At 40.4% G+C, this 144,179-nt stretch overlaps 1 protein-coding gene, 1 non-coding gene and 1 pseudogene across 3 annotated transcripts; 2 read left to right on the top strand and 1 right to left on the bottom strand.

Moving 5' to 3' along the window:
- The first annotated feature begins 39,824 nt into the window (after positions 1-39,824).
- Positions 39,825-40,464, top strand: LOC123814683 (annotated as a pseudogene).
- Positions 40,465-47,961: 7,497 nt separating this feature from the next.
- On the bottom strand, positions 47,962-48,080 carry LOC123815415. The gene has a single exon (XR_006785081.1). It is a non-coding gene; the product is annotated as a small nucleolar RNA SNORA26 (small nucleolar RNA).
- Positions 48,081-61,895: 13,815 nt separating this feature from the next.
- GPCPD1 (glycerophosphocholine phosphodiesterase 1) lies at positions 61,896-115,567 on the top strand. 2 transcript variants are annotated; one of them, XR_006785029.1, is made up of 21 exons: positions 61,896-62,087; positions 67,846-67,919; positions 70,894-70,990; positions 73,973-74,057; positions 79,917-79,992; positions 82,336-82,377; positions 84,450-84,573; positions 88,555-88,786; positions 90,605-90,767; positions 91,076-91,208; positions 92,252-92,306; positions 94,846-94,938; positions 98,101-98,178; positions 98,890-98,929; positions 100,195-100,256; positions 103,934-103,999; positions 105,304-105,440; positions 105,948-106,083; positions 106,520-106,680; positions 109,013-109,072; positions 112,295-112,431. XR_006785029.1 is itself a non-coding variant. In XM_045833390.1 (20 exons), exons 2-20 carry the CDS (start codon positions 67,874-67,876, stop codon positions 112,482-112,484), a joined length of 2,016 nt encoding a protein of 671 aa, XP_045689346.1. In that variant the 5' UTR covers positions 61,896-62,087; positions 67,846-67,873; the 3' UTR covers positions 112,485-115,567. The 2 variants fall into 2 exon arrangements, 1 of the variants encoding a protein (XP_045689346.1); XM_045833390.1 differs by lacking the exon at positions 109,013-109,072 and having other exon boundaries at positions 112,295-115,567.
- Positions 115,568-144,179: the final 28,612 nt, after the last annotated feature.

Below are 144,179 nucleotides of genomic sequence, written 5' to 3'. Positions count from 1 at the left end.
ACAACTACAAAGTTCAAAAGTTGAAGTCATCGGCTAAAGTTAACATCTGTTCCTTATGCTTCAGCCCATTTGGTTTGAACTGGTTTTGTCAGCTTGACTGTGCAGACTCCATTTTAAGTCAGCTTAGCTCTACTGGCTTCATCCTGTTTCCTTCACTCATTCTTTGGAATCAATATCTGTAAAGGACCCAGAATGATGCCTGGCACATAGTAATTATGTTATAATTATTATCTATTATTCCAACTTTTATTGTTGCTGTTAACATTTCAGCAAGATAAAATTCCAGCTAATTGTTGGAAGGCATGGTTTCACATCAAACAGGCCAAACAAACAAATAAATAAACAAACAAACAAATAAATAAACAGATGATAGGAGAAAAGGTTTTATCTTGTACACATACAGGAGCCAACAAAGGAAGTAGCTGGCTTGTCCAACAAAGTTAAAGGCTTATATACCCAACTTGGAAAGGGAAAGTGGAAGAGGGGAAGGCTTCTGTGGGAAGAACAAACAGGTTTCTTTTAAAAAGACCAGTGGGTTTTCAAGAGACAAGTTTGCCACAATGTTTGTGCACATAGGCCTTTCTCTCTTCCTCAGGGCCACAACATCACCCCTCCTAAGGAATTTATGGCAGCCTCATTTCTCAGAGTTGCTGCTATTCGTCAGATAAGGGAAGACTAGGGTGGCTATTTTTTCTGTATCTGTTGAATCTCAAATGTCTTCAGCTTAAAATAATCTTTATGCTACCTCTGCGGTTCCAAATGAGTTCCCACAATGTACACACACACACACACACACACACACACACACACACACAAAGTTAATGAATGCTCAGAATAAGATTTTTGTTGTTGTTGCTTCGATTCCCAGTCAGGGCGCACGCCTAGGTTTCAGGCCAGGTCTCTGGTTGAGGGTGCGCTGCAGGACACAACCAACTGATGTTTCTCTCACACATTGATGTTCCTCTCTCTCTCTCTCTCTCTCTCTCTCTCTCTCTCTCACCCTCCCTTCCCCCTCTCTAAAAATAAATAAATAAAATCTTTTAAAAATCACACTACATGTCAAGTCAGACAGAGAATGCTCTGAAAGTCATGTTTGATCATCTGAGATCATTAAGCAAGACTAACAAAAACATAAAGCATAAAAAATACCTCCAAACCCCAATATTTTTCAAAGTATTTTTAAGGAGAAAGAGCAGGGCCTTGAAACTTTTGGTTCTTTTTACTTCCTCTTGCAAATTGACCTCGTGGTTTTGGCTGTGTGGTGGAGAGTGTGTGTCACCTGTGGGTGGCCCTGCCCACAGCAGATAGGTAGGAGGAAATCTAGTCTAGGTGACTACATTTGGATTCTGAGAGGCAAGCGGAAGGTGAATAGGTAAACAGGTCAAAGTAGACTCTCTCTATCTCTCCCTCTCTTTCTCTCCACCTTCTCTCTCTCTCCCTCTCTTTCTCTCATGCTTAACTTTTCCTTTTCTGCTGCCCAGATATCCTCATCAATGAAAACATCATCATCCTTTTTGCCCTTTGCTGCCTCAAACTCCTCACCTTCATCTCCATCCTCTTCCTCACCATCACCTTCTTTTGCCTGTTTTTCAGCCTCCTGCTCACAGTTTCCCTTTTAAGCATTCGTCCAAGCAGCGGGGGTCTCTCCCATTCCCTGCCTGCTCTACAACTTCCTCCAGCTGGTGGGGCATGCTGGGATCTGAAGCAGTAGATTAAAAAGATGTGTGAGGTTGGGGACTCTGGCAGCATAGCTGTGGGTGTCTGTGGTGGCTGCGGAAGTGGGACCCAGGGACATTACAGAGACAGCTTTTCAGTACAGCTGGTCTAATACAACTATTTCTTAGGGACACACAGGTTGACATAATCACCATAAGCACCTCGTACCACACTCATTCAGAATATTCATATATGAACTTCTTTTTTTAATTTTTTAAAGATTTTATTTATTTATTTTTAGAGAGGGAAGGGATGGAGAAAGAGAGAGAGGGAGAAACATCAATGTGTGGTTGCTGGGGGCCGTGGCCTGCAACGTAGGCATGTGCCCTGACTGGGAATCGAACCTGTGATGCTTTGGTTTACAGCCTGTGCTCAATCCACTGAGCTATGCCAGCCAGGCCATATATGAACTTCTTAATTAAGAGTTTTTATATCAGTGTTTTTGCCCTAAAGGTTCAGCTCATAATGTCCAGGAAAGAAAATTCAGTATCTATAATGCGAAAGCAATGCTTCCTATTTCCAGGGAAGGCTGAAAGTTACCAAAGATGGGGGTTATGGGGGTGGGATGTGGTGTCTTGCGGAGACCAGGAGTGGGGTGCAGTAATGCAGCATTAAATGGATGCTCTGGTGCCTCACCAGAATCCCCTCTTCAGGACCAAGACACTCATCCCCTCAGCTACCAGGAGGGTTGGCTTCTGGCAGCTGCCTTGACCAAGACTTCATGCCCTTCCTGGGGATAGCCTGTGTCCAAAGAATGGTTGCATGAATTCAAGACAACTCTGAAGGGTCACCCCAGTGCCAGAGCTCTAGGTGGGATCAGTTAAGCCTTCTGTAGTGACAACATCACAGCCCAACTTTGCTGACATTGGGAAGGTGTTGCCAGGGGTGTTCAGAGTGCTGAACCCCATTCTCAGCTCTCTGCCAACACCTGGGGGAGAGGATAAGGTTTCATAAGAGAATGGCTGCATACCAGAGAGAGATGATAAAAGTCTGCTAGAAGTCTGCATCTTTGCCTTCTACCTGATCTCCCTGTGCTACATTGATTAAATAATGTCCACATTAGCTGACAAACAATGCATGACCCCCCACCCCTCAAAAGTCATCGTGTGCTTGCTGTGTCTGCGACAAGGCCCTGGTGTCTTCCTTTGGGCCCACGTCTGCTGCCTTGTGTGCTTTGGAGCGCAATCTTTCTTGGCACCTAAATGAATTCCCAGGGTTATTGCCAGAATTCAAATAAACAACCCTGACCTCAGCCTGAACTAATAAAAAAAAGACAACCTCAAATAACCTTTTCTTCTCACTTTAGGCACACAGGCCTTTTTAGCACATGGCCCACTGAGAGTGCATCTTAAGGCAGTTCTGTTCCCTGCCAACATATCTTGAGCTAGAACCTTGTAGCTAGCCAAGAAGAACACATCAGGGATGGTCATTTATGCTAGATGTTGACAGACTTTATTAGTGGCAGATGCCCTGTGTGACGAGGGCACCGACCAAGTAAACGCATGCCAGCCAGTCAGAACAGATGCCTGTAAACAAGCTGTACTGGTTTGTACTGGCACAGGTCTACTCTGCAGAGACCTGACTCATTAACTGACCATAAATCATCAGTGCTAAGTGCTGTCTTAGTTGGATTCCCCTCAAAAGCCAAATCAGAGAGGACATAGGTGCAGGTAGTGTATTTGGCAGGTGATCTCAAGAAGCAGAAGGAAGGACCTGGGAAGAATGAGACAAGGAAGGGAGAAAAAACAACAACGGTGCACTAATGAGCTAGTTAACACTGTGGGCAACTGAGGCGCAATCCTGCTGGCACTAGGGAGAAAGCACTCCAGAAGTGTTCCACCAGAGGATGGTGGTTGTGGCACTTTACCAGTGATCCATCCCCCATTAGATGAACATCGCTTCCTGGGGTTGTTAACTCCCTTGCACTTTCAAGTTACCTGAATTTGACTAAGGTATCTTCTGCTACCTTGGAGAAAGCGAAGTGTTGTTTCCATGTATGCTTTATGAAGGGTGTTGGCAAAGTGTATGAACTGTTTACCAAGGGCACATGAAATCGGACGCACTGAGAGGATGTGCCATATCATACCACAAACATCTGCTACAGATGCTTAATAAAAATATAAATGAAGGGCACCTAATTGGGTGCACACACCTCCTTAAATCTTTTTTAAGATTTTATTTATTTCTCCCTGTCTGGTGTGGCTCAGTGGATTGTATGCTGGCCTGTGAACTAAAAGGTCACCAGTTCAATTCTCAGTCAGGGCACATGCCTGAGTTGTGGGCCGGGTCCCTCCTTGGGGGTGTGCGAGAGGCAACCAATCATGCATCTCTCACACATCTTTGTTTCTCTCCCTCTCTTCATCCCTTCCTTCCACTCTCTCTAAAAATAAATAGATAAAATCTAAGATTGTATAATTGTGTTCAGTCTATGTGGTATGCAAAATAATATAGCCCTTCAAAGATATCACAATCCCTGGAAACTGTAAATATGTTAGATTATGTGGCAAAGGGGATTTAAGGTTGTAGAAGGAATTAAGATCACTAGTCAGCAGATCTTGGCATGGGAGATTATCCTGGATTATCCACTGGGCACAATGTGATCACAAGGGTCCTCATAAATGCAAAAGTAAGGCAGTAGAACTCAAACCAGGAAGATGACAGCATGAACTGGATGTTACTGGCTTTGAAAGTGGGGAGTTTTCAACAGCTTTGCCTGGAAGTGATGCACTTTGCATCCACTAACTTTTCATTATCCAGAACATGGTCCCCTGGTTCTGCCCAACTGCAAAAAGGCTGGGAAATGTGTTCTATGGGTCCCAGGAGAAAGAGGAAAAGGATTTCAAGAGCAGCTGGTCATTTCAGCCTTGTAAGTTTGGCTGTGAAGTTCTTCCCCTTTTAATCTAACTGGAATTTATATTTATGCCAATAGATTCACCATGAACATAGTCATTTATTTAAATGAGTCTGATCAAATTCTGCTTTTACCGAAAGAGACGTAAAGACAACTTTCTCTCTTTTTTTTGTTAACCCTTTATTACAAGTTATACTCTCATAGAAAAGTATATGCGAACTCGGGTAAAAAAAGATGGCCACCTTCTCTTGAGCTCCTAGACCCCTAGACCTAGAGTATTTGCATATCAATATTTTGGTTCATAGTACTTATTGAAGAAGAAGAAGAAGAAAAAGAAGAAGAAGAAGAAGAAGAAGCAGCCGCTGCCGCCACTGCTGAGGGTGGCAAAAGCACTATCAGAAAACCTAAAGGATTTTTTTTCTACCCACACACATACTCCCCCACAAATGGAATATCAGATTTGAAGGAAGCCTGTTCTGGCTCACAAAAGCTCATTAAGTGGTATTAAGTACATTCGCATTATTGTGCAACCAACACCACCATCCATCTTGTAACTCTTTCCATCTCGTAAAACTGGAACTCTTTACCAATTGAACAATAATTCTTCTTTCCCCAGCAACCATACTTTCTCAGCCCATGGCAACCACCACCCTACTTTCTGTCACTATGATTCTGACTACCCCAGGTGCTTCATGTATGTGAACTCAAATGATGTCTGTCTTTTTGTAACTGACTTTTTTCACTTGGCATAAAGTCCTCAAGGTTTATGTTGTAGCCTGTCAGAATTTCCTGCCTTTTTAAAGCTGAATAATACTCTATTGTATATATATCATAATCTGATTATCCATTTATTTGTCAATGGACTTTTGGGTTGCTTTGACCTTTTGGCTATTGTGAATAGTAATGCTGTGAACTCAAGTATATAAATATCTCTTTGAGAACTAGCTTTCACTTCTTTGGTATATATACACAGAAATGGAATTGCTGAGTCATGTGGTAATTCCACATTTAATTTTTTGGAAGAAACACCATACTATTTCCACAGCAACTATGCCATTTTACATCCCCACCAACAGTGCATAAGGATTCCAGTTTCTCCACATCTTCACCAACCCTTGTAATTTTCTTTTTTTTTTAATGTAGCAGCTTTACTAAATGGGCATAAAGTGGCATCTCATTGTGGTTTTGATGTGCACTTCTCTAATGATTAGGATGTTGAGCATCTCTTAATGGCCATTCATATTTCTTCTTTGAGAAATGTCTATTCAGATCCTTTGCCCATTTTTGAATCAGGTTTTTTTGTTGTTATTGAAGTTTAAGAGCTCTTTGTATATTCTGGATATTAATCCCATATCAGATACCTGATTTGTGAACGTTTTCTCCCATTCCACACATTGCCTTTTTACTCTATTGATACTGTTCTTGATGCACAAAAGTTTTAAATTTTACAAAGTTCAGTTTGTCTATTTTTGCTTTTGTTTTCTGTGTCTTTGGTGTAATTTTTAAGAAATTGTTCTCAAATCCAATGCCATGAAGATTTTGCCCTATGTTTTCTTTGAAGAGTTTTGTTGTTTTACCTTTTATGTTTAGATTTGATCCACTTTGAGTTAATTTTTGTATATGATGTTAGGTAAGGGTTCATCATCCCCTTTTAAAACATCTAATTTAATTCTTGTGACAACCCAGTGAGCTAAGTACATACGGATGTACCCATTGTGCAGATAACACAAAGAACAGCAAGTTTACTTGCCCAAGGAGGCACAACTAGCAAGGAGTTGGGATCAAGATTCAAATCCCTGTGTGTCTGACTGCAGACCCGACTCCACTAACCCCTTCACAACACTCCTTTGTATGTTTTGAGGGCCTCTATGTGCATACTTGTTTTCCACTGCCTAGTAAACCCTCACCACTTGCAGCAGGTGCTATAGGTGTTCTACCCATATCCTGTTGTCCTCAGCAGTTCAGCTCATGCCAGCCAGACTTCCAACTGTCAGCACCTGCAACTTTTTGCCTGAGAGCTTTCTGAAGTGCAGGTGCCTGCTCTGCATGCACACATTACAGGCCAGAACCACCAGAAAATTAATGCCCCAGGAGAAGCTCTCACCCAGTGATGATGGGTGTTGGTCATCCCTTTGTGCTTTTGTCCCTTGAATATGGTAGTTCTGAGGAATGGCCTACACTGTTTTCCAGCACCCTCAGGAGGATTAAGGTCCATTTAATCCTGCACCTGTTAAGTTCCTGCACTTGTTAACTTGCTTAATAATTCATTTTTATCTACTTCTTTCCTTTCCCTTTCTCACTTTCTCATTCCTCTACTGGTGTTTCCTGGGATTATCACCTAAAACAGCTACTTGCTCTCAAATTCTTTTCTTGGAGTTGGCTTCTGGGGGAATCTGACCTAAGACACTGCTCCTTCAAAACCCAGCTCAAACTCCTTCTTTCCTGTGAAGTGTTTTCCCCTTTCATCAGCAGTTGGCTGTTTCCTCCTCTGCCCATTGCTAGGGCGCACACTCCTGAAAGATCACATCGTTCACATTGCCTTGCAGTGGTCAGTTTACAAATTGGGTGTAGGTTTTCCATTGCTGCTGTAACAAATGATCACACAGTAGCTAAAACAACACCCATTTATTATCTCACAGTTCTGTAGGTCAGAAGTCCAGGTGCAGCATGGCTGAGCTAAGTCCTCTGCTTAAAGTCTCATGAAGCTGTAATCAAAGTGATGGATGGCAAGGCTTTTTTCCTTTCTGGAGGGCCTGAGAATGGATTGGCTTCCAAGCCCATCTAGGTTTTTGGCTGAATTCAGTTTCTTGTGGCTGCAGGACTGAGGTCCCAGTTTATTTTCTGGTTGTCTGCCAGGGGCCAGTCTTTGCTTCTTCAAGACTTCCTGCATTACTTCTCATACTTTGCATGTGGCCCCACTAACAAAAGCAGGTCCAGCTGGAGAAAGTTGCTTAAAGGTTTATGTAATTAGATTAGGCCCAGATAATCCAGGATAATCTCCTTGTTTTAAGTTTCTTAACCTTAATTCCACTTGCAAAGTCCTTTTTACCATGTAATATATTATACTTACAGGTTCCAGGGATTCGAAAGTGAACATCTTTGAGGGCCATTTTGCTTACCCCATCAGCCCTCCCCACTGTACCAGCTACCTATTTCTTCATAAAGAAATCACCCCAAAATTCAATGGCTCAAACCAACAACAATTTTGTGTCCTCAGGATTCCACAATTGGGACTGGGCTCAGCTTGGAATTTCTTCTGCTGGAGTCACAAGGGGCCAAACCTCAGAAGCCTACAGCAGGAAGCCAAGCTTGAAAGCTTTGCTCTCTTCCCTGTCTCACCTTCCCCGCTTTCTCAGTTGGGCTTCTTTATTCACTTCCCAAAGAAAGGCCTTGAACCCAAGTCTTCATCATAGGACTGTTACCATCACAGATTTAACATTTTCCTTATTGGTCTTATTTACTTCCTGGGGTTGTCTTCTTGTGGTGTTTCTACCTGGTCCCAATCTATCTGAATGTATGTTACCTTTGCAAAATGTTTTCTGCTATTATTGAAAAGACAACCAGACCTCACTTCTGCCTCACTTGCTGGTCCACAATCCAGGTCTTCCTATGATCAGAGATCAATTTCTCTAAGTAAATTTGTCCTGTTTCAGCCTTTTGTTTCCTCACAGTTTGAGAAAAATAGTCCAATTATCTAAATAAACTTCATGCTGAGCCTAGAGATTTTAATTTCCTGATTTTCTCTATTACATTCTGTAACTTCCTACTTTTTCCCAAACTCCTGGTCTGAACTTGAAAGCACTGGTGGGTAACTAATTTCTGTTCCTTGACAAATGAAGTCCTGCTTACTTGCACAGCAATGGAAATCATTAACAATAAAAAGACAACCTGCAGAATGGGAGAACATATTCACCAATATATCTGATAAGGGGTTAATATTCAAAATTTATAAGGCACTTATAAATCTCAGTACTAAAAAAACACCCCAATTAAAACATGGGCAAAGGACCTGAATAGACACTTCTCCAAAGAGGACATACAGATGGCCAACAGACATATGAAAAGATGCTCAATATCACTAATCATCAGAGAAATGCAAATTAAAACCACAATGAGATGTTATCTCACACCTGTTAGAATAACTATCATCAATAAATCAACAGACAACAAGTACTGGCCAGGAGGTGGAGAAAGGGGAACCCTTTTGCACTGTTAGTGGGAATGCAGACTGGTGTAGCCACTGTGGAAAGCAGTATGGAGATACCTCAATAAATTAAAAACAGATCTGCCTTTTGACCCAGAGACCCCACTTCTGGGACTGTATTTGAAGGAACCCAAAACAGTAATTTGAAAGAACATAAGCACCCCTATGTTCATTACAGCATTATTTACAATAGCCAAGACAGGGAAGCAGCCCAAGTGTCTATCAATAGATGAGTGGATAAAACAACTATGGGACATTTACACAATGGAATGGTACTCAGCCACAAAAAAGAAGAAAGTTTTACCTTTCGAAACAGTATAGATGGACCTGGAGAATATTATGTTAAGTGAAATAAGCCAATAAGAGAAAGACAAACACCATATAATTTCACTCATACGTGGAATCTGATGAACAAACTGAACTAACAAGCAAAAGAGAGACAGACTCATAGATGGAGAGCAGATGACAGCTAGTGGGGGAGTAGGTTAGAGGGTAGAGGGATTCTTCAAAAAGAAGAAAGGACTCATGGACGTAGACAACAGTGTGGTGATTGCTGGGGGGAGTGGGGTGTAAGGGGACTAAATGATAATGGAAAACATACAATAAAGATTAAATTTAAAATTAGAAGGTCCTGTTTACATTTAGAGTTTCCTGTTCTGTTACACAAGAGCCCAGTAGCCACATTTCCTCCTCGTGCTGTGCAAGCAGTTTATACTGGGCTGCTGTACACATAGCAAGAGAGTAACTGCAGAATTCTTAGGTTCATGGTCCTGTACAACCAGAGTCTGAACACAGAATGTTCCCACTTGTCAGTAGAACATAGAACCTGAAAACAAAACAAAACAAAAAACAACAACAAGCCTATAATAAAAGAGATTAGATTTGTGGTTACCAGAGAGGAAGCTGGGTGTGTGTGGGGGCGGGGGCGGGGGGAATTGGATGAAGGTTGTCCGAGGGTACAAACTTAGACTTATAAGATACATAAGCACTAGGGATGTGGTGTACAACATAGTGATAATAGTTGACACTGCTGTATGGTATGTATGAAAATTATTAAGAGAGTAGGTCCTAAGAGTTCTCATTACAAGGATTAAAAAAAACTTCTTTCTTTTCTCTTGGCATTTATCTAAAATGATGGATGTTAACTAAAATTACTGTGGTAATCATTTGACTGAGTATACATAAGTCAAATCATCTTGCCATACACCTTAAACTTATGGTGTTATATGCCTATTATGTCTCAGCCAAACTGGATAAACATAAATAAACACAGAATGTTAGGGTTTTAGGGACCATGATTTACTTTGTGCATTCAAAAAAATATGTTCTTGGGTGGTGGAATTATGGGTAATTTCAATTTTTTTCTATCTACTCTTCTACAGTTTCCAAATTTTTATAATGGTCATGTTTTATTTTTATAGTTAGAGAAAAAACAAGAAGTTTATTTTTTAAAAGTAATGATCTAGTCAGCCTTTCCAATACTTTATTTATTTATTCATTTATTTATTTTAAATCCTCCTTTAGACTGACCAGCCACTCCCTTTCCAGATAGACACCAAGGTCCAGACTGCTTACCTGAGGCCATCAGGGCGTTTAGTGGCTGACTAGGACCTGCAGTTCCTGTAGGAGGACCCTACATATAGGTCTTGTCTTCTTGTGGAAATGCCCAGAAGCTCACTCAGATTAGTAGCTAATGTAGGAGGTGATTCCAGAAAAAAACGCCAGCAAAAGGAGGGGTGGCAGGTGGAAGCATGAGAAGAGAGGTGAGAATCATCAGCCAGTCGAGGTGAATTATCAAGTGAGCTACCACTCAGAAAGGGAGCTGTGTCCACAGGGGACCTCTGGGAGCCAGTGCAGATCACACCTCACTGCATCCCATTTCAGGGAGAGGGAGCTGGGGTGTGGAATATGCCACCTCTTGTCGGACATCAAGGACCACTCCCAGGGCAGTGACAGTTCCTGAGTATCCTAGCCTGTCACATGGATGGGCAAAGTGGGCTCTGGCAGCTAGAAGTGGGTGCTGCCCACTGAAGGGGTCAGAATGAGGGGACGTGGGTGAGGAACACCAGCATCTACCTCAGGTGTAACAGGGAAGAAACAGAATTGTGAACATGGAGGGGCACCCCGATGCCTAACTACCAAAACTATAAGCCTGCTCTGGAGGTCATAGGGCCCCAGATTTACCACCTCAGAAAACTTCATTTAGGTTAACAGATCTCCAGGAAATTATTTGTGAGAAGCAGCACATTATTTCATGGCACTCAGTAACATCTATGTCAGTAAGGATTCTTTGGTTGCAAGTGACAAAATCCAACTCCAATTAGTGTGGACACAAAAGCAGGGGTGGGGAGTGTCACTCCTTATGTAAATAGGACAGAGTGCAAACTTTTGGCAATTCATCCATGAAGTGAGCACAAATCTTGCAATTGATCCACCCAGAAGAGATGCCTTTTTAAGATATTACACAATGCCTCATATGCTAGCAGCAACCTAACTATTGCCAGAAGGGAGGGACACTGGCAGATTAACAAATGTCCTTCTCAACACTATGACAAACAAAGTGGCTACCATCCAACAGAAAATAGGGCTGTGAGGGAATCACCATTCACAATTACCCATTCACATTTACCCATTCACACTTGTGGGTAAAACTGTGAACTTACTGGGACATAGAGTCTTCGCAGATATCATCAATTTAAGATGCAGTCATGCTGCATTAGGTTGAGCCTTAACCAACATGGCTGGCACCTTTTTAAGAAGAGAAGAGTCACAGACATGGGAAGAATTTCCTATAATGATGGAAACGGAAATTGGAGCAATGCGCCTATAAAGCGAGGAATGTCTAGGATTGCTGGCAAGTCCAGAAGCTAAAAGAAAGTCATGAAACAAATTCTCCTATAGAGCTTCAAAGAGAGCATGGCACCGCTGACGTCTTCATTCTGGGCTTCTAGCCTTACAGCTATGAGAGAATAAATGTTTGTTGTGCACAGTTTGTTGTAATTTGTTATGGCAGCAGTCTTTGGTCTGCTGGCACCTTGATCTCAGACTTCCCAGTCTCCAGGACTATGAGAGATAAATGTTACGTGTAAGCCAGTCAGTCTGTGGTATTTTGTTGTAAGAGCAGCCCAAAAATACTAAGACAACAGCCCTAGGATACTAGTGCAGTGATTGACTACACACAAATCTGCCAGGAAAGGAGGACCACGCTACTGGCAGGACAAGGATATGTTAGCATGAGGACACTGGGTAACCAGGGATGAGAAGGGAACACATGCTGAGCCACTGAGGACTGAGGTGAATGCTCACCCACACACCTTCCTCACCGGGCTGTTTCCCAAGGCTGGCTGTCTCTGTGTAAGGAGTGACACTTTCTACCCAGGCAAAGGTGATGAAAAGGAATGTGGTATCACAATTTCTCCTTTAGATCATTACAGATCTTCTTTTAGGTGGTTATGACCTCTGTGATCATAAAAGGCAGCAGATATTCTTGAAAGGAATGGTATCATACCTTACTTACAATTTCTATTCCTTGAGTTCATTATTAACAACCACTTAATTTTTTTATTAACCAATATGAGCTAAAGCACGGCAAGGGGCACAGAAGTCATGTAGAACATAGCCCTGTTCACATATAACAGCCTACGTTAAGAGAGCAAAGTACAGTGGATTAAATAATAGTGAATCACGCATGATGATAAAACAAAAAATAGATGCTCATCTCGTTCCTTGGTGTCTCTTGCTTGAATCACAGCCAATTGTTTCTTACTCTGTATTCCTCTCTAATAGATTATATTATTGGCCCAAATATTTTATGACTCCTTTATTCATGTCATTTTCTGAATAAGTTTGTAAATTTTTCCTACAAATGGATGGAGCCTAAATCCCAACTCTTTAACTTTGGGTTCAGCCACCTGGCTAACTTTGGCCAATGGAATATAGGAAGAAGTAACAGTGGGCTGGCTTGTATCCAGGCCTTAAGCCATGTGTATTTCTGCTTGTTCCTCTGCCATTAGAATAAAATATATATATTATATCTATATTATACATATTTTATATATATATAATATATATACACACACACACCTATGCAAGCTAGCCTATTCATTCCAGAGGAGGATGAGAGATATATGGACCTGAGTCAAGTCACCCCGTCCAAGTCAGCCTAGATCAGCTGACAATGAGACAACTCTGACTCGTGAGCAAAATAAATAATTAGTGTTATATGCTATAAAGACTTTGGGGCTGTTTGTTATGCAGTAATAACTAACTGACACTCTGTTGGGTAGACCTGACTCTCACAGCTCTTATAGTGTTTATTGCACTAAGTTATCCATATGCCACATCTCTTCTATTATACTGTGAAATTCCACTGAGCAGGTAGTGGGGTTTTTCTTTTTTATTTTTCTGTTCTCAGTACCTAACCTGTGCCTAACACACAGTACCTAACACACAAGGTACACACAATATATATTCAACCATATGGTTAAATTAATGACTATATGAAAGAATGAGCAAATAAATAGCATTTTCTGCATGGATTTGCTTTGAAAATTATCCTTGAAGGTCCAAAAGATCTTGTTATGCAATCTATGAAACTGCTGTTGAATTTCAAACACTGTATAAAAATGTTATATATATTTATGTCTATAAGTTTATTGAAACAGTATATAAAATAATCATCATAGCTAGCATATCTACTGTTGTAAACCTCTTATATCACTTCCAAAATAAATCCAACCAGCTAACATACAACTTACCCCTAAAACAGAACAACTTCTTCAGGCATTGATTAATCAAAAAATATTTTAAAACATTAGGTACATAAGAATTCTTTATTTGATCCCATAAGGAAAGAGATTTGATTGATCTGAATAATTGCTTTGATCCAAGGAAAATGTCACCCATCCAGAGAGTGTATGTCCTATTTCCAGACACCAGGGCTCCACCAGAGCAGAACACCAACAGCACCCCAAAGGGTCCTGTTGGGGCAGCTGGTGAGGATAAAGCAGTCAGGAGTGAAAATGCCCAGGATGACAAAACAATCTCTGTCTACCTAGGTAAACAGGTCAGAGATATGGAAGGACTATACAATGAAGTCTTTTCTTAAATACAAAATAGATTTCAACATAATACAGACACACTGTCATCTGTTTTATAGATGGAAAAGTAAATTGCACAAGTTTCCTGAAATCAAAACATGAGACTGGCCTAAAGTTTTTTAAAGCAGATTTGCAACACTTTGACAGCTGTTTGCCCTTCTTTTCCAGGCTGTTAAACTGGCCTCCATCCATTACTAACTTTTAAACTGAAAAAATATTGTGGAATGTTTGTAGTGAAAGGAAATCTGATGGAGAAGAAAAAATATGCCAAAGTGTTGACTTTTCTGTTTCACAATTTTAAATAGTTAATCTCCCTTTTATATAGTTCTGTATCTAATAATTTGTTTATTAGCAAGTAAAAACAAAATGATTTGCAATGGAAAAAAGTCATAAACTTGTATTGCAATCAGATCAGATTCTCTGGTTGCTTTGTTTGGAGGTGGTAAAACAAAGAAAAGTGAAGAATATCAAGAATGCTGTAATGGAAACTGGATCCATTTCTCATCCCAAGACTGAAATTCTCATTTCCTTCCCAGAGGCAACCATTTGCTGTTTCTAGGATATTATCCCTAAAATATCCCATGTGTACATAAGCATCTCATATCTTTGAATATTTAAACAAATGCCAAATTTCTAACACCTGTTGTTTTACATCTTGTCATTTTCATGTGGAAAAAATCATGGATCTCATTTTATAAGTGACTTCCATTTCAAAAGAATCCCTCCAAAGTGACAAGAAAACATGGGAAACCAAGACTGTTTTGAGTTGTTTACCAGTGAAATAATTAGCAAGCAGTCCTTCATGAAAGCACACAGCATGTCCTCTAGCATTTGTGAGCTATGTATATGGAAAACTCAGTATGAGACTGAGAAACCAGCTGAAGAACTATGTTGTAATGGCCATTGACTAGAACATTAGCAATATTAACATGGGCCTCATGATAATAATCAGTTTCATGACTTTCATGTCACTGTTGGGGATCATGAGGCATAGGAAAGAGTGCTCTTTAGTGGGGAAGTGCAAATTCAAATAACAATGAGCTATGATTTCAGAACCATTAGTTAACAAAGTTTTCAAGTCATTATAACATCACCTGTGGTGAGAATGGAGAATCAGAAACTGGCTTTCATACTTCATCTGTGGAAGTAAATTTGGAATAATTACAACAGGGAGCAATTTTATAATACTTAGTAAAGTTAATATGTACATGAGCTCACTTCCAGCCAAGATGGAGGTGTAGGTAGATACACTTTGCTTCCTCACGCAACCGAAAAGACAACAACAAATTTAAAAACAAAAAAATAACCAGAAGTGCCAGAAATTCACACTGTGTGGAAGTCCAACAACCAAGGAGTTAAAGAAGAAATATTCATTCAGAATGGTAGGAGGGGCAGAGATGGGCAGCTGGGGCAGAGAGGATGCATGGCAAGGTGGCAGATGGAGGACTGGGGGTCCCACATTTGTATGAGGATAAACCAGGATGAACAACAAGGAAGCAAGACAGACCAAGCCACCCAGGGTTCCAGTGCTGGAAAAGAAAGCCTTAAAAATATCTGGCTGTAAAAACCTGTGGGAGTTGCAGTGGTGGGAGAAACTCCCAGCCTCATAGGAGAGTTCATTGGAGAGACCCACAGGGTCCTAGAGTGTACACAAACCCACTTGCCTGGGAATCAGCACCAGAAGGGCCCAATTTGCTACTGGATAGCAGAGGAAGAGACTGAAAGCTGGTGGAGAGCTGAGCAAGGGGCATTGTTCCCTCTCAGACCCCTCCCCCACATACAGCACCACAACACAGCAACTTGGCTTGCTTTACCCTGGCAAATATCTAAGGCTCTACCCCTTCAAATGTAACAGGTGTGTCAAGACAAAGAAATATATGAAAGAATAGATCAAAACTCCAAAAATAGAACTAAGCAATGATGAGATAGGCAACCTATCAGATGCAGAGTTCAAAACACTGGTAATCAGGATGCTCAAAGAAATGGTAGATTATGGTTGCAAAATACAGAAAAATTGAAGACTATGCAAAGTGAAATAAAGAAAAATATACAGGGAATCAACAGTAAGGGGAAGGAAACTGGGACTTAAATCAACAATTTGGAGCAGAAGGAAGAAATAAACCTTCAACTAAGACAGAATGGGGAAACAAGCATTTGAAACATGAGGAGAGACTTAGGAACCTCTGGAACAACTTTAAATGTTCCAGCATCTGAGTCGTAGGGTTGCCAGAAGGATAAGAGGAAGAGCAACAAATTGAAAATTTATTTGAAAATATAATGAAGGAGAACTTCCCTAATCTGGCAAAGAAAATAGACTTCTAGGGAGTCCAGGAAGCCCAGAGAGTTCCAAAGAAGTTGGACCCAAGGAAGCACACACCAAGGCACATCAAAACATTATCTAAGAGTAAAGATAAGGAGAGACTCTTAAAAGCATCAACAGAAAAGAAGACAGTTACTTACAAAAGAGTTCCCGTAAGACTATCAGCTGATCTCTCAAAAGAAACCTTTCAGGCAAGAAGGGGCTGGAAAGAAGTATTCCAAATCATGAAAGGCGAGGACCTACATCTAAGGTTACTCTATCCAGCAAAGCTATCATTTAGAATTAGAGGGCAGATAAAGTGCTTCCCACATAAGGTCAAGTTAAAGGAGTTCATCATCACCAAGTCCTTATTATATAAATTGTTAAAGGGATTTATCTAAAAAAAAGAAGATGATCAAAAATATGAATAGTAAAATGACAACAAACTCACAACTATCAACAACCAAACCTAAAAACAAAAACAAACTAAGCAAACAACTAGAACAGGAACAGAATCACAGAAATGGAGATCACAAGGAGGGTTATCAGTGGGGACTGGGAAGGAGGAGAATGGGGGGAAAGGCACAGGGAATAAGAAGCATAAATGGTGGGCTCAAAATAGACAGGGGGGGTTAAGAACAGTGTGGGAAATGGAGAAGCCAAAGAACATATATGTATGACCCATGCACATGAACTAAGGTGGAAGGGTGATACTGGTGGGAGGAGGGATACAGAGTGGAGGAGAATAAAAGGGAGAAAAGAATGGGACAACTGTAATAGCATAATCAATAAAATATACTTTAAAATTATGTACGTAATCTCAACTCAGCAAACACACTTTCATGTATAGACTGAAGCAACATTCTTGTACAAATGGGTCTGCCATGTGTACATAATAAGCCTGTTCAATGGAGCATTGCTTGTGATAGCAAAATGATGGAATACCATAGGGGCAGTTGAAATAAATGTATGAATTAGAGCTATGTTTTACTTCAGCATGGGTAAATATTTTTAAAAAATGGTAAATGAACAAACCCAAGCTGCAAAAACACTTGTAAAAATATAACATTATTTAAGTAAATTTGTAAAATATACAAACAAAGCTTTGCTTTGTTGTGGACACATGTTCTCAAGTTGGTAGATCCACCTGCCAGCCTTCTCCATCACTCTCTGGCCCTGGGACGCTTTACTGACTTCGTCTTCCAGCTCTCTTCCATTGGATTCAGTTGGGTTCACCTAATAGGAGGCACTAGTAGGAGTCTGAAGGGAAGAGAGAGGGAGTCTGAGTGTCACACCCTCTACCCTTTGCTGAGGCTGCATTTTTTCACTGAAGGCCATAGTGGCTGTCAGGTAGCCTGCACCTAGAGTGGCAGGTCTTTCTGGATCTGCTTGCAGTTGTGGATCTGCAGTGGGTATTTCTCTGTGTCCCTCCAAGCTTAGGCATAATAATGAGTCCATTCAGTTGCCACCTCCCAAGTGCTTCACTATCCCTTGCAGAGCTCCATTATCACAGCCTACACATTTGCAAGTAGAACCTTTAGTAGACGTTCTCTGTCACCTGCCAAGATCCCAAAAGATGCACATATTTATGTGGGCAGATTCAAAACTATGCCTGCTAATGTTATACACTCAGTTCAGGAGACTGGTTAGCTGTGTGAAAAGAAGTAGAACTGAGGATGAAGAGAAGGAGAAGGCTTCAGCTGTATTTCCAAAGTTTTTTAAATAAAATGTTTGAAATGGCAGAAGGGATTACATAAAAATGTTTCAATCAGTTAAATCTGGACAGTTAATACATAGGTGCTATGTAATGTTTTGATTGAAATATTTCTGAATATACTTTGTTATAATAACAGGCTTGAGAAAGTGAAATTCTTCCTCATTCAGGATGACACAAGAGTGTCGCATGAGGCTCTAAACACATTGCATTCGGTGGAAAGTGCTTCTCCCTTGCCCTGATTGTTTCTTCACCAGCACTTCCTTTGAAGGCCCAAGATAATTCTGCATCATTGTGTGAGGCATTCCACCCTCTGTACTTGGAAGTTGTGGGGAAGTGCAGATGTGCCATTGGAACTATGACACCTGCAGAAAGTGAGGTAACATTGGCCCCCAGGCAACTCTGGAAGGCATTGTGGTAGGTGGCAGCCAGGCAGGGGTGTTCAACTCACCATGGGCCATATGGGGCCCAGGATGGCTATGAATGCTGCTCAACACAAAATCATAAATTTACTTAAAACCTGGTTTTTGGCTCATCAGATTTTGTTAGTGTTTGTGTATTTAATGTGTGGCCCAAGACAACTCTTCCTCTTCCAGTGGGCCCAGAGATGCCAAAAGGTTGGACACCCCCGGACTAAATAGATCATTTGCATCTTTTTATTTCTGCAAACTATTGTTACTAAGGCTTCAACTCACTTGTTTCCATGTTGCTGAGAAAGTTGCTTGCATTGCCAAAATAGACACAAAACAGGACTGAAAATTGCAGCTATTCAACTTCCTTGAGAGAAACATTTGTTACTCAATCTTGGAGCTTAGAGTCAAAGCCTGTATAACCTTGCCTGTATGTGCATGCATGCTTGTGATTTTAAGGTTCTTAAATATTTTATTGCTTTCTGGGGTATTTACACCAGTCACACTTATTTTGGCAGCAAAGTAATCAAAATGAAGTGTAGAGTTGACAGGACAAGTCCTCTGGACTCTTCCAGCCCCTCCTAAAGCCCTCCCTTCCCCAGAAATAAATGCTGTTATTAATGAGGTGTGTTCTCCTGAACCATTTTCTATGCATGTGTGGGCATGTGTGTATAGAAATATTATCTTTTCTGTTAAAGCTTTAAGACTCTTCTTGGTATTCTACAACTTACTGTCCTCATCTAATAATATGTGCTCTAGTAATGTTTGATACATTTCTGTGACACAAGTATAGTTCATTCTCATTTAAGAAGAAACTATTATTTTCCCCATTTTTCAAATGGAATAGCAGAAGCATAGAAAGCTTATCTGAGCACAGACAGCCGGGGAGTGCCAGTGCCAGGACTGGACTCCAAACAGGCTGGTGTCAGAGCCCTCATTGGTTTCCCCTGCACTGTATATCCTCGTCTTTAAGATCTTGTCACGTCACTCCATACAGCTCTTCCTAGATCTTTTTAGGTGCTGCATGGTTCTCCATAGAATGGAGATGGTGTCTGGACCATTTGGCTCTCACCACTCACACCAAGTGCTTCTTAATACAAGCATAAAGGATTTCCACCTGAGCTAACTCTAGGTTGGGTGGGGAAATAACAGCTCTGGGAGCAGCTCTCAACCAGTGACTGATGGGAATTGGTGATAAATACCTGAGCTACCTGAATCCTCAGGTAGGACTAATCTGAGGTGTGCTCTTCATACTCTCCCAGAGTTCTCAGTGATTGAGGCCCAATTGCCCATTCTTCAGTAACACATCCACTGCTTCCTTCCTTTTCCTGTGTTGCTTCTCTGCTGCCCTGAAGGTGCTTCCTGGGATCACCTCCAAAATAAACCACTTATATGCACATCCTTGTTTTTGGGCCTATTCCTTGGGAAACCTGCAGCAATGCTCATACAAGGCAATCTCAGCACCCCAGCACCACCCAAGTTGGGTGGGCACCTGGCTGTGCCAACTGGATTCCCTCTCCAGGATTCTGGTGTTGGAACAGACAGGATGTTGGTCAGTTTCTGCAGGAGACTGGGGCTCTGACACGTGACCTTGGGAGTTTTGCAAGGTCATAATGTATCACGTGTGTGAGAAGCAGAGAGCCAGTCTAAAGGTGGGGGATGGTGGAGAGAATGGGCAAGAGAATCAGAGATGAGAGATGGCTTCCTGTTATAGGACCCTTCCCTTCCTGAAACCCTCTGACATCTGCTTCCTGGTCTATGAGTTATGCCAATATAGGTGTAATAAATTTCCCCCTTAAACTAACGTAAATAACTTGTTACATACTACCAAACAATGGGTGAACACAGAAGATCATCATAATATTAACTCACCATGGAAATCTATGTTCCAGGACTGTCCCCCTTCCCCCATCCCCATTCTCTTTCCAGCCTGGTTCTCTGCTGGGACTCAGGAGGAGAGGAACTCTGACATCTGACCTCTTCCTGTGACTGGCCTCCTGGTGACTGGCCCTCAGGCTGGGCCTACCAATGATGGCCCCCAGGGAGTTGGTGGGCTCTGCTGAAATGGTCTATTTGTTCTGAAGACCTCCTTAGGCAGGGGCAGTCATGTCTGCCCTCACTCAGCCTGTGCCGGCCTCCAAGCCTCAAGCTCTCTCTGGGTGAAGTATCCCTTGCTGGACAATAACTGGTGCCGCCCCTTACTGTCAGTCCCTTGCTGTCAGCCCCTTGCTTTGTGCCCCTTCATAAGGAGTCTGGGGGGTCTTTTCAGGTTCTCTTCATGCCCTCGGCCTAAGGGACACAGGGTGATGGACATGCTCTCCCCACCCTCTCCTTTTGGGGCATGCTGCAGTGTGGTCACTGCTCATCCAGTACAGGCTGCTTCATTGAGCCCCCGTGTTTCAGAATTTTTTATTCAAAAAGCACGGCTGATCTTAAAGTTCACCAGCACCCCCAAATTCAAAGGGGCATATATAAATTCTCCCAAGAATCACCAAGTGCCCTGGGCTGATCTTCTGATATCCTCCCCAGACCTGTTTCTCTATGGCCGGCATCCCCAAACCCAGGGCTGCGGATGGGTACCAGTCCAAGGCCTATAAGGAACCAGGCGGCACAGCAGTACCACCTGAGCTCTGCCTCCTGTCTCCTCCCCCGACCCCTTCTGTGGAAAAATTGCCTTCCCCAAAACCAATCCCTGGTGCAAAAATGCTGGGGACTGCTGCTCTACAGGCTCTTCCTATCTCAGCTAATTCTATCCTTCCAGCTGCTTGGGTCCAAACCCTTCTTTACTCCTCTCTTTTTCCCCACTTTATATCCAATCTGAGAGCAAATCCAGTTAGTTCTACCTTAAAGATATATCCAGAATCCTACCACTTCTCACCACCTGCCCTGCTACCCCTATGTCTTGCCTGAGTGACTGAAATATCCTCTTACCACATCTCCTCCTTCCAGCTTGCTCCCTATATCAGTGGTCCATCAGTATGAGAATGCCAAAGAAACAACCACAAAACCTCAGTGGCATTCATCAGTGATGCATCTGGGCTTGACAGGGGCTCAGCTAAGTGGCTCATCATATCCATGCCTGGGGGTCATCTGGCTGGTTGACAGAGGTTGGTCAGCTATGCTCTGTGTGCTTCTCAGCAGTCAGTGAGCTCACATGGCAAGTTCTCAAGATGGTAGCAGAGATGCAAGACAGCAAGTGGAAAACTGCAAGGCTCCTGAAACCTGGGCTTAGAAGGGTCCTGCCATCACTTTCACCTCCTTCATTCAACCAAAGAAAGTCATAGGGTCAAGCCTTGGTGAGGGGCATCCTTACCAAGTTACATGGCTGAAACTAAGTCTAGTGGCAGGGAAATGTATTTTGTCTGGTAAGAATAAACCCAGACATAAATAGTATAAACAGTGTGAATCCATTTACTAGAAATTCTAGCTCTGGCTCATGTGGCTCAGTGGATTAAGTGCTGGCCTGTGAACTGAAAGGTCAATGGTTCGATTCCTAGTCAGCACACATGTATGGGTGTGAACCAGGTCCCCTGTTGGGGGCACACAAGAGGCAATCACACATTGATGTTTCTCTCCTTCTTTCTCTCTCCCTTTCTCTCTCTTTAAAAATAAATAAATAGACTTCCGGCAAGATGGAGGCATAGGTGGATGCACCATACCTCCATGCACAACCAAGATTAGAACAACAACAATTTAGAGGCAGAATAACACCCAGAACTGATAGAGAATTTATCTGAATGGAAGTCAGACAGCCAAGAAGTTGAAGTAGACCCGTTCATCCAGACTGGTAGGAGGGGCGGAGACAAGCAGCCGGGCCTGGGTAGCAGCATGGGTCACTGCATGCGGACAGCAGAGAGCAGTGGGCGCATAAGGCAACTGGGAATGTGTGAGTCATCCGGGGCACGCAGGATTGCAGCGGGTCAACCCTGAGGGCAGAGTGGCGACTGGCAGACCCAGTGAGGCAGCGATTGTGGACCGGGGCAGAGTGCACAGCCCAGGATCCCAGGGAAGGAACTGTGGTCTCAGGAGAGCAGAGCTACCGCCATTTTTCCCTCCCACCCCCACATTCAATGTCACAATCTAGCGACTGGGATGCCCAGCCCCGGTGAACACCTAAGGCCCTGCCCCTTACCGTAACTGGAGAGACCAGACCAAAAAAAAAAGAGAGAGAGGGAGAGAGAGAGACATGTATCAAACAGAAAAATGGATCAATGCCCCAGGGCTCATCCTTTTGAGTGACCAAGAGATAGCTAATCTATCAGATGCACAGTTCAAAACACTGGTGATTAGGAAGCTCACAGAATTGGTTGATTTTGGGCACAAATTACATGAAAAAATGCAAGTTACCATAAAAGAGATGAAGGAAGATGCACGAAGAACCAATAGTGTTGGAAAGGAAACTGGGACTCAAAACAATAGAGTAGACCAGAAGGAAGAAAAAAAGAACCAAACAGGGAAGAATGAAGAAATAAGAATTCAAAAAAATGAGGAGAAGCTTAGGAACCTCCAGGACATCTTTAAACGTTCCAACATCCAAATTATAGGGGTACCAGAAGGGGAAGAGGAAAAGCAACAGATTGAGCACGTATTTGAACTAATAATAATGGAGAACTTCCCCATTCTGGCAAAGGAAATAGACGTCCAGGAAATCCAGGAAGCTCAGAGAGACCCAAAGAAGTTGGACCCAAGAAGAAACACATCAAGGCACATCATAATTACATTAGCCAAGGTAAAAATGAAGGAGAGAATCCTAGAAGCAGCAAGAGATAAGGGGACAGTCACCTACAAAGGAATTCCCATCAGACTGTCAGCTGATTTCTCAAAAGAGACCTTACAGGCAAGAAGGGGGCTGGAAAGAAATATTCCAAGTCATGAAAGACAAGGACCTACATCCCAGATTACTCTGTCCAGCAAAGCTTTCATTTAGAATGGAAGGGCAGATAAAGTGCTTCTCAGATAAGGTCAAGTTAAAGGAGTTCATCATCACCAAGCCCTTATTTTATGAAATGTTAAAGGGACTTATCTAAGAAAAGATGATAAAGAAAAAAACATGTATAGTAAAAGGACAGCAAACTCACAATTATTAACAACCACACTTAAAAACTAAGCAAACAGCTAGAACAGGAACAGAACGGCAGAAATGGAGATCACATGGAGGGTTATCAACAGGGGAGTGGGAGGAGGAGAGAGGGGGAAAAGGTACAGAGAATAAGTAGCATAGATTGTAGGTTGAAAATAAATAGGGGGAGGGTAAGAATAGTATGGGAAATGTAGAAGCTAAAGAACTTATAAGTATGACACATGGACATGATGACGGGGGGATATGGGTGGGAGAGGGTGTACAGGGTGGAGGGGAGTGAAGGGGGGAAAATGGGACAACTGTAGTAGCATAATCAATAAAATATATATTTAAAAAATAAATAAATAAAATCTTGGAAAAAAAAAGAAATTCTAGAAAAGGCAAAACTGTGTAGACATAAAACCAATCAGTAATTGACTAAGGCTTGGGGTGGGGGAAGAGGACATGTCAAGACATTTTGGGGTGATAAAAATGTTCCATATCTTGATTGTGGTGGCAATGAAAATCTTTGTTGAAGGGTAGAGCTCCATTGTATAAGGATGAGGGATATAGTGTGGTTGGAGGGTGTTAGTCTTCCTGAAAACTAGGAATGTTTACAGAACTGCAGAGATAAGACTTCCAAATAGGCTGGCTGCAAGTGTGAATAGGGTTTGGGACCCCAGGTGTCACTCAGAGGCCTTGGCAAAGAGCCCCTACCTGAACCCGAGGGGAGGAGACAATGGAGGGAGAGTGTGAAACTCCACCTGATCAGAAGGCAAAATATTCAGAGTGATCAGAAGTGATTCCAACTGATTAGAAGGTAAAATATTCAGAGTGACCAGGGTACCAGCATGGTTGGGTTCTGATGAGAACTCTCTTGCTGGCTTGGAGATGGCTGCCTTCTCACTGTGTGCTCACATAGACTTTCCTTTGTACTTGAATGTGGAGAGAGAAATCTCTCTCTCCTTCTCTTCTTATAAAGTTACCAAGTCTACGACAGCAGGACTTAGCCCTTATGACCTCATTTAAATTTGATTATCTCTTAAAAGCCCCATTTCCAAATAGTCACATTAGGAGTTAGAGCTTCAACATGTGAACTTCTGGGGGGACACAATCCAGTCCATAGCAAAGAGTAAGCAGCCCCTCCCTAAATTGACATGGAAATGTCAATTTAGGCACCACAGAACCTGCAAGTCATGAAGCAATAATAACTGGTAAGAGTAAAAGAAGACTTTCCAAAGTTGATGTTCCTGTGGAACCATCAAGCCTCAGTGCAGATTTTCTACACCCTGAATCCAGCCAGATGTTCCCATGCTCAGTGGCTTCCTATTGCTCTTAAGAAAACATACAGACTCTTTTTCAAAAAAAAATTAATTCTCACTGGAGGATATATTCATTGATTAAGTGAGAGAAGAAGGGGGAGAGAGAGAAAGGGAGAGAGAGAAATAACAATGTGAGAAACATCAGTTGCCTCCTGTACACGCCCTGACTGGGGACCAAACACTGCAGCCTAGGCCTATGCCCTGGCTGGGAATTGAACCTGTGGCCTTTCAGTGTACCAGATGATGCTCCAACCACTGAATCGCATAAGCTAGAGTAACATATAGACTCTTTATCACTGCCTTCTGATCCCCCCATTCCACCTACCAGCCTCTTTTCTTGCCATACTCTGACACAATCTTACTGAGCTTTCCTTCAGTCCCAAGGGACTCTCCTTCACCTTCAGGCCTGTGCCCCTGTGGTTCCCTCTATCCAAAACACTTATATGCCCCAAACCTCACATTTCATTCTCTCTCCCCCTTGTTTTGTGCCTGCTAGTTCCTCTCATCCTGAGGTCTCAGATGAAAGGACACTTTCTTGAGAAAACCTCAGACTACGCCATCAGGGCTGGTTTGTGGGGGAACTCTGCCCACAGAGCCCCCCTGGGCTGTCACGGATGAGAATAAGTCTACCAAGACATGATGTGCTTCGGGAGGAAAGATGGCCAATCTTTCAGAAAAGAAGGGCCCTGAGCCTATTCCTCAATGGGCTTTTATTGGGTTCAATCTGCACAGTAATACAGGTAAAGCTCATCAATTATTGTCAGGCAGTAATGTTCAAACAATAAATAACATTCAAAGAACTATGAGGGCTTACTGTTAGTCAGGGTCAGATAGCTAAAGGGCCATAACAAACTCATTTTATGCTTGGACGCTTATCAGAAAATTGAGGGCATTCTCAGCAAAGCAGGTTTCACAGGATTTTATGCATTCTTTCTTAGGCCCAATCGACTCGGGCAACCGCCTGTTCTTGCCCAGCACTGCACCACCCTCCGACATTGTTTTGGGCTGAAGTCAGGTGGGGGAAGTAAGGCAGGCAAGAGATTAGGAGACTTCTTGCAGACAAAATGAGGACTCAGGCTATGTCAAAGCCAAGAGGTAAGGATCCATCACCCCCTTTTTCTATAGTCCCCCAAGTCCTTCCCTGATGGCCCCTTCATGACCATGCCTGTCTTAGGTCATCCCTCCCTTGAGGAATCTTACCTACGGGAGATTGGCTAACCAGTCATCTGCCCAGGGCCAAGCATGGTGAAGTAAAGGGGGCAGAGGCTGTGCCCCTGCCTGGCAGATAAGCTTTGTCTCCTTAGTGGCTTATGGTCCCAAGGTCTTTTTACTCAGCCTTAGCCACAGGGATTTACAACTTCTGAAACCAGGCAGGGCAGTTCCCAACATTGGTTGTATGCTTTTCATGTTCACTATAGGCCCTGGTAGAGAGAACTGTATTGTGAGGCCCTGTGCAGTCACCTCTCAATTTTGTTGATGGTGAAATATAATCAAACATTCTACCAGTATTTAAATTTCCCCAGTCATCTTGTAAGTAATTCCAATAACTTATTTGTTTGAATCAAGATCCAGAGTTCACACTTTATACAATGCCGGGGTCCCTGTTCGGGTGCCACCTGCCGGGGTCCAGCCTCGGCGGGTCTCAGGGTCCCCGAAGGAGGAACGGCTCAGGCGAAATGAGACAGACACCAGATGTGATGCCGGAGGACAACCAGGCTCTCTAGACCTGACTGACTCACCGAGAAAAATCAATCTTTATTTTTATAGGGGAGGTTATACAACATTCAATACATAATGTGATTATTAAAAAAAAACGATTATAACAGTAATTTCTAAAAACACAGAAGGTTTTACAAATTAATCATGTTAAACAAAGAAATAACCGAAAAGTACAGGAAGTCCCACGGATCAACCATATTAAACAAAGGTTATTTTGACCAAGAGGGTCATTAATCAGATAGCCAATGAAGCTATACGAGCACAAACTTTCAAATGCTGATTATAATTAAATATCTACTAAGTTTGTATAGATTGGTCTAAATCAAAGGGGTATAAGGAGTGATTTAAAAATCAGTTATTGTTTATAGAAATTAGATTGTCTGAATTAGATAAGTGATTTTTTTGCCTAGATCTATTAACTACATATCTAGGGGGGCTATATTATGTTTCCATATACTGAGATTATTATATTTTAATTAAAACTCCTTCCTCCTCTATTTACCTGGTCCCATCAATAACCGCTGCTGCCCAGGGCATGGGAAAGGCAGTGGTTCTAATAAATCTTGAGCTTTTGAATGGTGACTCCCTAGACATTCCTAACAATGGCCTCTTCCAGCGTTCTGGCAGCTAGTCTGCCCATAGTTTAAATCTATTCTTAACTTTCCAGGTGGGGGGAGTGGGCAGCATTAGGATTATTAGGGGCTTCTAGTTAGTGGCCAGCAAGTCATTTCACTCAGAATCAGAGGCATCGTGCAAGGTTTTTTGTTATAAAGCACAGGTGTCCAAAAATCTCACCACCTGATGCTAATAGGGACAGGCATACAGGAAGAGATAGACAGGAGACCGAGCCACAGCCACTTCTGCTGTGCAGACGCGTCTCACCCGACCCGACTGTGCCCAAGGTCAGTTGTAGGTCGGCTCCCGACAATACAATAGCACTTAAAATTTTCTTCTGAATTATTATATGTAATATTTACCCACTGCACATCCTTTATCACATTGATTGGGCCACAAAGCATTTTTCTGCCCCTTATACCCCAGGCCACAGACTTGGTATGCAAACTTGAGGTCCACACTTGTATTTACAAAGCTGATCTGTAACCACAAACTGCTATTGACATTGTCCCCTCAAAGAGAACTCACACAAATTTATTGATGTACAGCCCAGATATACCACCAATATGGTCTTTTCAGCACAATCTCACTTCACTGTAAGGTTCTCCAAGAGCTAGGAAATTGACAATGTGCTTTAAAGGAAGAGGAGGGGAAGGGTGTGTGATGCTCTGGTTGGCAGATCCAGAGCACAGCCTTTGAGGGCATCTCAGGAAGTTTATAATCTGTTGCATACGTATTTGTGTACATGTACCCTGTGAGACATAAGTTTTTTGTACAAAAGTTAAGTCTAAGTTTAGGTGAATTCCAAGATCTTCTCCTGCCAGATCCTCTAAAAATAGCTTCTGTGTTACTTAGGAAACCTGTCTTTCTCCTGAACAGAAATATACTTTGACTTGACTCCAATAGGAAAAAAAAAGTACTACCAGCTGAAAGAAAAAACAGGGCACCCTGGCTTGGTACCTCAGTTGTTTAGAACATCATCCTGGTACACCAAAGTTGAAGGTTTCAGCCCAAGTCAGGGCATATACAAGAAACAACCAATGGCCCTGGCTGGCATGGCACAGTTAGTTGGAGTGTCATCAAGTAACTGAAAGGTTGCAGGTTCATTTCCTGGTAGGGGCATATGCCTGGTCTCAAGTTCTATCTCTGGTCTGGGTGGGGTGTGTGTAATCCCCCCATCTGAATGTGGACCCCTGATCTGGCCACAAGTGGGAGGCAGCTGGTCAATGCTTCTCTCTCTCATTGGTGTTTATCTCTCTCCCTTCTTCTCTTCCTTCCTTTCTCTCTAAAAGCAATGAAAAGAAAATGCCCTTGGGTGAGGATAAAAAATAAAGAAAATAAAAATAAAGAAATTCTGAAAAAAAGAATCAACTAGTAAATGTGTAACTTAGTGGAACAATAAATTGATGTTTCTCTCTCCTTCTCTCTCTCTCCCTGGCTCAAATCAATAAATAAAAATTAAAAACAAACCAAACAAAAACAAAACAGAGCCCCTATGAGGGACCTGGATGGGTAAGGAACTACCTGAAATTACTTTCCTCATCTTTTAGAAGGTAGGCAATCTCCCTGTCCCCATTGCTGTGTGCTACACTGAAAACAGTGGAGAGGGTCTGCACCATTGAAATCTGGTGGGTGTAGGAAGAGGGAGATACAGGCAGCATTTTAAGTCCTGCTTTGTGACACAGAGCATGTAAGAGAGCAAAATGCTGAAAAACAGAATAGGGGAGGATTTATATTTCCATGTTGGCAGTTGATCACATTCAGTCTTATTCAGCAAAGCTGCTTCAGTGACTGTTGCTATGGGAACCAGACGTGAGTAAGTGGTTTACTGAATGCAGCTTTCATGAACTGACATTCTAAAGCTGGGTCAGGGTTTCGCTCTCACTCCAGGTGTTCTAAAGCTGCCAGGATGTTTTCTTCTGATAGGTGTGTTTTTAATTTCACTATCTATGAAAACCCAAAACATCTATGATGAAAAGGTTGCTCTCATGAACCTAATAGTTGTGGGATTTTATTATCTTGTCAGGAATGAAATAATTTGACGTATTTGCCAGAAGGAGGATATAACCATAATTTCTATGTGAGTGCATGCTGAATTTTGCATCACACTGTATAAGGGATCATCTTACCTTGTGAGATCACCAAGGCCTGATTCGTAATCTTTTCTCCTTCCTGACTCTGCCAATTCAGAAAAACATTCACCATTGTAGTGCATTCTTTGTAAACTTTCCAAGTTCTTCATTATTCCCCATTTGTTCAAACTGGATAATTCTCTGGTGAGAACCTGGCCAGACACTGTGCCTCCCTAACCACATGAAGTGCAGTATCACTGGTTTCCTCCTCACATTCAGCCCTCCAGTTTCCCGTACTTGCCTCACACACATGGATGGGCAGCTGACACTGAGGTACTGTGTATCTGGGACTCTTTCCAGAAACACTGTGCAGTGGTCAGTGTGTAGAAATTGGCACACACTAAGCAGAAAGCAACAAGTTGGGGCAGTGCTGTCTAGGAGGCCTGCATGCAGACCTGGACTCTGTTTCTTAGAAGCTGAGTGACTTGTTTCCTTTCACACAACTGCTTTATGATTCCTGGGACATGCTACCCGGATTCCTCTTTCAGCTAGGTCTTATTTTCCCAGTTGCTGACAGTTTTGTCAGCTAATGTCTAAGTGCCTTTCCAGGAATTGCCTTCTCTTGAAAGGAGGCGGCTTCCTCAGGGCCACGCCTCCTCCTGGGCACCCGACAAACAATATCTAGTTCATGGGATTAGGGGGTATACAGGCTCAGCCCTCTTACTCCCACCCATTTTACTCTGACTAAGCTACCTCTGAAGGGTCATCCCAGCTCCAGGGGTCCCTGTAGAGTTGCTGAATGCTTGTTGAAATCCTTTGCAGTCCAGCTTCTCCCTCTTCTCAGCCCTGCTGCCTTCCTTTCCTTTCCATGGGTGTTACTCATAAGGGAACTCCCTAATACATCTGTACATTAATGTTCATCTCAGAACCTGCTTCCCAGGATAAAAATCTGCAGCAATCCTGAACTTGCTTTGGGAAGTTCCCTCGCCTATTATTGCAATGCAATTTGGGGGTGATTTATTCCATATTCAGCCTCAGGCTTGTGGCATTTGGAAAAATCCATCCTTTCCTTATCCCCGGGCCACACTGATTTCTGAATTGGGGCAACAAAACAATGAGAGGGGGTCTGGAGGCTCTGAAAAAGAAGCTTTCCCAGTTTTCCAAAAGATTTACCAGAGAGATGTTCTCTGTCATAGGATGTGAACAAAGAAGCGTGTGGCCTCTGAGTTGCTAACAGACATCTTAAGGTGACAAGAGAAGCTTGCTGAGATTATAGCCAACATGGGCAAGTGGAAGTGAGAAATAATCACAAGATTTGAGCCACTGGCTCCAACTACACCTGTACTAGACACACCTGAAGCCAGCCTACCTCAGGATTTCTCAACCTGTGAACCAATAAATTCACTTTATTTTCTAAGTCAACTTCAAGTTGTCACTGTAAAATGGCATTGATGGTACTGGAACCTACTTCATGGGGATGTTTTAGAGAATAAATTATCAATTCTTCCAGCACATCAGAAGTGCTCTGCAGATGTTAGCCACCCACATGGCTTCAAATATCACAGCTGATCTATATAATAGAAGGTCATGCATTTCTTTTAAGCATGCACTCCTCAGAGGTACAAAGGACTTTATTGGACAACATTTCAGACTTTCCTTCTACCTATAGTATGAAGCTTCATCCCAAGCTGAGATTTTAAATTTTTAAGTGGTGGCATTTTTGAAAACTGAAATCTCATGTGAAAACCACAGATGGGTGTATTCACAATAATCACAAAAATGCTCAGGGCCCTTGCTATGTGCCAGGTACTGTGCTTAGCACTTTACTTCTAGGTTATATGTGCGTGTTTGTGTTATATATGAATTCACTAAAACCTCCCAACAACCATGTGAGGTAAGCTCTAGTGTTATCTGTATTGCAATTTTCAGGAAACCTCTCCGATTCATTCACAAGAGTACAGAGAATCCCATGTGGAATTTGTATCTTTGATTCTTTTATTTATTTATATCCTCACCTGAGGACATTTTTTTTCATTGCTTTTGGAGAGAGAGAAAGAGCAAGATTGATGTGAGAGAGAAGCATCGATCAGTTGCCTCCAGCATGCACCTGAATAGGGATCGAATTATGCCCTGACCAGGAATTGAACCCGCAACCTTTTGGTTACAAGATGATACTCTAACCAACTGAGCCACACCAACCAGGGCATAGACTCTTTATTTACTCTGGATAACAGATAGTTTGAATGCATTTTTGGGTCACAAGACTTTTTTTTAAGATTTTATTTATTTATTTTTAGAGAGAGGGGAAAGGAGGGAGAAAGAGAGAGAGAGCAACATCAATGTAAGAGAGGTACATTGATCAGTTGCCTCTTTCACACCCCCAACTGGGGACCTGGTCTGCTACCCAGGCCATGTGCCTTGTCTGGGAATCAAACCAGCAACCGGTTGGTTCACAGGCTGGCGCTCAATCCACTGAGCCACACCAGTCAGGGAAAGACTTTTTTTTTAAAGCAGGAGATAGTATATAGTTAGCACAAATAGCCTAAAGTAATCACACACACAAATATATTTATTTCAGAGCTTCAGCTGGTCTTTGTGTGGCTGAGAGCAGTTGTTGAGAAATGCTGCAGCTCAATCACAGACCTTTTTCATATTCCAGACAGGCCTGAGAAAACCATTTGAAAGGGGCAAGGAGAGGGCAAGGCCGATTAAAGAAAGAAATGAATAATACAGCCTTATACAGAAATGCAAAATTTTATATTCATTGGGGAGAAATAACTATGCAAATTATAGGGTGTGTTAGGAAAATGTTTCACTTCCTCCTTTTGGGTTTACCCTGCACAGTCAGAGAATTAATGTCTGTCTTTGGGAAGCTGCCTATGTTTGTGTGTGTAGAAACCTTCAATTCCCTGATGGGCAACTAGGAAATGAAGAGTTATATCTGCAACTACACTGATAGGGATTAAGCCAAAAAAAGAAAAAGAAAAAGGACTCATGGACATGGACAACAGTATGGTAATTACACTGGCAGGGAGATTTGGAGTTCAGGTTTAGGATTTAGGAAGGATCCCTGTCTGAGGCAGGAGATAGTCAGGAAGGAGGAAACTCCAGAAGCACCCCAGGGCTGAGATAAAGGACTGGGATACAAGACAGAGATGCTGTTCTAAGAACAGTTGTTTCCATTGTTTAAAAGCGATGAATCATGGTGAATCATGAATGCACCTGCGCAGAAGATGCTACATGACCCCTGTTTCATTATAATAGCATTATAATAAATTAACATTGTGCGACCCCCTTCTCTGGTGGCCAACCAAGGAAAATCATGGGAGACCACATGCACAGTAGCTTTAAAGTAATATAACTACTTGTACATGCACAATAAAAGCCCGCCAAAACTAGCAAGGATATATCCGCCCTATAAGAGTAGAATCCCTTCAGCCCCTGAGGTCAATCTCTGCTTGGAGTTGGCCCACTCCCATATTCTGCAGAGGGTACTATCGCTTAATAAATCTGCTCTCTTTCTGCTATAAACTCTCGGTGTGCTTGATTCAGTTCTTTGTCTGTGATCACCAAGAACCTGGTTTCCTATGCTCACCTGTGACATGTCCACACTGGACTCTTTGAAAGGGAGTGGAATGCTAAAACCTTTGAGAACTGACCTGACACCCACACTCCCAAGGTGTGGACCCAGACTAAATAAATGAGCTTCAGGGCCGTGTACCACTCAGGGAGGGACCTGATGCGGAGCCAAGTCCAAGTCTGATGGCAAGATATCAGGGTAGCAAGAAAGGAGAGTGGTATGGAATGAGAAGCCAAGAGCTCCAGTTTCAACACAACACCAGCCAGCAGGGTAACCTCAGGCATATTTCTTCTCAGTTTCTTGGAGCCTCAGATTTCTCTTCTTTAAAATGAGAGGTTTGAAAATTCCACAATTAGAGATTCATTCTTTTGGCCTACAGTGTTTCTTCCTGGTAAAATATATATTCATCTGAGAGTATTGTCAGAAACTATAATCAGGCATTTATGCTAAAGTGATTTTTTTCAAGAACAGGCTTTAATGGGAGAACTGGAAGGGGCCACTGAAGTGGATAAAGGGCACAGAAAGGGGAGGCCAGACAGGCCAATGTACATTTATGATTGGAACTAATAAGATAAGAAAAAAATGAAGAGTTTTGACAGTGTCACTTTGTCAAGGGAAGAGGGAGGTAGAATACATATACATGTCACCACAGTAAAAGTTGAGTTCTACTATATTTGTAAACAACTGCTTACATGGATAAACAACTGCTAGCAATGCTGATTGAAACCCCAGAGTACAGAAGCATCATCCTGAGTTTCTTCCAGGGTGATGGTATGATTGCCAGATATACTCTGAGTGGGAAAATTAATTCCTTTCTTTCAAATCTCCCCTCTAAAATGTATGTCTTGTCGTCATTTTCTAATTAAGTCATTTATATATTGAGAATGTAGGAAAGTTTACTTTGTTTTATCAACTCTAAATCAAAGATTTGTTGCTTGGGTTGGTGTGGCTCAGTGGATTGAGTGCCAGCCTGAGAACTGAAAAGTTTTTGGTTTGATTCCCAGTCAGGGCACATGCCTGGGTTGTGGGCCAGATCCCTAGTTGGGGTCATTTGAGAAGCAACCAATCAACGTATCTCACACAATGATGTTTTTCCCCTTATTTTTCTCCTTCCCTTCCCCTCTCTCTAAAAGTAAATAAATAAAATTTTTTAAAAAAATCAAATCAAAGATATTTTTAAAAATTAGAGCTTTGGAGAAAATAATCTCCATGTCTCTCTTCTAGCTTTAAAATATTTTGGCTGTGTGTCATGCCTTAATTCCTGAAGGTGGAGGTGTCTGAAGGAGGACCAGCCCCATGGGGACCAATTAAAAGAGAATGCACCATGCTCAGGACTGGCCAATTTTGCTGACTCCTTGAAATCAGAAATATGTCCTGTCTGCAGTTGTTGAGAAATAAAAGGAGAGCTGTGTTTTGTAGCTCATGGGATCTTACCATTTCTTCCATAAGTTTGGGAGTCACGGTGAATTAGAGATCAAACTGATATATATTTCTGCATAGAAGTTAAGCCGGGCAATTCAGCGCAGTGCACAGTATAGACAACTCCCTTTAGAAGCAGCCAAGAAAATGGTTTAACAGAAGTAGCATGTGTAGATGGTTGAGAACCATCCCTTCACCCAATATTCTGACTCTTAGAGTTCAAAAAACAGAACAGAATGCTTCTCTCCATGTCATTTTAAATTTTTAATTGGGTCCTGATTAAGGATTGTCTTAAAGTGGCAGGAGAAATTAAGGCATTTTATCTCTGAAGAAAGCTTTTTTTCTCACAGAAACATATATGAACAACTGGACTTATTTCCTCTTTCAAGTTTCCTCAGGGACAGATGAGCCTGTGATCTTTGACCTTGTGGTATCTGGTGACTCACTTTCTGTGTGCAAAAATCATTTGAGTTGTCTGAAGATTTACTAACACAGGTCTATTCCCTGCAGAATACACTTTTCCCAGAGAATTCTGTCTACCCATTCACTAATTTATGGTTTATTTTGAAGCATTTGACTTATTTTGAAGTACTTGAAACATTCCTTGGGTGGTGGGGGGCGGGTGCAGTGGTATGATTTGAATTCACCTGACAAAATCTAGGCTGCTTTGGGTGTTAGAACTTCAGGATCTGTAACTCAACAAAGGAGACTTATGGCTTTTATGAATGTTGGAAAGTAGGAGCTTCAATGGGTTAAATGCCACTGAAAACTTGCTAGTGATTTATACCCAACATTCAGTGATTTTTTAAAAGATTTTATTTATTTATTTTTAGAGAGAGCAGAAGGGAGGGAGAAAGAAAGAGAGAAACATTGATCAGCTGCCTCTCACACACACCCCAACCAGGCACCAAACCCACAACTCAGGTTTGTGCCCTGAGCAGAATCAAACCAGAGACCTTTTACTTTGTGGGATTATGCCCAACCAACTGAGCCACACCAGTCAGGGCCATTTAGTGATCTATTGACAAAACATAGAAGCTATTTAAGTTGTTAGAACAGAATTCAAACTCCTGAGTATGTTTTAACCAAGTAAATGATAACTTCAAGTGCATAATTATCAAGTGGTCAGCTCAGTGTATATGACACTTTAAAGGATATATTTTTTCAATGTTATTTTCCGTCAAGTGAAAAATTTTAAGGCGCCAGAATCTAGTCTGGAGTTTCATTCATGCACTCATATACAAAAGTATTTAAGTTTAGTTCAAACCCTTTTCTCTTATTCCATCAAGACAAGGTCCATCTCATAGGAGTTTGGTCTTAGAGGAGGGAAAAAAAGACAGCAACAATTGGAATTTCTCAAATTCCAATGAGAAATACAGGAAATGAGACTTGTCATGAGAAAATTCTTCCAGTCTTTGCATGTTAGCTTTAGTGAAGCTATGTCATTGAGGGCCAAGACCTCAAGAAAACAAGAACTGTTTAGCTAAATGCTTTCCACTGCAGGGGTCTCAAGAATGTCTTTATTTTTGGTTTAAGATGCTGATTTACCTCAACAATTTTTAGATATGGGTCACATCCAGAAAGATCCCAAGTTAGGAGAGAAGTAATTCATTGTTCGTATTGGCTTTGATTTGTTTCCAACTTAACAAGTTCCTTAAAATCTCCTGTTATCCTCATTTGTGGAAAAAAAATAGGCTGGCATTATTACTATGGGAATAACCATGATGATGGAAAGCAAAAAGAAGCTAAGGAGAGAAGGGAACAAAGAGGATTACCTTAGACAGAATTGTCAAAAGAGACCTCTCTGAGTAAGCAATAATTAAGCTAAAATCAAAAAACAGAACAACAACAAAAAACAGACAGAACCAACATAAGAAGAGAATAGGAAGAGCTCCTATGAAAAAAGAAACAGCATATGCAAAGGCTCTGAGGCTGGACAAAGCTGGGGTTGTGAGAGAGTGGTATAAAACGAGCTTAGGAAGGCATGTAGGTTCTATAGTAGCTTAAAGGGACTGCAAGTTTATATTTAATTAGAGTTTATATTTAATCCTAAGTGTAATAGAAATCTATTAAAGGATATTAAGTAGTCTGTGGCATAATCTGGTTTTTATTCTAAGATCCACTTATTTTCTGTATAGATAATGGGCTGGAGAGGGCAAGGAGATAGGGTGCTAATGGAGGTGGACAGGTTTCAAATGGGCTTTCAAGATAAAATCACCAACACTTCTGATGAATTGAATATAGAAAGTGAGAAACAGGATGAGTCAAGATATAGTGAAGTTTCTCCCTAAATGAAAGGTGCTATCATTTATAAGACAGGTAAGGCTTAGGGTGGGGCAATAGGTTTCAGAGGTGAGGAACAAAGAGTGCCAGGAGACACATTGTGATATCTGTGAAATTCCATAGTGAGAATTTCAGGAAGGCAGTTGAAATCTTGAGTTCTAGAAAGAGATCAAGGATAGAGATATTAACATTGACATTGTTGGCATCTAAATGGTATCTCAGCCATGGGATTGGATAAGATCACACAGAAAGAGCGTAGAAAGAGAAGAGACAAAATGCTCAGGATTCCCAACATTTAGAGGTTGAATAGTGGTGAAAGAACTTACATAAATGGCAAGGGGGTGGCAAACAAAGAAAAAATGATATCCTAGAAACCAGGAAGAATATTTCTAGAAACAATAGGGTCAGTGCTGCTTAGAAATCAGTAAATTCAAAAACAACAACAACGCAATGTCCATCCAGTTGGACAACAAGGAGGCCATTGTTAACCATGATGAAAGCAGGTCTGATGAAATGGTGGGGGTACAGCCAGACCAGAAGGAAAGGGGAGGTGAGGAAGTAGAGACAGCATGTAGAGGGCATTCTTCCAAGAAATTTGGCTCTGACGAAAGCCATCTAAAAAATTTTGTTTTCCTACACATTGTAAAAGAACAAAGCTCTAAGGTTCTTGTCATATTACAGTCTGGTTTCCCTTCCTGTTTTGATTGCAAAATTCTCTTCTTCAATTTTCAATTAGCACTAACTGGAAAATCACCTCCTTTCATCCCAGCATGAAACCTGGACATTATTGTCCTGTAAAGTAAGTACTAATTATGTTGGCAAAAGTAAACTTCCTGAAAGTCTGTGTCCTTGCTGAACAAAGATTTCATTTAGGCAACCCTGATTTCTTGTTAGAAACTGAAAATATCTTTCCATGTTGATAAAACCAATTAATTACTCAGGAGAAATATTCCCCTTATAGTTCAGCCAAGAAATTGAAAATGACCTTTTAAGGGCAGGAGCAGCTTGTTTCCTACCATTATAATAAGAATAACTTTGAGAGGAAAGGAATTTGTCTATATTCTTCTCACTTCTGTCACACCTCCTATCTTTGACAAGATGTGTGAGGGACTATCTGTTCTCAAGACTTTCTACCCCATTCCCAGCTCCAGAACCTAAACCAGTGTTTTACTTTTCCTTAAAATCCCTCTGGCTCCAACATTATATATGTCCTTTGTCTCTTCCCTCCTCAACACCAGCCCTTCCTTGGCTTAACTAAATTCAGTTGCCAAGATGGCCCCCAATAGTGCCTACCTCCTAATATTTATGCCCTTGAGTCATCCCCTTTTTCACTAAATAGGGTCGATCTCTGACCAATAGGTTATTACAGAGATGACAGAGAATGATTTCCAAGGCTAGGTCACAAAAAGCATTATAGCCTCTCCCTTGCTCTCTCTTGGATTGCTTACTCTGGGAAAAGTCAGCCACTTTGTCAAGGGAAAGGTAAAGTAATGCATGGAGAGGTCCTTATGTGAAGGATCAGAAAGTTCCTGCCTATAACCAGAACTATGTGAGTGCACCATCATGGAAACGGACCTTCCAGTCCCAGTCAAGCTTTCAGAAGACCACAGCCCCAACTGGCAGCTTTCTGTGAGCCCCAGAGCCAGAACTGAGGCAGGAGACAGCATAGGAAGAACTCAGAGACTGCACTGCTGTTACTGGCCAGCATCTAGCATCTTGGTTGCCAGGAAATGCCTTATAGCACTTAAGTAGAAGGAAGAGCAAACCAACGCAGGAAGGAGAAGGGAGACATGTCTCACCCACTAATTCAGCAGTCCTGAGCCTGTTCCAATAATATTGCCAGGTATTCCAACATCACAAGAACTACTAGGTTAGCATGGGAGGAGGGAAGTCCTTGAAATTCTATGTAGCGTTTCCACTATCTGGGAAAGAAAGCCTTGAAACTGTGCTTTCATCCCAAGGCCTGAAACGTGGGACAGGGTCCACAGTGCCCAAACAAGAAGTCCATAAATAACTTCGGGTGACTGCTCCAACTTTAATTAACTGCCTCCTGCCACGTATCTATTTTACAACAAGATGAACAAATGGAGTCTGGGGCAAGATAAGTGTTCGGGCTAACAGACTCCCACGTGTACTTAAATTTGGGTAGTCACATCCCCCAGGGGAAAGCTGGCACCACATTTACCTGTCAATCAATATGTAAATTTTTTATTCCCATCATGCCAACTATACAAGTCCTCGAAAAAAGGACTAGCTCTCTTGGCTCCCTGGCTACCTGACCTCTGGCCACCTGGGGGCCTGCTACCCCGGCCTTCAGCTGCCTTTACTTTTGCCACCCTGGGGTGCCCAGAACCTATGCCTTTCATGCCCACCCCCAACATTAGCTGGGCCCGTTCTCTTCCATGGGAACAAGTCACTAATAAACCCTGATTGCACTCTAATAGATTTGCTGATCTGTATCAGCAAGAAGAACCAGGTCTCTCCCCTCAAGAGAACCACTCAGCTAAACTGCTTCTAAATTCCTGACCCATAGAAACTACGATATAAAATGATTATTGTTTTACAACACTAAGCTTTGGGGTTATATAGCAATAGATAACTAATACATCACTGAGACTAAATTACTGGGAGCAGCTCCACAACCTTCTAAAGAGAAATGTTTTAAGCTCAAACCTGTAACTGATAAATTTTAGAAAACAGAAAAAGTGGCATAAAAGATTCAAGGCAGAGGATAAGATGAGGACGTAATTTTTCTGTACTTGTGTGTGTTTTTGAAAGCAGGTAAGGGCAGAAGATGCTAATATATAGTTAAGTGGGTCCTGATAGCCTGTCTTCAAATCCAGCCCCTCCTAAACCTGTGCTTCTTGTCAGAGCTTCTTTTCTTCCTTCCCTTTAAAAAAATATTTCATTGAAATAGATGGTGGTAGATATGAAATAGCCATTCTAGGGGAAGCGAGCCACCTTGAAAAATGTCTGACTATCTTTAGACCACCACACCCGGAGAAAGCCCAAGATAACCATCTGGAGAGGTACTTGAAAAGAGAGATGCCTGGCCAGCCTCCAGCTACTCCAGCCACCCCAAGTGAAGTGCTAGACATGCAAGAGAAGAAGCCGTCTTGGACACCTGGTCCAGTCTGCCTTTCATCCAACTCCAGCCCCACCCGAGGTCTAACTGCAACTACACAAGAAACTCTGAGCAAGAACTGCCCAGCTGAGCCCAGTCAGCCCACAGAATTGAAATGATAAAATGGTCGTTTTAAGCCACTAAGTTTTGGAGTGGTTTGTCCTGCAGCAAAAAGAATCAGAATAATGAAAAAGGGAGTAGCGCCAGCATCTCTGGAGACAGCAGCCTTGGATTCAAGCTTTCTTCTTTCGTCTCCCTTCCCACAGAAGTATCCTTCCCTTCACCCCACACCTTGGATGTGAACTTCTTGGCTAAGGAATGGAAAGACTAGTTCGAAAATGGAAAACCAAGAAGCAGCAGATTCTTCTTGAAAAAACAAACAGTTCATTATTTCAGAGGAGTTAATTGCGGAAGGAAAATGGGTCAAGTTTGAAAAAACAACTTACATGGATCCCACTAGTAAAACAAGAACTTGGGAAACTGTGAAACGTACAACCAGGAAAGGACCGTTGGCTGATGGTGTGACGATTATCCCAGTGCTGCAAAGAACTCTTCATTATGATTGTATCTTTCTGATGAAACAGTCCCATCCACCCGTGGGAGGCTGCTGCCTAAAATTCCCCACAGGTCTCATAGGTGGTAACGAAAGTCCAGAAACAGATGCTCTGTGAGAGCTGGAGGAAGAAACTGGCTATAAAGGTGATGTTGCTGAATGTTCTCCAACTGTCTGTATGGATCCAGACTTGTCGAACTGTACCACACATGTCATGACAGTAACTATTAATGGAGATGCGGCTGAAAATGTTAGTCTTGAGCCAAAGCTAGAAGTTGGAGAATTTGTGGAAGTAATTTCCTTACCCAATAAAGAGACTCGAAGCTCTGGTAGCTGAAGAACACCTGACAGTGGATACAAGGGTTGACTCCTGTGCTGCAGCACCGAAACGTGCAAACAAAAGCCATCTGAAGGGCCCTTCCTGAGAGCTGGAGGCCAGAGGAGAGTAGCCATGTTTCTTTATATAAATGAGGTCGCCAGGCCTCCTTCACCAAGGCTTTGAATTTAGCTAAGTTTAATGGAGATTTGAAATGACCTTTTTCATAAAATATAAACAACAAAGACTGCAAAAGAAGAAGAAGCATGAAAAGGGAATTTATCAAAGAACACTAGGACTTCTTGTCAAGGCTGGTGGTTACTGATTTGTAGCAGAGCCATCGGTCTAGCTGTGTGACTTTCTCCAGTTCAGTTTCTCAGGTTCGGGATCAGAGGGAATGAACAGCAGGGCTTACGCAAGATCATTATTTTGCCACATGACATGAAGAGACATCAAACACCCAAGGAGAGATAAATGGGCATTTAACAAGACTGTGTTTGATCTTAAAAAGAGAAAAGGAATCCAGAAAATGAAGGTATGGTTCCCAAAGATTTATTGCCTAGGCCAGTGTTGCCCAAAGAATTAAACTGTTTAAAAAATATATTTTTAAAGCTAATGGTTGACCATTAGCAGTTTTCTCTTCCGAACTCTCAGTCACCTTGTTTCACGCAGTTTTGTACCTTTGATTGTAATTACATAGGCAGACACTTGAGCCAATACCTGCTATGAGATGGTGGCATCCACCAGGGCGAGAGCCATCTTATTCTTTTGAACAGCCCTACAGCCCCCTGTCCTATGCTTCAAATAGGCCTTCGAGAAACATTTGTAGTGCTGCTAGGCATTTACTTTTTAAGAAGTATCAGTGTAAGAATGTCCAAACCTCTAGAGAATTTTTATAATAACTTATTTGAGTCAAACAGAGGATTCTTGGAAGCAAGATCACATAGTGAGAAAAAATGCTTTGGAGAGCAGTATGCAGTTTCTTTTATGCATTTGAGTTTAAGGAGAGAATTACATGGAAGATCATATGAAGGTGGGAGAAAGCAGGGCAGGGATCAGATTACAGGAAAATTAAGATTCTGTACTCTCTTGAGGGTGGTCACCTTTAGAAAGAGGAGTCCAAAAGGGGACATTTCAAAGGTGTGGTAACCTAGATGCACAGAGACAATGGACAGGGCTTGCTAGAGGCAAAGATAAGCCTTAAAGAAGTTACCTGCCTGGGGGCGTCACTACCCACCATGACCTGTCCAGTTAGGAATTTATTATCAGATCACTTTAGAGATTACTTTCCACAGAATCTCCACAAAAGAAACCTCAGCATCCTCTTATTGTTAACATTTCTCTTTTTTTAAGATTTTATTTATTTATTTTTGGAGAAAAAGGAAGGGACGGAGAAAGAGAAGGTAAGAAACATTGATCAATTGCTTCTTGCAGGTCCCCCAACCAGGGAACTAGCCCCTGGTCTGAAACCCAGGCATGTGCCCTGACCAGGAATCAAACTGGCAACCTTTCCATTTGTGGGACGCCACCTGTCTAACTGAGCCACACCAGTCAGAGTTTGTTAATGTTTCTTGGTCGTGAAACTGAGAGCTGGAAGCTTTCAAAACCACCTGAAGTATGCTTCCCATCATGGTCTTTGGTCACTTTGATGACTCCTGATGGTCAGGTCAATCTCTTCCTTCTTGAGGTAGCTCTTGACTTTGTTGAAGGCTTCCAATAGCAAATACTTCAAGCTCAGATGTTAACTATACCATTTAATAATAATAAAAAATGCTTACTTTTCAGTGAAGTAGGAAAAAGCAGCATGACTTTTTTTAAAAATATAAGAGTCTGGCAGGATCTCTGGCTGACAAGAAGATGGCATTTGAGAGATTAGAGAAAAGACTTTGGAACTGAGTGTCCCTAGGCTTACCAAGTGGATGGTTTCTACTAACATATAGTCAAGAATAAGGAGATTTATTTCAGAAAGTAGGGACATGCTCTCCCTCTTAGGTGCGTGTCTACGCCCTTCCCTTCCCAACCTTGGTACCCCCAGACACATTACCTTTGCCTTTCTCCTAAACTCCAAGGACCCTTCTACCTCTCTAAGTTGTTTCCTGAGCCTATGCAGCCCTCCTGGATCACTTCTACAATTCTACCTCGGTAACATTCTAAATAAACTTTCTCTTATAATTTGAAAAAAAAAAAGACAGTCAACAGAACCCAAGTTTATTCTCTTGACTTGTACCACCCACTATTTTGAGGCTGTTCTACCTGGAGAACAAAGTGTGACTTATTGCCTCGTGTTTCTATAGAATCAGGTCAACGTTTCTTGATAAGTTACAACTCTACAACAACCACTCCCAAACCAATAAAACAGGCCTGAACCCATTCTTGATTGGTAAGTAGCTGTAATTTCACAAAACAAAAATAAGAAAAGTAAAAGTGGGTAGAGACCAAGATTTCATCCCATGATTGTGTTGACTGGGTGTGGAATGGAGAATATTCAGAGTTTACACAACTGAGTTTTTAATCCCACTAAATATATACAAACTTTCAAAATATTGAGAGCAGACAATCAGATCTAAATATTTGATTACATCCACCAAAGCCTAAAAAATTAGGGATAGAAAACACTGGCTTTATTTTCTACACAGCTTGAAAAAGGATTTTTAAAAGATTTTATTTATTTATTTTTAGAGAGGGCAGGGAGAGAGATAGAGAGAGAGAGAGAAACATCAATGTGCGGTTGCTGGGGGTCGTGGCCTGCAACCCAGGCATGTACCCTGGCTGGGAATCGAACCTGCGACACTTTGGTTTGCAGCCCGCGCTCAATCCACTGAGCTACGCCAGCCAGGGCGAAAAAGGATTTTTAGATGAGTTAATATTTTTGAAATTAAAGCAGCTGTAATTATCTAAACTCATTGTATCAAACAAATGGGTAGGATATTTTGTGAGTCTATCATTCAACTTGGAAAACTTTTCTTTTTGTCATTTAAAGAACACTTTAAAGAGGGACTAATAGGTCTCTCTGTCTCTTCCACATGAATTTTGTTAGTAGCTTTTAATCCTTTTGTTATTAAAAGAGTGGCATCTTGAAATTAAATGGTAGATATTTGTGGTAATAAGTACAGTACAGATAAATATCTTTGAAAGGTAAAATCCTTATTAAGTAAAATGAATTTTTTAAAATTATGAACTATTTAAATAAACTTTCATCTAATTGTCTTAAAATATATTTTATTGATTATGCTATTACAGTTGTTCCATTTTCCCCCCTTCACTCCCCTCCACCCTGCACACCCCCTCCCACCCACATTCCTCTCCTTTAGTTCATGTCCATGTGTCATACTTATAAGTTCTTGGCTTCTACATTTCCTATACTATTCTTACCCTCCCCCTGTCTATTTCTACCTACCATCTATGCTACTTATTCTCTGTACCTTTTCCCCCTCTCTCCTCCTCCCACTTCCCTGTTGATAACCCTCCATGTGATCTCCATTTCTGTGGTTCTGTTCCTGTTCTAGATGTTTGCTTAGTTCGTTTTGTTTTTAGGTGTGGTTGTTAATTATTGTGAGTTTGCTGTCATTTTACTGTACATGTTTTTCATCTTCTTTTTCCTAGATAAGTCCCTTTAACATTTCATGAAATAAGGGCTTGTTGATGATGAACTCCTTTAACTTGACTTTGTCTGAGAGGCACTTTATCTGCCCTTCCATTCTAAATGAAAGCTTTGCTGGATATAGCAATCTTGGACGTAGGTCCTTGCCTTTCATGACTTGGAATACTTCTTTCCAGACCCTTCTTGCCTGCAAGGTCTCTTTTGAGAAATCAGCTGACAGTCTGATGGGAACTCCTTTATAGGTGACTCTCTCATTTTCTCTTGCTGCCTTTAAGATTCTCTCCTTATCTTTAATCTTGGGTAACGTACTTATGATGTGCCTAGGTGTGTTCCTCCAACTTCTTTGGGACTCTCTGAGCTTCCTGGACTTCCTGGAAGTCTATTTCCTTAGCCAGAATAGGGAATTTCTCCTTTATTATTTGTTCAAGTAAGTTTTCCACTTGTTGCTTTTCCTCTTCTTCTTCTGGTACCCCTATAATTCAGATGTGGAATGTTTAAAGATGTTCTGGAGGTTCCTAAGCCTCTCCTTATTCTTTTGAATTCTTATTTCTTCATTCTTTTCTGATTGGATGTTTCTTTCTTCCTTCTGGTCCACTCCATTGATTTGAGTCCCAGTTTCCTTCCCATCATTATTGGTTCCCTGTACATTTCCCTTTATTTCATTTAGTGTAACTTTCATTTTTTCATCTAATTTGAGACCAAATTCAACCAATTCTGTGAGCATCCTGATCACCAGTGTTTTCAACTGTGCATCTGATAGGTTGGCTATCTCTTCATTGCTTAGTCGTATTTTTTCTGGAGCTTTGATCTGTTCTTTTGTTTGGGTCATTTTTTTTTGTCTTGTCGCACCTGTTACATATGAGGGGCGGAGCCTTAGGTGTTCACCAGAGCAGGGCAACCCAGTTGCTGGGTTGTGACTCTGTATGTGGGGGCAGGGTCAGAGAGGGAACAACGGCTCTTACTCTGCTCTCTGCCGGATTTCAGTTACTTCCCCCGCTTCCCACAAGCAAATTGTGCCCTTCTGGTGCTGATTCCCATGTGGGTGGGTTTGTGTACATTCTAGGACCCTGTGGGTCTCTCCAATGAATTCTCCTGTGAGGCTGGGAGTCTCTCCCTGTACCTCAACCCCCACAGGTGTTTTTAATTGGTGTTTTGAGGCTTTATTTCCCCACAATGGGACCCTGGGTTGCGTGGTCTGTCTTGCTCCCCAGTTTCGCCTGGTTTATCTGTATGTGAATGTGGGACTAGAAGAACTGCACCCCTTTACTATCCGCCACCTCGCTGGGTCTGCCAGCTGCCGCTTTGCCTGCCTGGGGTCCGCCTGCTGCTGCCTTGTGCTCTGGGTCTAGTCTGCCAGAGGCCCTGCTGTGAGCCTTCTCGGTCCCAGCTCCCCAACTCCGCCCCTCTTACCGGTCTGGATGAATGTGTCTACTTTAACTCCTTGGTTGTTGGACTTCCATACAGTTCAATTTTCTGTCAGTTCTGGCTACTTTTTTGTTTTTAAATTATTGTTGTCCTTTTGGTTGTGCGAGGAGGCACAGTATGTCTACTTATGCCTCCATCTTGGCTGAAAGTCCACCTAATTGCCTTTTTATTTGTTTGATCAATAACGTTTTAAAGATATATATCACATTGCAATTGTTTAAATTCTAAGCTATAAATTCTAAGTTATTTATATTTAATATAAATAGCTATCCTTTTAGCAATTGAGACTGGAAACGAGAGGGCATATTTCACAAATAATCAAATTGTGTGGGATCTGCAAGCTCAAAAGAAACATTTGTGTAGGTGAAAATGATCTGGTATAGCTTATTGTAGCCTGACTTCTACTTGCCTTGAGAAATTTGTAGGCTTTATCTCTGTATTTGTGACTGCCACAGCCAGCTTTTACAGAAAAACAATTTTTGTGGAGACAAATCACCCAACCCACTTTTTCACAATATTGTTGGTGGGTTATAAGCATGATTTTCTCTGCTTACTAGCTGTAGAAATAACATGTGGTTACATAATTTATCTAAAGTCACCACAAATGTGATGCGAGACAAGATAAATGAAATTGGAACAAAAGATGTTGAGTGCTTGATGTTAGATATTTACCTTGTATGCAAATACATCCCAGCTATTGGTTTGCTCTCATGAATTATGGAAAAGCAACTGTGCAACTGCAGGGCATGGGTGATCAACTGGCATCTGCTAGCAAGGGAGGCGATTTAAACCCAAGTTTGCAGCACCAGGTCAAGCGCAGTGAATAAGGCTATGATTTTAGGTGCTTTGTGTTTGCTTAATGATTTACCATCCAGAGCTCCTAAAATATATCATCTAACCCAAAAACACCAGGTGAAAGATAGATGCTAAAAGCCTACAAAATAATGTATTCCTTGAACATTCTCCCTTGTGGTTGGACTGTGGTGCACCTTGCAACTTAAGAGGCTGGTAGCATCAGCATCCCCTGGGAGCTCGTTAGAAATACAGAATCTGTAGAAGTGATCTGCAAGGAATCAGATTCCCTGTGTGAAGCAGTTTAAAATGTCATTCAGTGTTCAGTACTCAGGTACGTAGTAACTACTGTAGTTTTTCTTGGGGGGGGCAGATGTGTAGATATTTTTAAATATTTGCCATCATTTCACTCCTTTTTTTTTGTATTTTTATCTGATGGCATTGTTTCTTATAACAAAACACTTTTCTGATTGAAAAACAAAGCAGTACAGAATCTCAGGTCCTAAACCTGCTGAATCAGAATGTGCACTTTAACAAGAGCCACCCACTATACCCCCAAGTGATTCAAAGATAATTTAAAGTTTGTGAGGCACTGACCTACAAACTTTATTTGTGCCCTAGATTCTAGGGCATCCCATAATTTTGTTTGATTCCTATGAATTATCCAATGATCCATGACACCTCTTTCCCTCTCTCTTCTACCCACTTCTCTTATTCTCTGCATCTTCTCCTCCATCTCTTCCTCCCTTCCCTCTTCCCTCTCTTCTTCCTCTTCCTCTTCTTCTCCCTCCTCCCCTTTCTCTTTCTGTCTCTCTCTACACACATACACACACAGATGACTACTTATCCGAATCATTTGTGAAAAACTGTATCCATCATGCCCCTTACACACACACACACACACACACACACACACACACGCATGCATGCACACACACAACCTTTTTATGTGGGAGAGCAGAGGATCACACAATATTTTCTCAAACTTGTGACTTCAGTTTCATGATTTTGAATATTAATAATAACGTTCATTTAATAAGAAATTCAAAGTTCACCATACTAGAGAGCTTGCCTCATTCATAAATGTCACTCATAGTTAATTAGGGCTTTCTTTTTTCTTTTATGCTTGCTTCAATACTCTATAATCTTTGGCAATAAGTGGCTACATTTTAACTAACATTCTAGTCATGTATGTGTAATTTTTGATATGTCAGAAGGGAAAACTGATGAGGACTAACCACTGTTTGAATTTGAGCATGGTATTTTTTTCCTCCCAGATTTATTGGGATATAATTAACATATAACATTGTGTAAGTTTAAGGTGTCTGATGTGTTGACTTGATACATTTCTATATTGCAAAATTATTACTACCAAAGCATTAGCTAACACTTCCACCCCACCACATAATTACCATTTCTTTCTTGTGGTGAGAACATTAAAGATTTACTCTCTTAGCAACTTTCTTTTTTTTAAGAAAAGTTTTTAAGTGACCTTTTAAACAGATAGGAAAAAAACCTTGAGGTACATTCTCTTCAGTTTGTTTCAAAGGATGTCCAGGAAAGGCCTTGGGTACATGTGTTCCATCCTCTGGATTTTTTCCACCGTTAAAGATAACCAAAGTATCCACATTCTCTTATCTATCTGAATATACTAGATGGTATCCCCTGAGGAGTTTTAAAAGCATACCTGAAGGTATCATCAAAGCTAGGTTAAGTTTAAATTGATATACATAATATATACTGGGTAAAAATATCACAAAGTATTCAAAGGAAATTTTTTTCTGGTTCAGCAGTGACTCCAGAAATAATCCAAAGAGGAGTTTATACAATCTCTTTTCTGGGAGTTATGGAGACTTTACCCTTCTGTGTTACCCTCTCCAGGCACTGTGGCAACCTTACAAGGACACAGGAAAGGGCGTCTTAGGAGCTTTCAAGCACAGTCATACCTCAGTACTTCAGGCTTCAGAATTTGTCAAACCCTGTACTCGTCGCATTTGGATGAGGAAAAAAAAATGTGTCAGCACTAGGTTCTTGCTCAGGACTGGCCACTCACTGTACTTGCTAGAACTTGTGTGAGTCATGATGCCACACAGCAAGAGAAAGTGTTTCGTCTTCAGGTGAGGAGGAGGGAAGGGAGAAAGTTTACTGCACTGATCAAAGAAATGTGAGGGAAATGGGTTGAACTTCAGAACTTTGTGGAAAAGCGTCACCCAGACAAAGTTCTAGGAAGCCGAAAACAGGAACCTGTTAATGAACAATGTCACACTTTAGAAACCCTTTGAAACATGGACAGAAACAAGTTTCTCTTGATAGGTTTTTAGTGAAGCTCCCTAAATCTGAGTCTCCAACAGTGTTCAGTGAAGCCAAGAGACAGAAAACAGAAGAAATCCCTAAGAAATCGCCTGAAATTGTCACGGAAGAAAAACCCTATTCCAACAATTAACCCCTCCCCACTCCCTCCTCCACTACCTCACCAACCATCCAATATGCTGGGAACCCCTGTCAGTACAAGTAAAGTGAAGTTAAATTTTACTTTATTTTTATAGAATCAATTACTTTTTAATCCATGTCTGTTTAATTTTAAGGTTTTGTATTACAAAACAACCTCATTACTTAGTATTATACCAGTAAATGTGAAAGTTCAGGGAACTTTCATGAATTATTTCTAATTGCATTATTTTTTATGGGAAAAATTTGTTCAGTACTGGTTTCAGCATTTGTCACGAGTTCCAGAATGAATTAACATGAATACCAAGGTCTACTCTATAGTACACTCTATGTCATATTATTAGCTATGATCACCATGCTGTACATTAGATCCCCACGGACATTAGACCTTATAACTGCACCCTTTGACCATTTCTCTCCATTTCCCGCACCCTCCAGGCCCCCGTAACCACCACTCCAATCTCTGTTTCTGAGTTCAAGCACCTTCCACCCCTTAATAGTTCAGTGTATATTTCCTAAGAACAAAGATCTTCTCTTATGTAATCACAGTACAGTTATCAAATTCAGAACCCTAACATTGTTACGTAACATTATCTAATCTGCAGTCCATATTCAACTTCCAGCATTTGTCTCCACATGTCCTTTCTAGAAATGTTTTTCTGATACAGGATCCAGTCCAGGAGCCCGCGGTGTCAAACTGCTGTGCTTCTTCCATCTCCTTCCACTGGAACACTTCCTCAGTCTTTCCTTGTCTTACAACAGCAACAACAAAGTGACATTTTTGAAGAGTGTAGGCCAATCATTATTTTTTCATTCTTAGGCTTAGATTATATATATTTATATATATTTTCTTAGTTTTTATCATATGTTTTACTCTACAGTGCTTTCTAAGGGGCTTAAGGTCTCCCTTTTATATAGTCAAATTTATTAATTCTTGTATGTTGAGTACTTTCATTTCTTATTCATTTACACAGCAATATGCATTTTATTTATTTATTTATTTATTTATTCCTCACCCAAGGATATGTTTATTGATTTGGAAGGGAGAGAAAGAGAGAAACATCAATGTGAAAAAGAAACATACCAGTTGCCTGTGGTACAGGCCCTGACTAGGGTCAAACCTCTAACCTAGGTATGTGTCCTGACCAGGGATAAAATCCACAAAGTTTTGATGTACAAAATGATGCCCCAACCAACTGAACCACTCAGTGGCTAGGGTACATTTTATTTATTTTTTAAATTGAATTTATTAGGATGACATTGATTTGCAAAACCATACAGGTCTCAAGTGTACAACTTAATAAAAAGTCATCTGCACACTGAATTGTGCACCCATCACCCCAAGTAAATTCTCTTTCCATCCTCATTTCTCCCCTCTCTGCCCACCTACACCTGTCTCCCACCCTCCTTTCCCTCTGGCTATCACCACTCTGCTGTCCACGTCTACATGTTATGCAACACATGTTTTTTTGGCTATTCCCTTCACCTTCTTTCATCCAGCTTCCCAGCTTCCTCCCCTCCAACAGCTGTCAATCTGTTTCATGTATCCATGCTTTTGTTTCTGTTTTGTTTGTTAGTTTATTTTGTTCATTCCATAAAACTGCATCCTGAGGCTATAAAGATTCTATCCTATATTTTCTTCTAATACTTATAAAATTTTCTTTTCACATTTAAGTTCTTTGTCTTTGTGCAATTTATTTAGTGTATAATGAAGGAGGACTCCAACTACATATGCCACATTTACACAATCGTGTAAATCAGAATTTCTTTGCCAACAACATACTATATTCCTTAAGAAGAAAGAAATGTAATATAGTGAATTATGTGCATTCAAAAGTCTTGGGAAGACTGGAAATAGGCTCTAGACTGGGCTTCAAAGAATGCTCTCGACAAACCAATGTGTTAACGTTGAAATGGCTCCAGATGTTAGACCTCGATCCTTGAGTTTTGGCTAAAAAGCGTTTAGAGTCAAGACTCAAATACTAGCAAAAGTTCATTTAGAAAGTTGCAGAAGTAGAAGAAGTGAGCTTCCTGGGCTGTTTGAGATCAGAAAACAAATTACAAAGGCAAAAGCAGGGCCCTTGGAGTTTAGGAGAAAGTAAAATGTGCCTTGAGGAAAGAAAGGGGGGGAGAGGTGTAGGTATGCTCAAGAGAGAGAGCATACCCAAAGGCATGGGAGTGTGTGTGTGACAGAGATAGAGCCACTTAGATTATATGTTTTTGACTTTACCCCAAGTGTTATTGTGCCCTTCCACCTTTGTTTTTTCTAAACTACAATTGGTGAATTTTAGAAGGCTCATGCAAGAAATGTTTTGATAGGATTGATACTAAGGACTCCATGACCAAATTTCAAATTCTCAACTCCAATAAACTATGGAGTAAACTGTGTTTACAGCCAGGGTGGAAGAGCCAAACAGCTCTCTGCAACAGTAAAAATAGTCTGCCCTTCAGGTATCAGCGTGGGCTTGGGAAATGCAAAAAATCTGTGGGGCCAGACTCTCAATGGACAGGACCCAGCAAGGCCATGCTGGGTGGTGGACTCTTTGAAGTCTTGGGGAAGGAAACACGAGTATTTGTCAGAAAGGATAGGCCTAATATTAGTTAATGTTCTTTGGGCTACAGAATAACAAAAGGGTGTCTCTTCTTACCTTGTAAGAAAGGGAATATATTGAAATATAGTAACTGATACTGAGAGCCTGGTCAGACTGCTGGGAGCAGGCAGAGGGTAGGGAACAGAGATCTTTGTCTCAGACTTTGCTTTGGAGAACTACAAATTAAAATAATAAGAGGGAGAAATCCGATTGTTCCAAGCTAACACTGTTCCTCACTTTTGAATCAAATAGCTACAGGCTGGGTCTCTTAACACAGAGCTGGCCAGTTCTTACCCACCCTTAGGGATGAGCACAGTTTCCAAGCCAAGAAGAATTGTTGTAAGCCCCACAGGCACTGCGAGGGAGGCCTGAAGGAACTCTCAACCTGTGAAAATGTGTATAAAAGGAGGCATTTGAGAGGAAGGAAGTTGATGTGGAATCAAAAGGAACTGAAGCTCCTCCGCTGCAGAGCTTGTGGGTGTGATGTGTCTGAAACTCAGGGGCTTCAGTGCATTTAGGTCGGTGGTTATTAGGCTGAGAAGTTGTGATCCAACAAAGTAAGTTTTTAAAAATTTGGGCCTGGACATAGGATTGCCAGGCTGTAATTTTGCCAAATAGAACATTATAAAATAAAACAAATTCCTGTTGTTTCCGTTTTAATGAATATTTTGGCCTTTAAAACATAAATGTGAAGGGCATTTGTCATAGGATATCTTTCTAAGGGAATCATTTTGGCTTCGTGGAAAACTTATGACATTTTCTTTCCATTTCTCACTTTTCTTGTGGCTGGTAAGCACGTCTTGAGGAATCATCACCTGTTTTCCACGGACTTTGGGGAACATCATTCTTTTTCTCAGAGTTCTTCCTAATGGTTTTACAGAATAGAAAGAGAAACTCTCTCCAGTGAACCAAAAGAAGAAAATGAGTGAATTAATGGAAGGGATGCATGGAAACCACACTCTCCATTTTTCAGGGTTGTTTCCTCTGCTTCCCTCTATACATCTGTTCCACCTCTCTCCCCTTTCCCATTGCCTTCCTCTGTTGACTCACCTCGGATGTGGCCTGATAATTTACAACCTCCAGGCCTAAATATATAGCATGTATTGAGGACTTCCTTCTCAGTGTCTGTTATGGGATGAACTGTGTCCCTCAAAAAGATATGTTCAAATTCTAACCCCCATATCTGTGAATATGACCTTATTTAAAAATAAAGTCTCTGCAGTCGTAACGAAGATGAAGCCATTAGGGTGGTCATCAGTCCAATATGACTGCTGTCCTAAAAAGAGAAGACACAAAGAGAGGCATGCACAGAGGGAAGACAGCATGAAGACAGACGATGTGAGGACGGAGACAGAGAAAAAGCAGGGCTCTGTCAACACATTGATTTTGTAATTTTTGTCTCCAGAACTATGACCAAATAAGTTTCTGTTGCTTTTAGCCACTAAGTTTGTGGTACTTTGTTGCAGGATTTCTAGAAAGCTAATACAGTATCCTGGCTGAAGTTGCAGGGAGAGGCTGATTAGCTTCCTCTGATCATGGGTTGAACCCTCGTCCAATCAAAAGCCAGCCTAGCTTTTCTTCCCAGCCTGGGCAACTAGGTGTGGGACAGTTTGACCTACATGTCTAACACAGGAAAGTTGGCAAGCAAAGACCTACTCCAGAAAGGCCAGTGAGTGTGACCAATGGATTGAAGACAATGAGGAAAATGAAGACTCACCTGTACCTCCCCACCCCCATTTGATTGAACTTCCACAATGAACTCCAATAGAAAGTTTCCCATTTCTGCCCTGGCCGGTGTGCCTAAGTTGGTTGGAGCATCATCTTGTGGATGAAAAGCTTGTGGATTTGATGCCCAATCATGGCACATGCCCAGGTTGAGGGTTGGATATCAGGTTGGGGCATGTATGAGAAGGCAACCAATTGTTTCTTTCTCACATCTGTGTTTCTCTCTCTCTCTCTCTCTCTCTCTCCACCCCCCTCTCTAAAAGTGGTGGGGATAAAAATGTTTTGGATGATGTTTTTCAATGTTTTGAAAAAAAGTTTCCAATTGTGTCAGCCATAATGAGGGAGTCTTCATATTTTATCATGAAGGAAAGGGAAGTTTTTCGTGGTTGAACACCAACCACTGAATTAATGTTGGCCAATACTGCCTTATGTTGACAAAATATCTTAATGTCTTCATGCCAGGTGTTCTCACAAGACACAGTTCCTGAGGAGAGGAAACACTGTCTGGTTAATGAACTGTCTACTTCAAGGCACAAGTATGCCAAACAAACTGGGCTCTTCAGAAAACAAGACATCGAGGCTGCTCTTCCCTCGGGAGCACGTCCCTCACCTTTTCCTCCCTTTCTCCCCCTGCCCCCCCCACAACCGTCCTCCAGGCACATTACCTTTGCTCTTATCTTTCCTAAGCTCCATGAGTCATACTTTTGCTTCCATAACTTGTTTCTTAAGCCTTCGCAGCCCAGCTGGCTCATTTCTACTACTTCGGTAACTTTCTAAATAAGTTTTCTTATATTAAAAAAAAATTATTAGTCTGGGCTCTTTATGGTACCAAAGGGCAAGATAAACATTTTTTTAAGGCACATATCAGCACCTGAAGATGTTTTGTGGGGTATATTGTGTTTCCCTGATCAGATTGAAAGAGCTGAAATGGGAAAAAATCTTTTTCTGGAGGCTTTTTGTTGTCTTGTTTTTTGTTTTTTGGGGTTTTGTGTTTTTTTGTTTTGTTTTGTTTTGTTTTTTGCCATTCTTGTAATTCCTTCACATTCCAGCTGGGGAAATAGGCCTTGGGACTTGCAGAGCCAAGTTATGAATCATTCCCCGAAAGTAAATAATAAACCCTATATTTGAGCCAGACCAGTAAATTCATTAACTTTCAGTCTGGGAGCTGTGGTGTGCTGCTAAATAGCCAACAATTGTCCATCCGAGGGGAAACGCCCTGATCTGCAGAGTTTGCTGGATTTTGACTCCATGGATAATTTCAAGTCACCAGTCTAAGACAGTGAACTTGAAGTTGGAAGGAGAGGTGCAAAGCTGCCACCCAAGCAAGCTTCTACACACTATTGCTTGGGAGTCTGTCCTAATGGTCACATGTGACATCTGTAGAAAACTTTTAAAAAATTGTTTTGTTTATACCAGGTGTTTTACATAAGACCTTCTTGATAGTTGACATTCTTTTTTAGCCTTACACTTGATGAGGTAAACACTATCTACATTTTATAGGCCATAAAGTTGAGGGCCTAGGAAAGTAAGTGGTTTGTATAAAGCCAGGTAGTCAAGCTGAACGAGGCAAGGTATTTAACCTGAATAGTCTTGGTTTCCTTTTCTGCAAGTGTGTTATAATGGTATCTCAAAGATGATTGGGAGGGTTTAATTAGATAATGCATGTTAAATTCTTAGCACATTGCCAGGTATGTAGTTTTCTCTTTTTCAAGTGCAATGAATATTCACTGTAGAACATTAGAAAGCACCGATATGCAACAAAGGGAAAAATTTAAAATACTTATGACTATTAACAATCTTGGTATAGAATTCTGGTTCTGGCTTAATATGATTTATGAACAGCAGGCAGTGCAAGCACATGAAATGCTTTTTTTCAGTACTGAAGCATTTGAGCAATTGTTGAATGCAATTCTGTTTGAATCATGATGGAAGCTTAGGTTGCATACCAATGTATTTAAATTACTTTTTAAAATAAATTACAGCAGGAATAATATGTCATGTTCTATGCTATTCTTCCTGGAGTGGGAGTCCAAAGAAAGGAAATGCAATCAAGGCCCAGGGTGTTTAATAACCATAATGGGACACCCACGGGGACACGTGGTATCTATAAATCACACCTCACATGAATGCTGCAAGAGAGATGAAGGGAGAACTGAGTTGGACAAATTCACAGTTCAGGAGAGCTAATGTGTTTCTTGCAAGCCCAGTCTGTTGGAAGTGCTCCCTGGAGTACTGTGTTGAGCAGGGCAGTGGGGCCTGTCCCGTACAGTAAGGCGAGTGGCGGGGGCGGGGGGGGGGGGAGGAAAGGGAGAGGAGTGGGGTAGAAGGGCGGTTGCAGGACTGTGTGTGCATTGTGTCCACACTGGGCAGAGGAGGGGGAGCAGTGGTTCGAATGCCATGTGTGTCCTATTTTTGGTAGGTGATAGATCTCTACCTGATTTGACTTAAAAAATTTTTTTCAGTGGAAACAAAAAGGGATAGTTTTGTCTTGAAATTTTCACATGCTCTTGTTTTATTTGTGTTTCCTTTGTTACCATAATTTAGTATTTCTAAGATAGGCTTATAGTTTAGTTTGTTTGTACACAAAAAAAATCTTTTCTATCATTTTCAGGTACAATTTAAAAATTAACATATATTGCCCTGGCTGGGTGGCTCATTTGGTTGGAGCACCATCCTGTGCACCGAAAAAGTTATGGGTTCAATCCCCAGTCAGGGGAATGTACTGGAGGCAACCGATGGATGTTTCTCTCTCACATCAATGTCTCTCTCTCTCGCTTTCTCTTTCCCTTCCTCTCTCTAAAATCAATAAAACATACTTTCAGGGGAGAATTTAAAAATCTGTTTTAAATTAACATATATTCACTTAGAATATTTGAAAAATTAGAAAGATGCAAAGCAGCAAAATCTTCATATATCCCCACGAATTTTATGCATTCATTTAGCCTTTTAAAAATGCTATACCAACATATACCTCTATAACTACATACATATATAAATTAGATTTTAAAAGACAAGTGGGATCACACTATGCATACTACCATTTACTTTTTTTAATTGAACAGTAGAATGTGGACATCTTTCCAAGTGGCTGTACAAGGAGTAATCACATTCTTTTAGTGGATGTGCATTTCTGTGTAAATAAATGAGCATCATTTATGTAGCTATTGTAAAATATCACACTGAGGGATGTTTACATTGCTTTTATTTAACTTTTTTGTGTGATTTTAAGCTATGTTACATGAATATTCTTGGTATATCCATGTGCCTATACTAATATTTCTGTAAATATACATTTCTAGACATACAATTTCTGGGTTTCAAACTTATACACACTTAAATTTTTCATAGTTATGACCTCAGTATTCTCCATAAAAGTGTTATCACTGAATACCCTTAGCGTTAATGTACCAAATAATTCATTTCCTCCCAGCTTCCCAAAACTGGGTGTTAGAAATCCTTGCTTTTATCATTGACAAGTTTCTGTGGTTCCCTTAAGGCCTGATTATAGGAGGAAAAAATAGAGATATAACAGATAAAAGCAACAGAGTGTTATTTCTCAGTCTCATTTTCATTTCATAGGTAAAATAATAAAGGAACGGGGACAGTAGAAGAGAGAGCAGACTCATCGCCTCTTATCGCCTCATGTAAATCACTAAATCATTCACATAATAAATACGCCGCCATTGCCAAGACCCTCTGCCATCCTGACTCCAGTCCCAGCTCTCTCTGGCCCACTGCCAGCCTGGTGTGAGCAGCTGGGTTTTTGAGCCTGGTGCATAACAGCAGTGCTGTCAGAAATCTTTTGTTCAGAGTAAGGATATGCCCTGAAAACAGCAGCTCATTCTGTAGACAGTCATCAATATTTTCACTAAAGTGATAGAATGGTAGCCAGTCAATTATTGAACAATTTGAGCAGCAAAGGAAATTCCCTTGGGGAATTCACATTAATACATAATGCAGGAGACTGAGAGACAAAAAGTAATAACAAACAGAACAGGCTAAAAAAATGGCTCAGTTCAGTGTTTTCTGATATAACTTTTGTTTCTTAGTTTCTCAGTTTTACAAGGTCTTGACTCCTGAAGAGTCTATAGGAGAGATAGTTTTCAGAGTTGCAATGATGTTGAATTATGTTATGGGTGGTGATTTTTCTTTATTATTTTAAAAGAATATGTATTTACTTGAAGAAAGAGAGGGAGAGAAACATCAGTGTGTGAGAGATACATTTATTTTTGCCTCTCATAGCGGGGGCAACTGGGGGCCTGGCTGGCATCCCAGGCATGTGCCCTGACTGGGAATTGAACCAGAAACCTTTTGGTTTGCAGGCCAATGCTCAATCCACTGAGCCACACCAGCCAGGGCAGTGGTGATTTTTCTTTAGAGACTGTTTCATAATATCCAGTTTCATCAATGTACTAGTACTTTACAAAGAGTATCTCACTGGTCGAGATGTTTCTATACCACAGTGTATTAACTGAACATGAAAATTTGAACTAACACTTGTAGGGGGCTGATGGTCCACAAATGATTTCTTTAGAGATGAAAAGTTACCTTTGATTTTCCCAATCAGTTATGAAAAATGATTATTCTACTGTTCTTTTTTTTGAGGAGGAGACTCTACATAGTAATGGACAAATCTTTCTAGATTATTTCTCCATTAAATAAAAACTTTTTGAAGCTCTCTCTTTTTAATTTTATAGATTTAAAACATGGGTAAGGAGCCCTGATCAGTGTGGCTCAGTTGGTTGGGCATTGTCCCACAAAGCAAAACATTGCAGGTTCAATTCCCATTCAGGGCACATGATGGGATTTCATGATGGGAATCTGGGTTTCAGATTTGGACCCTGGTCAGGGGGCATGTATGAGAGGCCACAGATCGATGTTTCTCTTTCACATTTATGTTTCTCTCCCTCTCTTTCTCCCTTCCTTTCCCTCCTCTAAAATAAATAAATAAACTCTTTTTTAAAAAATGGGTAAGGAAATATAATGGGTAACTAACTATAGATTGATTGTCTGTCTGTCTGTCTACACAATTAAATTGCCACACTTCAGCAAATTAAGGTGGGTATTACCTTATTTCACCCATTTTGAGGTCTCTTTTTTATAATTTTAATGTCTGAAATCACTGCTGGCCAAGCAGCGATCCTGACACAGTTGTCATCCCCTGGGTTTTCTTGAATGTGGTTGTTTTTCCTGGTGGCATGACTAACAGCCTTAAGGACCATCTGAAGATGGAAGAGTCTGGACTGTTGTCTGCAGACCTTCACTCCTACCTTCTCTTGAGATCAGTGGATTGGAGAAAACCCCAGGGATATTATTTGAACACTAATGTTATTGGAAAATCTGTTTAGAAAAACAAGAACAACAAAATGTTACTGAGAATTGAAGTATACATGTGAAGTCTGAGGAATACTTGATTTGTTTCACTTGAGCAGTAAAGGGAATTCCCTTGGAAAATTCACATTAATGAAGAATGCACAAGACTGAGATGCATTTGGAAAGATAAAAAATAATAAGTGGAATTTTCTTTTGTATATATGCACAAGAATGGTATATAAGCTCTGGCCAGGTAGTTCAGTTGGTTAGAGCATTGTCCCAATAAGCCAAGATTGTGGATTTGATCCCTTGTCAGAGCATATACTAGAATCAACCAATGAATGCATAAGTAAAACAAGAAATCAATGCCTCTCTCTCTCTCTTACTCTCTCTCTCATCACTAATTTTTTAAAAGAATGATATATAATACAATTTATGTCTAAATAGGTATAAAAGAATACTTTCAGTAAGTAAAGTAAAACATTCTAAATTACAAGACAGTATGATGGCATGGTTTAAAGGGCAGTTCTTTTTTTTTATTTTAGTGTTGTCTTACAACAGACTTCTTAGATTTGATGAAACTCATAGTTCCTTTATAGAACTGAGGATCAGTGAAGGCCTCGGAGGGACATAAACATTGGGAGCAGCGTGTACTGTGGTAGATGCTGGGTGTCTTCTCAAACTTCATCTCAAACAACATGTGTTGTTTAAATTTCCATTCTGCTGATGAAGAAAAAGGTCAAGGAGGACATTTTGACCTTGCCATTTGAATCTTTTCTGCTACAGATGTTTTGATCCTATGATGCATTTGAAAGCTTGGAGAGTAATATACTGGAAAAGCTGCAGCCAGTTTGAAGTTAGTTTAAAGGTTCACATTCAAGGCACCTAAATAGTTTTAAAAATCAGCAATTTAGTGTGTGTGTGTGTGTGTGTGAATTTTTATCAGAGTTTATTTGAGCCAAACCGATGACATATGCCAGGAAGCAGGGTCTCAAATCATCTGGAAATCAACAATTTTCTTGGTTTCCTAAATATAAAATTAACCTTTATATGAAAGAAAAATCTATTGCAAAAACTGAACTATAACAATTATGTCACCTGTATGAAAAATAAGTAGTACACACTGTAATTTGGGACACTGTTCATGGACTAATGCAGAGGAAATGAAAGGTATGGACAGTATGTTTGGGGAGCAGGGCCACTACTGAGGTAAATAGGCTACAGAAAATCAAGAGTGTTTTAAGTCTGACAGTGGAGGAATTGTGGAATATCTCAGGAGAATATTTACAGTATTTTGATGGAATGAGCAAGAGATAAGTGCAAATGGTCAGCCTTTTATTCAAGTCATAATGAAGATTTCTGAGAGAAGAATCAGTCCAAAACAACGATGGTGGCATCCTTTGTCAGGATTTGGGAAAGGAGCATGAATTAGGTCCATCAGCTTGACCTACAAGCATTAGGCAAGTAATTGTGTGACTAAATGGTCATTACAGGAAAATAAAGATCTATAATAAACATTTAAAGGAAGCAAACTTGTATGAAAGAAATTCATCACTGTAGTATGACTAACAGCAGAGGAATGAAATAAACTCCAAGTTACTAGGAAATGCAGAACAGCAGACTTTAGCAGATAGTGGTACATAATTAGGAGGAAATTTTAATTCTTCAAGAAATGTGGAATTAATATGAAGGCCATCAAAAAAAACTCCATTTTATCCTGTGCCTTTCACAAAATAGACACCTAATAATTACTTATTATCTGAATGGATGACGTTGTCTGAAATGCCCTGGGATCTAATCTAAGTTCAGATGCCAAATGTCATGAACAATCTGATTTACAAAACTGGAAGTTCTAAAGCTAGAGCTCTTCTAATCCAAACGCCTCCCCAGTAGGCTCATTCCAACCAATTTACAACTCAAACTATCTCTATTTCATGTCCTTCAACATTCCCTACAGAAGTGGCTCTGTGGAGAGCAGGACCACTACAATGGCAATTGTCTGATTAAGACGGCAAAGTGGAATCACTTATGCTAACTAAAATGGCTCTCAGTCAGCCATGAAACTTTGGTCCAAGAGGTAAATTACCTAAGTCAGAGCAGAAGTGTCTGGCAAGGAGGCACACTTAAGATATCAGCATGTGTGGTCAGAGTAGCTGTGTCTGCAGGGCAGGACCACCCATATAAAGAATCCTGGGCAAATTCCACACTTGGCATCAGAGGTACCAAGACATTTATCAAAAAGACTCAGAAGGGTGGGGTACACTGCTTTTGAAGTATAACTGAGGCAAGCTCCAGACCACTGCTGAGACAGCTGAGCTCCACACACCAGAGTGCTGCTCCATACCACGCTGATTTCCCTTGGCATTGGCCACCAGAGGCTCTGCCCTGCTGGACTGAGGACTTCACCTGCCCTGCTGCCCACCTGGCTCTGGAGATCCTTCCTTGCAAGATGCTGACAACTCCTTTGCCCACCATGCTGTCTCCTGGACCTGCAGACTGAGACTCTGGGACTTGTGTTCCTTATCCCCCAATTGATTACTGTGTGTGTATGTTATATTCCTCTTAGATAGTTAGAGTGTGAGTAGGACATTAATGTGTGTTGATGTTCCATTCTGAATGAACCTGCATTCAATAAAAGCTGAGTGAATAGCATAGTTACTGTGTGTGACTCTTATCTATTCCTTGGTGCCTAGCTGCTCAGCAGGCAGCTAGCTGAACAATTGCCTGGCTGACTTATAGGAAAGACTGTATCAGGAACAGATGTTCCTGACAGGCTCTTTTTAATTTTCAGTATCTCACTGATTTTAACGAATCTGGTAACATAGTTTTTGTTAGTGGTTAGCTGGGGCTAATCTTGATGCTGGAAAGACAACAGTTTGTTTAAGTTGGTAACTAGCAAACGCTGATCAATTTTTCTGGGACCACCAAAAGAGAAAAACAAACTTTTTTTTTTGTGGGGCCGATGTATTTTCCAGAAAATAAATGACAAAGACTTTGACAGAGGATCTTTTTTAGCTTTTCGAAAAGTTCCTTCCAACTTTAATTTACATACAAATAACCTGGGGCTCTTGTTACATGGATTTGATTTGGCAGGTCTGTGAGTCCTGAGACTGCAATTCAGACAACTCCCAAGTGGTGCAGCTGGCTCGTACACCGTATTTTGCGTGGCCACAGTTACAAACACTTAACCATCTGAAGTCATTAATTCTCGCTTTCAACTTTAAAGATGTGATCCAAGTGTGCTAGTTGTTTAGCAATAAAAGTTTCCAGAAAACATCTGGTCTGCTAATTTTCCTCACTTTCGAACAGGAAAAAATGCAATTCAGAATTGCAGCTCCAGCCTCCAGATACTTGGTTGTTCTAAATAGCCTTTCAAAAACAAGGTACGCGTCTATGATTATGAGCCGGGTCTCCTCCGGGTCGCCGCGGCTCCTCTGTGTCACAGTCCACTGCGTCTCCGGGTGAGCGGAAAAAGCGGATCCCAGGAGCCCCAGGGATGCCCCACAACCTTCGGCCGCTGACTCGGCCCCTTTCCAGGAACGCAGGGCCCGCCCCCCGCCGCCGGCCGCGGATTGGCAGGGTGGGCGCGGGGCTTGACGTCAAGCCCCGCCCCGCCGTGCCTCAGGCTCCGCCCCGCGGGGTGGCCTGGCGGTTTGGTCTGGAGCAGCTGAAACCGGTTTGAGCGCAGCCGCTTCCTGCTGCTGGGCGCTGCTGCGGGCCGCCTTGGGGAGCGCTGGCGAGGCGCGGCGGCCGGAACGCGGCAGCTCGGCTGGAGGCTCTCACTCTTGGGCGCAGCGGCGTCCGCAGCGGGGATCCGCTGACCCGCGGGCCCGGCAGGTGAGATGGGCAGCCGATCGGGCGGGGGCTCGATGCAGGGACCTGGGTGGCCGCTCACGTGTCAGCCGAGCTGTCAGGGCGGCGGAGCCTAGGGACGCGGCGGGGCGGGGGGCGTCGGGACACGCGGCAGGGCCGAGGGGTGGACAGTGTCCCCCAACCCAGGCCGGCCACTGCCTGACGGGGAATCAGCGGCCTGGACGTTCCGTCGGGTAAGTGGGTGGGCAGCATCTATTTATTCGACTTTTATTGTTTGCTGCCACGTTTCCGCTGGTCTGTTGCTTAGTTCCTCTCTGAAAATTCTGCGAAGTAATGCAAAGAGCGTAGGACCACCGCGAGTATACGAAGGACCAAGCTAAGGAACGAAGAAACAAAAATGAAGCCGAAGTCGTTGTGTACCCTAACCCACAGCTTGTCCCTTGCCCACCACTGCTCTCCCCGTCCGTCCCTACATCGGAGTGCTCTGACAACTGCTTATTTTCTGAAATTGCCTAACCGCGTAATCGGGGGCATGCTTGGATAATTCAGTTATTCCAAGAAACCAATGTGCCTTACCCTCCTAGGAAAAGGTTCCAGGAATAGACATCTGTGCCCTCGGTGCAGTTTTAAAACAGCAGCGCTCTTTTCTCCAGAGCTCCACTTTTTCTGAAGCTCTCCTGATTGCCTTGATGAGTTCTGGGAGAAAGCCTCAGTCAGTTAGGTGCTTCATCAGTCCCTCCTCTTCCCCCCACTGCCCTGTTATAAAGGAAGCCTGCCATGTATTCCGTCTTGAGCTGGAGAGAATTCTTTCTTTCACCTTGAGGCAGCTGTTTAGTCTCCTGTGGTACCGACATAAGGGAACTGATGGGACCGAGCAGGATGTTCGGACCCGATGTTATCTCTACGCCTGTCACCTTCCACAGGTCTCCCCAGCTCCTACCCACTACTCTTCCCCTTGGTGATTCTCCATCTTGCTACATTTCTGACAGTTGTGATTTAGCTAAAAAGTAGATACAAGCTATCAGCACATTTTCCAACCCCTAATATTTTGGCTACAAATAACACAAAATAAACATTTAGTAAAACTGCACATGGCACTATCTGTTCTTGGTTTAAGAACTAGGGAGAACCAATATTCTAGACAAAATAAGACTTAGGGAAGTTGGACTCGGAGAAATAATGACTACAAAAGGAGTCCTACAGTGGCAGTAAATTTGCATGTACAAAAAATAGATCGGTGAATCAAATCTTTGTGTATAAGTTACTAGGAAAATTACATGAAATGTATATGCAAATAATATCACAATAGTATAAAATGGAAAATATTTGGAAAAACTTGACTGCAGTGTTTGGAAGGTGATTAAGGAATTAACTTGGCTTAATGAAATCCAGAAATGCTTTCTTAATAAAAATCCATTCATGTCTGCATACATTTGATTAAAATATTGGCTCAAAGTACACTGGAATCAGAGTAGTAAAGTGGTAATGATCTTCCACCAGAATGAACAGAAATTAACTCAGGAAAATGCACATATATTCCTTCCTTACAGCCAGTTATGAGACTCAAAGCTATTAGAGTCTAGGAAAGAGCAAGGAGGATTGGAAACAGCTTTTTCTTTGAAAAAGAAATGAGGGGAAACAGTGAGAGATGTTCTTTTTAGCCAGAGAAACACGTTTTAGCTAAAAATATCTGACTTAGATTTAGCTCTAAACTAAATGTCCCTGTACCATATTTGGCTTAAAACTCCCTTTTGCCCCCTAAGCTGCTGGTAAACTAGTAAGGTCATGTATTGGAATAGTTTCTTTGACAAACAGAAGAGAGTAAAATTTATTGTGCCAGGTAGTGTAAAATCAGAAATATTTAAAAATGTAAATAATGTCATTATTTTGCTAATTGCTTGAGTACTCAAAAAACATTCAGGTAGTGTTAAATGCTACTCAAAATCTCAGATGGGAATGCTGTTTAATATTTATCTTTAAAAAGCACAAAGTGGAGGTTAAAAACAAAAGCAAACCAAAAACCTGCCCTAGGAAGCATAGTCCGTACATGAGGTAATAGGTGAGTTGGTTAAATTACGCATACAGTCAGCTCACGTATGCAGAATTTTTCATCTTGTTTTATGTATATTTGGAAGACCTCCCCAGCAAGTGTCTTTTGCTTTGTTGTTTTGCTTGTTTGGATGAAGAGGGAGTGTTGTTGGGTCTGTGAATTTTGCATTACTCCACAGTGCAGTATTTTACTTAGTCACCACTGTTTTGGTGATAGCTGGGTGCTTCAGTCCTGCACCAGAATTTTGGCCTCTATCCATGATAAGGAAACCGCTGAAGCAGCAGCTCCTCCCGGCTTTTATTTGGTATGGCATTAAATTAAGGGAGTAGGGTGGAAATTAATCAAAATTATATGACTTTTGGCAATTCAAGTGGAAGATGATGCTTTGTTGACATTTGGGGAGTTTTTATGGGGATAACCTTGTCCTTTTATAGTTTTGTATAGTACATTTACTACAGCTGTGTCCAACCGAGTTACTGTAGCCACTCTTACAAGCCATTTAAGAATAAAAGGCTCCATCAGTTTTAATAAGCAATTGATATCCCTTTTATTAAATTGAATTTAGAGTTTTCTCATTTAATGCAGTAGAAATTTAGAGAAAATTTTGTATCATTTGTTGAACTTAATGCATAAGAGTAATTACATCTGATTTCCCTAAAATTAGTTGAAATATTTAAAATTAGTCATCTAAGAGTGGAGTACTGTGGGATTATGTAGACAAGATTGTCCTTAGTTGACAGCTGTGGTAGTAAACACTGGGTGAAAGTACAAGCAGGTGGAGAGTAAGGTTGGTTATTCAGCTATTTTCCTGGATGGTGGGGCTTTTTGGTGTGTCTCAAAATTAATTCAATGACATAAATTGAGCTTTTTGCTAGCCGTAAGGTTTCTTCTTGGTATTATATGAATTTAAATGGAAGATTGCGCTGCTTCAGTGAGCCATATTTATTTATTTGAAAAGAAAATACTTGTATTCAGAGTTACATACTCAGATTCATATCGGATGTCATGTTAAAAGAGAACTATTAAGATATTTCAATAATAATAGGTTATTTTGGGGGGAGGTTAACAATCTAGGTAGTTTCTAGACTTAGGACATTCTTTGGCAATGCTTGAAATGGATGTATGTGCTTTAAATACGTCATGTTTACTTTTAGAAAGCAGATTACGGTATCTTAGAAATGATTTTGATCAAGGACAGATTTTCTTAGAAATGATTTTGATCAAGGACAGATTTTTCTCCAATGCAGAATCTTGGATTTTCTAACTGAAATGGTAGAGTTGCCAAATAGGGAAGTCTTTATCCAAGTGACAAGAAACCACACTGATTGATGGTCTTGTTTATGTATATTCAACCTTTACATTTATAATTGATATAAGCGGGATGATACATAATTTATAGCTAACACTGAGCCTGGACTCTTGATCCCCATAGCAGCCCCATATGGATAGGTATTAGAGATCAGGTTTCTCAGTCTCAGCCCTATTGAAATTTGGAGCAGGACAGTTAGGTGTGGATAACTGTTCTCTGCATTCTATGGTGTTGAGCAGCATGGCCTCTACCCACTAGATGGCAGGGGCATCACCCCCGATTGTGGTGACCAAAAATGTCTCCTGATACTGCCAGGATACTCTTGGAGGGCAAAATTGCCTCCAGGGAAAAGAGACTGGTGGTTGCCAGATGGGAAGGGGATTAGGGAGTTGGGTGAAAAAGGTGAAGGGATTAAGAAGTACAAATTGATAGTCACAAAATACAGGGATGTAAAGCACAGCATAGGGAATATAGTCAATAATACTGTAATAACTGTGTATGGTACCGGTCAGGTACTAGACTTATTCATACGTTACACAAATGTCTGTCAGTAAGGTTATATACCTGAAGTAACTATAATACTGAATGTTAGTGCTAACAACATTTTTTAAAACTTAGAAAATAGTAAACTATATGTTCACTTCATAAGACTTCTTTAAAAAGTGCCTCTATTGGGAACCACTACTATAGGTCTGTCTACCTTGACTTAAAAGTGTGGCTAACTCAGGGTTGAGGTATCCATTCAGTGACCATTGCATAATAGTACATGTGTTCCCAGGGAGCCAAGGGAGAACAAAGGGGAAATAGAAGAATGAACCGTGAAAGCTTCTTCAGGACTTTTAAATATAAAATAATGTATAAAATAAACACTTTAGTAAGTTAGTAGAAATGATGTAGAATAACAACATTATTGGAATTTTTTTAAGGCACATTGGTGGATTGGGGTGCAGAAGTTTTGGGGGAGTACTGAAAACTTATGTAGCTATGATGTGCCCTTGTGTGGCATACATATGTTCTTTCTATATTTAAATTATATAACCTTCTTGAGAATTGACATTGTATGTTTTAAAAAGATAATCTTTTTCAAAAAATATTTTACTTATTTATTTTTAGAGAGGGAAGGGAAGGAGAGAGAGAGAAACATCAATGTGCGGTTGCTGGGGGTCATGGCCTGCAACCCAGGCATGTACCCTGACTGGGAATTGAACCTGTGACACTTTGGTTCGCAGCCCGCGCTCAATCCACTGGGCTACGCCAGCCGGGGCTTATCTTCCCTTAGGTACTTAAGTTAGGGGATGGTAAACAGATTGGTTTGGCTTGGGGAAACAAGTGAAAATTCGGAGACAAAAAAGTGGATAAATGATAAAAGACATCAAAAGCTTAGGGATTTAGATTTCTGTAAGTAATTGAAGTGATTTTAAAAATACTGAGGAAGGCTATTCTAAATGACATAAAATATATTACTGGGAAGAGGTTTAGAAGCCAAAATACAGGGAGGAGAATTAGGGTTTTGAATGAAGTTCAGATTTTAGAAAGACAAGCATCTATGTGAGGTCAAATAGAATCAATAGGGTTTGCTAATAGGTTGGAAAGTTGAGACTCCAAATTCAAGTTTGCAGAACTGGACTTGATGGTTTTAAGGATACTAAAGAGAAAGTATGAAAAGAATGATTGGTAGGGGAAGGCTTTTGTGTGTTTGTCATTAGTTACTAAGAAGCACATTCTTAAACTTGCTGTACACCATGACTGGTTTGTTTCAGTGGATGATACTTTGTCTTTGGTTCTTTCTTTTTTATTGAAGTTGAAACCTAAATCCTCTCTTGACCCAAGCCTTTTCTATCTATGGGTTTTTGGTTGTTGGTTTTTTTTGTTTTTTTTTTTTGTTTGTTTTTTGCTTCCACTATACCATGAGCCTGGTCAGGAAATATAGGTTGAGTTCAGAACAGCTGCTTTTCAGAAGAGAAAGTCTATGACAAAAGAATCTTACATCCTTAAAAAAATTTGGGCGGGCACTCTTGTTTTGCAGTTTTTATGGTCCATACACTCTTATGGAACAGTTTTGTAGCATTATGGGCCCTAAAACTTGCTAGGTATTACCTAAGTAATGAAGTCTGTCTCTGTAGGGTATCAGAAATCTTTTGCTCACAGTTAAGATTCATTTTGGGGTCCTGTCCAGGCAGCTCAGTTGGTTAGAGAGCATTGTCCTGATATGCCCAGGTTGCCGGTTTGGTCCCCAGGCAGGACTCATACAAGCATCAACCAATGAATGCATAAATAAGTGGAACAACAACTTGATGTTTCTCTCTCTCTCTTCTTTCCCCGTCCTCTCTAAAATTTAAAAAAATTCATTTTTGTTTTTGTGAAGCTATTTAGAACTGATATTTTCATATATTATAAATGGTATCTTTTCTTTTCCTTTCTAGCACAACGTCCTAAAATAAATCTGTCAGAATGACACCTCAGGTTACCTTTGAAATAAGAGGAACTCTGTTACCAGGTATTGTAAATGAGCATTTTTCTTATCTGGCTTATCTTAAATATGGAGTTGTTATTAGAGTGGGCCTGATTTTTTGGTGAAAATATCTTTATGGCTTACCTGATACCAGAAAAGTGTTTGGAGTATAGTAAACTCAAGGAAAAACAAAACAAAACAAAACACCCCCACCCCCATTTTCCAAGAAAGCTGTGATTTTATTTAATTTTGCACATGACAAAGATAATTAATCTATGATTTTTAAGTGGCATGAAAATAAGGGAAATTTTGTAAGAGCAAGAAGTTGGTAAAATATTAGGCTAACATTGTCCCCTACTTATATATTTTTATATTTAGCTTTATTGCATTTATTGTCGTCTACTTAAGCAATGTGAAATAATTTTAATTTAACTTTTTTTGTTTTTAGTGTGAAATTATTTTACTGTGAAATAACATGTCAAAACAGTATTGCACCTGTGTTATATGCCTCCTTGTTTAATATACTCTGGGTATGCTCCCCAGTCCTTAAAGTTGTTGCATTCCTGCTGTAGAATCATTGGGACTTTCTCAAATTATTTCTTTTGCCCAGATCTATGTGCCCTCCTTAATTCTCTTTCCTGCAATCTCCCACTTTCAACTAAGGTCCCTGTGAAATCAGGGTTCCAGGACTTGAGCACCTTTTATAGATTTTATGGAATTATCTAAGTAATTTTTTTGGTGGATAGGTTATAAACTCTATGTAAAAATGTAACTTTGTCTTGTTCATGCTGAATTCCTGCACCTCTCACAATGCCTGGCTCACAGCAGGGGTAAGTATGTGTTCAAAGAATGAATGAATGATTGATTCACTCTATATATTTAGCATCTTTGTTTTAGGAGCTATCACAGCAGTTGACAGAGTTGCGTGTCTAAGTGTAAATTCTTAGCCAAGATGATCTGATACAGCTCATCTCTGGGCAAGATTCTAAAGATTGAAGATTGCTAGTTAGCTGATGGGTTGGCTCCCTTGGGTTGAGTCCTCACCTCCAGCCCTCTGTGTGGGAGAAGACGACAGAACTGTATCATTCCCATTTAGGGAGTTGTACAAAGGCAGTTTAGCTAGAAGGAGCTGGCTATGTCAGGCAAATAGACTGACCACACAATTAGCCATAAAAGGATCATTTTGGCAAGAGGGAACTCTCATTCTCAAGGACTAGAGGGAGATAATGGTGGATATAGATGCAGATGAATATGTAGGTGGGAAGGAGAGGACATAGAAAGACAGGGAAGGGATGTTGGGAAGACTCCCACAATCCCCAGTTCTCTCCCATCACCTTGATTTCTTCTCCAAAGGAGGAGGAAGTGTTCTCTGCTGAATGTCGAGCGAGTTAGGGAATGCAGAGAGGGGTGAGGTTAGAGGGAACAAGTAAAAAAGAATATGTGGGGGTGCTGTTTGCAAATTCCTTTAAAGTCTTTATAATATTTTATAAATGAAAGCTAATCAAACAAAGAGATCTCTCTGTTCTAGTAGTTTCCCCCTTTTCCCTCCTAGAAGCTGTATTAAAGGCAGTCAGCAGAAACACAAAGTACAATAACAGTGTGGAGGACTGGTCAAATGCAGGAGCACTTATAGGAGTAAAGAGTGAACCACCAACTGATTGCCTAGGTTTTTCTTCTCTATTTGGGGTATATGTTCTTTCCAGCACAAAGAGTAGCTGCTGTTTTGTGCGGGGCTAAGGAATAACTGGCTCCATGAAAAAGTATGAATGGACTCTCCTTTCCGAAGGAGGTATAATAATGGGCCTGAATCATTGATTTTGTGGTAATCTGTGTTTTGAGCTAGGAGCCACAATGTATGCTATAATGTGCATAGCAACATACACATTCTTGAGAGTGAATATTTGTGCCTTGAATTTAGCAATAGTGTTTACCCTTAAAAAACACACACACACAGAAGTTATGATAACCTAATTGTAACTGATTACTTAAAAGGATTTATGTATTTGAAATATTTTGATGTAAAATCTTCATAGACAATCACCTTGTGCTTTATGCACATGTATTTAGAACTCTGAAACCTCCTGAGTCACTCTCATGCCTAGAATTTTTAGTTAAGTTTTATAGTCCAAGTTTACAAAATGCTTGTGCAGGTGGCTAAACCACCTGTAATTCAGGTCTTACCAAACTAGTGCCTAAAGCTGGAAACCAAGCTAGTCTCAGAAAGTGGAGGAATGTGTCTTAAGGTTTATCATTCAGGCCCAGTTCATTATCTTTCTCATTATGAATTTTAATTATTTTAATTCAATATGTGTTAGAAGTTAAAGAGTTCTGCATATTTATATCCATGAAGGTGTGGACTTCTGCGAAATATATGTAAGTTCAGCAAATTTAGATGATAACTCTGTTAGTTTGTTGATGAGAAGTATTCTTTTTTTCTCTTACAGCATTGTTCTATTTTTTATTTATTTTTAATTATTTTATTGTTCAATTACAGTCGTCTGCATTTAGATGAGAAGTGTTCTGATGAAACAATAGTCATTATTTTTATAAGGTATACTAGATTTTTCAATGTATTTTTTGAGGGTTTTTATTGTTACATTGCTCCTATCCTGGAAATTATCAATTACTGTTTCTTTAGAATACTCACATGCATTTAGTGATTGCCTCTTTAAATTGGAAGCTGCCTTGAAGCGGGGGACTGTGGTCTGATCACTTTGTCTTCTTGGTGCTTGTTTATTGGTTCAATATGTAGCTGAACGAATGAAGAAAAGTTCATCCTTCCACATCCCTCTTTGTCTCTCTGTCTTTGATTCTATAGAGGTGAGTCAAGTTAATAAGGCAGGTGCTGGTATGGTACCTGGGTCCAAATCCATGTTTCCAGTGAGGGTCCTCCATCTCTGCTGCAGGGGACTCTGTATCCAGTAGAACGAATGCACTGACTGCTCGTTTCTTGCTCTCTGAAACTCAAACTTGAAATTCTTCTATTTATGCCACTGTAACTGGTGTTCTGTTCCTTTAGGAGAAGTTTTTGCAATTTGTGGAAACTGTGATGTTTTGGGAAACTGGAATCCTCAAAATGCTGTGGCTCTTACTCCAGAGAATGAGACAGGTGAAAGGTAAGCATGGAGATGTTAGGTTACAGAGTAATTGTGACATTCAGATTATAAACTTGGGGACTTCTAAGATAGCTTGGTATATTTTCTTTTAATTTTAATTTTTGTCAAAGTTATCACATGTGTCTGTGAAGAGTGATACTTGTACAAAGTTTGTGGTGAGGAAAGATTTAGCCTGTTCCTCAATTTCTACCTCTCAGACAACTATTTTCAACTCTTAGTTGGTTTTTCTGAATAATAAGCTTATATTGCTATTCCTTTTTTAAAAAACCTTTTTAAGGCAGTATCTTTTTCTCAATACATATTCTTGATAAAAGATTTAATTTTTGCTTTAGCCTATAAAATTTTTTTTCAGATGTGTATAGTATTAACTAAAAGCTGAAAGTAGAACACATACTTATTTAGATATCTTAGCTAATGTAATAAAATGAGTTCACTGTGGAGATTAGATGCACCATTAAACTTAGCATGGCTGTATTGGTGCATTGGGCTGGGGGAAGGTGGATCTGGGTGCTGGTTTCAGATCTGCATTTACCTGTGATCTTGGGCAGATCCAGTATCTCTAGGCCTTGGCTACCTGGTCTACATAGTAATGAGGTTAAGATAGAATGAATGAATGTCAACAAAGAGGGTGCTTCTCCGCTTGGGGATACTTGAGAGTGTTATGGGTTGCCAGGATCTAGGTATGGGGGCAGGGTGAGGAGAGATGAGATCCTAAATAGTATACAGACAGATGCATGCAATACCCCTTGGGAGAAATACTAAATTTCATGATTATAAAGCTCTAATTCTGTTTTCCTATGGAACAGTGCTACTAAAAATGTGGACTGTGGACCATGCTGAACAAAACTTTTTTTTTTTAAATTAGGACATAATATGAGAAACATAGACATTGAGAGCAGGGATTTAGAAATGTTTATAGCAGTTTGACATGCTAGAGCATCCTTGCGTGTCACCGTGGACTCATCCCGTTGAACTGAGTATGGAGACCAGACATATTGGTTGCAGGACTGGTTGAGTAAAACAAACAAAAAAAGAAAAATAGACCTTTGCAGCAGATAGTTTGAGAAGCACTAATGGCAAAGCAAAGGAAAATAACAAGGAAATAAGCTAAGGAAAAAAAAACAAAAATATATGTAGAACACACCCTTTCTGCTGTTTGTTATTAATGTGACACATTTTCTCAGCCACAAGTGTTCTATTAATAAATGATACTAGAATCACAGAGGAATGAGATGTTTATTCCTTTTAAGTGGCTATTTTTTCTTGATTTTTGGATCAGCCACTCCTGTGAAGTGAAATTTCTTATCTTTCTAAATTTGTTCCTAAAACACCCTTCTGCTCTGAACTTTTGAGCTGCCCTGTCACATGTCTTAAGTCCATTTCATCCAGCCTCGTCAAAGTGATGTAGACAGAACAAGGTAACACCTAACTACTTAACTTAATGGGACCAGCCACTTTCACATTGCTGATGTACACTGAAATATAATGGATTAATATATGGCAGATAAACAATGCACAAGCAGAAAGGAAGTAGATGATACAAAAGGCAAGCATCGTTTGCCTTTGGACACTAGCTTTGTGTTTTAGAAATGAGTTTCTTTGGCATTTCAGTGTACTGTAGCAGAGACAGGAAATAAATTTCACCTTATACTTGGTAGAGCTTGCTTGGACTCCTGTGTTGAAAATGATTCTGAAGCCTCTGAAGGAAAAGTAGTAGGGACACATAGGCCAAGCACTTGCTATCCTTGTGTTATAGCAGTGATTGACAACCAATCATATACATCCAATGCTTAGGAAGTTTTATCAAACTCCATATGACCAGGCTCTACCCCAGACCTGTGAAATTAAGAGTCTCTCGGGGTAGAGTCAGGGTATATGTATTTTGTTACCACCAGATTAATCTGATTGCTAAAGGTAGGACCATGGATGACAGCTGGTTGTGAATATTTCTTAGGAACCACAGTTGAGTCAGAGTGGCTGGTCCCTAAAGCCTGCCTTGGCAGATCCAGGTGGGGAGCAGTGCTAGCCATCTGGTGTCATGGAAGAACATTTGGAGCTGTTGTGTATTCACTGAACTGTTCATGTAGAATTAATATTTGAGTAATGGTCTATGACAGAGATTCTCAAACTTCAGTTTTTGTCATGGGAGTCACTTGCTAAATTACAGGTTGTTGGGCCCCACCTGAGACTCTAATTAAATAGGCCTGGGTGTGGCCTGAGAATTTGCATTTCTACCAGACTCCCAGGTTAGGCTGATGGTCCTGGGACCATGCTTTGGGTACTACTGGTCTGTGCTTGAAGCTAAAAATCAGTTCTAATTGTGAATTTTTTCATTGTTGAGTTAAACTCGTGGAATAGCATAATTCAGAAGGAGACATTGGATTGAAACAGGAAAGAAATACAGATACTGATTGCTTAGCTAGGGGAGTAGACATGGAGTGGGGGAGGATAGTTAGAACAAGGGACTGCTGGAAACATGGGTATAACTAGCCAGCTTTAGTCCCAAAGCCTCTTAACAGCCATGTAACATCTCTAGCTAAGGAGAAAGTCTGACTCTGGCTTCCACTTCTGCTCTCCTTGCTTTTTCTGTTTGGAATACTTCCAGCTGCTGTATGTCTTGTTTTTTCCCCATCATTTAGGTCTCAGCTCAGACAATTCTTCCTCACTGAGGCCTCCTATTCAAAAGCCTCCTCCAAAATTTCCTGTCACATCAGAAAGGTCAAATAGCCCTTGTTATGTATGCTGCTTGGTTATTTGTTTGTCTACCCACACAAGAAAGCAATCTCCATGAAGAAGGGGCTTTCTGTGCCTCATTTAGTGTTCTCAGCGCCTGGTACAGATTAAGCCTAAAATAAATTTGTGTAGAAATAGATAAGTGGTATGGGTCGTAGATCTTTACTTGAGTGGTTTCGTGAATTATAGTCTTTATGCATTTTACTTTTATATTAATGCTGCTGCTTTAATTTTTTTTTTTCCACACAGCATGTTATGGAAAGCAACCATTGTTCTCAGTAGAGGAGTATCGGTTCAGTATCGCTACTTCAAAGGGTGCTTTTTAGAACCAAAGGTATGTTTTCTTCATCTAGTTTCCAGTTTCTTTAGCAGACTTCTTTCAAAAGCAACTGATTTATATTTTGAAACATTAAAAGTAAAATGAATTTGTTTTGATTAAATAAGGAAAAGAGAACTCTAGATTAATAACATTTTAGTACCAAAAAAGCAAGGAAGTAACCACTTCAGATGCAGACGATGTGTGTAATGGAATTTTTAAGAGATTCATAGTAAGTATGTTGCAATATTGTCATCATGAAATAGGTTTTAATGATAAGTAAATGTTCTTGATGGGTAGGTATGCATTTTCTCTAACTCTTGTAAACAAATTAGTGACCAGTTGCAAGGGTTTTTCTTTCTGTGTTTTTTTTTTAATCTTTGTTTGGTATAAATACATTTAAAGGCATATATAGCCAATTTTAAGTGAGTAATTACTTCTAAAAATTATTTCACGGCAGCTGTCTCTTAATGGCAGCATTGTAACTTCTATCAAAACTGACGTCATTTCTCTTGGATTTTTTTCAACAATGGTGTTGATAGACCAGGATCTCTCCTGAAGGCCCTTGGAATAGCGATTAAATCTAAATCTGCTTGCTCACAATGATTTATTATTTTGGTATTGTTTTCATATTTAGAAAAAAAAAGTTGATTCTTTTCCTCTTATTTTGAAGATACTTGCTGAAAGGATTCTTTTCCTTCAGAGTTTTACCTTTGAGCACACTTGGGCTGCATGTGAACAAGGATTTAGGCAGTAGTCTAGGAACAGAACATGGATTAGAACTCTTAAAAGATTTTATTTCATTTTGTGGTCATTGAATACTTGTTAAATGTGAAAAATGCAAGCAGCCACTGTTAGCTCATTCTTTTAGCCACCATTATAAAAAAGAAAAAACTGACAAACCCACTTCAGCTGTCTTTTGCACCTATTACGTTTCTTATTCCAAGAATATATTGTAAATACTCAGTAATTAAACTTAAATTACATTATGGTTGATCACTGTGTTGGCTTATCTTGACAATAGTCTCACTTTATGGCTTAGGAAAAGATCATGTATTTAGTGTAGGGGTTATGCATCATGGCATTGTTCTTCAGTGTAAATTGAACAATTGTGCATAGATACATTGAAAGCTTATTTGTGGGTCCTGGTATGTGAAATTTGTAATGTGAAATCAACTAAATTTTACTTGAAAGGGGCATTTGGATAAGAAAAATCGTAATGAGTCCTTTGGGCATATTTTTTTAAAGTAAGACTATTGTCAACACAGGTTAAATTAAGCCAACCTACAGTATGTCCCTACTTCATTGAAAATGTAACCAAAAGCAGCAAATCAGTCTAAAATGCCTTTTTTAAAAAATTGGCAACAAGTTTACTTAGAGTAAGAAACAAGTTTTTCCCCTTGTAATACTTGCAAAAGTTTACAGTATGTGTTGGTGAGTGTGTTTCTTTAAGTAGGTGCTCTGTATCGTGTACACATGTACCGTGTGATGCAGGGGCTGCCATGGTAAGTATGTTTTTCATGGAATAGAGTAAATAGCTACATAAAATCCCATGCATATGGCTAGAGGCCTTTTTCCCCCACATGCCAGCTTAAAGTGGCACTTTTTTTTTTTAAGTTGGTGGCGCTTTTTAAATGAAACTTAATTTTTAATAGAAATACTTACAAAACTTTGTCTCAATTTTGCATTGTCAAACAATAGAACAAATGTACAAGGAATCTTAAATCTTGAACTGTTGTAAATTATTAGAATATATATTGTATGAATATAAAGAATAATAGGAAAGCAAAGTAATTATGAAAGCATTGAAAAGCTGAAATGGTAATAAAATTAATTTTACTGGGTTTAGGTCTCGGAGGTAGTCTACCCAAGCAGTTGTAGAACCTAAGCTAAAAATCTTGTGATCTTGTCACTTGACCTTCAGATTTAAGCTTCCTCATCTTTAAAATGAAGGGTTGAACTATAAATTTCTTAGGTCCCTTCCATTATTAGTATTGTATTGAAATAATGTAAAATTTTACTATTCATATGCTCTTTTATATTTTGCTCCTTCTGGCATATTCCTTTTACTTTAGAAGTTGAATCTTGCAGTCCTTTTTCTCTTAGTTTTTCATAGCTACGTGTTCTCTTACACTTTTTAGAATTAGAATAAGGTGTTAATTTGTTGAATTTAAGATAATTTTATAGGTGACAAATCAAAATATTAACTTATATAAATATAGGAAACAAAGGTAGTAGATATTCCTGGAATGAAAACATTGCATGACCCTACAGATAGTCCATTAATTTCACATCTTCACGAAAGTAATTTTTGATTTAACACGCAGTTTAAACATTTTTAAAATCCATGTCCACCCCTCTTATGGCTAGCATTAGGGTAGTTGTCTTTACAGAAATACCAGCCAATTTTTAATTATATTGTCTTTGAAATATTTCCTTCATCTCAGTATAAATAGCTCTTTATTTTTCAGTAACATACCTGTTTCTAATTTTTATAGGTATTAACATTTACTCATAATTAGATTCATTACAAACTCTTTTACTTTATTCTTAATCTCCCTTGATTTTTATTTAAATCTTTTAACAAAAGAATCAGTCATCTGTGATAGACAGATAGATGATGGTTTATCTTTAGAATATCCTAGGGTGTTATTTTACAGAATGGCTTCTTAATATAATAAAAATCTAAATGCTCAATACCCTCAGCTGTTAACTTCCAGTTTGAACCACCTCATAGATATTGGTCCACCTAGCTTCTTTTACTTGGCTCATTCCTAAGCAACCATTTTTCTTAATGGTCTTATTAAAAATAATGGTTTTTATAAATAACTATGGTCTGGCCTCTGACAGCATAAAGTTTCCTCAGAGAACCTTTTCCATGCATTTTTTTTTTCCAAAATTGTTAAAAACACTAAAATTCTAAAAATTCGTATTTATGTTTTTCATGATATTAAAAACAGTGATAGTACATGAGTATTTGCTTGGTAGTTTGTTAAAATTAAACGAACTCCAATTTAAATGTTGGATAATAATCTTGTTTATTTCTCTCAGTGTTTGATGTAGCTGAGTGATTGTCCATACTGTTGAAGAAAGCAGCCATTAAGATTTCTTGTTGCGTGTGGAAACATAGATGTGTTTTCATTTTTGTTAGCATGCGTGTTTGAAAAACATTCCGGCAGTCCTCTGATTTAAACTATGCTAATTTGTGAAATACCATGATTCTACTAGTACTGCAAATGGAATATTGTCTTGGATTGATACTGTCTTGCCGCACTGCCTCCCATGCCCAAGGTCACTTTCCACCTGACTCTAAAATGCTTAAAATTGTGGCAGCCTTTTACAGAATGAAACTGTTCTTTTTTTCTAAGCTTGAAGATTGTTTTTCATGGGATAGAGCTTTAAAAAAGATTTCATGTTTTGGAGTCATTACTGAGATTTTTAATATATTACTGCTCAGGCCTTAACATTTTTTTTTAAAAGAACTTCAGTAAGCTCAAATTTAAAATTACCTTCTAAAGTTTAATAAAGTAGTCATAACAATTTAGGAAATTCACTGTATTTTAAAACTTAGTACATCCCCCCCCCCCCCCCAGTATTATAACACTTTGTGTACCAAACAACATGGGTTTGTAGTGTGAACGCTAGTGGACATAATTTTAAGTCATCTGTTCAGTCAGCTCTTTGGACTGCTCCTCACATAGCCATTCTGTCCAAGCCCAAATTGTTTTATGCTGTGACTAGTGGCTTCACAACTAAAACGTATGAGGGTAGAGTTCATTGAAATTACTACTAAAATATATTCCCTATCAAATATTTAATCCACAGGGCTATTCTTAACATGATTAACTGTAGATACTATAGTGAATACATTGTCAAGTTCCCCTGACATCTAAACTAAAACAAAAACAAAGCAAATTCTCTTTTTTCCTCTATCTACTTTTTATCCTTGCTGATAGTTAACATTATATTCATGGCACCCTTTCAAATCACCTTTGATTAGTAACTTCCATAAGAATATAAATTCATACCATCTTTGTAGTGAAGAGGATTTTATTTATTTTTTTGGTAGGGGATGTGGGGAACATGGGAGGAAAGGAGTAGTTTCGTTTTTTCTGGCTGCTTATTATTGTTAAGGAACATCATTCTATTTTTAATGTATACATTTGTATCTCTTGAGGATTGGAAAGTTTGGTGTTTAAAAAAACAAATTCAGAAAACTGACAGGAAAAGTTGTAGTAAAAAAACATCTAGGCAATGTAGGATTATATGCACCTCTTTCTTTTAGTTGTTATGAAAATTAAATTCACCATATTTTAATATGAACAGTTTCACATTTACATTTTAAAAACTGTATACCTAGTCTAACAATTCATAAGTAAATCTTTTTAACAAGGATGTATTTGTCTAGAGAAAAAGAGCAGTTCCTGTGTTATCCCAGGATAAGTGATTTGAATGAGTATGTAGTGCTATTTTAGTTTTCAAATTTTGAAACTTTGCAAGTTTTAAAAAAGATTTTAACCTTTGGTTATTTTAAGTGGTAGAATTATCTCATGTTTAATAACCTAATAATGTGCCTAATTTGTTACCTACTTACTTATTATCATTTGACACAGTTATTAAATATAATCAATATTGAAATCCTACAACATGTTATAAGAGAATATTTAATGTCATCTAAAGATGTACAATATTCTTAGAGAGAAGCTTATATTTTTCAGGCTTTTTAAGAGTACATTTAGTATACACCTAGAAAAGGGCTTGAGGATTATATATGAAAATGTTGATAGTGATTAATCCTGAGTGGTGTGATAATGGGTGACTTTGTTTTTTCTTTTTGCTTCCCTGTGTTTTACTACATTACTCAGAAGACATGTAAAGATCAAAAAAATAAAGTAACTTGTAAAGATTACAGTTGAAAATTTGCTTTTAAAATATGTATTGAAGTGTTTTGGCATATAAGTTTAGTCATTTTTTTAAATAATTAAAGGAAAATTAGGAAGCATTTATTACACAGTCTATTAGGTATGGTATATACCTGAAATCTGTTGGTAGGTTTATTCTTGTTTTTAAATTGGTGTAGATGTTATTGACACCATATAAAGCTTTATTTTCTCTTTCAGTAAGAGAACTTGATAACAGGACAATATTAGGAGTTACCACAGTATATGAATTTATAAACTCGAAGACATAATGAGTAAAACTGGATGTTAGTCCCCCTTTTATCAGATTTGTTCTTCAGATTTACCCATGCATGTGTCTTTTTTTTTAGGGTTTCCTGTGCCCTTTAGAAACACTGGTTACTGTGATAAGAGAAATTGATGTTCTTCCTGTTATCTACTTACTATTCTTAAATGTGTATAGTAACAGATTTTATTATGCCTCAAGTTTCTTGAGTACCTTATAACTGAAGTACTTGTTCCTACTATTCCTATGATATAGAGTTTAGGCTTTTTCCAAACACTTTGAGAGTTACTTAAGTTGAGATACTTTATCCAGTTACACCCCATTGACTGCTGACTTACCAAACATAAAGTATATTTCTAGTTAACTTTAATTTAGGACAGAATAATCAGTTGAAGATTAAAATTGCATTAAAAAAATTGAGTATCATAGGCAGATTTAAGAATGGGTTTAAAATGGTTTTATGTGCCAGTTCATCTCATTTTTCTTTGTTTACTATCTCATCCTCATTTTTTTCCAGCACTCATCAAATTTTGTGACCTAGTACTTTCCTGATTGGGGGCATATTGATAATTAACAAGATTAATCACTTGGTTTCATATTTAGTATAAACTTAGGCCACAAACATCTCATGGAGTCATGGGTAGAAAATAAGATATAAGAAATTATTGCAGACATTTAACTTTTAAATTGCAGACTATCGGTGGTCCATGTCAAGTCATAGTTCACAAGTGGGAGACTCATCTACAACCACGATCAATAACCCCTTTAGGTATGGGCATTAACTGCATCTGTTTGAGGCATATGCATAAAGTTACTAATATGCTGCACAATGGCTTAGTGGGATTTAATAAGTTTTTATTCTAAAGTTTAAGGACAGATTTCACTTAGCATATCATGAATCTTTCAAAACTAAGTAGTTCTTAATTGCTTTTTTTATAAACTTTATTAGGAATGTTTGCCTAGTTATTTTTATTTTCTTGGGTTAGGTTAATTTATTGTAGAATATTTATTTTCATTTGGATAATTAACAAAGTTTATGAATAACCATCTTTGCTGAGCATCCATGGCTTTATTTGATTACTTGCTCAGAGAACTTAGAGAACTTTTGAGGAAAGAATTAATTCAAAACAAAGATTCACTTTTTAAAAAAATATTTACAAATTTTTTTATTTATGGATTTTAGAGGGAAAGGGAAGTGGGGAGAGAGAAAGAAACATGGATTTGTTGTTCCACTTACTTATACATTCATTGGTTGATTTTTTGTATGTGCCCTGACCAGGGATCGAACACGCGATCTTGGTGTGTGAGGATGATGCTTTAACCAACTGAGCTACCTAGCCAGGGCAAAAACAAAGATTCTTAAATTTTTTAACTTTAAATAGTAAGAATAGAACAAGTTATTCTACGCTTTCTGTGTGTTTTTTTAAACCAGTAAATACTTGAATAAACATGTATAAATAAATTCAAATTTCTTGGTTGTAGCAGACATATTTTCCTCATAACTTAAATACCTTGCTGGCTGTGTTAAAATTCATATTCAGGTAGGTTATTTTTTAATGGCTGAATTTCCTGCAGCCTTTTTTTTTATATAGATTTTATTTATTTACTTTCAGAGAGAGGGGAAGGGAGGGAGAATGAAAGGGAAAGAAACATCAGTGTGTGAGAGATACATTGATTGGTTGCGTCTCACATGTCCCCAGCTGGGGACCTGGCCCACAACCTAGGCATGTGCCCTGGATGGAAATTGAATGGGCAGCCTTTTGGTTCATTGACTGGTGCACAGTCTACCGAGCCACACCAGCCAGGACAGTTTCTTTTTCTTTTTTTCTTTTTTTCTTTTTTTTTTTAACCTTGTTCAGTTTTCTTATGCCTAAAAATGGCATTTCTCTTCATACAAGTATTTTTTAAATTCCTTTTTCATACTAAGATTAAAATTTGAAGTTTATTTCATATTTATTAAATTATTCACTTGGAATTCATCTGTAAATTGACTCAATACTGAGAAATGTATCTTTCAGTTTCTAGGGAAAATTAGAATGTAAAGATTATAAATGGCTTTCTAGTTACCAGCTTAGAAAGCAGTGGGAGATGCTGCTTTACCCTGAGTAGAAACATCTTGTTTAAACAGATATCTCATTCCATCCTCTTTATTGGATTTTCTTTTTCTATGTTTTAATCCTTTTTATAGTGTATTTAGAATTTTTCTGATAGTGTGCTTTAGAATTATTACAGTTCTATACTGAAGTTGACAATTATTAGATACTGAATATTTAAAAATAATATGCATTTTGAAGCATCTTGCAGTTAAATATATTTATTATTATGAGAAGTGGGATGATTTTCCTCCTGGTGTTTTAAAAAGATATTTATACTTTTGGTAAAACAGAATTTCTAAACTTAAGAGCTGTGTGAAATCTATCAGAGAATCTTCATTAGGAACTGTCACACTTATTTTGACAAATATTTCAGGCATATTTAAAGTAAACCAGGAGAGGAAGGAGCAGGGAATTAGTATGTTAATCAGAGGGTGGGGCTTGATGGCTTATTTCATTCAGTTGAACTTTCTGTTTAGGAGGGCATATATGTGCTAGAACTTACTGTTTTGGTAGTTCCTCACAGCTCTGGGTATACAGGTAAGTTTACTCTGTTTGTAAAGCTTTTAGCTGGCTGTACAGGAGAGATGAGGAGAATTACATTTTAGATAAGTTCAGAATATGCATTACATAAGAATAAGCATTTTAATTGTGCCAAGACCTTTGGTTTAAAAAATGAATCGAGAGATATTGTTGTCCCGTAATCTGTCAGTCTCACACATTGGTGGGTGTGGAGGTTTGTTCCAGTGCCTCTAGAGCACCTGTCTGAGTAGTTTTCTTTCTCTTCCTTGTAACATCGTGAATAATCATCAAGTATGTAAGAACTGTTACTGTTTGATAGCCTTCTTCAAAGGGGATTCTATATTGAGGGCTACAATAAATATGCTTATTCACTTTGGGCTGCTTTTAAATTTTAGAGTTTATATTTTTAAAAATGCTTAAGGTAGGTAATTTCTCAATTGTTTATTCTATATACATCATGAATTTTAACTAGCTTTTCTATTTTCCTTCAATTCTAGAAAATGAAATTATTATTGATGACGGACAATTTGGAATCCACAGTAAGTGAGACTGAGTTTTCAAATTTTTTACTGATGTGGTTGAGATGTTATGCAACATTCATTAGAAACAAATAGCATAGGGAAATATGACAGGGTTGGATATTGAAAATAGAGGCTAAATCTCAGAAACAAATAACATTCTCTTAAATAATACTTTACAGTATGTATAATTCTTATGCTTTAAAATTTTGATCATTTTGGTTTTTACTTGATTGGTGATTTCAGGTATTTGAGTTAATGTTAATACCATCACTTTTTAACATTATTATGTTTGAAAATGATATGAACAGTTCTAAACATTTAAGGTGTGAAACGTTACTCTTACGCTAAACTTACGCGTTTTGTATGTTTGTGTGCATTTACAGTAAAACCCAGATTAAGCAAAATCTTCTAGTAATTCTGACTTAGTCTTTAACATTTAATTTACAGTATATTAGAAAATCCTTTTACCTCTGAATATGTTGAAAATGTTACTCATTTGTATACTTCTGCTTCAGTAAACACTTTATCTTGAGAATTCAGGTTTTCAGTGACTTGAATTCTCACAATGTATCAGCATTATCAACATTATGCTAAACTGCATTTTCATTTTAAATACTTTACTGTAGCAGTCAAATAGTGTAAAGGGACTGGCAGAATGTCTCCTTGTGCTGACTGAACCAGAGATAGATCGCTGATAACCAGTTTGCTTTCCTGTCAAGAACAGGAAGAAACAGATCTGAATGTTTTGCTTATGGTTTTACTAGGCACACATATTTTTAGAAATGTACGTGTTTTGGCAGTGTTTGGATAGGAATTTGGATTTTATTTGGGATTATTTGTATTACATCAGAAGGTAATCTCAAATACTTAAAAAGCTTCAATGTTTAGTATATTATAGTCTTGTTCTTTTTATTTACAAAAGATGATATTTGCACTACATGTTTTGGAGAGCTTTATGGATGAATAGTTTTCTTATTTCTTCAACTGTAATGCATGACATTATATATCTCTATTATTTTTTTTAATTAAGTGAATTTATTGGGATGACATCGATTTACAAAACTATGTAGGTTTCAAGTGTACAGCTGAATAAAACATCATCTGCACACTGCAGAGTTCACCCGTAGCACCAAGCAAAGTCTCTTTCTGTCTTCATTTTCCCCCTCTTTGCCCACCTCCATCTAGCTACCTCTGTTAAAATGCATGGAAATTTTGTTGTTCTTCTAAATTCAGCTTTCGTTAGCTTTTAGAAAGGAAAGCCATATCTCCATTTCTGAATATTATATTTCTGAAACCTATATAGAGAAATAACCATATTTCTCCATTATATTTCTGAAACCCGTTTAAGAGATGATAGTGGCTTCTCTTTATTTTTAAAATTTGCTAATTATTATTAAACATTTTAAAGTTATATTTAAGGAGAAATGTTTCTTGACTTTTGTTTTGTTTTTTTAAGTCCTCTTGAAAACCTTATGTCCAAAACAGCAACTCATTTGCCAGTCTTCAGTATTATGAAAAATGTGTTACCTATTTTACTAGGAGACTGTGATTAAACAGGGCTAATACAGTGCTATCATAGTTGTGCAATTTGTGGTACATTATGTAAGTGTGAGAGTACAGGATTGACTCACAGTTTTAGTCTTGTTCACTCATATCTCAGTCCCTAGCACTATTGGTATAACTAGTTTCAGCTGAATAAATATGAATATATATCTCAGATCTGGGAAGCTTTCGAAGCTTAGTTGTAATCTCCAATGGAACAACTGTAGGTTACAAGCCATCTTGGAGCATATATTCTTTCTGAAATAGATTTTTATTACTTCGGTAGTGGATTTAGAATGGATTGTAAGAATATTTTTATTTAAGTTGTTCAACTATGGCTACTGTTAACATTCATTTCACTTTTCTCCTCCTTTTTATATAAAAGTTCTTTTTCAATGACAGATTTAAGACTACATATATATACCAGTGACATATAACTTTAGTGTATTAAAATCTGAATGTGAACTAGAATTGTCAGCATGTATTGTATTGACTGGATTATTCCAAAAATATGTGTAATAATTACTGTTCTTTCTGTTACTTACCAGATGGTGTTGAGACTTTGGATTCGGGATGGCTGACATGTCAGACTGAAATAAGATTACGTTTGCATTATTCTGAAAAGCCTCCTGTCTCAATAACCAAGAAGAAATTTAAAAAATCTAGATTTAGGTAGGACCATGTGTGTTTGTTACTTAGGCCATTTATTTTCACTAATGCTATAGGTTTCTGGCATTAGCCTTAAAGTGTATAAACTGAGAAAAGAGCAGAGTTATAATGTCTCATTTTCTAATAACTGTAGGGTCTGGTGACAGTGACCTGCTGCCTGCCTCAGGTTGCTGCAGTTACATGTACTTATGCTAGTCTTAATCTCTAAATTTGAAGCTAGTATAATTTGTTTTTTATGTAAATGTTCCCAAGTTTATGCATCTGTATAGCTTATTCCATTTATAATTTCTTTTTTATTAAATTTTTTTTTATTTATTCACTTGAGAGAGAGGGAGAGAGGGAGAGAAACAGAGAAACATCAATGTGTGGTTGCTGGGGGTTATGGCCTGCAACCCAAGCATGTACCCTGGCTGGGAATCGAACCTGCTACACTGTGGTTCGCAGCCCGCACTCAATCCACTGAGCTACGCCAGCCAGAGCCATATATAATTTCTTAATGTAGCAATCGCTAGTTTAAGATTGATATAAGGAAATGATTTTGTGCTAAGTGAGGGCAGAATGGCATAAACAGAAAAATGATTGTTGGAAATATCCTTCAGTGTCCTAAACTTCCCTATAGCTAAAAAATGAAAACCTTTCCATGAAGAAAGATAGCCCTAGCATAGCAGTTCCATATTAGTTTCTTTTTAATCCTATGTTAATTTTAAGAAACAGATGTTAAGCTTTGTGTGAATAGCTAAATAAATAGTAACTTTATTTTACTGTAATGTCATTATATATACCTTTGAGTGAACTGGCTTCTCAGTAACCCAGGCAGCTCTGTCATTTGGATATAATTCATAACAATACTATAGTTTGAAAATCCTTAAATGTTTTACCATAACTGCTTAAATATTATAATACTTATCCCAATCATAAAATACATAAGGGAAAGTGTATGTAACCCTTCATAGTTATTTGCATTGGCTGCTCTGAGAGTGAGTAAAGGATTTTGGGTGTACCTTGTCTCTGTGCATTTCTAGGCCTCTTCTTTGCTTCAGAAAAACCGAGGCTGTTGGACCAAATGGTTGATCTGCAGGATCCATTTGACTGCAAAGATTCTCTAACCAGTTAGTCATATAATTGAATATTCTGTCTACATGTTAAAAGAAGCAAATAAATTGTGTGGCAGCTATAAACTGTCTCATTAGCATAAGACCTTGAACTAAACTAGCAGAAGATAAAGCCTTGGTTGATTGGGCTTATTAGGATTATTTTCCTTGACTGTAATTAAGAAATTAATAGATATTAATGGTTGGGGTTCTGATTGGTTTGCAAATATATGCTGAGTCCTGTACTGTTCTTGTCTATAGAAATTATTTTGAGTGCTAGTTTATATAATATTACTAATATTACAGTGTTGCTGAGGCTTAAGTTGGAATATTTTTGTATAACCATACTTTATTGGACTCTACAAATTAGTAACAGATTGTTATTGAAATAATCATGCATGGCTAAAAACTGATGTTTGTTCGGACTATGTTCCCCCACCCCCAGATTTGCATTAGTGATAGACCAAACTTTCATGAACAGGAAATAAGTTTATAGGTATATTAATACCTGAAAAGGATATAAGGACTTTAAAAATTGAGCAACAGCTTACACATTTTATTTTATTTTGTTTTGATTTATAGATTTTAGAGAGAGGGGGAAAGACAGACAGACAGACATCAGTTTGTTATTCTACTTATATATGCATTCATTGGTTGTTTCTTGTTTGTGCCCTGACCAGGGATCAAACCTGCAACCTTGGTGTATTGGGACGACACTCTAACCAGCTGAGCCACCCAGCCAGGGCAACTTACACATTTTAAATAAACTAGACATGCTGTTTGATCTTACTGCCATCAAATTAAACACAAGTTTCTCTTTCATTTGACTCTAATAAGTGGAAAACAATGATAGAGTATAACATTTATGTAGCTATTTGAATAAATCCTTTAACAAATTCTTTCATAGATCCTTTTAAATGTGATTTTTTTTATGTTTTTTTATAGATGGACATTGTTTTTTGCAGGATAACCTTTTTATCTTCTATGCCTTTCTTGCCTGTTAAATACTGTCCATTTGTGTTCTCTTTATGTATCCTGGTAGAGAATGTTTCTTCCTTCAGGTTCACCAACAGAATCAGTTGTCTAGATGAGAAGAGATGATGATTTTTGTTTGGATTATTGAAGTGCTACTTTTGATTTTATAGTATGATTACAAAACAGTATTACTAATTGAATAATCTATATAGATGTCCCCTCTGGGAGACCTCAGAATTATGTGGCTGAGAGACAAGTCTCAGCAGTGGTTGGAGGCAGGAGGCCATGTAGAGAGAGCAGGCTCCACTAATACAATTCCATTATTTGTATTATCAGTCAGATTCTATTTAAATCTAAAATGAAAAGTTTTGTAGCTCAGCTGTTACTCAGTACCAGCGATTTTCATCTGGTGTGCTGCAAGAATTTTGAAAACATACATTACCTGACTATTTAGGGGCACTGACCTCTTTTCTCTTAAATTGTCAAAAGAATGACAGCAGCCAACACAACAATAACCATCCTGTGTGAAAGGAATCAAAATTACATCTATTTTGGGGGTCAGATTGGCAGTAAATACATTTTTTGGTGTGCCACAGAATTTTATTAATTAGCTTGTGTATGCCATGAGATGAAAAAGATCAAAAATTGCTGCTCTATACACTAACATTGCTTCCTACATAAATAGTATTAGAAGTGTTTAAGCACATATCAGTTGGTGCAAGAAATATTCTAGAGTTGAGTACTTTTTTGCATTACACATGCTCTGTGCAAGTAATTGCCTTTCATAAGGAATAGACTAGCCTATGTGGCCCTATGACGTGGGTAATTGGTCTTTTGTTTTCATTGCTCTGAGGCCTATAAGAGTTTTAGACTCTTGGTTTATATTTTGGCTCATTTGTTTCATTTTTAAAAAGCACATGTGTGTAAATATATATAAACATAAAAATGCATATATTCAAATATACTTAATTCAGTGTTTTTCTTTAATAATATACTTTTTGAAAGACAAATACCATATGATCTCACCAATAAGTAGAACCTAATTAACAAAACAAACAAGCAAGCAAAATACAGCCAGAGACATTGAAATAAAGAATAAACAGTAACAAGAGGGGAGGGAAATAATGGGGGAAAGAAGGGAAAGGGTTGTCAAAGAATGTGTATAAAGGACCCATGGACAAAGTCAAAGGGGGGTAGGATTGAGGGTGGGCGGGCAGGAATGGTGGTGGGAAAATGGAGACGACTGTATTTGAATATTAATAAAAATGATTAAAAATAAAAGCATGAAAATATGTTTATATACTGTTCACAGAGTACCTCAATTCACTGTGGTAAGGGGAAAATTTTTAGTTTACAGCCTCCGAGTCTAATAGTCTTAGTGCACACTGTCAGAATCTAGTTCAATTTTGCATTCGTTTTATGTATGTGCATTTGTTAAACTTCTCAAAAGAAATGGAGATAGCCAGTTACAAATTGGGTGACAATAAATACCTTTTACATTCATTAGAAAAAATTAATGAAAACAACCTTAGGCATAATGAGCATTTGTCTCATTTTAATACTTTAAAGAAATATATATAGACTAAAATGTCAGTGTTTTATAAAATATACCTAATGCCTTAACCTGTACCATGTGTAATCTGTGTTTAATACACAGGGGGAGGGGAGGGGGGTGGCCAAAAGTAGGCTTACAGTTATTTTTATGGACAATAATGCAGTAACTGTTAATAATACAAGAATAAACTGTTTTGCATACTCACAATGGTAAACCCACTTTTGTCTCACCCTGTATTACTTTTATTTCTTGAAGATTTTGCATATTCAGGGAAAACTGCTGAATTTTAGCATTTAGGTAACATTTGTGTGAGTTTCCCTTCTGTTCCACTTTTTTGCATTTCATTTTTTTCCTCTCATTTAGGGTAAAGCTGACAATAGAAGGTCTGGAGGAAGATGATGATGATAGGGTGTCTCCCACTGTCCTTCATAAAATGTCCAATAGCCTGGAGATATCCTTAATAAGTGACAATGAGTTCAAGTGCAGACATTCACAGCCAGAGTGTGGATATGGCTTACAGCCTGATCGTTGGACTGAATATAGCATACAGACAATGGAACCAGATAACCTGGAATTAATATTTGATTTTTTTGAGGTGAGTAGTTCTTTGACTTGAGGGGGTTGAGAAAGAATGCAGGCATAAGATTATTTTTACATATGTTTTGATTTTTATTGTAGTCTAATTTGTGTAAACCCATGACTTGTATGCTTTAGATGTTTAATCCTCTATACATTTTAGCAGGCTTAAAAAACTTAGAGTTGACATACTCAAGTACTGTTAAGAATATAATTAAGAGAACTTCAGCAGAATTAGTTTCAGATCAAGACTAGATATCTTGATATCTGTGTCTGTTCTAAATATAGATGAATTATGTCTGAATTTACCCCCAAGGATAAATAGAGGGATGGGCAGGCTGTGTGACTCTTGGTAGGCAACGTGGTGTAACTAGCATGAGTGAGTCGCTTTCATGACTGAAGTCTGGTTTATTGAGGCATTTTATTATAAGAATTCATTGTAACAGTGGGCTCATTTTTGCAACTTTACTTGAGATTGTAAATATGTAATTAGAGAGAGGTGCTCTAAAAATTGTGCCAGGTTGTTCAGAATCTCTACTGCCAACTTTACAGAGCTACTTGTGACACTTACACTAAAGCTCTCTAGCTTATTGGCTGCTCAGATGCTCCCCGCAGATAATCCTTGGCCCTCCCTTGAGGTCCTTGCTCTGTTGTGCTCTGTAGTTATGTGTACCGCTTCCTTAGACTTGTGTTTTGCCACTTCCATTCCCATTTCCATGAGATTAAAGTTTAAATCTTTGAAGGTAGGTAATATACCTGGCTAGCAGTAGCAGCTATCCACAGTTTTCTTGAAAATGACAGAATTCAGAATGGTTTTAAACCCACTAGGTAACATTTGTTGCACATAACTAAAATGATAATCTTCAAATAGTTTAATTTGATCATTCCTTTAGGCATGGCCCCCCCTTTTTTAAAAGATTTTATTTATTTACTTTTAGACAGAGGGGAGGGGAGGGAGAACAAGAGGGAGAGCAACATGAGTGTGTGAGAGATATATCAATTGGTTGTCTCTCACATATGTCCCTAAAGCCCCAACTGGGGACCTGGCCCACAACCCAGGCATGTGCCCCAACTGGGAATGACCCTTCGGTTTGTAGGGTGGCACTCAATCTACTGAGCCACACCATCCAGGGCTAGGCATAGCCTTTGTGGGTGGCTTTTTAGCTACCTTGCATTAGATGAAATTCAAAGTTGTTTAGTTTCAAAAAACCAAAAACACTTCAAGAAAACTATAATTAGATCTTACCTAAGTAATAAGGTAAGCTGTGGAGTTTTATTATAAAAATAGAAAGTTTTGGTTGTAATGTTTCCTTGTTCTTTAAGGGACCTACCTTTTAATAATCTCTTGAACAGCTAACTTCCCTTTCATTTGGTTAGCAGTTTTGGAAATACTATTTTATTTATAAACTAGGCTGATAAAATACCATTTTTGACAAAGTATTTGATTTCCTGGAGAGCTTCCATCCCCCCTATATCATCTGTGTGGATGCATTTTTAGAGAATGTAATATACATTAAAAAGCTCACTACAAGTGTATCTTAATCTTTGAGTGTACAGTATCTAGTAACTTTCAGTCAGGACTTTAAATTCACCTGATACATATTAGAGGATCAGAAGTACAAGTCAGCAGAGTTATGGTTAATGAAGTAACACATAAAGTCTTAAGTCTTAATATGTACAAAAAAGTATTATTTATTACCAAAAAATGCTCTCTAAATCATGTGGGTATAAATTTGATTGTATTTCTTACTGATCTTCCTCTGTAGAGTGTTTTGATCTTTAAATGGAAAATATTGAAGTATAAGAATTTGGATTATTCTAAACCTCATTTTTTTAGGAAGATCTCAGTGAACATGTAGTTCAGGGTGATGCGCTTCCTGGACATGTGGGTACAGCCTGCCTCTTATCATCCACCATTGCTGAGAGTGGGAAGAGTGCTGGGATCCTTACTCTCCCTATCATGAGCAGAAATTCCAGAAAAACAATAGGTAGAGTGAGAGGTAAGCCTGGAGAAGCAGGGTGGTCCTTTACAAATAAGCAGAGTTAAAATTTTTATTAGATTCAAATTGAGCTTTTGAGAATTTTAAAGATCAAATTACTGATTTGTTTTAGAATATTAACTATATCAACAAGGATATACCTGTTGGATTTTCTAAGCTTTGAATCAGTTTTGACTTGATTTTTTTCCTATTTGATAGAGATTGATAAAGCTAGTTTGGGTGGTATTTATTTAAATGTAATTGAGCTCATCGTGGCCTTTTTAATTGTCTTTATTTTTGTGTGTCCCCCCTTTTTTTCCCTACCAAAGTTGACTATATAATTATTAAGCCATTACCAGGATACAGTTGTGACATGAAATCTTCATTTTCCAAGTACTGGAAGCCAAGAACACCACTGGATGTTGGACATCGAGGTGCAGGGAATTCTACAACAACTGCTCAGTAGGTTGAATGTTTGAGCAGTGTTAGCATTTGGTAGCTCAAACTTGATAATGTTAAATTGGTTTGACTGACAAAAGATCAAATGATTCTTTTATTATTACCCTGCAACTTAAATTTAATTTGGTGACTGGGTTTCCCAATTCAAATTAATTAGAAACTGACTCTCTAAGATTTTGTTAGTGTTTTTAATATTCTACTAAATTGATACGAGAGACATTAAAATTAGAAAGTCAGGCCCCAGAGAAAAGGAGAGTGGAGGAATGGGTGAAAAAGATGAAGGGGAATAAGAGGTACAAACTTCCAGCTGTAAAATAAATAAGCCATGGGGATGTAGTTTACAGCACAGAGAATATAGTCAATAGTATTGTAATAACTTTGACAGATGGTTACTAGACTAATTGTGGTGATCATATCACAAGGTATGTACATGTTGAACACCATGTTGTATACCTGAAACTAATCTAATGTATGCCAACTGTACTTCATGAAATATGTCTTTTTTAAAAATACAAACTAGAAAGCCAGGACAAGCTTACTGCCCAACGAGTCAGCCTGATGACATAAATGTGCCTGCATTGTGGTCCTGACTTTTAGCATGTTGCCCTTTCTGGGTCTCAGTTTCCTCACCTGTTCTCAGTATAGTTTCCATACTTCCACCCTATTAGAGTGTCAGCCTTTTCCCATTCCTCCAGTCTGCCAATAGTAAATCATCTGAGGAGTCATCACCAGGAGCAAGTTCAGTATCTCTACCACTTCCTGCCACTGCAGACGTTCTTTTTCTCTATTGGTCACCTCACCTGGGGTGGTTGTATTGGCATAGGATATGTCTACATTCAGCTTGTAAATACTTAAAATTTTGGAATAAATGCACACACCAACCAGGTGATGGTGAGTCTTATTTTGGGAATGGCTAAATTAGTCTCAAAATAGAGAGTAAGTGCTGTTTCCATTGTTGGAAATGTAGCTGGCTTCTTTATTACATTTGTTTTCTTTATCTTCTTTATAGTATATGATAACTACATTTCTATACATTTCTCTTTCAGACTTGCTAAAGTTCAAGAAAATACTATTGCTTCTTTAAGAAATGCTGCTAGTCATGTAAGTGAACCTCTCTTTTTGTAACTTTGGACTGTTGGTCCAAAGGTAGAAAAGTAGAGATATATGGGTCAGTCTGGGGAGTCTTCCCCAGTCAGCATTAATAGGTTAAAAAGGAGAATGAATATTTATGCTTTGTCTGAACATGTTTCTAAGGGAAGTTGAAGTGTCAAGACATTTGTATTTAGATTCATAGTGCAGTTGAGATAAAAACAATGGAATTAGAAGCATCCTTTTATTTTTTTTTTGAAATAAATTTTGAGTGGTTGGGCAAGAAAAATGTTCCCCATTAAACACTGGTTTTCATCAGCCAAATAATGTGCTCATTCAGATACTCACTTTGGGAATAATGCTAATGTTACATTTTTAACTCCTTTCATCCAGTTCTAAAGGGTTAGAGTCTTTTTTAGATTTTAGTTTTTTTCAGCAACTGCAACTTGACTTTTTAAATTAAGAGCCTGAGATTCCCTTCGCACTTCCCATTCCTCTCTGTACCTGGTTAAAAAGTCTCATGTTCCAGAGTTAAACTAGGGGGAAAGTGAAGGAACGTTTCATTCTTTTATTTCTACTTTTACCACAGTGTCCTCTACATGCCTTTCTGAACTTTGCCTTTTTAAAAATAGTTTAATAGTAAACTTGAATCATCAGATGTTTAACTTTATCACTTATAAATGAGCAAACATCTATTCTAAGACACACTTTTTTCTCTCTTTTTTTTTTTTTACATTTTATTTATTTTTAGAGAGGAGAAGGGAGGGAGAGAAACATTAGGCTGCCCCCATGCCCCCCCTCCCCCAAACTGGGGATTCAGTCCACAACCCAGGTACACGCTCTAACAGAAAATCAAACCAGTGACCACCTGGTTCACAGGCTGCCTGCCACTCAATCCACTGAGCCACACCAGCCAGGGCCTTTTTTCATATTTTAACATCTCTAAAATTGGGATGGGTTTTACAGCTTTCTTAGCTTTTTATCATGGTCTGACTGGCAGTGGTACTTTTTCCCTCTTAGTGATACGTAAAATAATGATACATTTTACCGTAATTACCTATTTTAATGTATATAAATATTAATAATGGATAGTTTTTACTTTTGTTGAAAGGATGATATTAAATATGTGTAGGCCTTGATTTATTATTTGGAACCAGTTTAATTCATTGCAGCTAGCTAATCTAAGTGTTGTTTTATGAGCTGTAAACACATGAAGATCCCTGTTAAAGAACTTGCAGAGTCTCTGCTTTTCAGAGAGGTTTTCAATAGCCTTTTTATTTTGTATTCTAATAAATTCCTTTGTAACTCATGTGGATCACATTTTAGAATATCTTATATTATTAATGATTGGTTTGTTTTAATGTTAAAAACATATCTTTGAAGAGGCTTTTGTCCGTTATTGCCTTATTTCCTAAACTCACACATGAATTTTGGGATCAAATTTTCTCTCTTACTAAAATTATTTTCATAAAGGATGATGATTATGTCAAATTAAACATTTAAACTGGAAAGCTATAATTTAATATGTTTAATCATTACAACTATTTGGAGGTGGTACAGTTTGTCTTTTTCGGTACAAATGGTTTGTGTTATCGTCTTGTTTATATAATAGAAAGAGCTAAGCTTATTTCCTGCTTTAGAAGGAAATCAGAGAACTTGGCTTCTGCATTTTTAGTCTGTTATCCATGTTTACTCATTAGCTGGGCATGGTTTGGAAATGTATCCACCCACTGTTACTCAGTACTTCTCTGGGCCATGAAACATCACAGAAAACTCAGACCTTGTTTCTTTAGACCCCAGCTGGCTTTCTTGCAGTGAACACAGATTTGTATGTCAGGTTATATTCTCAGCCTTTATTTGGATTAATTCATATATCAGATGATTCTGACTTAAAAAATATATCCTTAACTCTAATTTTTGCCCTCCTTCCTTCTGTTTAGGCTTCTATTAGGAAATTTGCCATGCGCATCATTTTTGTTGCCCATTTCTGCTTTCTCTGTCTTTTCAACAGTAGTTGTAGTTTCTTCTTTAATCTGGTTACAGAGGTTTTGCTACAAAAGGCTGTGGTGTTCTCAAATGGATCAAGGAGCATAGCTAAGAGACCACATCCTGTTCTTTTTCCTGCCTCTTCTTTAAGACGCGCTGTCCAGCTAAGATGTGCAGGGGTGGCAGTGTGTGAGGCAGCCCTGTGCCCCAGGTGCCTGCTCAGCTCCATTTCTGCTAAGAGCAATGGCAAAGGTGACACGCCTGTGAAGGCTGTCCCGTCCTGCAAAGGGGGCCCCAGGGCATGTGCAAGTGATCAGTGCCGTTTTTTGCCAGGAAAAAATTGCTCTGCTCTTGCAAAAAGGAAAATACTTAAAATGGTTTTAAGAGAAGAAATTACTTTTTAGGATAAAGCTTGAAGTGTAGCATTGAATCATGAAGACGTTTTATGTTTTTGTATACAGGTCTGTGATTTTATAGTGAACAATAAATTTCTTACGTCCTTATAGTTTTAAATGTATTGTGAGCCAGATGACAGTTTTCAAATACTTGTCTTTATTTCTGTCAGGGTGCAGCCTTTGTAGAATTTGATGTACACCTTTCAAAAGATTTTGTGCCTGTGGTATATCATGACCTCACCTGTTGTTTGACTATGAAAAAGGTATGTTGAAATTCTTTCATTTAAAGTAGATATATAGATGGTTATTAAATAAAGCTGACCAATTTGTTTTCTTGGTGAGTAACTGTCAGTCCTTGTTTCTCTCAAGCTCCTACAACATTGAGACAGGAAGATTAATGTCCTAGAGTAGGAGGGTCTCTGTAGTGCTGAATTGGCTTTTTGATATGACCTAACAAGGATATCCTACTCAGGGTTGTCAAACTCCCTTTCACTGGGGACTGCATCAGTCTCATGGCTGCCTTCAAAGGGCTGAATGTAATTTTAGGACTATGTAAATGTAACTACTCCTTAACTAGGGGCAAGGAGCTCAGTACTTCCACCAGGTAGAAACAAGGTGCGAAGCTGGATAAAACAAGGTGGAGGGCCAGATGTGGCCCACGGTCCTTGTGTTCGCCACCTGTGTTCTAGGTGGTTTCTTTACAGTGTGCAGCTGTCTCTATATTGAGGCAGGAGAGGAAGCTAGCAGAGTGTTTGTTTTCTAGGCTGCCTTCTATTTCTGCTTCCAGCTTTTCCTTAAATTAATAGGGTAATATGATTGGCTAAAGTGGGAAGAGCCACAGTGAAAAATTATTAGAAAAGTGCTTTGGAGCCAGGTAGTGGAGGGCCTCTGTGAAGGGGTTTAGACTTAGGAGCTAGGGAGATATGAAAGACTTTAGAGCCAAGAAAGGACATGTTCAGAATTAAACTTGCAGGTTAATAATTCGATACCTGATATAAGGGGAATTTAAGAGGACAGAGAGTAGAAGCAAGGGAATTATAATGCAGACCGAAGGTAAGGTAAGCCTGAACTGGAGTGGAGACAGTGAGAGTGGAGAGGAGGGCATGACAGGAGAAAGTCCAGAGGAGATTTGAAAATGCGTATAATTTCTTAAAAGTTGTAATTATCATGCCCTGGCTTGTATAGCTCACTTGGTTGGAGTGTTTTTCTGTAGCTGAAGGTTGCGGGCTTGATTCCTGGTCAAGGCACATACCTGGGTTGCGGGTTTGTTCCCCTCTCCAGGTGCATATGATCGCCAGTTTGAGTGTGTGGAATCCCTGGTCTGGGTGCTTATGGGAGGCAACTAATTGGTGCTTCTCTCTCGAATTGATGTTTCTAAGCTCTCCCTTCCTCCCTCTCTAAAAGCAAAAAAAAAGTGTCTTTGGGTGAGGATTTAAAAAAATTGTAATTGTACAAACATAATTGTGACAATTATATAGTGCCTCCACTTAGTACACAAATTAACCAGTGTTATGAGGTACTAGATACTATTTTCCATGGAGTTCATTTAAATTAAGACTTGATTGCTTGCATGTATAACATGGTACCAGACACTGCATGTTCTATTAGTAGATGACAAGGCATCTGGCTCTGCTTGCTAGTGGATTCTTATCAGGCATATGGGTTTGGGTTACTATGATGTATAGAGAAGGACTCTTCTGTTTCTGTGAAATGGTATTAGGAGAGGGAGGGTAGGAGATGCACCTTTAGATGACAGAAGTAGAATAAGTGAATGGAAATGGAGCAGGTTGTTTTTGCTGTGGGGAAACATTAGTGCAAAGTGAAAGGAGAAGGATGGAGGGGAGTGGAAAGGATCTTACTAACCAAGATGGAGGTTGATTAATTCAGTTTTAATTTCTAAAAAGCTATTAGAGTTAATTGAAGAGTATTATTGACACTCCCTTTTCACCAGACTTTATCTTGCTCTTTTTTTCCTTTTTTTAAAAAATGTGTTCTTTGTCTTGCTCTTAAGTTGAATTTGGGTGAATTATTTGGGGAATGAAAGTAATGAATTGTGTATATTTTTTGTTTTAATTTTTAAGCTGGTATTTTCCAATAAACTAATAGTTCATAAGATTATGAAATAAATATAAAGTTTCCTTTCTCTTTGGCTGCACTCCTTTACTCTTAATGGTTTCTTATGTATTCTCCCAGAAAAACTTTTATGTCCATATTATACATACATAAATGAGTATAAAGGTAATAGATTTTTAGCCCTGGCTAGGTGGCCCTATTGGAGGAGCATTGTCCTGTACACCAAAAGGTTGTAGGTTTGATTTCTTTTTTTCTTTTTAAGATTTTATTTATTTATTTTTAGAGGGGGAGGGAGGGAGAAAGAGAAAAATATCAATGTGTGATTGCCTCTTGCACTTCCCCTACTGGGGACCTGGCCCGAAACCCTGGAAATCAAACCAGCTACCCCTTGCTTCTCAGGCCACACTCAATCCACTGAGCTACACCAGCCAGGGCTAGGTTTGGTTTCTGATCAGGGCACTTAACTCAGGTTGCAGGTTCAATCCCCTGCTCGGGTGCATACAGGAGACAGCCAACCAATGTTTCCTTCTCTTTCTCTCTCTCCCCATCCCCCATTCTTTCTCTCAAATCAATAAAAACATCTTTGGAGTGAGGATTTTTTGTAAAAAAAAAAAAAAAGTAATGGATTTTAGTATACAGGAGTGTGCAAAATAAGTTTTCAGTTGTGAGTATGCAAAACAGTTTATTCTTGTATTGTTTATTTGTATTACCACTGTAAACCTACTTTTGCCCACCCCTGTATTTGTTGGATTGATGATTATTGGTGGAACATCAACTGATCTTACTAAGATAGAGGTGCCTAAACAGTGTGACATTTGATATTGTATTAAAGTCTAATAAGACAGATTTGCTCATGGGGAAAATGTTTATGATAGAATACCTGTTAAGTATTACTGCTTATAGCTAAATAGGCATTTTTAGTAATAATTGATTTTTATGGCTGTTTTTAACCAAACTTAAGTTTAGAAGGTTACAAACTTAAATTGATCAGAAATTAGTTATGTAGTAGTTGCCTGCTGATTTCCTAGTCATGTGGCATGGTATATGGCAGATGAAATACACACAGGATGACAGAAAATAGAGGAAATCACTGTACTCTTGCTTTGTTTTCAGTTTGTCTTCAATGCCATAGCTTGCTCCCAACTCTTTTTTTTCTTCCAGGCACTACCACTTACCTTAAAAACAAAAGCTAGAATTAAGAGCTGAGGAGTTGGTGTTAAGAAGGGCTCCACTATATGGGCTCACTGTAGTCACAAACCATTCTCATCAGTCAGTAAACTAAGATATTAGGCCTGTGTAGGGTAAACTTGTTAATAATTTGGGGCCCACTTTTCTCTTTATTTTTTATTCAGAAATTTGATGCTGATCCAGTGGAATTATTTGAAATCCCAGTAAAGGAGTTAACATTTGACCAACTCCAGTTGTTAAAGGTAGTAATAATAATGTAAAATATAAATTATCTTTTAATTTTAAGACTATTTGTACCTGTCTGTATATGGTAATACTCTCTTTGCCCATGGAGGTGATATATTCAACATGCAGAGAGCGTATGCTTTGGTTTTCTATCCTGTTAGGAAGAAGGGGTTTGTGTTAATCCCTCTCTCTTCTCTGTTTTCATGGACCTCATTCGATTTTGCATTCCTGAAAGGGCTAGGCTACACGTCCTTGGAGGCCATAGGGGCTAGTCCTTCTCATCCATAATCTTAGGTTGCCTCCGAACTGCTTTAGCCATTTTTTATATAACTCACTATTTTACAATTGGCCTTTTGTGCTGCTGTTGGTTTCATACTTATGTTACTATCTAAGGTCTCTGTATATTTTGTTATAACACAAAATTTTATACAGTCCCTCTTTCTGTTCTCATTAGATACCTAAATGAATGGTCAATTGAGTATAAACAGTTTCCTAACTTACGAATTTTTCTATTCTTCCTTACTTGGGTATTTGACTGTGATCTTATATGTATGTATAAACATATAAAATATATTCAGTGATTAATGCTTATTTTTATTAAACTTATTCTACATTTGATAGTTTTCTCTAATTTGCTAGCTCTTCATGTTACAGTTCTTCATAAATTACATGTCTTTGTAAACAAACACTTTTCTAATGACTGCCTTTTTTGTGTGTTTTGTTTTTAGCTTGCTCATGTGACTGCACTAAAATCTAAAGATCGAAAAGGTAGGTACATATGTGGAAACACTGTTTTCATTTCATAGTTAGCATACATATGGTGTTTCCTTATCCATGTTAACACTCTTGGTCATTTTAATGAATATAATACTGGGCTATCCAAATGTAATTTTATAAACATGAAAGCTTTTCATATATTAATCTTTAAATGCATATATATCATAAATAGTAACCATGATTTTTTACTTTTATGAATTTTCTTAGCTTTGTATAATTTTGAACCCTTCAGTCTTTCCAACACTCTTCACATTATAAAGCAGAAAATATATCAAGCATAGAATCTGGCTCCAGAGCCCAGAGTTTGAATCCAGCTTTATCCAATATTTACCAGTTGTGACCTGGGGCAGTTTACTTAACTACTCAATCCCTCAGGTTCCTCAAAGCTTGTCCTTCTTACAAAACCCTTTGTAATTCTACTTTACTTTCTACTTCCATGGAACTTAATAGCCTATGCCCTTCATTTGAGGCTTAGTGTATCCTTTTTTTAACCCTTTATTTTTGTATATGTCCTGTCTTTTGATAGCAGAATGCTTAGGATGACTTTATGAAAAAAACTGGAAAGGGTTTAAAGACTCCAAAGATTATATCCCCAGAGCACAAATATGACTTACAGGCTTATAGATATTTCAGAAACTGTCCATAGTAGAATGAATTTGACCTTTAACTTACTCAGCTGGAAAATTTTACATGATTTTCTTCTAATTTGTATTATGTGGGCTTTTTTCTTTTTTTTTTTTTTTAAAGAAAAGAAAAGCTTGGTATTACTTTTTTTCTCTTTTGGGAACACATCTTGTATGTCTCAAGATGGAATCTGTTTGGGATTAAATGTAATGCTAACCAAATCACATTAATAGCTATAGATCCCCTTAATTTCTAACTTTTGAGCTGATTTTGATATTTCAGATAGTCTTAGCAAGATAACATAGTTTTTAATTACAATGAGAAATAATGAATCACTGCTTATGACTACTTTTTAAAAAGTAATATTACAATTTTTATAAGAAAAGAATCACTAGTCTACAAACTATGGTATTTCTATTAAATGTTGCAAACTAGTCTTCAAAACAGATGCTTATGTCAAAAATTGGGGGTTTAATGGTTACAAATAATAAATAAATATAAAAGCCTTTAAACCTATATATGAAAGGATTTCATAATTACTTTAGCATGTCTTTTTTTGCCTTAAGAATTTAGGGAAAGATCTTAGTAATAAAATATTTTATCTACTGAGCTTTTATGATTTAAAATTTCAGAATCTGTGGTTGCAGAAGAAAATTCTTTTTCTGAAAATCAGCCATTTCCTTCTCTTAAGATGGTAAGTTCCTTAGGAAAACTAAAGCAAGACTATCTCATTAATTTTGTTATGTCTGAATAATTAATTTTGTCTCTTAAATGAGCACCAAAAAGGTTGTGTCATAGGCAATATTAATATAAACTTGTCATCACTTAAACTTTTTACAGAAGATACAGTCGTATGTGGTGTACTTATGCTACCTTTTAAAAAAAGAGTAACCTATCTGCTCAAATGAAAAATTCTCACCTCAGTTGGTCAATTTGGTAAGAATAGCAAATTCCTAAATTTCTGTATTATAAGCAGGAAGAAGAGGGCATGGGCTGGATAAAGGGTAAGAGGGAGATTTGATGGTAAGGGATGTGTTTTTACAGTATTTTTAACTATTCCCCAGCTTTTGGAGAGAATTGAGATTCTCCAAAGAAAACAGTACCCTGGTTACTGAAAATTAGACACAAACTTAAAGGCTTTACTCTGAAAAGTATAACAGAAACAAGCATGAAGATTTAAAAACTAAACACAGTTCATGCAGGAATCCATTTCACAGCATCAGGCAAGCCTACATGGACACCAGACACTCCCCTTAGCCCTGCTGGGTCGGCTTTTATTGTGCTGGCTTCATTTCCTCACTTCTGCTCTTCTCCATAGTCTTTTCTCGGTGATGTCACCTATAGTAGGTTTCTTTGGCAAAAAATAGGTCAATTCAGTTTATCACAATTATTTACCCTACAGAAAGGATGTTACAAGAGACCTTGTAATATGGACATTGTCTGGTGTCAACAATAAAAATAAAGTTCAAAAATAAAAATTAATGAAAGTAAATACTGTAGTTTGCTGTGTGTCGTGTGCTTTCTTATATAATTCACACCCATGTTTTTGGCCCATGCCTTTAGGGGAAAAGCTTCTTTAATTTTTTAATTCAGTCTTTTATTTTTTTATATTTAGATACTTGTTTTATATTATAAAGGAATTTTATAATTTTTTGTATTATAAAAGAATTTTAAAGGAGTTACACTTGTAATGCATTAGCATAAATAAAAGAATTAAAAACATTTACATAGATACGGAATTAGCACTACCCATGTTTAATGTGCATCCTTATTTTCTCTCAAAAATTTGGGCAAAAAAGTGTTCATTATACACAGCAAAATACACTACATGTTTATCATAAAGTCGTGCTAAAGGAAAGTCTATAGACTGTTAGTGTTAAGTAAGAGGAGTAAGGAACAACAGCAGTATGAGTTGTTTTGTAAGAAATAAACAGAACTATGAAAAAAATAAAATAGGCCTTGTCCTAGTGCATTTAACAAGGGATTTGAATAATTTGTCAGATGTTTATGAAGGCCAGCTAAGTAAAGTCTTTTTTTTTCTAGTCCAAAATTCTAAAATTACTTGTTTTTTTATAAATTTTATGATTTCTAGACCTGTGATTTTAAAGAATGGGAAAACAGTTTTTTAAAAAAAATTGTTTGTGAAAGATTTGACATTTTTTAACCACGTAAGTTAAACACACACACACTCATACTCATTTATTCACTCACTTTGCCATCTCTGCAATTGAATCACAGAGAAACTTTAAAACTAAAAAAGGCCAAACACAATCACACTGTAAAGGGATATCTTTCTACAAATTTGATGTTTAGCAGTCTCAGCGCTAATATATACTATTGTCTGTATTTTTCTAATTTTGCGTTAGCCCAGTAAAAATGTGACAGGTATGGTAAATAAATATGGTTAAAGAGATCAAAGAAGATACAAAAGCCCCACACGAAACAGCACAAACCCTTTTAGGTCCGTACTTTCCATGCAGCTCTTTAGTGCAGACCCAGATCCCCAGAGTCCCACGGAATGTTCTTACTATTGCATTGTTCTGTTAGTGTGTTTATTTGGTGTTCCTAAATCAGATATCATATATACTATATATGTTAAATGATTTCTAAACTTCTGAAATAAATTGAAGTTAAAAACAAGCTGCTTGAAATTCATTTTGCCCTGAACATGCTTATGCATATTTGCTCTTATGCTCTTTGTAGGTTAGCAGTCAGGTTTCATATTTTCTATTTGATTACCTAGTTACCCTGCCAAAAGGGTTTTATTGCAAAATGTTTAGATAACTTAGTTTAAATAAGTTGACACCGTATTATTTGTTCATTTATATAGTCATAGCCTTATTTATGAGCCTTGGCATAATCTTTCATTTGGAGACAACATCTTTTCTGGGAGTTACCAGCATAATATTGTTATGCATCATCACTTTCTTTTTTTTTTTTTTTAAGATTTTATTTATTTATTTTTAGGGAGGGAAGGGAGGGAGAGAGAGAGAGAAACATCAATGTGCGGTTGCTGGGGGTTATGGCCTGCAACCCAGGAATGTACCCTGGCTGGGAATCGAACCTGGGACACTTTGGTTCCCAGCCCACGCTCAATCCACTGAGCTACGCCAGCCAGGGCTTGCATCATCACTTTCAAAACAAGCTAGGAACTGTTACAGGAGAAACTCGGTTCTTCTTGCTGATGTGATAAAGAATTATAGGCCAGCAAGTCTATTAGTGGGCAAGCAGAGTTTATGAGGGATACATTCTCGTGGAAGAGAAAAGGCCTTGCCGAGGTAGGGGTGAGAAAGGTGTAGGTTCAGGGCAAAGCAAGGCAAGGGTGGCAAGAGCATCAGGTCTTTTGTTCTGAGGACCTATTACATAGTTGGTGGGATGGGGGTGTGGGAGTCACATACTGATTGGTGGGTAAAAGTGGTGCCAGCTTTCACAGGGGGCATGTGACTACCCAAAAGAAGGTATGTGGTGGGGGAGGGGGTCTGCTAGCCCCAATTCTTATCTTGCTCCAGACTGTATTTGTTCATCTTGTTGTAAAACAGGTACATGACAGGGGGCAGTTAATTAAAGTTGAGGCACTTCCCAAAGTTATTTATGGGCTCTTTCTGTAAGCATTAGGGGCTCCCTCATAAAACAGTGACCACACGTAGGCAATTAACTAAAGCTATTTTATGGGCTGCTTCTTTGGGCACTGTGGACCCCCTCCACTTCCCCTTCTAGGCCTTTGAATGAATACACAGTTTCAAAGGCTTGTTCCCCACATAGTGGAGATACATACAGAATTTCAAGGGCTCTCTCCTTGTCCTGTGTTAGCATGGCGTTGCTTGTGATGTTCAGAACACCTGGCAATATTGTTGGACCAGGCTCAAGACTGCTGAGTTAGTGGGTGAGACATGTCTCCCTCCTCCTCCCTGCCTTGGTTTACTACCTGTCCTACCTAACAGAACTATGGGTTTTCAACCATATGTCAATATAGTAGATTGACATACTTGAATGAAATTCAGAAAATGTGACAAATGTCTTCTTAAATCCTTGAGGTCCCCTAAATTATTACAGCTCACTTTTAATATCCAATAGTAATGGTGAAAAGAATTTTAGGTTAGGGGTCCATCTTTGTGGTAGCAGTGATCACTTATCACAGATACTGCTCGAGACTATTGCTTTTGCTGTTTAATTCCATCTGACTCTCAATCTGACACAGGGGTGTCAGTTTGAGTATGAGAAAAGATACTGGTTTATGCTGACGGCACAAAACATTTTACCCTTACTAGTGATATGTGTTCTTACAGATTGCTTTTTGTATTAATACTGTTTTCCTTTCCCCCCTCTTATTTTACCATTATCTCACCAAAAATAAAACAAACAAAACTCTAGGTTTTAGAGTCTTTGCCAGAAGATGTGGGGTTTAACATAGAAATAAAGTGGATCTGCCAGCAAAGGGTGAGTAAATTCTCTGTGTATCATGTTCTTATTCCCTTGTCGCCCCCACCCATTTCTTTAATGCATTTATTCCTGTCACTTGTTTTAATGGAGTAAGTGAAATTGAAAACTTATTGTGGCTTCTTCCAGTAAGCACGGTGCTTTTAGACCTTTTTAATAAAGCATGTTTTACACTAAGATGTGAGTACTTAAAAGTAGTGATGAATGCATTAAGCAGAAATTTCCATTTACAGGTGTCTCGTGTGCACATTTTAGGGGTGGTTTCTAGGCACACTTACAGGGTGAGCAATGAGAGCGCCCTGGACAGTCAGAGCTCTACAGCTCTGGTTAGTGTTTGTTCTATCCTGCTATCTAAAAACATACTTTAAGTAATCTCCTAAGCAGGTTTTTGTTAAGTAGCTAGCAATAATTAACCAGGAAAAGAAATTTCTGCAAATGTGTTTTAAATCACTCCCAGATTCAGTCGTTCTTTTGTTCAGTAGTTATATTGAAAAGCTAATGTGGGCCAGACATTTTTTGGGCATTGGACAAAACAGAATAAAGTCTTGCTTTCCTGGAACTTACAGTCTAGTTGAGGAGAACAACTGTTGGATGTATCAGGTGGGGAGATGTGTAAAAGGGTGGGATGCATGGTAAGAGGACTAGTTGGGATGGAGGGCATTAGAGGCAGTTCATTCAGGTATGATTGGGCGAGCAGAACAGTAGCCTGGAATTTGTTGTGCTCAGAATAATTACAACTGCTCTCCAATCATGCCTTCTAAGTAAGCCATTTAGGATAAGGTAATTTTTTGTTTTCTGAGCTTTTAGATTTTTTTTACTGAATAAATTCATTTTATTTTAATGAATATTCTAATTAAAATATTTAGTATTTGAATATCAACAGGACTCTTGGCATCTCAGCTATATTTCAGGGTAAGACCCAAAGAATGTGCTAGTAATTCAGAATTACCAGGGGCTTCTTTGGTAATGAGTTAGCAAATGAAGTGGAGTCTTTATGTCTTAAAGTCTGCAAGTCTTAGTAGGTGGCAGATTTCCAGGGTTTTAGTTTTTATTTTGTTAACCTATTAAAACAAAAGTCCATTGATAGTATAATTCCTTTGCATATGAGTGTCCCTATAATCGAATTACAGTAGCTGCCCTGTCGCTAAGTAGCCACGTGGTCATTGGCAAATCACTTCATCTTTTCAGGACTTTGCTTTTTCTCATCTATAAAATAAGAGTTGGACTAGATGTTCTCAAGAGTTTTTCTAGCACTGTGATTCTGGGGTATTTTAATAGCTTTTGTTTATTTTTTTCTTGCATAGGATGGAATGTGGGATGGTAACTTATCAGCATATTTTGACATGAATCTGTTCTTGGATATAATTTTAAAAACTGTATTAGAAAATTCTGGGAAGAGGAGAATAGTGTTTTCTTCATTTGATGCAGATATTTGCACAATGTGAGTAATAATCATTTTTTCCCTCTATACTGTAGCTAGGACTTAGAGTTACAAAGGTTATGGTTGGAGATGGGGAAGTACCCAGACTTCACCCTTATCTGTCCTCTAAGTCAAGTTGTGTATGCTCTCACTTCCCTTGAGAACTGCCCGCTGGGATGCCCTCCACTCCTGTGAACTCCACACCCACTGGGTCCTAATGCCTCACGCCCTGTGTTGTATGTGACATCTTCCTTCAAATTGTAGCCCTTAAGGGCTTTCTTGTTGCCCATTTCTGAGAATATTTTAGCTCTTGTGTAGTTTAAATTATTTGGCTGAAAGGCAATATATATACATGTATTAAAATATTTAGTATTTTAGTACATGTTAATGGTGGTTATATCTCAGTAATGGGATTATGCTTTGGTGGGTTTGTTTTCTTTATATATTTAGTGTTTCCTGAAGTAACAACACAATATATTATAATTATAGTCTCCAATGAAAAGTATTTTTTAAATTGTCTCTCTTTAGGGTTCGACACAAGCAGAACAAATACCCCATATTATTTTTGACTCAAGGAAAGTCTGATATTTACCCTGAACTCATGGACCTCAGATCTCGAACAACTGCTATTGCAATGAGCTTTGCACAGTTTGAAAATCTACTGGTAAGTTATGTTTGAATTTCTTAATTTTAATTTTTTGAAAAATGTGTTTTAGAGCAGTAGTAAATAAGGTTTTAAGTTACACTACACATCTGATTGGTTAGTAGTGACCTATGTATATAACAAACAGATCTACTTAAAAATGAGGGTATTGGATCTCAGAATCAAAAACACTAACAGGAACAAAAATACATACTGTCTTGCAGACCTAGGTTAAGTAATTTTGCAGTTTAGTTTTATAGTTGAGCGGATTTTATGAATTGTCTAAAATGGCTAGAATGTGAACTGACTTGATAAAATAAGTTGAATAAGAAAAAAAGTGTAACATTTTCTTTCCCTGCCCTCTCTACTGTGGAGAGCACTGATCTAGAGTATGACCGTTTAGCATTTGCAGTTACAAAGTTACTTCTTCATCAGTAATTTGTTTTTCTTCCATTAGGGGATAAATGCACATACTGAAGACCTGCTCAGAAACCCATCCTACATTCAAGAGGCAAAAGCAAAGGGACTAGTCATATTCTGTTGGGGTGATGATACCAATGATCCCGAAAACAGGAGGAAATTGAAGGAGTTGGGAGTTAATGGTCTAATTTATGATAGGTACTTGTTTTTCATGAAAAATTTTCATGAACTGTTAAGGAAAAAGTAGCTTTCATCTTATAAAATTATAAATAATGTTAAACTTAGTAAAAATGCTGTAGTTCAACCTGTCGTTTTCTTAACATTTGTCAGTGGAATTTTTCAAACTTTGGAATATACCACAGTCACTCGGGAAATTTGTTCAGGTGACTGGGCCCTAAGTCACCTTGGGCATGGGGGTGGCTGGCTGCCCCAGACAACTTCTCTGTCTACACCAAGTTTTTTTGCTGATATTATCCAATGCTGTGGTTTTTCATACCTTTATGTATTCCTAAATTTTTGTATCTCCTACTCAGACCTTTTCCCTGACTGCTAAACCTTTATATCCAGCTATCAACCCATGTTCTTCCTGAAGACTTCCTGATTTCAGTGTAAATGACAACTCTGCCTTTCCAGGTTCTCTGGCCAAATCCTTGGAGTCCTGCATGACTCTGTTCTTTATTTCATATCCCAAATCCAGTCCAACAAAATCTAGTTGATTCTGTCTTTAAATATGTCCTGAGTCTATATACTCACCATGTTTACACTTGTCACTCTCCTTTAAGCTACCTCATTTCTCATGTGAGTAATTAAAGGAGCCTGCCCACTGACCACTGCCTCCACCCATCCCTCCCTTGCTCTGTTCTCAGTGCTGTGGCCAGAGGGAGCTTGTTAAAGCCTGAGTCAGATCATGTTACTGCTTAAAACTCTCCCACCATTTTCCATCACCTAGAGTAACATCCTAGATCCTTACAACCCCTCCCCCCATGTCAACATCTCAGTAAAAAGCCTTTGTTGAATATCCTAATTCAGAGAGCAACCTCCACTCACAGTGCACTTCTAACTTTTCTCCATAGCATTGACTACCATCTCACATACAATATTTTACTTTTTTTTCTCCCTGGCTCCCCCACCCCCATACAATCATCAGCTCCATAAGGGCCAGACTCTTTTCCTGTTTTGTTCATTGTTGTATGTGCAAAGGTTAAAACAATGTGTGATACAGAGTAGGAGTTAAAATAGTTATTGAACAAGTCTTTCCTTTTTAATAAGCCCCCTGGGTGTTCATGATGTAAGTTTAAGAGTCACTAAACTGAGAAGGGCTGTTGAGTATAAAGAACATGGGGTAGGAAGCATGTCATTTACTCTGCTTGCTAGTACTTGAGCAGCATCATGCAAAGGGTAACTGATGGAATCTTACCAGGCCTCCTTTAAAAATACTTTCCTTGGATTTAGTTCGTATTACTACTTCTCCTATAAAGTTATGTCACTTTCTTAATAAAACTTTTTTTTCTACTATTTTGTTTGAATGAGTCTGGTTTTAAAATTGCAGCCCAGATAGTACCTGCCTTTCTTCTTAACTATTAATTTTGCTTTGAGCAATGTGTTTCATAGCTCTTTTTAATAGACATTTCCAACTATTTAAAGGAAAATTCAAATTTTAAATCAATTTTAAGGAAGTCTTTGCTTTAGCAAAATTTTGAAGAATATTTCTTTGTTTTGTTGAAGAAGAGGAAGAAATGATTGCAGATATTTTCAGACAAGAAAATGTGAGGTGGTAACATGGAATGACTTGGTAGGGTACACACAGTCTAGGCAGCCTCTCCATCTCAAGGGCCTAACTTGGTTGGAGCCAAATACTGACTGACGTGTAATGGAGGACAGGAGGGTGCTCTGTGATATAAAGGGCCCTAAAGAAAATGAGTTCTTCCTGACCTGGGGTCAATATGAGTAATTTTAAAGAAGCATTAGGTGGATTTTGGGGTGTGGTGAAGTGTGCTTTGACAGGATTTGCATTTTAGGCAGAGGCTAGAGCATGGATTGGGTGTGTCTGTGTTAAAGGTGTGGAGGATTTTGAGGAGATACCCAGCTCTGGGCTCCTGCTAGGGTCTGATGACAGGTGAGGAGGTGGATTGTGTTAGAGTTGATTCTTATCCTTGAAAATGATTTTTTAGTTTTAATGAAATAACTTGTGTGTATATGTATATATAACTATATATGTGCATATGTGTGTCTTTATATATGTGCATATGTGTGGCTTTATTTATTTATATAAATAAATACATATGGCTTTTTTTTTAAAGCCACACATATGGCTTTAAAATTACATATACAGTTTAAAAATTTAAATATTTCTATAAGACTTAAAGCTTAAGAATAAAAAAAGCATTCCCTACACATATCCCTTTCGTTGTCTCTAGCTGAGGTTTTGTGCCCTAATTTTAGCTATTCCTTCTGGTATACCAGGGAGAATTGTGATGAGGATGGGTATTTTAGTTTATCAGAAACTAATTTGTTCTCTTCTTTTACAAAGGATTTAACACAGTAGATTTCCATTTCATCGTGGTTTTGTGATATATTATCATATAAACCGGTACGTTTGATTTGCTGATAGTTGGAATTTTTGCATTTATGATAATCACTAAGATGGCCTTTAATTTACCTTTCTCCAAATGGTTTGATATTGGTGTGGAAATAATACTTGCTTCATAGAGTAAATTGGCCAGTGTACCCTCTTTTTAAAGTAAAGAATTAATGTGCCTACTCAAATAGTTTTTAAAAATACTGTATAGACACCCACCTTTAAAGAACATCACTGCATTTTGAAGTCCCCTGTGTTCCTCTTTCTAACTCTATTCCCTTATCTCCTCCCTCAGATGTAATTGCTTGTCAAATTATTACTCTCTTTAAAATTTCTTCTATTTCTGTCACTTAATATACCATTTAGTTTTGCATGGCTTTAATCTTTATTTGTACTTTCATTGCATGTAGCTATAATCTACTCATCTTCGTGGCTGTATAATATTCATGGTTGTATGTGTCTACCATAATTTATCCTACTACTGGAGAACATTTCGGTGGTTGTGAAGTTTTTGCCATTATATTTGCTGTAGATATTGTTGACCAGGTCTCCTAGAATATACGTGTAAACTTTCTCTTGGGCAGTGACTTTCAAACCTTTCTGACCCCAACCCAATTAGAAATGAATTTACATTGCAACCCAGTACATACATAGACAAATGCATCTACAAGCATTATGGCCAGGCATAAAATTCCACATTAGAATCATTTCCTGTAGAATTTTCAAAGTATTTCTCCGTTACCTTCATAATTCCAGTGTTGCTGTTGAGGAGCATAAACCATGTTGATTCCTGTTCCCTCACAGGTGTTTTTTTGTTTCCTGTCAAGAAGCTTATAGAGTCTTCTTTTCGTCACCAGTTTTCTAAAATTCCAGAGATGAGTCTTACGGGTCTGGTTTCACCCATTGTGCTCCGCGTTTGGTAGCCTTTCAGCCTATTGATATATGTCCTTGAAAATGTGAAAAATTACGTGAATTATTTCTTCTATTTTTGTCCCTTCCATTTTTCTAGTTTTATTTTTTCCCTTATAAATAATTTTGTTTGCATATTATAATACACTCATGGCCCAGACTTCTAATTCTGTCTTTTTAAAAATTTTTCTATCGTTGTGTTTTTGCTCCATTTTGAAAGATTTCTTCAACCTTCTGCCCATTCTGTTGAGGTTTTCACATCTGCTATTGAGTTTTTAATTTCCAAGAACTGTCTTCCCCACCCCGGAATTCTCTTTTTTTCTGTGTCTGTAATGTCATGTTTTCATTTGACACTATTTCTCTGAAAGCATGAAGGACTTTTTGTTTGTTCTTTGGGAATTTTCTTCTCTTTTGCTCCTACCTTCCATGTTTTCCTCATAGGTTTTGAAATCTAAAACACTTGTTGGAAGCTTGGAGTTTATTTAAACTTGAATTTCACTATGAGTGATCTGGGTGGCCTGTGGGGTCATATCCCTGATGTCACTAGATTTTGAACTTTACTTTTTGTCTGGTCAGATTGCTCATAGAAGAATCTACATAAACTCCTTGCAGGCGTGTCCAGACTTTTGGTGTGTCTGCCCAACACTGGAAGAAGAGTTGTCTTGGGCCACATATTAAATACATTGTGACATGTAATGACAAATCTCATGTTTTAAGTAAATTTTTGATTTTGTGTTGGGCCGCATTCACAGCCATCCTGGGCTGCATGTGGCCCTCAGGCTGTGGGTTGGACATCCAGACCCAGGTCTGGCTCCCAGGGTTCTAGGAGCCAAGTGAGGGGAGAGAACTGGGGAAGGGAGGGCTTGTCTCTGTGTGTAGCACTTAGTTATATGTTTGTACTATCTCTAATTACCCTGGTGCTGGTGGAGCTTCTGTAAAATGTCCAAGCCCTCACTTGGTCTTGTCCTCCATTTGAGGAGATTTCCTGTTTAATTCTTGAAATAACCTTAGTGGGGTAGGGGGCAGCCTCCAGGGCAGGGAGTCCGGAGAAAGGGAGTTAACTTACTGCTGCTTGAAGCCTTCACCCTGCCTGCCCTGTTTCAGCGCCTTTCCCTTTCACTCCCAGTTTTGGAGGAATCTGGGCTGTTTTTAACTTGGCACCAAACTATTTTTATTTTTTAACTTTTCATTTTTTCCACTTCTGGCTTGTGATTTTGCCATTTCTATTTTGCTATCTGAAACACTGTACTTACCCATCTCTTTTCCAGCTTCCAAAAGTTTGTTGTTTTGTCTGGTTTTTCCCATACCCGTGGGTTTTTTTCTGTTAAAGATTTTATTTACCATCTTTTTAGAGGAGGGGAAAGGAGAGAGGAAGAGAGGGAGAGAAATACTGGTGTGTGAGAGAACGATCGCTTTTCTCTCACACACCCCTACTGAGGACCTGGCCTGCAGCCCAGGCAGTGCCCTGACCAGGAATCAACCAGTGACCCCGGTGACCTCTTGGGTGGTAGGACGACACCCAACCCACTGAGCCACATCAGTCAGGGCAGATGTGTTTGTGTATTTATATCCCTTTGCTTTATTTTTCACAGGATGTGGGAGAAAGTAAAGTTAGATGCTTCTGTTCAGTCTGATACCATGACCCAAAGGTCACTTTTCATTCTTGTATATATGTCTTTAATTAACAGGCATCTTTGTTTTATAATAGTCAGATATTTAATAGAGTCAGTACATATTTTAATCTTGTTTATGAAATTTTCCCCCCTGTGACGCCATAAAGCGTGTCTTGTACTGCCCCATATAAGTTGCCTGGCTTTCACATTTAGGCATAAAAGGCCATCTCTCTGCTGGTGTGCAGTGACAGTGCTGCCATCTTCACATGGGGCTTTTTGATTCTGGGCACATTTGCCACCACCACACAGCTTTAGCATAGTTCTCACACAGGTGAGAAGCTCTCATTTTGATCTTTGTGCTTTGAAGTCAGAACTGGGTATTAATTCCAACTCTGCATCTTAAATAGCTTCCTGTTTGTAAAATAGGACATTGCTAATTGATTGCCTTGGAGAGAAGATACTTGAAAAATCATGAGTAAGCTGCAGGTTTCATTTTCTGTTTTAGTTGCTTTTCTAATCAGCTCTTTTGCATCAGGGAACAAGACTGGGAGAAGAGAAATATTTTTATATAGAACCAATGCTTACATCTTCAAAAAAAGATGGGTGTTCTAGGCATTCAGTAAACAAATTCTTCTAAGAGGTTAAGTCAGACTGGTCTGAGGAAGCCATAAAATTACCCTATTTTACGTGTTTTGTGTTTGTTTCATCATAGGATATATGATTGGATGCCCGAACAGCCAAATATATTCCAAGTGGAGCAGTTGGAACGCCTGAAGCAAGAGTTGCCAGAGCTTAAGAGCTGTTTGTGCCCCACTGCTAGCCGCTTTGTTCCCGCATCTTTGTGTGGGGAGCCTGGCATCCACGTGGGTGCCAACAGCATTGATAATGTGGACAGTGCTTAGTTTTTATTGGACAGAGGCCATATGGGGCATGCACCGCTGTTCTGGGTATTCACTTTTCATCGAGCATTGTTTTTCTATGCCTTTTAGGTTTCTCAGTCCAATGAAGCAATAATGAAGTATTCTACTGTTTCACTACAGTTCTTGCTAGAATTTCAAGTATGCTATTTAAATCATTTGGCCAGGTATAATTACCAGTCAGCCTCTTTACAATGAGAAAATTTATTGGTTGGTAAATGTTTTAAACTAAATATGTGTATGGATAACGTTAAACGTCCATTAAAAGCATAGCACTTTGAAATTAACTGTATAAATATCTCATATTTACTCTTCTTACAGTTTTCATTCAATCAGGTCTGAAATATATAGCACTTGAGGAACATGACTATGCATAATTATACCTGACCATAGAAAAAAATGGGTACCTCAAATGCATGCATTTGCACTGGCGATTCCAACCGCACAAATCTTTGTGCCATCTATGTATATATGTATTTTTTACATGGATTGACATGCACACAGACCATTTTCATTCAGTATGAACCTGAGGCTGCTGCCACTTTCCCATTGAACCAACCCAATGCCTGTGTAAAAAGTCTGAAGGTGATCCTGGAAAACTTGTTTCAAAGTTGTTTTGCATAAATGTTGAAATTTAAAAATGCTGCAGGGTAATTTAATGTATAGAATATTAGAAGTATGTATTGCATACTTAGTAGAGTAGATCATTATGTATAAATTCTATTGAATGCATGCTTTAGGTTTTAAGCATGAGATTGTACATGTTTACTCGAGGTCCTTGCATCTGTGGTGCTAGGTGAGTGTGAGAAGGTGTCAAGGACTGAAAATATTTTATTGCCTAACAAGAAAAAAAGCCTGTTATTAAGCATTTTAAATATGCTTATTTTAAGTCTCTCACTACCTTTACACACCATTGCTTTATGGTTTTGTTGTGTGTGTGTGTGCGTGTATGTGTTGTATAGTAGTTTGATCTCCATGCAGAAAAATAAATGTCCTGAATTCTCATATTGGTATTCTTTATTGGTTAATGTGTATCATGCATGTAATTTATTTACAAATGTAGATGATCTGACTAAATGTATATGCATGTTCTGAGGGTCATGCTAAGATTTCTTTCATTAGAAGCAGATTGTTTTGGCATAACTGTAATTTAAGAATGAATGTTGAATAAAACGCACAGATTTAGTATCTTCATGATAAAGTGAAATTGTAGGAAGGTGTTACTTTTGTGGAATCGGTTCTATAATATTATAAGAAATTGGAATTTAGCATCTATCCTAAAGGGATGGCTTATTTCCATCTGCCTTTCACCGCATGTTCTTCATTATACAGTTTATTCGTGGTAGTAGCTGAGAACCCAAGACTTGGAAGTACACATTGTATCTTTTTATTTTTTTAAGCCAAGCAATGCAATTTTGGTCAGATCTTGATTGTGGGAAGATAGGCTTTGAAGACCTATGGTATTGTGTTTGTAACACTGATATTTAATCAAAAATAGTTTTGGAAATGGACTATTCTGCCAGGGTTGTATTTTTTTCCCCCACATTGAATGAGATTTTCCAACACTTTGTACATTAGGTACTTTTAGAAAACTCCTGAAAAAGAATTAGTTTTCTTCTGTGCAATACAATTACCATTACCTTGTGGTAACTTGATTAGCCAAATGTATGCATTTCTAGTTCTGTTTGTTGGCCCCTCCCTATGCCTGTCAAGTTCCAGCTCCATTTTGAAAACTTGCAGATCATAAAGGGGAGGAAGAAGAGGAAAGGAGGGGGTGGGGGTAGGTTTCTTGAACAGTGTCATTTGCTGAGAAGAGCTTACAGCCTCCCTGCTCTTTCCTGTCTCTTCCTGACCTTACAAACCAGGTTTAGCAGAGGATTAAAGCAAGCAGTATCTCCACATTGTATAGGACGAAGTCCAGGCTTCCAGAGCACTTGTTTTTGCCTTCACACTCTGCTCCAGCCACACCGTACCTGTGCTAGGCCCTGACCGTGTCATGCTCCCTGTCTGTAGCCACGTGCCCTCTGCACTTCCTCCTTGCCAGATTCATTTCTCCTTGAGCCATTGGCCTTTCTCCCTCAAGCCTTTGTGAAACTCCTTCAGAAAGGAGGAATGTACCTTTTGACTCCATAGTGGGTCGCACCTTGATTGTGCTGTGCGTCACAGTGCGTCTAGGTGGGCATAGCTGATTTTGTCTCGCCTGCCAGGATGTGTACTCTTCAAGAGCAGAGACCTCGTCCTACTCATTTTCATTTTCACAGTAAATGGAATGTAGTAGAAAATGTATGTTGGAATTATTGGGATGATATAATTTATATCAAATGTCCTTTTGAATTAAGAGTTAGTTATATTTACTAAGAATGTAAACTTTGAATTGGTTTACATTTTGACGATTGGAACAATTTATTGATGTCAGAGGTATAATGTTATTTTCTGGAAATTAAGTGAAATGTTTGATAAAACGCTGCCATTCTTTGTATTTCCACCTCTCTGGAATCATGTACTGTAACTGGGTGTAAGTGTGAGGAATACAGTTCATACTGTGTCGGTAGTGCCCGAGGGCCACCACCGCCACCCCTTTACCTCACTCCCGTGGTTCCTGTGATGCTTGTCTTCTCCCCTCCAAACTCCATGCTTACGCCTACCTCAGCCCCGCTGTCCTGGTCTGAAATGCCTTCTCTCTCTCCTTTCAGTGTCCAGCTCAGGTGCCACCTACACCACCAAACCTTCCTCAGCTTTTAATCAGAATCATGATGCAAACAAATGCAGACAACCTTGAAATCTTGCTACTTCATTTTGCAGCTGAAGTAATAAACCCAGAGATGTTAACTGGCCATGTTGGGACTGGGTCTCGTGACAACGCTGTGTTCTTAAACTACGCTGCCTTCTGAATTCTTGTGGCATTTGTTAGCATATGCTTGCTTATAGAGCAACTTTTTATGTGCCTGTTATATTTCCCTAATAAGATTGTAAGCCCCATAAGGGCAGGGACTTCTCTGCATCTCTGGCACTGCTGTAGTGTTCTATACTTAGTTATGCACTAGATAAATAAATGGTGGTGGTAACAATCCTAGTTTCTTAATTCAGATTGTTTGATAGTGTACATATCATTTTGTATGGCATGCCAGGCCATATTGTCTGGAGTGTGCATGTGCAAGTGTGCATATATGTTTGTGTGTGTTTGCATGTTTACATGTGGAGTTTTCACTCTGCCCTGGTTGGTTGAGGTCACATATTTGATGGGTTACTATAAACCAGTCTTCTACTTCATGTTTAATGAGAGCAGTTTTGGGAATAAGGAATGGCGTTCCCCGCCAGCCTGGGTGACCCTCGTGGAGGCAGTACAGCTAAACCCTACAGCTGGCGGCCTGGCAGTGGAGAAAGTGCTGCGTTGGGCAGGGCTTGTGTGACCTGTGGGGTGGCCGCCTCATTGGTTCTGATGAACCATCATTGCTCTTTGCACCTTGGTGCTTTCTCTTCACAGCCGGACTGCATTCTGACTTGCCCATTTTTCCTGGTTTGGTACTCAAGGTTGACAGTGGAGTGAGTCCTGTTAATTTGAATGGAACTGGTTTACCTTGCAGTTGAGTTTTGATCATGTACTTTTGGTGTAGAAAACAAAATATATTAGCAATACTGCATTATTTGGGGGTTTATGAGTGGAAATTGATTCAAGTATAAACTCTTAGTGGGTTTATATAGTTTGAGAAGTAGATTTGAATGTTTAAAATGCAAGAGCATATGATGAAGACCATAGGAATGCGTTGGAGGTGAGGAGAGGTCCTGGGGTTGGAACAAAGACTTCATGAACCTCTCAAGTTCTCCCAGAGTCGGGTGGAGGTCAGAGTTGTGAAGCTGGTTTGGGGTCTGGCCTTCGTCGTCTTAGAGGCCAGGGTGGCATTCGAGGGGAAGTGAAGCCTTCCCAACAATGAGAGGATATTTGAATGTCAGAGGCTGTGCATCCTTACAGGAGATTAAGGTATATTAATTACTTTAAAGGAAAATGATATTAAAGGTGTATTCTAAAATAGTGAAGAAAATATTAGTACAGGAATAAAAGAAGTACAGATGTTAAATTATTTAATTCTCTACGAAATTGATCCAAACATACCTCTGCCTGTTTCCTTAGAAAACAAATGTAATGGGTGAACTTATGAAATTTACTTGCAAACTACATAATTTCACAGGAAGAAAACTAAAGGCCTAGTAAGAGTTCCGTGGAATCACATGGTTTTAAATGTTTCTCTGTAGCCCAGACCACTCCTCAAGCTCCAGATCCACACATCTAGCTGTCTGTCCATCTCCACTTAGAGGTGTAATGGGTGTCTCACATTTAGTGGACCTCAATGAAACTCATCCTCCATCCACTGCTCCCACCCCACCTCCTCCAGTGTTCTACAGCTCAATAACAGTATCCAGGATTTGTCCATGAGTTTTCTCTTACTGAAAACTCTTGGCTAGTGTAGCTTTGTATCATATGTGATGGGTCAATAGCCCATTTGTTCTTTCAATTGAAAAAAATTGTTTCACCCTGGCTGGTGTGGCTCGGTGGATTGAGCATGGACCTGTGAACCAAAGGGTTACTGGTTCAATTCCTAGTCAAGGCACATACCCGGGTTGCAGGCCAGGTCCCCAATAGGGGTGCACAAGAGGCAATCACACACATTGATGTTTATCTTCCCCTTTCTCCCTCTTCCCCTCTCTCTAAAAATAAATAAAATAAAATCTTTAAATATTTTTTTCCACATATTATTTTGTTTAATGTGAGATTCACCTTCTGGAAAACCAAGTACCGGAAGGTTCCCCTGGGATTTTGATCAGTGTTCATTGATTTTCTGGGTTAATGTGTGGGAAGGATTAATATATATTTTTAAAATATGACAGCTTTTTATCCAGATCATGGTGTTTCCATTTATTCAGGATTTTTATGTCCTTCAGTAAAATGAAATTTTTCCATTTAGGTGTTGTGTGCTTTTTAAGGTTTATTCCTTTAGCCCTGGTTGGCGTTGCCCTGTTGGAGCGTCATCCTGTAAACCTGAAGGTTGCTGGTTCAGTTCCTGGTCAGGGCATCTGTCTGGTTTGCAAGTGCAGTACCCGGTTGAGGTACATGCAAGAGGCAACAGATGGATGTTTCTCTCTCCCCCCCCCGCCCCCCGCCGCTCCCTTTCCCTCTCTCTAAAATCAATAAGCATGTCCTCAGGTGAGGATTAAAAAAAAAAGTTTATTCCTCTAGTTTTAAAAAACTACTCTTAATTCTCTTTATAAAATTCCTATTACATTTCCTTAAATGCATTCTTTATCAATAATGAGCAGATTATTTTTGTTTTCTCTCTAGTGACTTTGTTGAATTCAACTAGTCAAAATAGTTTTTAAGTTTGGGATTTTCTAGATGATTATTTTATCTGAAAGTGCATTTTTCTCATTTTTAATAACGGATCTTATGTAGGCATCCTTGTTTCTTTCTTGAGTGCCGTGGGAAATAAGTGTGATGGCTGCTGGAGTTCCCAGTAGATAGGCTTTATTAAATTACGGAAATTTCCTTTTCTTGGCTAAAGGATCTCTTCCTCTCCCCCCACCCACAAGGGGTAGGTTTTGAATTTATCCAATGAGTTTTTGAAGATTTAGAAAATAATCATAGTTTTTCATTTATTTTAATGCAGTGAATGGGGCTAATATATTTTCTAATGTTGAATTATCCTTCAGTAACTGGTGTAAAACCCATTTATGAATGTTTTGTAACACTTGCTAATTTGTTTAGAACTTATTATCTATACCCATAAATGAGATGACATAGTATGTGTCATATTTAGTGAGAGTACATAAAGTCTTCCCAGTTATGACCACTTTTTTGCTATTAATATTTTCTTTGGGTGAGGAGCTGCATTTTTTTTTTAATCATTGTTCAAGTTTTTTTTTTTTAATCATTGTTCAAGTAATGGAGCTGCATTCTTAATGAGATTGCCAAAGGTATTTTTTAAAAACTAGGCTCTGGTAGTTATTGAGCACCATGTTTACTATTTCATTAATTTCTGCTCTTATATTTAGTTTCTAGAATTCTACCTAATTTGGATTATTTTGTGCCTTGTCTTGCTTCTTGAGTTGAACCTACCTCATTGTTAAATACAAATCTGGTTCTGTGGTAGTGTACTGTTGAAACATTTAGTTTCTGGCTAGTCTGATTGAACTGAATTTTTTTATATTGTAATTCATTAAAGCATAACCAAAATCAAATACATGTTGAGAGCTTGGATAGGAGAATAAAACAGCTTCTGTCTTCAACATGCTCATTATTTAGTTGGGGTAATACTTGTTTTTAAAAGTGGAAGATTGTAGCAGTTGTTAAGAGAGCACAATTACCAAGTCAGACCTCAGCGCTCACTTAGCAACACAGATCAGTCCTGCCGTCTCCACTTGAACCGAAGTGGCTGTGCTGTGACCTCTTTATTCCAGCAGAGATGTGATTTGACATGGGGTTCCTTAGCTAAAAGTATTTGACGTGCCTATTAGACATGTAAGTGGAGGGGTTTGTGTTGCATTTTGGGTGATTTCAGTATTGTCTTCCAGTTCACTTATTCATTCTACTATATCTACCTTACTCTGTTTAATGCATTTTAAATATTAAACTATCTTTTTCATTTCTGTGATTTTGAATTGATTGTGTCCAACTGATTTTCTTTTTCTTACATAATTTACAGTTCTTTTTTAATGGAAGTGTAACTTTTCATTTATGTCTTTAAACATTCTCAGCCTAAATTACCGTACCCTGTTTAGGCTCTTGTGGGATGCATTCCTGTTCTGGTTTTGTTGGTTTAATTGGTAGCCTTGACATTGAGTTTCTTCGTGTTCGTTGGAGCTTTGCTATGCAAGGTTATGTTTTTGTTTCTTCCCTCTTTCAGCCTCTCTGATAATCTTGTGGTTGCTTCCCTTATGAGCTTCAGGACCTCAAGCTAAATTCAGGTATATGATTTTCCCCGATGGACCTAATAATAATGCCCATCAGAACACTGGGGATATTGCACCGTACCCCAGAGTCACCAGATGGCATCATTTTGATTTCTTGTTCAAAGAGATTATGTTTTCGTGTATATGCATACACATATAGATGTATGTGTGTGTGTATATAGTTGTGTATATATAGTTGTATCTATGCATATATATACGTATATAAATCGACATACATTGAATATATGTGGGTTTCTCTTTTTGTGTACTCATTTTTCCTGAGGAGCCAATATTTGTTTTTGTTTTTATTTTTAGCAAGCTCACCAAATCATGATGCAGTGTTAACAATCCCACCATCCCAGAGGAGCATCGTAGGTTCCCCCTCCCCAGAGGGGCCCAGAGTTGATGTGGTGTGCGTGGTGGTGGTTTGCGGTTCTTCAGCTGCCCAGCACCCTACCACCTGCTGTGGGGAGGAGCATTTGTTGAGAATTCTGTGTACCCTGTTGGGTAGTCTTTGGGGAATGTAAGATAAAGAATACTCTTTTTCCCCAGCCAAGAGTTGAGCACATGAACAAAGCCAAACCAACTAGACTCTCTCCTGGATTGTTACATATCAGTCAGAGCAACCAGAGGATAGAGCAGGTGTTTAGACTGTTTACAGTCCAGGGCAACTTCAGTGGGTTCTGCAGCGAAGCCCACAGGATCTCCCAGATCCCCGTTCTTTCCCACCTGCCTCTTGGGCCTTCCATTTGATGCTGTTAGACCCCTGTGTTGTCCTAGCATTAGAGGCAGTTCTGTTGCTTACACCCAGGAACACTTGACTGATAGAATACATACCCTTACAGATGTGTGTGCATCTACAAGTATGTGAACTTTCAAATAGAACGTTTATATACCACGCTTACACTCCAGCAACTTACATTTTCTTCACGTGTATATTTAGCATCAAGAAGCATTTAAGTAGTTCAAGTTGGTAGAAGCCCCGTCTCGGGAACTTTGTTTTCATCATTTTATTTCTATTACTTTACCTCTCCTTTCTGCAATGACCTGAAGACTTTTGTGAATACCCCGGCCTACAGGGTGATGTGCCCTTCCTTCCATCCCCCTCCCCGAATTCCCAGATTAGCTGAATGTCGCTGACCTGACAGTTGCTTGCCTAGTTATGTGTCTTTAAGTCCAGGATATAAAGGACAATGAGACATTGCTCTGATGGCATGTCAGGCTTGTTTCAGTGCTTGATACACATATACTTGCCTTCTGCCCTTTGAGTGCCTATGATGTCATATTCATGCTGTTTGATACAGTAAGTCAGCAGGTCCCAGTCACACAGGACATTTATATCGTAACCTAGCACCCAACACCAGAGACAGCGAAGAAACCAGCTGCCCCGAAAGAAATTTGACTCCACTTCCACCTGCTTCCGGAAACTTATAGTGTGTAACTTTCTTCCCAGGATCTCTCACTTCTTCCCTCGAGGCATGAAACCCTTCCCATGGTCTATGCCACGCTTGTCTTCCCACCTCTCATGGGCAGGTGTTTAGACTGTTTACAATCCAGGGCAACTTCAGGCTGATGATTGCAGAGGGAACAACATCATCTGCCTCCAATTAGCCAATGGGTGACAACCAATGGCCACTTTTTCCCATAACTGGTTCTGTAGCAGAACCACTGGGTTCTATTGCTCAGTTCTATTGCCCACCGCCAATAAGAACCATGACTTCAATGCCAGTGTCTTATGAAAAGGAAAGGAACTATTGATTCAAATGCTACAGAATATTAGAAAAAAAGGCAGGATTCTGCCATTAAGTCCAACACTTATTAGAAACAACAAAACACCCACAAACACACAGTCCTGCCTCCCCTCCCCAAAGCAGGCCCATCAGAGGTGCCGTCTTTCAGGAAAAGAAACACAAGTCTATAGCTTAGCTGGGCAGACTCCCACCTATATTCTGGCTTCTTCCAGTCATCCGTTCTCAGCTAGCTAGGCTTCTGCTCTTAATCCAAAACCGCATCCTCATGGTGGGCTGGTGGGGCATTCTCCTGCATCCTTTCAAACCACGTGCCCAAGACCCCCTTCTCTGCTCCCAAGCCTCGTGGTTTAGAGACAGACAGACAGAGCACCTCTGATGGCTCCCCTACTCCTTCCCACATGGTCCAGAGCTCCTGCATGGCTAGGAGAGAGACTGGCTGCCCCACACCTGAGTTTAAATCCCAGTGTAGATTTTCCTTTGTAACCCCATGTCCAATTCCCTCCACACTGGGTTACACCTGCCCAGTGCTCTGGTTTCTTCTGCCTTCCTCACCTGCCACTGTTAGTCCAGGCAAGAGCATAGCCCAGTGATGCAGAGCTAACTGCCTTCCTGCTCTAGTGCAGGTGCAGCAAGCCCCTCTGGCTATGTCTTATCACAGGTTAGAGTCACTCCCATCTCCCTGGCTCCAAGCAGACACAGCCCTTTAACATTACTAAAACACTGGCCAAGTTCTTGAGTCATACAAAGTAACTTTCAGTGGCTCTGCTCTGTTTCCCGCATCCCCTGAACAGTAGCTGTGGGGGGTTCTCTATTTATGGGGACCTCTAGCTCAACACCCCATTACAGTTCTGGCTCTTAAACTGTCAGAAACTTTTTGGGGAGTTGCACATTAATGAGACCAAGCACCTGTACATCCTCAATGAATACAGCCTGGATCTGTGGCCACCAATCTGGACCTATAGGTAGCCCCTAGGAATCCCTTGTTTATACCATATGTAGCATACATAGGGTGCTTGGGCTGAGTCTTCAAATCTGTTAACTGACTTTTAGCAGGTGACATAAGTGAAGGGGATTAACAGGGACAGACTTCCAGTTATAGAATAAATTAGTCATAGGAAAATGGCGGTGAAGAGATCACACGTTTCCAGTCCAAGGGATTTGGTGAACGCAGAGGCTTCAATAGGTAGCTGCTGGCTGGTCAGGGGATAGCAAGGTCTTGAGAGCAGCAGAAGCCTGGCCTATTAAAAGGTGACCAGTGATGGTGGGGACCTCAACAAGCCCCATCAAGGATGCCATTCCCTCCCCAAGGGCAAAGGGAGCTCGTATGCTGGTGTACCCATGATCAACCCCAGGACGTGGAATTCTCAGTCAGAGTCCTCATGGATACTGTAGCTGTGTTTAAAAAGTTCTTGCCTGCTAGAAATAGACAATGATGTAATTACCACTAAAGTGATATTATGGATTTGCTTTAAAATAATTCAGCCAAAAATTAGGAGGTGAATGTTAGGGAGGGGGCAATATGAAACAAGAATGGCAGAAAGTAATTGTTGAAGCTGACTGATGGGCAGTCTTTGACTGTTAGGGCTATCATAACAGAACACTGGGTGGTGTCAACAATTTTAATTACAGTTCTGGAGCCCAGAAGCCCAAAATCAAGGCTTTCTTTTGTTTACTTCTGAAAGGGAAACCCACTTTCAGCAATATAGCAGATAAGATACATTCAAAACAGCTTCCCACCACAAAACACTTACGTTAAAACTCAAAAAAACAAGAAAAATCCACAAAAGACAAAACCAAAACTGAGGCCACAGCTACCCTGAAGAGCCTGCTCCTCCAGAAAACTAGAGACTAGATTTCCAAGGCAATGTGGAGGGATCAGAGACAATGTCTTTGGCCAGTACAAGGTGGGAGAACGGAACGGAGACCCTACGAATGGCCAAAAGGTTGCAGTTTCAGTGAAAGGGTGATTTAGGAAAAAAAATTGTAGCTACCAGCAAGTCACCATCTGTCTTGGGCCTCTGTGCAGGGTTAAGGGGTAGGAAACTCTCCCCTAAAATTTTAAATCATAGGTCTAACCTCACATAGGTTCCAGGTTTGAATTTGCACTACCACATGATCGGAAAAACCCCAGGTTGAGAACTAATTTTCTAGTGCGTCCTGGATGGTCGCAGCCTGGGGTGTGTAACAGAAACAAATGCAAATTCCACTCAGAGAAGTCACTCTCCCCCAGGCCCCTGAGAAAGTCCTTGGAACGTAAGCCAAATATTGGTACACAATAGTTGCCAAACAAACGAGCAAGCCACTGCGAGTGAGTCAGCGAAAATGTCACACAGCAGGTCCGGATCCCCAAGGACTCCAGGCAGTAGGTTTCCTGTCCTAGTTGGACCTGGAGGAGGTGAAGCCCCAGAGATGAAGCCCAGGAGGCAGCGATGTCAGAAGCAGCAAACTGACCTGTGGCTGATACTCAGCTTCCGACTCCTTTGCTGGAGGACGTGTGGGCTGCATTGAATGGACTTTCACGTGTGGGACCAATCTGTTGACAGCTTCATGGCATGATCCATTGGGTCCCCATCTCTCTTCCACAATGTCTTTCCCAGTTTCCTGGGAGTGGAAGGGCCATTTGCTTCCTCCTCTCTCCCACCGAAGGTTCCCATATAGATGTATATACCGCAGCAGTTGGGACCTTAATCTCAGTTTTCATGTGTTCCCTCCGTTAGACCACAAGCCCTCATTTTGTTGTTGTTGTTTTAGATTTTATTTATTCATTTTTAGAGAGAGGGGAAAGGAGGGGAAAAAAAGAGGGAGAGAAACATCGATGTGCGAGAGATACATTGATCTGCTGCCTCTTGCATGACCTTGTTGGGAACCGCCCTGCCTGGTTTCAAGAGCTGTAACCTCCCCATGGCTAAGGCTGAGTGAGCGACCTTCAGACCATAAGCCACTAAGGAGACAAGCTTTTCTCCATGGCAGGGGCGCCACCTCTGCTCCTTTTACTCCACCCTGCCTGGCTCCCAATGCTTGATCGGTTAGTCAATGACGGGCAAGATTCCTCAAGGGAGGCATCTAAGACAGACACAATCATGGGGCCCCCAGGGAAGGACTTGGAGGCTACAGAAAAGGGGTGATGGACCCTGGACCCTTGGCTTTGACGCAGCCTGAGTCCTCATTCTGTCTGTGAGAAATCTCCTAATCTCTTGGCTGCCTTACTTCCCCTGCCTGACTTAAGCCTAAAACAATGCTGGTGGTGGGTGCAGCCCTGTGCTGGAAAGGGCAGGTTTGCTAGGGCAATCAGGCCTAAGAAAGAATATGTAAAATCCTGTGAAACCTGTTTTGTTTAGAATGCTCTCAATTAAATGATAAGGGTTTAAGCAAGAAGTGAGTTTGTTCCACAAAGTTTTGTGGCCATTTAACTATCTGACCCTGACTCAAAATAGGCCCTCAGAGTTCTTTGTATATTATCTACTGGTTTGATCCTTACTGCCTGATAATGATTAATGAGCTTTACATATACACCCTGTATTCCTATGAAAATTGAATCCAATAAAAGCCTCTGAAGGCAAAGGTCAGGACGCTCTCCTCTTGAGAGAGGAGTCGTGCCGTCCCTTTTCCTCCACAGGACTCGGTAGTCCATGTGAGTCTATTTTGTCTCACCCATGATGCTGCAGATACTGCAGGCCAGTGTCCGTGTCATGACCCCAACTGGAGACCTGGCCTGCAACCCAGGCATGTGCCCTGACTGGGAATTGAACCAGAGACCCTTTGGTTTGCAGGCCAGCACTCAATCCACTGAGCCACACCAGCCAGGGAAAGCCCATAAGCCCTTTGAGTGCACACAAAATAGCTACTCTGTGACATTAGCACTGATCTGGAAATAATGCGCACCCGTAATATTTATCAAATGGGTGTATATTTAATAGAGGAAAGAAGAAATTGTTGCTTTGTGTTTAGTAAGCATTTTATTCCTTTCAGCAACCCAGCGAGGCAGGTCCTGTCACTCCCACTGGCCTGAGAAGAGACTGTTGGTCACTCCAGAGAGAAAGAATGATGTCCTCAACACCAGCGTGGCAGGAGTGATGGGGGTGGGGGAGGTTCAGATCTGAGACACTGAGCAGGAGAATATGCAGGGTCAAGGTGGGCACATGAGGTGAGGGAAAGGGACTCCTAGGTCTCTGGCTTGGGCACTGGGAGGATGACATTGCCATGAGCTGACAGGGAGAATATAGTGGTTTCCCCTCTGGGGGCTGTCTGGTTTTAAGCGTCTGGGGACACCCAAGGGGAAAGTCCCATTGGCAGCTGGATACACTTCTCTGGAACAGAGCAGGGTATCCGGGTAGAGAATTCAGAGTTATCAGCATGTCCATCTGCCTGTCACTTTCCCTGTGGCACGCACGTTCACACACACGAGCCAGGAAACTCTGTTACACAGAAATTCCAACAGCTGGCCATTTAGCAGAGTCATTGGCCTCTTCTTAAAAGGCTAAAACTCTAGGACAAGGTTTCCATTGTGGGTGACACGGAATTCTGGAGCCAACAGGACCATGTAAATTCTATAGGTGAAAGGTTAGGGATACGTTCCCACCCCCAACCTGTAGAAATTTTGACTGACAGCATATCAGAAACTCTGGGAAATCATTAGTAGAAAAATATGTTTAACATTAAAAATCATGTGTCTGCATCCTCTTTTTCTGGGAAATGCTGCAGTAGGAAGATTTCAATCCCATCAGTTATACATCAGTGTGGATTAACTTCCACATGCAAGTGTTGGAGGTTCTGAATGGCGAGGAAGGTGGGCAGATCATTTTGAGCACAGGATATTAGGGCCTTGTACTGACCTCCAGAATATGGGGGTGCAAGACAGCTTGGGGGACAAGAGCAGAGGGTGGGGGCGGGAAAAGATCAATGATGTAAAGGAAGATGGAAGAGGGTGTCAAAGAGAAACTAAAACAGCCCTTAGCCTAGTGTGGCCCTGAACCAGGAAGGAGGCTGGTCTCTTGTCTTTCTCGCCCCTCTGGCCCAGACTGATAGCACGTACCCTGAAGTTCAGCAGTGTACAGGTGTGGGGGGCCAGCCTGGAACTCTCCATGCCTTGTAGAACATGCCCAGTGGGTAAGTGGTATTCAAGTTCTAGGAATCAACTTACAAGCGACCTTCAGCAACACAGTTTCTTGTGTCAATGAGTGTCTCCATCTGAGATGAGCGTCTGACTCCACTGACTTTCAGGAAGGCTGTTCTGAGACAGAAGGGCCAAGGTTTGGGGCATGCACTTGATGAAGGTATTCCAGGCCTAGTGTTGCGGGGAATGGAGGCCATGGGGGTGGTGGAGCAGGGAGAAGCCCAGGCTCCAGGTATGTTTTAAGGGCTCTGCCAAAAGTGCAGAATCAAGCATCCTTCCCCGCCTCCCAGGGAAATCTTCAAGGACCCACTTACCAAATGCAAGGAAGAGCCCATTGGGTGGGGGAACTCCAGCATCCACAGGCACCGTCTTCCTCTCCAGAGGCATTTTCATGGGTCACAAACGTGTCTGGAGCTGGACCCAGCAATTTTATTGGCACCTTGATAAAGTTTGAGTGGTGGCGCCATTGGCTCAGGAGAAGTCTCCAAAATGTTTGCACCTCTTGCAATTATTTTTAAACTTGGGAGGCATTAGGAAACAAGGAAGCTGGTGGCTGGTAATGTTAAAAATGTAGCAGCAGCAACCCCTCTGCTGTGGTCCTGGTTATGTGCCCTTGACGGGGCAGGTCAAGCGTGGGCAGGACTCCACACTGTGCTGCTGAGCCCTCAGTGTTCCTGTGGGGCACTGTTTGGGGTGCAGGGACTGCTCATGATTTCATATAGTCCAGAGACACCCACAGGATACCCTGAGTTTGACCGAGGCATTGACGGTGCTGTGCAGGGCTGCAGGGCCTCAGCAGTGAGGACACGGTTGCCCCTCATGAAGCTTCACATCAACAGCATCAAATGCATTGGAATCCTGGCTCCACCTGTGTGAACGTATCTATCTGAGCCTCAGTCTCCTCTTCTGGAAAATGGGTAATAGTCCCAAACTGGCAGGGTATGCTATGGGTTACAGATATGTGTGTAGCATGCTGGGTGTTTGGTCATAAGACATCACTGGTGTGTTACTTGCTGGTGGGATGTGTTCAGGGCTGAGACCCAGAAGGCTCCCGTGGACCCCTCACAACGCCGTGCCAAAGAGAACCCCGAGGGGAACACAAGGCCACAGTGCTGCTCAGGCTCCAGCTGCTGCCTCCAATGGTGCTGGGTTGTACCTGGGGCCAGCACGCCCTGGAAAAGAGCAGGGGCTCCCCAGATAACAGGCTCAGGTTAGTCTCACCCTTACATCACCCAGACAAGTCTCCTTAAGCCGAAGCCCCCTCTTTGTCAGGCCATATTGCATCTGTGCAGATGAAAGTCTCTGGTACCGAGAGTGGTCAAAGCCCTACACACAGAGCTGCTTCCCCTGCTACCTGCATCCCTGCCCAGGGCCTGGGCAGCCTGAACAAGAGTAGGGATTTATCTAGAACTTTCTGGTGTCATCACTCTGCCTATAGTACTTAGCACATTGCTGTATGATTTTGATTTCTGTGCCCTTTGTCTTACTCTGTTCGTGTTGCTGCAACAAAACACCAGCAACCTGATGGCCTAACAATAAAAATGGATTTCTCACAGTTCTGGAGGCTGGGAAGTCTGAGATCAGGGAGCTGCATGATCCGTACCTGGAGACGGCCCTCCTCCTGGCTCACAGATGGTCCCCTTCTCACTGGGCCCTCACACGGCCCTTCCTCCGTGTGTACACGTGGGAGGAGAGCGATCTTTTTCATGCTCTTCTTCTAAGGGCATTAATCCCATTGTGAGGGCCCCCTGGCATGACCTCATCTGAACCTAACCACCCCTAAGAGCCCATCTCCTAATGTGGACTGGGTGGGTGGACACAGTTCAGTCCTTGCCACCCTTCTCCTCTCCTGGACAGATTAAAACCCCAGCACTGAGTTCAGAGCTGGGCACTCACTAGGCCCCAGTCAATACTCAGATGAATAAATAAAAGTGACCTAAGTGTATAGGTCACTTTCAGATCTGTCTCCTGTCCTCCAGGATGGTCTGCGTCCTCCCCCTTTCCTTCTGTTTCTGCCTATGTGGTTATGAAGTCGTCATGTTAAGAGGAAACAAAAAACAAAGCGTGAGATCTGGGCACGCAGAGGGCCTCCGAAGCCTTAAAAGAAAGGGGCTGTATAAACTCAGAGTAAAACTTTCAAGGCGTCTTGTTACCTTGAAGACAAAGGCAAAGAGGTGACTAAAGTCAGTTTATGACAGCAACTGTAAGCAACAGGAAAAGCCAGATAACCCCTAAGGAATGGGCAGTATTGGGAGAAGCCCAGAATGTCACACAAGTCCCTCTGGACCAGCAGGAAATAGGTGTCAACAACAGTCTTTGTGCAGGGATGTGCATGGGACATCTTACTATGCCAAAAGCCAGGCAGGTGTCAAACACTAATGGAATGACCTCAAAGAACACATGCACCATCTTTAGGGACTTTCACCCACCTAAGGACAAACAGCTTTAGCACCAAAACAGGTAGTGGACTGAAACAATCGCAATGACACAAGAACAAAGTGAAACAATGACCCCTTCCATCTGTCACCACTAGATGTTGCCAGGGCACAAAATGTTCTCTTGGCAACTGGTAAATGAAGGGACAGAATCAAGCATTCATCATACCCTTTCCTTTATAAGGAAGCATTTTTCTTTGTAGAAGTCCAGCTAGCAGAAGCAAAAGGAATGACAGAACTTGAAAATGTACCATCTTGCACGCTGGCTGGTGTGGCTCTGTTGGTTGGAGTGTCACCCCGCAACCTGAAAGCTGGGAGGTTTGGTTCTGGGCTAGGGCACATGGCATATTCTGCCATGTATAATGTGCACCCATGTTTTTGGCCCAAACTTTCAGGAAAAAAACATCTTTCATTTTAATTTTTAATTCAATTTTTATTTTTTTATATTTAGAAATAAAACCAATGATCATATTCCAGGGTTCATTTTGCATACAGACATCATTATTGTTTTCTAGAGTTACACTTTCAATACATAAGAATAAATAAAAGAGTTTTATATGGATACAGATAGTACAATTAGTACTATCCATGTATAATGCAAATCCTTAATTTTCCCTGAAAAATTTGGGCAAAAAAGTGCACATTATACACGGAAAAATACGGTACCTAGAGTTTGGTCTGGCCAAGGTACAAACGAGAGGCAACCAATCTAATGTTTCTCTCTCACATCAATGAGATGTTTCCCTCTCTCTCTTTCCCTCCCTTCCCCTCTCTTTAAAATCAATGAGCATGCTCTTGGGTAAGAATTAAAAACCACTACCATCTTGTGAGCATTCATGAAACAATAAACTCAGACAATGGTCATCATGAGAGGCTAGAATCTCCAGTGAAAGTTGATGGGGAGGGAGCTTTATAATGGAGGGATCAGGTGAGCACCACCTGAGCCTGCAGGGCCATCTTGGCAGCGCCAGAAGTATCGGGAGCTGTGATACGCCCCCTGGGGGACAGCCACAGCAAATCCACAACACCTCCTCTCAGTTCTTGCAGAAAAAGCTGAGCCTGAGCGCGCCTATAGTCCTGACTTCCCACGTACAGGAAATGCAGGGAACAGAGGAGCACCGTGGGCCACAGAGTGATAGGGGCTTAAGACTTGGGAAAATTTAGCTTAAGGTAAAAATAGTCATAAATCTAGCAAGTAATGTGTATATTAAGTTTTTGTTTCAGTAACTACAGATAAGGCCCATTCTGGCGCCTGAGATTAAGCAGTTGACCTCCTGGGGCATTGGCTGGAGATTACCTCCTCTAGAGATGTCTGTACCAGGAAGAAGCAAGCGACTACCCTTCTCCTTTGGAGGCAACTGTTGAATTTCAAAGGCTTTCGCTGACACCTTGTTTGCCCTCCCCCAACCCCCTTATAAAAGATCTGGCTGGGAAAGAAAGAGCAAGATGGTTTGTTAGGGTATGAACCTACCATCTTCTCGGATCGCTGGCCATCTGAATAAAGCGCTTATCAAAGATTCAATCACTGTCATTGCTTATTGGATTTGGTAGTGACAGGCAGCATGAACGCCGGTGTCTTTTCTGGTTACAAGAGGACATCTGAGGAAGCGAAAAGCCAAACACAGAGCATGGAACATTCCAGAAGACAATTGATCTACTCTAAGAAATCAATGGCCTTAAAATAAAAGGAGAGGTAAGATTGCTACAGATGCCAAAAGAGACCTGAGGAGACTTACAACTAAATGAGGTGTGTGGGCCTTCTCAAACCTGATGCAGACGACAGCAACAGTCATGACAACTTTTAGATAATCAGGGAGGTGACTACAGACAGGTTCTAGATGATAATAAATAAATTATTTGTCAGCCCTGGCCGCTGCTGTGACTCAGTGGATTGAGCTGCAGCCTGTGAACCAAAGGGTCGCTGGTTCGATTCCCAGTCAGGGCACATGCCTGGGTTGCAGGCTGGGTCCCCAGTGGGGGGATATGTGAGGGGCAACCACACATTGATGTTTCTCTCCCTCTCTTTGTCACTCCCTTCCCCTCTCTCTGTCTCAAAATAGCTGAATAAAATATTAAAAAATAAATTATTGTTAACGTTATTAATGTTCAATGGTGTGTGTTTTTCTTCCTTTTAAAAACATTCTTATCAGATCAGTAAGAGAAGCATGCTAACATAGTGATAAGAAACATGACCCAGATCTTGGATTGCTTCAAAACAACACAGTACACACAGAAGGGGAACTAGGTAAAACAGCACTCGCAAAATGTTGATAATTGTTGTCATCAAGTGATGAGTACATATGGGCTGATTACACTATTTTGTCCAATTTTGTACATGTTTGAAATTTTCTGTAACAAAAAGCTAAAAGAGACAGCAGAAAGAGTGTTCGGGGCTCTGGTTTCAGTTCTGTCACTACCAGTTTTCAAACTTGAGCAGGTCGGTTTCCCTCCCGGGCTTCAGTTTCCCTTATCAGCAGATCAGCTCCTAGAAAGGACAAGGTTCCAGGGCCTGAGGGCTGAGGGCAGTTCTTCACCCTCTCTTCAACCTGGAAGCTGTTTCTGCCGGACTCTCCGCTTGCTCCCTGGAGGGGCTGCACCTGAGTGTGGGCTGTGTGGGGAGAGGGGATCGCAGAGGGAAATGGAATGCGGAACCAGCCCAAGGTTACACGTGATAATCAGACTTTGTGCTTCTTTTCAACTCATCAAGGAACAGCAAAAAGGCAAACAGAATCATCTGATGTAATTTCCTTTCCTGTGGGTTTGTTGTTTTTTTTTTTTCAATGTACGCTGTTGGTTCATTTCTGTGCTGAGGGTCTGGACAGAACTGCTTCTTCACCAGCTGAGCTGGCCCAGTGCAGAGGGAATGGCTTTGGAGTGATGTGGCTGGTTCAGCTCAAAAGACTGTTACTCAACATTTCACTTTTTGTAACAAAAGTCCAGATGTGTAGGAAAATGTTTGCAGTGAGGCAGGAGCAATTTATGAGAAGGGCGAGCAAAGGAAAGCTCTTAATGAGTAGCTGTAACTTTTGGAGAAACACCAGTCTGGCTTCTGAATCCCTGTCCTCTCTTTCAGCCAGTATGTGTTCAGGGTAATATCACACTGAGATAAATGTCAACGGGATGATATCTATGCAAAAAAAGAGAAAAAGTGCACCCTACAGGGAAATGACTGGATTGAGCTAGAGTTCTCTGATGCTAGAGCTCACATCCCATAGCTTCAAATACAACCTAGATGCCAAAGACGCTCAGGTTTGCATCTCTACCTTGATCTCTCCAGGGAAGCACAGACCCCTACAGCCAATTCCCTCTTCAAGGTCTCTACTTGGAGGTTTGGCAGGTTCCTCAAACCTGACCTATCCACCCCCGTGTGAACTCAGATGTCCCCTCCCGCCACCATCCAGTATTCTACCTGAAGTCTTCCCCTTTCAATAAAAGGCACCTCCATGCTTCCAGTCACTCAGGCCAAATCTTGGAGTGACATTTGACTCTCCTTTTACTCACACATCCTGCCTCCAATTCATCAGCAAATCCTATTTGATGCTTCCTTCAAAATATTTCTGTTTTCCCTGCCTCCTCCTTTGGCAGAGTATGAATTGGGGTCCCTGATTAGAACTGGTTCATCACCTTACCTCCAAAAGTCACACGACCTTGTCTCCAGTTCTGCCTTGATAAAAATAGGACTCTCTGACTTCTGTCTATGCTTCTTGGAGGCACAACAAGAATCCCAGGACTCCCTGGAGATCCCTCAGCTGGAGACACTTGTCCCCATATGGCTGTGCATCTGCCTCTCTAATTCCGCCAACCCCCTGAGCCTTTCCACCCACCCGGCCTTCTGGAACACTCTGTCAGTTGTCAGCTAAGTGCTCTGTGTCCTCCACCTGTTCTCTAGGTGCTCCCTTCATCATCTTTCTCTGACGCAGCACTGCCCAAAAGATATGCATTATGAGCCCCAGATGCAGTTCTTAGTTTTCTGGTAGTCACATTAAAATAAGTAGAAGCAGGTAAAATTAATTTTAATCAAATATTTTAACAAGCACAATAAATCTGACATGCAAAAGCATGTTTGTGCAACCCAACATATTTCCACATAAAAAAGTAAAAAATGTTAATGGGGTATTTTACATCTTTTTTTTTATACTACCTTTGAAACCTGGAGTGTATATTACCCTTAGAGCATATCTCAATTTAGGTTTTCATTGGTTATTGAGAAATGTAATCCTACCAGAACAATGGAGTTGTGTGTTGGGAACTACCCTGCCTGGTATCAGAAGTTGTAAACCCCACCAAGGCTAAGGCTGAGGGAGTGACCTTGGACCGTAAGCCAGCAAGGAGACAAAAGCTCCCTGGCAGGAGCCCCACTTCTGCTCCTTTTACTTCACCCTGCCTGACCCCCAATGCTTGGTCAGTTAGCCAATGATGGGTAAGATTCCCCAAGGGGAGAACAATCTTAGACAGGCACGATCATGTGGGAGGACCCCAAGGAAGGACTTTGGGGGCTACAGCAAAAGGGGGTGATTGACCCTCGCCCCTCAGCTTTGACAAAGCCTGAGTCCTCATTGTCTTCGAGAAAATCCCCTTGTCTCTTAGTTGCCTTAGTTCCCTGGCTCTACCTAAGCCTAAAACAATGACAGGGTGGTGCATTTCTTCTGTGCGGGAAAGGGCGGGTTCCCCGGGTGATCAGGCCTAAGAAAGAATATGTAAAATCCTGTGAAACCTGCTTTGTTTAGAATGCTCTCAGTTGAATGATAAGGATCCAAGGAAGAAGTAAGTTTGTTCCTCAAAGTTTTACAGCTCTTTGACTCTGACTCAAAATAGGCCCTCAGACTTCCTTGTTACCTATTGTTTGATCCTACTTCCTAGCAAGGAGTAATGAGCTTTACCTGAATTCTTATGCAAACGAAACCAATAAAAAGCCTCTTCGGAGGGGGAACGGTGCGATCCCCACTAGAGGCAGTGGCCATTCCATTCCTACTTCCCCACAGGACCTGGTTGTCTCTGTGTATGTTTTTCTCACGTATTGATGAGCCATCTGCAGCGTTCCTCGGTCACTGCTGGTCAGTGATCACGTCAGTTGTGTGTAACAGAAAAATATTTTATACTGCTTTAGTTTTTAAATTCACTGGAATTAAATTCAATGAACAATTCTGTTCCTCTGCTGCACCAGCTGCATTTCAAGTGCTCAGTAGCCACACGTGGCCGGCCGCCACCCTACCAGAATGTGCAGGGCCGAGTGAAACCTCGCCTTGCCCGCTGCTCTCTCACCGGTGGGCATTTTCAGCGGGTGCGTGTTTGTGTATCTAGGTGCCTGTGCGTGTTCCGTGCCATCCATTGCCCCTTTCCCGGAACATTCTCTCTCCCATGACCGTGTCTCCCATCCTTGTGGCTACAGTAGCCTACCCAAGTTGGTGTAGATGATTTATTCCTTGAAGATTTCACTTCCTGGCTCCCTGTTACTTCCCCTAACACTCTCCCAACATGATCCTTGGTAACATCAATATCATCGTAAATGATATTTTCAACATACTGGTCTTTCAGCTCTTCACCAATGGTCTTGTCTTTTCAGCCCTTCCTTCCGTGGCCTTGCCCGACCTGTGCTATCCAATATCAACACTCTCTCATGCATCCCAGTGTCCTATCACTCCCTCTGGTACCGGATTGTTAACAAGACCACAAGTTACACAATATTCCTGATGGAAGAGAAAGACCACTTTCAGGTAGAGCAGCAATTTACAACTTTCTTTATCTCATGGCACACATAAAGTAATTACTGCAATTCTGTGAAACACCTATATATAGTCAATCTGACAAAATAGGTATAGTTTTGATTAATTTACAATAATAATATTAATTACCTATTCTTTTTGCTCCAAAGTGACTTTTAAAAAAATCAGGTGCCTAGCCCTGGCAGGGTAGCTAAACCAGTCAGAGCATCCTGGGGATACACCAAGGTTGCAGGTTGATAATGTGGACACATACAAGAATCAATGAATTAATGCATAAATAAGTGGAAAAACAAATTGATGGTTTTCTCTCTCTCTCCTCCCTTCCCTCTCTCTCTCTAAAACCAGTAAATAAAAAGTTAAGGAAATAATCAGGTGCTTATACTTGTATATAGAGAATTTGGATACCCAGGATTAATCAATCAGATGTAACCTTATTATGTGTCTGTGACCAGTAAAATGCAACTCTATTCTGTGACCTGTATATTTATGGTTCAAGGCAGGAGGCACTCACACCCACTGGCTATCCTGATGGCTGTTGTCATTATTTTCTTTGACAAGCTAAGGGAAAAGAGATCAGTGCCCCTGACTACCTAGTCAGGTACTGCATGCTTTAAAAAATTCTTGCAGCACACCGGTTGAAAGTCGCTGAGTTAAGAGTACTGGTCCCATTCTTTCTCCATTACAAAGCCTACACATGAGTGCCACCTAGAGGAGCCATCATGTACTGGGGGAGTGTTGGGAGGCAGGCAGGCCAGTGTGCTCTTGAGTTTACTAGCTCCGTGTCATTACCAATCTTACTTTTCCTGCCTTTATAATAAGAATAATAACTTCTACTCCAGCAGTTGCAATAGTTTAATGTGTAATACATGTAAGGCATCGCTAATGTGCACAGCACTCGAGTTAAATTCTCAATAAAAATGAACAGCAGCAATGAGAAGACAGTGTCCAGCATAGCCACCCCTAAGCTATGAACCGACACAGGAAACGTGTGCTGAACAAATCCTTTTATTAAGTATCATTGATTTCTGGCTTCAGGTGCAAGATACATGTTCTACACTAAAAAGTGAAGAATTGTAATTACGCAACTGGTACTCATGCTTTGAATCTACTTCAAGAAATTCTTTATGTGTTTGTTACACATTATCATAAAAATATGTTTCATCATGAATCTTTAAGTGTAGGATTTTTAATGCTGGTAGGAGAATTATTGGAAGACAATTTAAGTGCAACGTGTGCTCCTGGAAAAGAATCTTTAAACACTGTGTGCATGTGCTGCCACCTAGTGGTAGTTTGGGGAACATGTCTCTAATTGTATTCTGGAGCTGTTAGCTGACCTAGTTTTACCCTTTCCGAGCAGGGTTTCTAGCTTGGTTGCTGGGCTTGTATTATTCTCTTCTGAGTCCTCCTGGACAATCCTAGCTTCCATACTGGTGGGTGAGGGGGTGTCACAATGGGCCCCTTATGATGTCACCGCCCCTCCCTTGGTTACTTAATTCTGGGAATTGCCTGTCAACATGGCCCAGCCCAGCTCCCAGGCTCAGAGAGACTCACCCAGTGACTATCCTTCCCTCCTTCCAGCTCTGGCTTCCTCTACCCCTGCCCCTGCACTACATGTCCAGAGTGAAGTCAATTACACATCCCCTGTTTGCACCAGGAAGAAATAAATGGTGCTCAAAGAGTTGGGAGCCCAGGTGTGCAGAAACAGTAAATGCAGAGATGGAGCCCCCAGGTGAGTGGCCCAGCCATGGAAAGTCAGGGAATGAAAGGGAAGCCCTGCAGCCTGGGTGTCTGGACCTGGGGAGTTGGGTGGCAGCAACCTGGATGACAGGAAAGCGGGGGCTCAGCCGCTTAACTTGGGGACCATGGGAGGATGTGTGGCTGAGGAGTGTTCCTGGGTCTTTCTTTGTGGCCAGCGCTAGGACCAGCCTGAGGAAGACACATTGGGGCATGTAGGACGGGCTCTGTCTATGGAAGATGCTTAAAGGTTCCGGGGTGTTGCGGAGGTGGCTCTCCCAGCCAGGTGCTGTGTGAGCAGAGGCCTAAGACTTGCAGGAGCACCATTAGTGAGTGGGTCAGCACTGGGTGGTAGCCAGGAAAGAGGCTCCCTTCTTTTAGTATCTATTTTTTAAATTGAATTTTTTATTCACATGGATTGAACAGATAACCTCTAAGGGGTTTTATTTCAGGAAATGCAACTTCCTACCTTAGCTTGTCCTCATTTATCTGCCCCTCAAAATACCATTTTCTCCCCTTTGAGCTGAGCTGCAAACATCTCATAATCCCTCCTTCTCCCCCTGTCCCCACATGCCAGCTCCAGGTCAAGGCGTCCTGCTGTCCCCCTTCTGTTCTGTGAGTGGTTAGATATCACCCTTGCTGCACTGCAGTTTGCTGCAACAATTTAGGCCTTTGCTTTAAGGCCGTGACTTTCTGGTGGGTGTTCTCAGTAAAGCCTTGCTTTCCTTTCCTTTCCTTTTCCATTTTTCTTTTGGTAGAGTTTTTTGTGCTTCTCTCTAGCTTTTTCTTACTTACTTTGGGATAAGTTAAGTTTTTCCCAAAGGGGTTTTTAGCAGGTAGTTTCTCTGGAGGGGATGGAGTCCTGCAGCTCCAGTTCTCGTAAATCATCATTGGAGCCAAGGTTCGTGTGTTTGGGTGTTTTCCTCCATCTTAAAAACGAAACGGTCACCAGCAGGAAAGACCATATAAATTGCGCATGTGAAGCAGAAAGAGAACCAGTCACAGACCCCCTCCCCCTGCAGCTATTCCTCGGTCCACAGATGGACGCCCCCGTGATGATGTCCCCAGTCACAGCCTGGAACACCACGATCTGGAATTTTATGGTTCTCCTTCAGCTGCCTTTTTCGTAGTTTAATTACAACCGTTTGTATTTGCCAAGACACACTGAAGAGTTTTGGATGTCTTTACACCACATCGTTTTTCAGGACCCCCTCTTGCTCTGTAACCTTGTTGGAGCTTTCTTGCATATCGGAGCAGAGAGTGGTGGCTTGCGCGTTTTTACTGCTGCGACGTATATTCCACTGTGATGGCTCTGCCACAGTTCGTTTATTCGCTCTTCTGTCGAGGTACAGCTGATTGTTTTCGTTCTGCTTTCTTGAACAAATTTGCTGGTCTTCCAGGACACATGCTAACTTTTATCTAGCAGTGGAATGGCGGGGCCGAATTGCAGGCGCCCCCTCAGTGGATAAGGCCAGACTCTTTGAGAGTGTCTATACCAGTCTCAGTGTAAGTGAGTCTGTTCTGTCCTGCTTCTTTGCAAACACATTTAATTTTGTACTAACATTAATCCTTCGCTTTTTACCCAGCCAACAGTGACAGGTAATGTAAGGCTGTTCACAAGAATAAGTTTCCACTCAGTCCTTTACAATGCTTTTAGTTATAGCAATTTCACCATCCACTGTCCCTCTCTTTCTTTATTGCTGGTTTTCTCTCCCTTTTACAATGTAACTTCCAGGAGGCAGGGATTTCATTGCTCTTTTCAAAGCTGTCCCTTGTTGTGAAGAACCACGTAAGACACATACTTGTTAAATACATACTTGTTAAAACCTTGAATGAATAAAAACACAAAATAACGCAGAATTAAGGTAAAAACACTAAAAAACATACAACCTTAAAATGACACAAATGCTTGTGAAGAGGGCCAGCATCAAACAGGAACCTGCAGGCCCTGGCTGGTGCAGCCTGGTTGGAGTGTCTTCTCCAAAACTGGAAGGTTACCAGTTCAATTCCCGGTTGGGACACATACCTGGGTTGTGGGCACATACCTGGGTTGTGGGCTCAGTCCCTGGTCTGGGTGCAAACGAGAGGCAACTGATCAATGACTCTCTCTCACATAGAAGTTTCTCTCCCTCCCTTCCCCTCTCTCTAAAATCAGTAAGCCTGTCCTTGTGTGAGGATTAAGGAAAACAAAGGAACCTGCAGAATTGCCTGGAGGATGTTCTGTCTCCCTCTCCCCTGCATGGGTGAAGTTCTCCGTTTGCAGACTCTTTTCCGTCCATGGACCAACTTTTGGTCACTTCTTCATTCCTCTTTATCCAATTTCCACTCCTTGTTCCATTCACAGGCAAACTTCCTGAGACAACAACAGATTATGAACAGCTACAGCTCAGTCCTGTCTGCTCTCAGAACTTCTCAGGCTGTCCTAGCCTTTCGTGGGGTGGTGACCAGCTCTCCCATTGTCATTTGACTCTGCACTTCTGGACATGGTCCCCAGCTCCACCATCCCATTCTTCCTGGCCCCTCTGTGCCCTGGGCCTCCCTGGCACCACGCCCCCACAGCTCCATCATGCTTGTTCCCCCCGCCACACACACACAGGATTCCCCCCGCCCCAATGTGTTTGTGCAGGATCCTAGAAGCAGAGCTGGGTACGAGGCTGAGGAGCACGCCACTCGCTGAGGCTGCTCCCAGGAGAAACGCAGGGAGTAGGTTTTGCCCACCTGGGGGTGTGGTGAAATCTAGCCTCCACTTGATCTTGGGGTGTGCTGTGGAGTCTGTCCTGTCTCCAGAAAAGGGGCCCTGCTTTTGCCTGCCTCACCCCAGGCCAGCCTTAATCGGGGGTGTGGGCATTGAAACCTCCTGATATTCACTCAGCACCACAAAACAATTGTCTCAGGGGTTGGGGGAGCAAGTGACCGTGGGGACGCTCCCGGGGGTCCTCGCTTGCAGCCAGGGTGATAACCACATGGTTACAGCGGGGCTCTGACCTTAAATTCCAGCCCAGGGGCCCAAGGAAATGATCCTCCCACCAGTACCAGCATTAGGGAGACCCTTATGTGGGGCCCCCACCCTGGGGCCTTGTTGGGAGTCTTGGGGTGGAGAATGTGTGATTTCAAAGGCCTGCTTGATAGCAGAACTCCTGTCCCCTGTCCCGTCCTGGCACATTAATGATCACGGGCAGTGTGCCAACAAAGCCCTATGGAGCCTTTGAGAAGCAAGGTGTTGGGGTCTAAGGCTCCCCCTCTGTGTGCAGCCACGCAGGTCCTCAGAGGTAAATGGGTGTTGCAGGGACGTGAACATGTGCTGGTATCAGCTATGTTGGGCCTGCGGATGTCCAGAGACACTCATGGGCATGGCTGCACCTGGGCTCCCACCTCCCTCAACCCCTGCTGCCCAGAAGAGTGGTGCAGGAGGGTGTCTCAGTCCAGAATGAAGGGAGGAACTGAAGCAGGAATTTGCCACCATCCTGGGTGCTTCAGACACGGAGTACAGTGAGGCTTTCCCCTCACAGTGGTGCTCCTCAGGCTCAAGGACTTCTCCTGAGGGAGCACTGAGCAAAGGCAGCCTTCAGACTTCATCTGCACCATCGCCCCCCACCCCTGCGCCCCTGCTCTCCAGCCGGGGACTTGGGACAGGAAACGTCCATCAGCTCCCTCAGTCTGCAGTGTGCCTGCCTTCAAGCTAGAGCTGCAAGATTCACGCCCGTCCTGGAGCCCGTTGGCCCAGATGGCAGACTTCAGAATCACCAGCTTCCATGTCATGGGAACCATTTTTTTATACTAAATCTCTTTCTATATGGGTACATTCCTATTCTGTTGTTTTTCTGGTGAATCCTAACTAGTACAATGCCCCCAGTCGAATTACAGGGTCTATACCATATCTTTCAAACCTCCTGTTGGCTTCTTTACAAAAATTGACAAGCTGATCCTAAGATTCATGCAGGGATGCAAGAGACCCAGAATGGCCAGACGATCTTGGGAAAGAAGAACAGAGTTCCCAATCTCAAAACGTACCCAAACTCCAGTAATCAGCACACTCTGGGACTGGCAGTGAGGACAGACGTACGGATCAGTGGAGACTTTCGAGTACAGAGATAAGCCCTTATATTTACAGTGAGTTGCTTTTCAAGGAAGGTGCCAACCAACTCCTTATGGCAAGGACAGCCTTGTCAACACATGGAGCGGGAACGGCTGGACAGCCACCGGTGAAAGATCAAAGGTGGACCCCATCTCACACCTTCCACAACAATCCGTTCAAAATGGACTAAAGACTTCAATATAAGAGCTGAATGATAAAACTTTTAGAAGACACAGCAGTAAATCTTTGCCTAATATTGCATTAGGCAATATTTTATTAGATAGAACACCAAAACCCATGTGACTAAAGAAAAAAATGAATGTCATCAACATTTAAAATGTGCTTCAAGACCACCACCAAGAAAGTGAAAGGACAGCTCACAGAATGGATGTAAATATTTGCACATTATACATCTGATAAGAGGCTTTCATCAAAATTCCATAAAGGACTCTTAAGACTCAACAAAAAGACAAAAACCCAACTTAATATGAGCAAAGGAAAAAGATGCTCAGCACCATTGATCACTAGGGAAATGCGAATGAAAGTCGCAACGTGGTGCCAGTTCACACCCACTGGAAAAGGTGGGATGGCCTTACACTGCTGGTGAGAACGCACAATGATGCAGGCACTTTGAAAAGCCAGTTGGGCCCTGGCTGGTGTTGCTCAGTGGGTTGAGTCCTGAACTGCAAGCTGAAAGGGCGCCAGTTTGATTCCTGGTCAGGGCACATGACAGGGTTACAGGCCAGGTCCCCAGTTGCAGGCATGCAAGAGGCAACTGATTGATGTTTTTCTCACACACTGATGTTTCTCCCCTCTGTTTCTCCTTCCCTTCCCCTCCTTCTAAATAAACACATAAAATCTTTTTTAAAGATTTTATTTTATTTTAATTAATTAATTAATTTATTTATTTATTTATTTATTTAGAGAGAGAGAGATCAGTGTGCGATGTGCAGTTGCTGGGGGCTGTGGCCTGCAACCCAGGCATGTGCCCTGACTGGGAATCAAACCTGCAATAATTTGGTTCGCAGCCTGCGATAAAATCTTTCTTAAAAAGTTAAAAAGAAAAATAGGCTGACAGTTCCTCAAAATGTTGACCACAGATTTCCACTTGATCCAGAAATTCCAACCCCAGGTATATACTCAAGAGAAATGAAAACATATCAACCCCAAATTTGACATGCATGCTCAAAGCAAGTTTATTCCTAGGGACATATACAGGAAATGGCCCCAATGTCCATCCCCTGATGAGTAGGTAAACAGAATGAGGTTTATGCATGCAATGGGATATTTTTTTAAATAACAAAGAAATGACATTCTGGTACCTGATTCAACAAGTACAGACTTTGAAAAAACATACTGTCTGAAAGGACAGAGTCACAAAAGGCCACAAGCTGTATGAATTTCATTCATATGAAATGTCCAAACTGGCAAGTTTATAAAGACAAAGTTAATTAGTACGGGGAGCTGTGATGAATGGAGATGACCATTGGTGGGCACAGAATTTTCCTTTGGGGGTCATAAAAAATGTTCTAAAATTATGTTGTCATGAAGGATGCCCAACTCTGTGAGTACTAAAACCCAGTGGGCATTTTAAATGGATGAATAGTGCGGTATGTGTTTTATACCTCAATAAAACCCTTTTTAAAAAGTGACAAAGTAGAAATGACCCTAAGAGCCTATGGTTGAGCCCCCCCGCATTCCCCACCCAGCCTGCCCACTCCTGGCTCTGAGGTGCTGTCTGTCACCCAGGTACCTGGTGCCTACCTAGTTGGTCATCAGTGAACCTTTTTTCTCAGCCAATCAGGATCATCGGCAGTGGTTCCTTGGAGACAGAATCAGTTAAACTGACAAAGCCTCCACCAGACAGTCTGGGGGTCTCAGTGAGTCAGGGCTGTCTGCTGACCCAGGCCCAGTCAGTCAGGAGGGCAGCTGGTGGACGGTTCCCAGTCAGGTAAGTGGCACATCATCAGCGGGTCAGGCCACACAGGGACAAAGTGTGAGCCTGTGCAAGGGTCCCCAAGAAGTGCAAACACCTGGTGGCTCATGGGCAGGCAGGGGAGCTCGGGAGGATGGACAAGGTCACCATCTGCCTGGTGAGAGGAGACAGTACATAGCAGGGCACCCCTCCTGGCTCAGGAGGTCCCCCAGGGGCTGCACTGCCTCTTCTGGCCTGAGGGCAGGTCTCTGTCACAGCAGACTGGGGACAGCCTGGGGACCTGGGGGCAGGGAGGAGCAGCTCTGGACACAGGGACTAGGAGAAGGTCCCGGGATCTGAGCTGTCAGGTGGAGAGGGGCTGCCTGTCCCCTGGGGAGGGAGAAGGGCACCCACCATGGTTGACACTGGAGTTCAAGGTCTGAACCTGGATTCTGGTTTTACCCAGCCCCTGCTGGGGTACAGACAAAGGCCCCATGGGAGCAGCAGTCTAGTGGGGAGGGACCTGGTGCCAGGCTCTTCAGGACTTAAGTGCGCCCACCTGCAGACCCCCAGATCCTGTCCTTGGAGGCTGTGCTCCAGGGGCCTCAATTCCCTGGGCCACATCCCGGTTCTGACATGACAACAAAGCCACCCTCTGTGGGTGATGTCACCCCCCTGTGCCTCTGTTTCCCTGTATTTTAGTGCCAGGGACAGCCCCTCCATGGGGTGATCATGGGCACTCCTCCTGCTCTAGAAGCTGCCCCTGGGGAACGCCTCCCCCTCCTGCTGACCCATCCAGGGTTGGAGTGGCCCCAGGAAGATGCGACCTCTTCTCTTACAACCTGAGGCACTGTCTCCTCCCGGTGACTGGTGAGGGACTAGATTCAGAGAGGTCCCCATGGCTTCCTCCTATTTCTCTCCTGGGGGTCAGCCAGACCACACCCTGTTGTGTTCTGGTTTTTAAGTTAGCAGAGGAAATGTTACCACTTGTGTCATTCCTTTCACTTGAAAGAAACCTACGGGTTTGGAGTGTTTGGTGGGGAAACACCTCCCTGCAGCCCCAGGAGCCCAGGGGGCAGAGAGGCCGAGTTTGAGAATCTCTGGGGTAGCTAAGAATTGGGTCTGGGAGGGAGTGAGGCTCTGTGGGTGCAGGAAGGAGGTGAAGGTGAGGATCCAGGCTGATGTCCAGTTCTCAATGCCCCCTGTCCAACCCTCACACCAGCCCGGCACTGGTCGTGGTAAAGGTGCTCACCCTGCTGTTGAAATGGCCCCAACAGCCCACACAGAGGGGACAGGACCCTGGTGCAGGAAAGTGAGCTCTGAGCCAGACAGCTAGGTTCCCACACCAGCTGCCTCATTATGAACTCTCTGGCCTCAGGCACCTATGACTCCTCTCTGGGTTTCCACTTCCTCACCTGTAAGCGGGGGTGGGGAGAGCACCTCCCAATGGGAATGAGTCAGGATCTGGAGTGAATCCACGAAATAGGCTTCAAGCACTGCGGGGCCTCTAGGAACACCACACACAAGTCAGAGGGTGATAAGAACTAAGCAGCACAGAGAGTCCCGTTGGCAGGGTAGACACATGCTGATCAGTGGGGACCTGGGAGCCATCCCGGGACGTGGAGCTACTGTGCTCTGTCCTCTGCACAGGGATCCCCTTAAAATGTCTTTGGGCAGAGTGGGGAAGGAAGGGACCGCAGCCACAACCAGGATGGCCAGGGGCCCCTTGGTCACTGGGCAGGGTGGCACAGTGCCCAGGGCCACAACCTTATGAGGCCCATGAAAATAGTCTCCTGAGCTCATCAGAAGAATCACCTGGGCCCTCAGCAAAGGGAAGGTTTTGCTGAGCAAGTACCCACAAACACAGGGGGACACAATGGAGAAGGGACACACTGAGACACACCCATGGTCAGACAAACCTTACTGTCCTCCCTGCAGCCCAGAAGCAGCATCTGGTGGGGGGTCCTGCATGCTGCATATCCGGGGGGAATG

The sequence above is a fragment of the Phyllostomus hastatus genome, unplaced genomic scaffold (assembly GCF_019186645.2).
Source record: "Phyllostomus hastatus isolate PE091 unplaced genomic scaffold, TTU_PhHast_1.1 phas_contig_17, whole genome shotgun sequence".
In the NCBI taxonomy this organism is placed as follows: Eukaryota; Metazoa; Chordata; class Mammalia; order Chiroptera; family Phyllostomidae; genus Phyllostomus; species Phyllostomus hastatus.
Note: the sequence above shows the minus strand (reverse complement) of the source record. Positions and strands in the feature narration are given on the sequence as shown.

Coding starts and splice junctions, on each gene's coding strand:
- GPCPD1 (XM_045833390.1), top strand. CDS start 67,874: ATGACACCTCAGGTTACCTTTGAAATAAGAGGAACTCTGTTACCAG. Junction 79,993..82,335: donor ACGATCAATAACCCCTTTAG/GTATGGGCATTA, acceptor CTTCAATTCTAG/AAAATGAAATTATTATTGAT. Junction 98,179..98,889: donor ACCAACTCCAGTTGTTAAAG/GTAGTAATAATA, acceptor TTTTGTTTTTAG/CTTGCTCATGTGACTGCACT.